The 121,896-nt window shown below is 46.0% G+C and overlaps 3 protein-coding genes across 8 annotated transcripts; all 3 read left to right on the plus strand.

The window, feature by feature from the left end:
* Positions 1 to 15,073: 15,073 nt before the first annotated feature.
* Positions 15,074 to 38,038, plus strand: ONECUT1 (one cut homeobox 1). The gene is made up of 2 exons (XM_038147351.1): positions 15,074 to 16,584; positions 30,077 to 38,038. Exons 1-2 carry the CDS (start codon positions 15,504 to 15,506, stop codon positions 30,367 to 30,369), a joined length of 1,374 nt encoding a protein of 457 aa, XP_038003279.1. The 5' UTR covers positions 15,074 to 15,503; the 3' UTR covers positions 30,370 to 38,038.
* Positions 38,039 to 59,042: 21,004 nt separating this feature from the next.
* FAM214A (family with sequence similarity 214 member A) lies at positions 59,043 to 105,697 on the plus strand. 3 transcript variants are annotated; one of them, XM_038147297.1, is made up of 12 exons: positions 59,043 to 59,170; positions 88,674 to 88,858; positions 89,695 to 89,897; positions 90,333 to 90,458; positions 90,730 to 92,578; positions 93,229 to 93,345; positions 94,298 to 94,371; positions 95,154 to 95,262; positions 95,940 to 96,098; positions 97,912 to 97,980; positions 98,832 to 99,031; positions 104,404 to 105,697. In XM_038147297.1, the coding sequence occupies exons 1-12, from the start codon at positions 59,155 to 59,157 to the stop codon at positions 104,555 to 104,557; spliced, it is 3,261 nt and encodes a 1,086-aa protein (XP_038003225.1). In that variant the 5' UTR covers positions 59,043 to 59,154; the 3' UTR covers positions 104,558 to 105,697. The 3 variants fall into 3 exon arrangements, 2 of the variants coding, with proteins under 2 accessions (XP_038003225.1, XP_038003224.1); XR_005258164.1 differs by lacking the exon at positions 59,043 to 59,170 and adding an exon at positions 66,828 to 71,016 and having other exon boundaries at positions 95,940 to 96,163; XM_038147296.1 differs by lacking the exon at positions 59,043 to 59,170 and adding an exon at positions 66,831 to 71,016.
* A 3,941-nt stretch (positions 105,698 to 109,638) lies between these two features.
* Positions 109,639 to 121,414, plus strand: ARPP19 (cAMP regulated phosphoprotein 19). 4 transcript variants are annotated; one of them, XM_038147315.1, is made up of 3 exons: positions 109,639 to 109,911; positions 114,674 to 114,796; positions 117,914 to 121,414. In XM_038147315.1, the coding sequence occupies exons 1-3, from the start codon at positions 109,867 to 109,869 to the stop codon at positions 118,082 to 118,084; spliced, it is 339 nt and encodes a 112-aa protein (XP_038003243.1). In that variant the 5' UTR covers positions 109,639 to 109,866; the 3' UTR covers positions 118,085 to 121,414. The 4 variants fall into 4 exon arrangements, with proteins under 4 accessions (XP_038003243.1, XP_038003241.1, XP_038003240.1 ...); XM_038147313.1 differs by lacking the exon at positions 109,639 to 109,911 and adding an exon at positions 112,104 to 112,298; XM_038147312.1 differs by lacking the exon at positions 109,639 to 109,911 and adding an exon at positions 112,111 to 112,493.
* The last annotated feature ends 482 nt before the right edge of the window (positions 121,415 to 121,896 follow it).

Genomic DNA, 121,896 nt, shown 5'->3' on the forward strand with positions numbered 1-121,896 from the left:
GGGCACAGGCTGTGCTCTGTCCAGCTGCAGCTCTGCTGGCCAGCCTTTGCAGGCTCTGGGGGGATGGCTGCACCCAGCTGTGTCAATCCGCTCCCACCTCCAAGCTGAGTGCAGCTGAAAGACGGATGAGCTGTTATATATTTTCTTACTTTTAACTATTCCCACATGATCAGAGTTTTTCTGGGGTATAGATAATAGGTGCACTCTTGAAGTCTTTATCAGGGCCAGGTTGTCACTGGTCCCTCACACACCGGGTGTACTGGGGAAGATTAGAAGGAACAATCAGATTTCCACTTGTGCAGAGCAAAGGCAGAAGAAATTTCTATGCTTGGACGTGGTAACAAGCTGCTTTCCATTGCAGTCAACAGGCAAAGCCTTCTTTTAGAAGAACAGGAGCATCTGCCACTGCACACCACGCACCTGCAGAGCCAGCCAGGAGAGAATGGTGTATTTTTCAGGACGTGTTTCAGCTTGGACACTATCACATTGCTCCTTCAAAAGAGGAATGAAATCAAACTCCTTACTCAAGCAAAACTGCCAGCATAGCTCCACCTAAATGCAAAGGGAGAAAGGATTCAAAACCTAGGGTCCAAGATGGGCAAAACACCTGTTTATTTGCCTGTTGTCTTCTCTCCTACTGAGTAAGCACAGGCAATGCTAGGGAAACCATGTCATTCATAAAATGGATTGATATCCATGAGGCTGTTCAGCTCCTTCTTGAGGAAAATGCACAACCTGTGTCTTACACTCAGATGGATTCACTCACTTGTGGAATTTATCCCTTGATACCATTTTCTGACACAGGCTTTCCTTCACACACACATCTGCAGACAGCAATTTCCTATTACAGATGCTGCCCATCACCTCCATGTTCGTTTCTTCCACCCACAAGGAATTCAGATGTAGGCAGTTCAGAGCAAACAGGGACAGCCAAGGGAAGTCTGGCCCCAGCTTGCCTGTGATTTAGCACAGACCCAGAAGCACCTCGTGGAGAGGGCAGAGTCCAGCCAGCAGTCCTGGCCAGCGCACTGTACCCAAGGCCAAAGGCAGGCTGTACAACGGAGCCCTTTTCTCCAGACTCCATTTTCCTGCTCCTCCCAGGCAGTGTTCTGCACAAACAGGAATGGTGATGCTGCTCATGATGAGAAACCTCAAAAAGTTCACCCCAGAGCAGCCGGCGTCCTTGCAGGCAGATGGGAGCTGATGCTGTCAGATGCACCATGCCAGGACAAGGGGGAAGAGGAGAATGAAGAAATGTGAGCTGCAGGGTGTGTCAAACCCTGCCTTGCCACACAAGGTCCCCTTGTTTTTTCATGGCTGGAGTAGATGCCTTGGGCCTCTGGGAGCTCTCTAAGGAGCCTGCATTGGCCTCACTTGCTAAGATGCACTCGCCAGTGAAGTCTGTCCCCTTGATAAAGGAGAAAATGAAGAAGATAGAGACATCTGCTGGGAAGCTGTCAGGTTTATTAGATACATGCGGGTTTGGGGACGGAGCACCTAGAGGATCTCAAGGAATCTGAGCTCAAAGAAATAAAGGCAACTTCAAAAGGCACGACCAGACCAGCAGAATCACTTAACAACAGTAATTTTTTGCTGGAAATACAATTGAAACCACCTGAGAATCAAATCGGGATTCAGCCTATCCCCCTGCCTGGAACTGCAGCTGCTATTGATTCTGGGCTCTAGATCTTAGGAAAGCTCCTCTGTAAACTCCTGACACTGGCCATTACAAGCGATCCCAGATGTGAAAGGATTTATGGGATCCCCACACCTTAAAATATGCACAGATTAAAGACTGTGCTAGAGGGAGATAGCACTCGCTCCCCCTCCTCTGCTCAGTGCTGGGTGTCACAGAGGTGCCACTGCCTGGTGGGGCCAGAGGGGCTCAGTCTGGGGACCATGGGGTCATGGCAGCTCATGGGGATGGAAAAACACATCTACAAACACTCCACAGCAATCCATGTGAGATGACTTAGTGTCTCTGTCAGGAAATCTGGTACAAATCACAAGTCAGTGATTTGCTGTTAATGATCCTCACCCAGGAGCCCTTTGTCATGACTTGAACTACCTTGCCAGGGCACAGAGGAGGGACAGGCACACCTTTGTCATGGCTGGAGGAGAGCAGGTTCTGGCAGGTGCTGTAATCCACTCGAGTTCCTACATGCTCCACAGCAGCATTGCAACTTTTCCTTTTAGTTTCACCTCACAGCTCTCATCCAGGGATCCCAAGGCAGAAATGGGGAGGCTGAAGGATGGAAATAGTACTTGTAGACTTTGCAAAGAATAAAGCAGCCTGGTCCACCTTCCACCCATTCCAGTGCCCCCAATACCAGGGAAAAAAAATTATATTGACTCAAGTCAGGAGGAGATCAGCCCCTTTGTGCTGCCAAAATGGATGAGGCTGTTCACAGTGGTAAATACCAGGTCAGCTGCATTCAGAGAAGGCAGTTTTTCTTCTGTGGCAAAAGACAGCAGTGTCTCCTCACTGTGTATACCTGTCAGTATCACTGCAAACAGCAGCATCACCAGAAGGCAGGTTGGTGCTATATAATTTTCTTGTTATTTGTCTTTAACAAAACAGTAGTCTTTAAAGTAAAGAAATTAAAATCTTCCTGATTGGAAAGCTGAGTGCGTGGCAGTTGGTGGGGTTTGATTTTGGGCAGTGAATAGAGCAAAACAAGCTGCCAGCTTGTGCTCACACACATTTCTGAATCGTCTGGGAGGTCTCAAAACTAATGATCGATATGTTGTCTGTTGTGGTAAACAGACATTTTTAAAAGATTCTTGCTTCATAGTCCACAGAAGAATTTGATTTCCATGCCTATTAAATAATGATAGATTTTGTGACAGCAAATGTAAGATCTGTCATGTGACTGGGATCAACTTTTGCTGATAATCCAATATCTGACCCTACAACAAACTAGTGTTTCACATCTCCAGTGCAGCACCCACCCTGCTTTTACACCCTAATGGGCTGCACTGTCCCTTCTCCCAGGACCTCACCAGTCTGCTGCCAGCTTGTCCTAGGCAAGGGAGAACGAGAGAGCACAAAAATACACCAGCATTCCCTGCATTTCCAAATAGCTGAGGGATGAGGCTGTGAGGGAAGCCACACAGATTTGCAGGTTCATTGCAGGCAAGGTATCATCTCCTGTTCTTGTGTATTTGAACGTGGGGATTGATGTCATGTTCCTGGGCATGCTCAAATAGTAACACCCATGGCTGTTCTCATGTTTTCTTGACACATCTAGCACAGTTTGAGCCTTTGTCTAATGCCATGCTCTGTGCTGGGTCAGGGGCTGTCAGGAGGGATCTGAGCTCACGGTGTGCAGGGGTACATCGTGTCTGCCCCAGGGATGTTCCAAAGCACCCGGGCACTCTCCTTTAGGGGAGAACTTCACTTTTTGCCAGCAGGTGAGAGACAGAGTCAGCACAAGTAACAGATATCCTGAGCTTCTCACTAACAAATTAACAGAGCTCAGGAGCAGAAAGGCAACTTCCCAAGACCTGTCACATCATGTGAGTGAGCTGCTGCCACACAAATGCCTTAAAAATGCCAGACCAAGCCCCAGATGAGCTGTTTGGAGCCCCACAAATCCCTGCACTACTCTGGGTGACATTTTCTTTTGCTTCTACAGCCTCTAAGGTGAATAACTTGCAAGACTGTTACAGACAAGAGTTTCAAAGAGCTGCTCAAGCCCTTCAGAAAAACAAAGCTCTGTGATCATTAACCAATACTTGTGATGTGTTACCATGTTGAAAGGGAAAATAACTACCCTTCAGCAGCAAACAGTAAGTATATTAAACATTAAAATCTGCCAAACGTACCAAATGCTGATGTCATGAGGTTATACAATCTGTCCTTGAAATGAAGGACATAGAGGGGTTCACTTACTAGGCATGATCCCACTGAAATTATAAATATTGTGGGTTTTCATGAGACAGAGGAATTTGTTTTCATTGAAAGAGAATGAAAACTCATTCTTCATTGTCTTGATTCAAAGTCAGGAATCTCTCCATCTCTGAATACATGTGAAATCTGCTCCAGGCAGAGCAGCCCAGTGTCAGGTGATGTGGCCAGAGACCTCTGATTTGGGGCACCGTGTCAGAATCCTCCTAGGCAGAGGCCACAGCTCAATCTCTGCCTCAGCTGAGCTTCTTAACACACCCAAAAAAACAAGGAGGAAGGCTACCTCTGAGACTCTGCAAAATGAGCCAAACGTGACGAGACCCCCTTTTGTACCCTCAGGGCTCCCCTGAGGGAGGAAGGGGCAGGGAATGAGATGCTCAGATTGTCCTAGCCACTTCTGGGGCAAACATTTACTTTAGATTAAGTGGCATGTAAAGGAGAGAGGAGCCCTCTCTGGCTGGATGCTAGGGTTGATAGTTAAATATTTATAATGTCTAAATTAGCATAGTGGAAGCTCAATTCATCAATTTGTTCTGGTCTGTTTGTAAGAAGGAGAGGGGGTGTCAGGCGCCCCGCAGGAGTGCAGCCGTGGGTGGGCAGGGCGCGTGTGCCACTGTGGCGCGGCTCCCCGCCGACCCCGACTTGTTGCCCTGCCTCACCCTTTTCACGGGGTCAGGGAAGCGGCCGGCTGTGGGCAGGGCTGCGGGGATCCCTCCTCTCCCCCGAACCCACCTGCCCAGGGCGGGCAGCCCCAGACTACCGGGAAGCTGTGGGGAGCAGCCTAGTCCGGCAGCACCAGCCCGGGGCTACCGGGTGGGGGCTGGAGGAGGGAGGGGGCTGCCCTGGAAGGGTTAAGGCTTTTCAGGCCAAAATCCCCCAACAGAAGGCAGGGTCAGCCTCGGAGCTGAAATCTAAGTGCTAATGACTGATGCCCTTCACCCCTCCGCTGCCTCCAAAGGCGAGTGCCCTGGATGAGCCGGGGCCGGAGAGCATTTAACATTTGAACTTCTTCTCGTCTGCGAGGCAGCAGGCCGTTGTGCGCGGGGTCGCTGACCCCCAGCCCCGCTCCCCCCAGCCCCTCAGCTGCCTCCCAGCCCTAATTGAATGACAGATGGTCAGCGGCAGGGAGAGGGCAGGAGCGCCGGGGGCATGGGGCCCTGCTCCTGCCCACGCACCCCCCTCGCCGGCCGCCCCGGAGGCTGCCTGGCACCCCGACCCCGCGGCCACACACCTGGGGGACGCGGGCACCGCCCAGGGCTGGGCTTGGGCGCTGCGCCGGGGACTCCTCGGGGCCAGGGAGCAGCTCACGCCAGCCTGATTCCAGCAGCGCCTCACCAGCTCTTCTCATCCCCCTGCCACACGACAAAATATCACTAAATCCGTGGAGACCTGACCAGTACAGAGTGCCCGAGGCCTCCCGCTGCTCCTGGCAGTGCCAGAACAGAGGAAGGAGCTGGGCTGGGCTGCCGAGGCTCCGGGGGGACATGGACAGCCACAGGAAGCCTGGCCAGGGCAGGCACAGCTGTGGGCGGCCCCTTCCCCTGCCTGCGCCCCCGGGGGCTGGCCCCGCTCCCCTCCGCTCCTCTAGCCGGGGCTCTGGACGTGTCCTGCCCTGGGAGGAGGATGCCACAGGTGACAGGAAGGGCCTCAGTGCAGCCGCCGAGGGCTCTGTGGCAATGGTGCTTGGTGGGGCCGGCGTGCCCCTGCCCACCGCCCGCAGCCGTGCCAGCTGCCTTGCCGGCAGGGCTGGGCAGCCCAGGCCGAGCGCTCGGGGAGCAGAGGCTGTGCGAGCGCGGCCCCCGCGCCCCCCGCTGCAGCCCGCTGTCCCTTTAACGGAGAGCCGTGATTCCCACAATTACTGGGATTACAAGGAAAGGGTTATCGATTTGCAGCCTGCACTGTGTGATCAGCGCCCCGGCGCCCCCCCACCCCCCAGCCCACCTCTCCTACTGTAAGCACGAAACCATTTATAAATGTTTTATTTCACTGATCGCCTCACCCTTGCTGCATAATAATAACCCCAGCAGCGCGGCGATATATTCTCTCCACTCCCCCTCTCCCTGTGCCCGCAGCCTGCAAAAGGCACCAACGTGATATGCAGCAGCCCCTGATTTGTGTGTATGTTTTAATTACCGCCGGAGAAACCTGTACACAAGCATAAAAAAGGGTGAGGGAAAGGGAGAGCAGGCCCAGACGGCGGAGGCAATGGCAGCCTAATGCACCGCTGGCTGACAGCGACTTCCGCTCAGGCACCTTCTCCAGATCGAACCCTTCGATTGTAACTGAAACAATTTGCATACTGATTCCTCTCATAGCCTCCCGATCCATAACCAGCCAGGCAGCTATTCAAATGCAAGTAGCATCCCTAAATGCAAGGCTAGACTGACCAAAATGCGCTGTCCTACAAGCAGGAGGAGAAGAAAAACCCCTTGATTATTATTTCTATTTTTGTTCCTTTTAACCTTTAAAAGGTTTAGCTGGAAGCTGTTGGTTTATGGCTGGGGATGTAAGGGAAAGAATTGATCCTGAACTGGACTTAAAGATGGAGCAAAATGGGGCGCTGAAGAGATTTTCGTTGTGGTTTTTTCTTTTTTCCTTTTTCCTATTTTTATTTTTACCTGAGCCACAAACTGAGGCTCTTTGGAGGGAAAGAGGGTCTATCCTCTCTCCCATCCCCTTTCTCCACCAAAACCATCTCAGCAGCTCCTGCAGACCCAGGGAATACACAAATTGCTGCCTGTGCCTCTGCCTCTGGTGCCTGTTGGGCTGATGAAGATCGTGTAATTCTGGCTGTAAATTCTTGCGTTTAAGTTGGTCCAATAAAAGATCTCTCCTACACCTTGTGAGGGTTTGGTGCTTTATTTTTTTTAACGGGACTGGCGTGGCAGCCGCGGCGTTGCCTTTTTTTTTTTTTTTCTTTTTTTCTTTTTTTTCCCTTTTTCTTCTTTTTCTTCCTCTCGTTCTCATTTGAAATTATGCAGATAGATTTTTTTTTTTTTTTTTGAGTTTTCTCCTCCTAGGGACAAATCTAGGAGGCGAGCCCGCAGCGGATGGCCGTCCCGGCGGCGTGCGGCGGACGGCGGGGTAAGCGTGCCCAGCGGGGCACGGCGCGGGCGGAGGGCCGGCGGGCGGGGCGGGGCGGGGCGCGCCGGGGCGGCCGCGGCCGCGCAGCGACAGCGGAACGGAGCGGGGGCCGAGCGGCGCCCGCGGCCTCCTCCGCGCCCGCGGAGCGGGCTGCGCGCAAGCGGGGGAGGGTGCCTCGTCCGGCGCCTCCGCGCCCGCGGAGCTGCCGTCGGTCCCTCGGGGGCCGCGCGTAGGGACCGGGCGGCCCCGCGCCCGCTCCGCGGCCGCGCAGCCCCGCGCAGGCTGCGGCCGCTGCCCGCCGGCGCGCCCGAAAGCGGGAGCGGTCCCGGAGCACCGGCAGCCTCCATGTTTGGGGCTGTTCCTTGCTAAATTCACCGTGAATGTGCCCGAAATCGATCACGATAATTTTCTGCTAATAAGGGCCCCGCTTTTATTTCAGCCGGGCTAAGCAGCGCTGCGACGGCCATTGCGGGTCGGGGGATCGATTGCGAGCAGGTTCCTCCGCAGGTTCGTGCGCTGCAGAGCCCAGTCGCACGGATTCCCGAGCGTGTGCCTGCCGGGTCGCTGTACGCGGGAATAAACGATAGAGACGCGTAGATATTTTATTATTCAGCGGCAGCCGAGGGAAAGTTTTTAGGATGTCGTGGAGATGGCTGGCTCCTCGTCCCTCTAAAATTCCCATTTGCCTCGGGCTACGACCTGTTATTTGACCTTTAGACACCCCGGAAGATAGCTGAGTTTTTCTTTCGAAATAGAAATAAGCCGACCTGGTGGGATGACTTGGCCAAGGGGAGCCGGGCCCGGGCCGGCCGGGGCTCGCCCTGCCCTCGCGGGGTACGCGAACAGGGACAGCGTTCGGGCGGGGGCCGGCGCTGAGCCCGGGGTGACACGCGTTCATTTTGATTTCATTTGAAGACATTTGATGGTTGTAGATCTTTCTCTGGTTTGTTGCATCACCACAGCTTACTCCTTAAAACAGTAATTCAAGATGTAAGTAAAAGTGTTTTCATTTTTATTGATCCTGCTAACATCTTTCATTACCCAACACGTAACCACAACAAATGATTGCTCATTTGATACGCAGAATTTTATCGACGCTCTCCCAGGCCGGGGCGCGGATCCTAAATCCCGGCGGCGTTAGGCGCGGTGCTGCGCGGCCGCGTAGCGGCCAGGACGGGAGAGCGGGCGCTGCCCGAGCCCCCGGCTCGGCCCGGCCCGGCCCAGCCGCGGCTGCTGCCCGGGCCCTGCCCGGCCCCGGAGCGCTGCCCCCGCCCTGGCCCTGCCGAGGAGAGGGCACTGAGCCTCGGGGGGAAGGCAGCGCGACCCCGGCTTGCGGAGCGCCCGGGGATGCGGGTGCTGCCCGCGGCTCGGGGGGTGCCCTCGGCTCGGGGGGTGCCCCCGCCCTGCCCGCCGCTCCGTTCCCTCGCAGCGAAACCCAACAAGTAGCGGGAGGAGAAGCGGCCGCGCCGCCGGCCCCGCACCGCCTCGGCCGCCGCACGCCCGGCAGCGCCGGCAGCCAGGCGGCCCTCCGCTCGCCTCTTCTCCCTCCCATTCCTTAGAAATACACTAACTAAATATTTTTAAGGGGGAATTTTGTTTAAAAAAATACAAATAGTAATCACCAAATCTTTGGGGCTAATAGAGAACCAAGAACGATTTGAAACCGCAGATCCTGTTTTATTTACATGACCCCTTTCAGCTAACGGCGTGAAAGGTTTTTCAGCCAGCAAACAAATGCTACTATTTTAACTCTCTTTGAGAATAATATTTTTGCTCTTAATACTAGAATAGAAGGCAGGTTTATGAGGGAGAGGCTGGAAGAATTGGTTTCGATGCAAGAGACCTACAGTGAAATTAAACTAGGTGGATTCTTTATTAAATGATTTTCGGTCTTCTGTGGTTTTATGAAAATAAAAGGGAGCACTTTGTCATTTTTAACAATGTAAGTAGCCAATAAATCTAATTTTCACATTGATTTCTGTAGGAATTAAGTGATATCTACACTATCTGCTGTGAATTGTTTTTGGAAACAAGTGCGACTTTCTCCTGCAGAAGATTTTTTTTAATAATAATTACAAAAATATATTTTTAAGTATTTCTTAAATCATTAGGTTTTTAAAGTAGGGGGGAAATATCTATGAGATTGATCATGTATATCTGAGACGGCATCTAGACAAAGAATTTTATAAAATGCGCTAGGACAGGCAAAGGAAGTGCATTACATGGAAAAATGTCTAAGACGAATAATTACAGAGGCGAAGATTTTACAGAACCCTCGGTCTGGAGTCCGCGGAAGGGGAGAAAAGGATTTAAAAAAAAAAAAAAAAAAAAAAAAGTGACGGACTATATTCGCTCATACATGTAACTAATAAAGATCTCAGCTGAGGAACCCAGGGCGCTGCGAGCGGCGCTGCCAGATTAAAACGTGTCCCTGCCTTAATTGCTAACCCGGCGCCACGTGCTGCCTGCGCGGCCAGGTGCCCTTCCCGGGGCCCTGGCAGAGCATCACCTCTGTCTGCGCACCCGCCGGGGATTTAACAGCACCTTTCCCTAAGTAATGACCCAGAAGAACAGCGTTCCCCAAAGCGCTGTTAATCCCCATTGTGTTCCCGTCCCTGGGTTTGGACAGCCCGAGCCGCTGTGACCTCCAGGGTTGCTTCTGTTTCGGGGTACCGAGGCGCGCCCGTGGGGGCGAGGGGCGGTGGAGAGGGCAGGAGCCCCCCGGCCCGCTCGGCTCGGCCCGGCGAGGGGAGGGGACACCAGGGCAGCAGCGGCCGGCCGTGGGACGGGCCGGAGCCCGACGGCGGCTCCTGCCCGCTAACACCCGCTCCGGGGCCGTAAGGCTCGGCCCGGCCCCGCGCGTCCGCGGAGCGTCGTGGGCGGTGGCTCCTGGGGAGGAGGAGCGCGGCTCCTTCCCTTTCTCCTCCCTCCCGGTGCCCCCAGCTCTGCCCGGCCGAGGAGCGGGGCCGGCCGCGGCGGGGGAAGCTCCGCAAGCCATCGCCCGGGCACAGCTGGCGGCGGTGTCCGTGAGGAGCGCGTCCTTTGCGCCCCGGGAGTGTTTTCCTGCGGGTTTCCCGGGGCATCCTGGCAGCATCTACAGCCCAGGGTTGCCGCCCGCCGCGCCGCCACCGCGTGTACCGTGCGTGGGTTGTGCGCGGACCGCGCATCCCCCTGGGGCCGGGGGGCCGCCCCGGCGAGGGCAGCGCCCGGCCGGTCCCAGCCTGCCTCCGAGAAGGCGGCAGAGTAGAGTTCAAACGCATCAAACTATCAGAAGTCATTTATCCGGTTTCATAAATAATGTTCTTATTATCTGCAGCCCCCTAATTCATGCTCCTGTCCTCTTGATTGCGGGGTTTCAGCAGATAAAAAGTTTATAAGTTGGTCGGGTTCTTGTTTTCCTTTTTCCATCATTAACATCATTAATATAAGCTATCAATAACCCTGTCGTTTGGAGCATAGCTTCACAGTATTGATTTGCGCAGCTATTCATCTCTGCCATAGAAGACACGGAATAATTTTCGCATTACAGTAGCTCGGATTTGCTTTTAATTCATATTTAAAGCTGCAACTGGCTCTGTGGAGCTCTCTGCGAAAGACTAGAGGCGCCTAATTAATAATAAGTTAGAAACGAAGGAAGGCACCAGCGGATAAATAATTAATACAGACATCTCTGTCTCTTTGAGTATTGCTACTTTAAAAATTTAGACTTACCAGGGCCATACTGTAAGTCTGCAAGTTATATTGAGGAGATGATTTAAGAAAGCTATTTTTTTTTTTCCTGAAATACAATGCTAAATTATTTACGGTGTTTTGCAATCTTCCCTAAGTTCCTTCATTAACAAGCGCTGCGGTTTGCTCCGGGGGGTGCGGGAGAGCGCGGCTGCAGAGGGACCGCGGCGGCTCGGCCGGGCAGCGCCCTGCAGCCCCCGGGGCTCGCTCGGTGCCCTCTCCCAGCTCCGCGTCCTCCAGCCGGCCAGCCCCCACCGTGAGGGCTCCAGAGGGGAGAAGGGAAGAGCCCAGCGCCCTTGGGCGGGCGGCAGGGGCCGGCTTGGAGCGAGTTCAGTCACCGCGCTGCCGACCCCGGGTTCCACGAGGCTCCCCTCGGGCAGAAGTCCGGGCCTGGGGGAGAGGGCTGCGGGAGGGGGAAAGGCAGGACCCCCCCGGGCGGGCACCCGCAGCGAGCCCCCGCCGCGCCGCAGCTTGCCCTGAAAGCCAGGCCCTCCCCCACCTGCCCCGGCCGGCGCAGCCCTCTGTTCTCGGTCTGCCCCCGACAGATGTATATGTTTTTGTCGCCAAGCAAGTTTCCAAGAAGCTCGACAGGGGAAAGTCTGGAAAAGTTAATCCCCCCCGGCAGCTGTTGGCTTTGGGAGCCTTCGAGCGTCACCTTTGACACGCTCCCCGTGCGAGGGGACCCGGTGCCGCAAGCTGTCACCGCACAGGAGGCGCGGGAGGGCGCGGGCGGCGGCAGCCCCCTCTCACGCCATTAAAAGAAAATCAAAGTGCAAAAGTATAATACAAATAAAAATAAATTAAAGGGAAAAAAAGAAAATAAAGGAAAAGAAAAAAAAAAAAAAAAGAAAAAGAAAGAAAGAAAAGCAAAAGGGAAGGAAACCGATTGTGCCCGGTCGGTTGCAGCGCGCTGTGATCGCTGCCCCGGGCCGGGCCGCCACGTCGGGCGGGCCCCGGTGCCCGCGCGGTGTTTGCTGGCGTCAGGCGGGAGATTACGGCCGTTTCATGGTGTCATTAGCCCGGATTTAAAAAGCACACACACGCCACGCAATTCAAACAAGCAAAGTTGCGTTTTAAGTCCGCTCCGAGTATCTGCTGATCAAATAAAGACTTAAGGGCGGTAACGATTATTCTGTTAAATATATGGTACTTGACTGCACAAGCAGTAATTGATTAGCGCACCGAAATGAGCTCTCTCCGGCGCTCGCCCTCCGCCAGTGGGGCGGGAAGCTCCGCGGGGGAACCGTGCCGGGGTCCGCGACGAGGGGAGCCCACGAACGGCACCCCCGACGGCGGAGAAGGGAGGCTGCGGGGAGCTGTGCCGGCCTCGTCTGCCCCGTCCCGGGCTTCTGCGAGCCCATCCCGGGCTCCCGGGCACCCTGCAGCTGAGACGGGAGCGGGGTCGTCGGGCCCGAGGTCCTGCTCTGTCCTCCGCGCCGGCGGCTTTTGCGCACCAGAGCCGCTCCGCCGTTGGGTCACCCCAGAGTAACGGGAAAAATATTTTAAAAATAAAAGATGCATGTAGGGCTGGGGGGAGCCGGGTGCATTTATACGGCCACTCTTTTCTAAGGTTAGAGATTGAACCTCGACGGAGGCCGGCGTGTCACAGGACTCTCCAAATTGTTTGCGGTCGGGTTTATACTCATCTCTTGAAGAAAAATTGGATGCTGCAATTTCCTACAAACTCGAGGAAGTAACATATTCGCTGTGACGTTTGCTTTGATGACTAATCGCTAAATACACGGAGATAAAATATTTTTAATTAAACTGTAAATTGTGTACAGATATTGATAATGAAGAAGCTGACAATGTTTCGATTAGATCTGTGACATCACCTTGCGTTGGCTTGGGAAACAATCACAGCTGTTCACTTCGGTCTCAAAACGCTCTCGATTATTTTATTTCGTGATTGTATTTTATTGTATTCTATTGTATTTAATTTTATTTCATCCTAAATATTTTCTGGGATCATTGATTAGGTTTCAGCTTAATTTTTTTCTTCTTTGGCAGATACACTTTTCCTTATCTATTCTTCGCTATCAGAAATGGAGATACTGTCAGCGTTAACGTTGCAAAAATTTAGAGAGCTGTGGAAGCGTTTAGGACTGGGGCTGGCTGGGGCGGTAGGAACAGTGCGGGATCTGTACATGGGATTTCTTTTAGCACAAAATAAAATACGGGAACTCCTTGTGCCCAGGGAAAATAAACGTAAATGAGCAATTGATTTCTTTCGGAGACGGGGTTCAATAGCTCAGAATTCTTAAAAATCTGTGTGTGTGAGTGTGTGAGTGTGTGAGTGTGTGTGTGTTAATTTCAGGAAATACATAATACCGCTGTGGAAATTCTGAATTTATAAAGTCGAAAAAGTACACTCGCTTCCAGGGCCATAGATGCAACACACACATGGACGATAGTTGAGATTCTAAAAGTTTCCTGCGAGCCTCGCAGCGCCTGGTGATTTTGGGCTCCCCGAGCGCAGGCACACGCAGGTTGTGCTCACGCACACGCCCGGGGCCCGTGCCGGGAGCAGCCCCACGCCGGGCTGCCAGGGCACGGTGCCCCGTGAGCGCCCCAGGAGTGCGGCGGTGCCTGGGCCAGGGGCACCGGGGGCTCCCGCTCGCCTCCGGGTCTCGCTGCGGGGCGAGGGTGCGGGAGGCCGGGCCAGGCGCTTCGGTGTGAGGCACGGTCCGCACCCCGCGGCGGGGCCGCGCCAGGTCCCGCGGGCGTTGTGGACGGGCAGCAGGGAAGGAGCGGGGCCAGGCCTGGCTCTGGCCGCGGGGCTCCTCGCCGAGGCCCCGCCGCTGCCCCGGCCTGAGCCGCTGGTGCGGTACTTTGGGCTCAAAGCGCGGGGCGAGGGGTCTCGCTGCCTCGGTGAACCGGGGAGCAGTGAGACCCCACGGGGCTCCGAGCCGTGCCCTTCCCCTCGCACCGAGGGGACTCTCCGCAGGCCCTGTCCGCAAAGTTAGGGCAAAAAGTCCGAGAAAAGCAACCCCAGGGGCTGATTTCAACTCGCTCCCAGGGGAACTCTGCCCCAGGAGCGGCTCCTGTCTCTGTCCCTTCAGCCTGCGTTCCCCGCGGGCCGCTGGCAGCGTCTCCCGCCTCTTAGCGGGGAAGGGGCCTTGGAGCTCTCAGCGGAACGCAGGGGGTGACAACGCCCCCGCACAGAGCTCTGCACGGGTCCCGCGGGACGAAGCGGCTCGCCCCCGCTCTGCGCGCCGCCGGTGCGGGCTTTGCCAGGACAGGTGCTCAGGTCCTACCCCCCCTTCCATGGAAAAGACACCGGGGGCCCGGCCAGAGCCCCAGCGCGGCGCAGATCCGCTCGCTGTCCCCGGGCCTGGCCGGGGCGATGGGGACAGGCGGCTCCGCAGGGTGCCGAGAGCAGCCGCGGTCCCCGACAGCAGTGCGGGGGGAAGCGGCGGCGGCCTTTGTGCGCCGCCGGCCCGGTGCCGCCCGGCTGCGGCCCCGCGGCTCTCCCGCGGCTCGGCTCGGCTCGGCCCGTCCCTCCCGCCGCTCGGCGCCGCGCACACGCTGCACTCTGCCCGGCGTGGTTCGTTATTGTTAATGGGCGAACAATAGGCACATCTGCCCTTTCTTCCAGCATAAAGGCACCTTAGCTAACGAGGGGGGCCGGCGGGTGAGCTCGCTTGTTCTTTCTCCTCCGCCTCCTTTTCTTTCTTTTTGAAGAAAAAATAAAAGAAAACCAGCGGCATGTCCGGCTGCTGGGCGCCTCGGGACATATGCTCGCCTTGCACTGCCGGGCACGCCCGGGGTCCCCGGCGGGGGCTGCAGGGGGGCGTCCCTCCCCATCGCACCGCCCGGCCGGACCGCGGGACCCCCGGGAGGGGGGTGCGAGAGCTGAGCCGCGGGGCTGACCCCGGGACGCAGCGCCGCGGGGCTCCCACCGCCCATCCCCAGGCCAGGCAACGGGAAGTTTTCCCGTAGGGCACCTGAGAGGAGCGATACGGGGACAGCGCGGGCAGATACGGTGGGGAGTGCGGGGGACACGGGGGGCACGGCCCGCGGGCGCCGCGGGGCAGGGCGGTCCGGTGTCACCTCCGGAAGCTCCCGGTGTGGAGGCTCCGCGCTCACGGAAAACGCGGAGTCACCGAAGGGGCGGGGCGGGTGGCCCTGCCCGGCAGCGGGGGCAGGGCGGGGCGGTGTGCCCGGGGCGGTGCTGTGTGCCCGGGGCGGTGCTGTGTGCCCGGGGCGGAGTGGCGCGGTGCGGCCACGGCAGCGGCTCCGCCGCCTCTGGGCGCCGCCGCGCGGGGCTCGCCCGCTTAATAGGGGCGCTGACGTCACGGGGCGGGGCGGGGCGGGCGGGGCGGCGCGCGCAGGCGCGGTGCGGGCGGCGGCGGCGCTGCAGCACGGAGCGGAGCCGGAGCGCGGGGGCAGAGCGAGCAGAGCCATGGCTGGGGATGGCGAGGGACGCGGCCACACGCCCGCCGCCGCCGCGGCTGCGGGGCCCGGCCTGAGGGAGCGGCGGCCCTAGGACCGGCCCGGCGGCGCCAGCCAGCAGCGGGAAAAAACAAATAAATACATTGCCACAAAATAAAAATTAAAAGGGGAAAAAAAAATTAGAAAAAAAAAAAAAAATAAAAAGCCAACCGAAACCGGGAAAGCCAGCAGCCCCGGCAACAGCAGCAGCAGCACCGCCACCACCAGCCCGCAGCGCTCGCCCGCCGCCGCCGGCCCGCGGGAGCAACCGGCCGCCGCCAAGAGCTCCGGGACGCCCCGCCGCCCACCAGATAGATGTGCGGTCCCGCCGCCCGCACGGCCGACGATGAACGCGCAGCTGGCGATGGAGAACATCGGCGATCTGCACGGGGTGAGCCATGAGCCGGTGCCCGCCGCCGCCGACCTGATGAGCGGCAGCCCCCACCACCGGAGCGCGGTGGCCCACCGCGGCAGCCACCTGCCGGCCCACCCGCGCTCCATGGGCATGGCGTCCATCCTCGACGGCGGCGACTACCACCACCACCACCGGCCGCCCGAGCACGCGCTGACCGGCCCCCTGCACCCCACCATGACCATGGCCTGCGAGACACCCCCCGGCATGAGCATGAGCAGCACCTACACCACGTTAACCCCTCTGCAGCCTCTACCTCCCATCTCGACGGTCTCGGACAAGTTCCCTCACCACCACCACCACCATCACCACCATCACCATCCCCACCAGCGGATACCGGGCAACGTGAGCGGCAGCTTCACGCTCATGCGGGACGAGAGGGGTCTGGCGTCTATGAACAATCTCTACACCCCCTACCACAAGGATGTTACCGGCATGGGGCAGAGCCTCTCTCCGTTGTCTGGATCGGGCCTGGGGAGCATCCACAACTCCCAGCAAGGGCTGCCCCACTACGCTCATCCCAGTGCCACCATGCCCGCCGAAAAAATGCTCACCCCAAATGGATTTGAAGCCCACCACCCTGCCATGTTAGCCAGGCATGGCGACCAACACCTCACCCCCACCTCCGCTGGCATGGTGCCTATCAACGGGATCCCACACCACCCCCATGCCCACTTGAATGCCCAGAGCCACGGGCAGATCCTGGGCTCTGCCAGGGAGCAAAACCCTTCTGTAACTGGTTCGCAGGTCAACAGTGGAAGTAATTCAGGGCAAATGGAAGAAATCAATACCAAAGAAGTAGCTCAGAGGATCACCACCGAGCTCAAGCGGTACAGCATCCCCCAGGCTATCTTCGCCCAGAGGGTGCTGTGCCGCTCTCAAGGGACGCTCTCAGACCTGCTGAGGAACCCCAAGCCCTGGAGCAAGCTCAAATCCGGCCGGGAGACCTTCCGCAGAATGTGGAAGTGGCTCCAGGAGCCGGAGTTTCAGCGGATGTCTGCTCTGCGGCTTGCAGGTGAGCCCGCTGCGGGGTGTTCGGGGCACGGCAGCGGCAGAGCGGGGCCTCGGGCCTGGGCAGGCCGCCCCGGTCCCCGCCTGTCCCTGAGGAGCAGCGCCGATCCCTCGCTCCGCCGCTCCATTCGTCGCCTTTCCCCTCTCCCTCTCCCGGCTCGGCGCACCGGCACCGTCCGGTTCCTCCGCGCCGCGCTCAGACAAAGCCGAGCCGGGGCTCGGGCAGCGCAGTGCGGCGCCCCGGCTCTCTCCGTTCCCCGGCCGGGCGCACCCGCCAGGCTCGCCTGCCGCGGGCAGAAGGACGCCCAGCGCGCCCGGTAACGGGACGCCGCCGAAAGCCGCTCCGGCCGGCGGCAACGCTGCCCCGAGCGCGGAGGGCGAGGCGGAAACGCTTGAATTGGCTGAACCGGGCCCGCGGACGGGGTACGGGGGAGCCCCGGTAATGCGCCGCCGAGAGGAGTCGGTGCGTCTGCTTTGTGTGGGGGCGGTGGGCTCAGGTCGCGGCGGGGCTCGGGGTCCGCGTCCCGCTCGGGCTGGGTGAGCTGGGACAGGCGTTTGGCGCGAATGAGCCGAGCCCGGCGGGTGAGCGGTGCCTGAGAAATGCTGGTGGCTAAAATCGTATGATTTTTTTTTTTTTTTAACTGGTTGTAGTTATCATTAGGCCGCGCACTTTGCGTTTCGCGTGGATGTCTCTGCGAGAGACAAACCGTCCGTGTCGCGGCTTCGCTGCCCCGCAGCCTCACCCCGCTGTGGGCGCTTGCTGCCCGGTGCGCTCCCGAGCGGGTCCCGTATTGTCTGCTCAGAGATGGCCGTCCCGGGCCGTAGCTGTGCTCCGCCGCCGCCTCCCCAAACCCTCCCGTCTGCGCTCCGCGTGCAGAGCCCCAGTTTAATATACCGTGAGCGAGGGTTTGTTAATTAAGTGATAGGTCTCCATTAATTTGTCCCTGGAGAACGCAAGACAGTCAATCCGAGTTGGAGCCAGGGTCACTGATCCGTTTCACAGACAAAAATAAGGGAAGGGCCAAATCTTTCTCCTTTCAAAAGCACCACTGGTCTTGCGCTTTCGACTACCGAGACGGTGAGAACGTGCGCCCGTTTCCCGAGCGTGCAGGGACGCAGCTGGGTCGCCACCGTGCTCCCTGCCTATTTTCGGTCAAGCACCTTGTTCCAGAAACCTAAAGCAGCGCTAGGAAGGGTCCGGGGCAGGGCCTCCCTTCCCGTTGTAGCTGGCCCTTAGGTGCCCGCCGGTGGGAGGCCGTTGCTCTCTTTGGCTTCCACTCCCGTGGAGTCGGTTTCAAAGGTCTGAGCTCTCAGAAACTGCCCTTTCCTCCTTCCCTTTCTATGCAGCCTCCCCACCAGCGAAAAACCCTCGTCTTGCTGGTGCGACCCAGGAGAGGAGGATGGTGTTTGTGTTTCCAATATCCCCGTAACGATTGCTAAGGCGAACTTTCTTCGATTTGGAGCGTATTTTTACGACAATTTGGTCGACCTGAATCTCCGCTCATTTGCATAGATCGATACTGGAAACAACCTCTCGATCGGGAGCCTGCTGGCATCCCTTCCCTGGCGCTGCCGGCCGGGAAGCTCTGCCAGCCCCGGCCGCCGCTGCAGGCCGGGAGGGAGGGAGGGAGGCGGCCGTGCTCTGCCCAGCTGCCGGGTCCGGAGGGTCCCATTGTTCGCTGCTGCCCCCAGACCGCCCCTTCTTGCAGCCACCTCAGCGCTGCCCTCTCATAAACGGATCCCGGTAATCCCGTTAGAGAGACAAAGCCTCATTATTCCGCCTTCCCTTTCCGATGAAACCCGAAAGCTGGCACCTTACAGAAACGGCTTCCCCGGGGCGAAGAGGGGCTGGCAGCACGGGGGGGTCGGGACGTGCCGCCCGCACCCGGGTGTCCGCGCGTCCCCCGCGGCCGCGCCGGGCCCCGCAGAGCTCTCCCCGCGCACCGGGGGCTCCGGGCCTCGCCGGGCGCTGCCCACCTGGGCGCCGGCAGCACGTGGGCATTTGCATAGAGCTGCGTCCCTGTCAGGGGGGCGGTCCCGGCGCCCCCGCCCCGCCCCGCGCAGCCTGCGCGCCCTTCCGCGCCCCTCCGCGCCGCGCTGCCGGCGGCCGGCTGTAAATGCATAAAGTATCGATTTTATTTTGCGCAGGTTTTAAATGTGTGATGATCTTACTAAGTGGTAAAAATCTGCCCCGATTGATATTGATGTATGAACATCAATTCAAAATAACATAAATTACTGCGGCCGACGCAAATTAAATTTCACGTCCAAATTATAACTCACTCCCGGGCGTTTAGAGAATTATCAGGTAGATAAATACCCAGAGCCGCCTCCATTTCTTCCCTTTCTGATTTCCTGCAGACAACAACCGGGAGGCAGTGAGGGGGATGGAGCCTGCTTATTTTAGGCCTCGCGGTCTCGCCTTGCACTTTATCTTGAGTATTTGCCCCTTCCAGCCGTCCCTGGGGGATTCCTACCTCCCAGATTACAGAAGCTCCGACAAATAGAAGAAAAATTGGTAGTTACATGGAAGCAGGATTGAGGTCTTGACACTTCCTGGGCTGTCTCTTGAAATGTAAGCAGAACTGCTAATTGCAAAGCTGACCTCTTCCAGCCTCCATCTTATTCATCCCATCTCCCTTCTCTGTTCTTTTTTCCTTTGTCTGTCCCACTCTCTCTCTCCTCTCTATCACTGAATATTTATCTATTCGACTGTCTCTCTGTTAGTCTTCCCTCCCTCTCCCTCGCCTTCATTGACATTTGGAAGGGCTGTGAAGGGACACCGAAAAAATAAATACAATTAAAAGAAAAAGTACATCCCTTCTGCAGCCTGCTGGGATTTAAGGCTGAATTCATTTCAGTTTGTTGAGTTTTTTTTTTTCGCGTGTGTGAGAAAGAGGAAACGGGAGAGGATAAAGGAAGAAAAAAAAACCCGACTTTGTCTCGTTCAGGAAAAAATAATCTGCTTCGAGCCATTCGTGGTTGGAACTGCGACTGCCCGCCGGCCTCGCACGGCCCCGCCGATCGGGAGGAAGGGTAGCGGCCAGGGAAAACGCGGCAGAGACACATTTTGCAAACGCGCCAGAGGAGGGTAAGGGAGCCCAAGGTTCCTTAGAATCTACTGCCGGAGGGGGTCCTGGAGCGATGTGCGCCCTCTGAGCGGGCTCGTCCCGAAGGGCTCCTCCGCGGGGGCTCCCCGAGCGGCTGTCAGCCCCGAGAGGCGCCGTGGGCAACCCGCGCTCGCCCGCGGTTCTCAGGAGGGGGCAGGCCCGTCCCTCCAAAGCTGCTCCATGTTTGCCTGCGACCCGACTGCTGTTTTTCATAGCTGCACCTCTTTTCCTCCCCTCCTCTTCTCCTTTCTCCCTCCTAATGTGAATCCCGGCTCAGCTGAAGCCTTGGGAAGCCGGCGAGAAATTCTCGCCAAATTAACTGTAAAGAAATCGATGGAGTAATCAGAGCGTTTTCCACACTAAATATGAAATCTAATGACGCCGTTTGCACCTCTCGCCCGCCGCCGCCCCCGAGCGCACCGGGAAGGTCTGGGCCGCCCCGGCCCCGGTGGCCTCATTAGGGGCTGTTTAATATTTACCCTGCGGGCACTTTGCATAAAGGCGTTTGCATCAGGGAGGCGGGGGGCATCGACCGGGGCCTTCACCGGCGACACTCCGAGCGCGGACCGGGCCCGGGGGAGAGGCCCTTCCCCTCCCGACCCTGCCGGGGACGGCCCGGGCCTGGCTCGGCGCACCTCGGGCCGTGACAGCGGCCGCTCCGCTGCTGCCCGTGCGGTGCCTGGGCTGGGGCAAGGGGCCCTGTCCCGGAGGGCGGGAGAGCACCCGGAGCAGTCGTGCCCGCCACCGGTGCTCAGCCGGGGCAGCGCTGGGGCGCGCTTGTTTGCCGGCCGTGTCCTTCGGCGGGATTGATTTACAGCCGCGTTTGCCCTTCGTTAATGTTTGCCCAGCGGGAGGAGGAGCGGGGCCGGGCGAGCCGCGTTCCTCCGCACTGGGCCGGGCCCGCCCCCGCAGCGCGGCTCGGCCCCGCTTGTGTGTTCGTGCGTGCGTTCTCCCGGCTGTTTGTTTGTTTTAATTACCCGCCGCGTGGCGGGGCGGCACCCGGGGGCCGTGCCCCGGTCCCACCCTCGCCGCCGTTTGAATCAAACAGCCTCCAAAGAGGGCGGCTCCCGCCCGTGGGTGCCGCCGGGGCCGCCCCGGGTCACGCAGCCGGGCTGCGGGCGCGATGCCCGCCCCGACCGGCCGGGGCCATCGCGCCGTCCGCAGCCCTCGCTCGTCGCCCCTAGGTTCCCGGGGGTTCTGCGCCATCTACTGACCGCCGGCGGGCGGGAGCGGCCCCGCCGGCCCGGGCACCCCGCCCGCAGCGGGCAGCGGCGGCGGCTCCGGGGAGCGCTGCGAGCGGAGGGCCCCGCGCCGCCGCCCGGGCTGGGCCCGTGCTCCCGTTCCCCGCGAGCGCGGAGCGAGCGAGGCCCCGCTCGACTTCAGCACCACGGACAGCGACCGCCGGCAGGGCCCGACCGCAGCTCCGCCTCCGCCCGGGCGGCCCCGCTCCCGGGCGAGCCCCCTCTCGGCTCACGGATGAGGCCGCCCGTAGCCCGGGCGCAGGTGCTTGCTGAGCCTCCCCACGGCTGCCGGCCCCGATGGGGAGCAGCACCGCATCGATTATCCGGAGCTGCGGCCGGCAGTTAGGCCGGCGGAGCGCACGGGCTGCCCGCGGCCGGGGCGGCTCGGCTCCCGGCAGGGCAGAGCCCAGAGGGCCCCTCTCTTGGGCATGAGTGCCTTCGAACGGGTGCGTGGCCAGAGGGGAAGCGAGCTTCCCCCAGCACGGTAACTCAGCCAGAAGGGTCGGGATACCCTAGGAGGAGAGGAGAGGAGAGGTGCGTGGCACCAGGACGGTGCCCGCTGCGGGTGCCACCGGTAGGGAGCCCGGGCTCCTGCCGGTGCTGCAGCTGGGCTCTGGCGTGTGCGATCTGCCTTTTACACAGCCATGAAGGAGCGTGATAATCAGATTGAGACAAAATCATCAGGAAATCCGTAGCCCAGGTATTCCTCGGTGCCTGGCTTTGCCTGTACCGGCATTAAACCACGGCTCCGGCTTTCCTCAGGCAGCCCTCACCTGTCCGTGTAGCCGAAGGGTCCGCATAAACTCCACGCAAGGGACAAGAACTCCGGGGAGTTCTAAGGTGACTGAGGCGTAGGAGCTGTTGCTGAAGCGCTGGTGAACGTCACCTGAAGACTACCTGACGGCATCGAGGGGAGTTTTTCCCGAGGACCGACCGGGACCCAGCATGGCCGCGTGTCGGGCGCTTCCGTGATCTAATCGATAAATGTAGATTCGCGTTTCAGACATAAATCTACCTGGATTAATCATACACGGACAGGGAAGTGACCGACGCTGACAGACTCTCTTTGGAAACACAGTTGACTCGAGCCGTTTTGCTTAAGAAGAAGTCAGTTTTATGATGCTGAAAGATTAATTTATAGGAACTATTTATTAACTGAACAGTAGTTTTCATTTCCCCTCCCCATTTTAGGGCGATAGGAAGCCTCAGTGGTGACATTTTCCGTACAGCCCAAACGGAATTCAGGCTCGGTGGACGGCTGCTGTTCCGCAGGGGTGCGGGCAGCACCGCGGTGCCGGCGGGTGAGGTGCGGGCGCTGGCTGGTGCAGCTAGAAATGCTGCTGCTCCGATAGAGGAAAGCAGTGAATCGGAGGGCACGGGGCGGCTCCTCCTTAACGCTTGCGTGCAGAAGCCACTGAAGTGAGCCCGGGCTCAGGTTTTGGATGTTTTTAGGGTGCGGAATTCTGCGTTCGTCGTCACATGCGTTAGAAACCCGTCGATAAGAGCTGAGCCACAGGCAGGAGAGTTGCCCGCAGCTCCTTTCCCCCCATTTCCCCCCGCACAGGCAGGCTGCCAAACGGCTTCCTTGGTGTCCCCCCCAGCCGGAGCAACTTCTTTATGTCATCGCTGACTCATTTATCCTTTATTTCAAACATATCTCGTTATTTTGAATATATTGGAATTGACGGAGAACTTAAAAATTGGAGCCGGGGAAGCGGCAGCCGGCCGGCCGGTCTTTAGGAGCGGAACCAGAGAAACCCGGGTTTTCCCGGTGAATCTGGCAATGCTCAATGTTGCAGTGAAGGTTTTGCGACGGACTGCGTCCTTTCCCACCGCTCAGAAACTCAATTTTCGGCTGCTGTAGCAAAGTCTCTGCCTGGGGATGCGGGAGGGGGCGGAATGACCCAGCCTGACGCCGGAGTCAGCCCCCGAACGCCTCGGAGGCCCGCGGGGGGATTCGCTCCCACAGCTCGGAGCCGGCGTCAGCGGCCCGGGGCCGGCGGACCCGGTGCGGCTCCGCAGGCGGGTCTGTGCCGCGGGGCGGGGCTGCCGGGGCGGGCCGGGGGCGGGAGACGCGGAGGGTGTGCAGGGGCACGGCCAGGTGCGCGGCGGGCGGTGCTGCCCGGCCCGGGTGGGCCGGGTCGCGGAGGCGGGGCGCGGCGCATAAGCGGCGGAGCGGAGCAGAGCGTGTGGCGTGTTCCAGCCTGCGCTATGCGGAGCGCAGCGGAACGGAGCGGCTGGCTCTCCCAGCGGGATGCCGTGGCTTGGTGCGGAGCGGCAGCGCGGGTGAGGAGCCCATGGCGCAGCGCGGGGCCCGCGGCGTGGTGTGATGCCTTAGGGAACCCACGGCGCGGTGCGGAGCCCCGCGGTGTGGAGCGGTGTGGCGGTGCGATGTGATGCGGAGCGGTGCGGTGGGATGCAGTGCGGAGCCCCGCGTTAGGTTGCAGTGGGATGCGGTGCAGTGGAATGCGGTGCGACCTCCGCGGTGGGATGCGGTACAGTCCCCGCCGTGGGTTGCGGTGGAGTGCGGCGCGGTGCCGCGGGGTGCGGTGGGATGCGGTGGGGAGGGATGCGGTGAGGAGGGATGCGGTGAGGAGGGATGCGGTGAGGAGGGATGCGGAGGGATGCGGAGCCCCGCTCGCGCTGCGCGGCCCTCGGCGGGGAGCGGGCGCCCCCCCGCGGCCGGGGCCCGCCGGTGCCGCTGCGGCGCGGGGCGGGGGCCGGGCCCGGCTGACGCGATTAAAATATTGATGTCGTCGCAAAAATCGTTCATTAAGGCAATTTAATCTTTGCTATTAAATGTCCTTTCAATTCATTTGGGGTAATTAAGATGCAGTTTAAGTGATTAAATTGTAATTACTTATGCTACGCTAAGAAATATTTGTCACAGTAATATGGTTAACTAAAGACCTAGCTGAAGAATTTAAACATTCGCTTTAAATGATATCGCAGGGAAATCAGGTGCTTTCCCCTGATTGATCCACTTAGCAACACATTCTGTAACGGTGATGTCAGTTTGCTGAAGTGGTTGCAGATCCATCAACACTAAGTTTGTGTAAACCCCTGAATCCCCAACTGCTGAGTCAGCACTCCTCAGTCACATTCACTTCATTATTCCAGGGGCAGCAAATTAAGGTCACTCATTTTAATACAGTGCCCAGGAGTGAGATGTTTACCGTTCTGGCTCAGCTGGGATCTGTGTGTTGGCGGGGTGATGTCATCCTGTGAGCTTCCCATACACAAACGTATTTTCATCTCTTTTGATGATATGAAACAACAAAAGAGTATTCCCTGGACTTGACGGCAGAGAAAGAGACACAGATCAAAAGATCTCTGGGTATATGGAAACACCTACACCCTGAATAACCATAAATACAAATTACTAGAGAAACAAGTGCCAAATGCTGAATAATGCCAGGATTAAAACAAAATTTAGTGTAGGCTCAGACATTTCAGAATAGACAATACTCTTTTCAGTTAAAAGGGAAAAAAAGCTTTGCGGAGCAACCTGTGTCACCCAGGTAAGCTTTCATCACTGAAAAGCTGTGCAGGGCCTTATCCCACAGTGGGCTGAAGCTGAAGGGAATGCTCTTTCAGGCCTCAATGCTGTCTGCTACCTGCTGCTGTGGGAGCTCATGGCCACGAGCTGCCTCCATGAATGGAGGCTGTCTCACAGAACGCCTTTCCAGGGGGATTCCATTTCCCGAGCACCTTGGAAGAACCCGGGGCTGTGCAGAGAACCACTTCCACAGAGTGAATGTCACCCAGCAGTTGTGGTTGTGATTCAGGTCTAACAGATTTGCTTGCGTTTAGTTACTGTGGTGACATCTAACCCTCAGGTAGCCTGTGTCTCATATGCCCTTTTATTTTGTTTTAGTAGTCCCCCAAATATGAAGTTTTTGATAATTGGGAAAGGTCTGTTGTTTGTGTGTCTCTCTGCAAGCTCCAGGGGTGTTATTCACATGATAAGGATGTAACTTATCACACTTTATTGTGTGTTATTGCCACCGTGAATTCACTGTAAGCTTTTGGCTACCTGTTTCCACTGAGCTGTTGTAGCCAGTGTGATTAGAACTATCTGTGATGGCCAAAGTCCTCCAGCAGTTTCAGCCTCCTGTGGAAGCAGAAACACTGAAGGTAGAGCCTCCTACAGAAGAATATCCTTCAGGATATTCTCCAGTTAATACCAGTGAAGTTTTCACTCTCCACACATGTTATTGGATACTGTGTGATTCTAAACTAGAAGCAGATGATTTGGAAAGGGATTCCTAGGTGGATGCAGTTCAGACTGTAGCTGAATTTTCTAGACCTGACACAACAAAGATTAGAAAATTCATGTAAAGAGAGACTTCTAAAAGAGCTTTTTATGTCTTTAAGACAGTCCTGTACATATGAGGTTGGGATAACTAAAAGACTTTTGCAGGAGGAGGGGTAAAAGACATAATGTCATACAAGGCACTTGGTGGCCATCAAGTAATAATGGCTTGTGGTCAGCAGTGACCCAGGCCAGAGCTGGAAATGTGACCTGTCACCTCAGGGTGAAAGGTCTCGTGTCCCATCATTGGTGACTCGCACACAGCCTCCTCTCTGTGTCCACAGGCTCTGGATTCAGCATGGCTGGGGAGACACTGTGCGTGTGTCTCTTGCTGGTCTGGAGCCCCTCTGGCTCAAACAGAGGAGAAAAGAGCTCCCTGTAAGCAGAGATGCCCTGTGCGCATTGGCTTTGTCCTCCACAGGGTGAGGGCACTGATGCCCAGGCACCGGTGGCTGCACCCTCCCCTTCCAGGAGCAGCTCTGTTACCCTGCTGCTGGTGCCCCCCTCTGCTGTGTCCCTGCTGCCCTTCCAGCCTCTTTGCACAGGCCAACACCTGGCTGTGGCCACTGCGTGCCCCTGTGCTGGGGCTGTGGCAAGTGCTGCAGCTGCCTGGGGAGCAGCGTGACCCCCAGGATGCCTGGCTGCTGCTCAGCCTGGCTGGGTTTGGGAGGGCACAGCTCTACCCGCACCAGGCCTGAGACCCCAAATCCACCATCTGCACTCGTCCATCCCTGTCAGAGAGCTTGTCCTGTGGTGGCACCAGCTGGGCAATGCCTCTATCAGGGAGAGTTGCCCTCTGGCATCAAAAGTAGCCACAGAGTTTGCCCAAGTAAAATTTTCCATTGTTGTTCCCTCTGCTTCACTGACGGTTGTCCAGAAAAGCAACCAGCAGAACTTGTGGTGATATTTTATTATGTTCACAAACCACACCAGAAACCATTGGAAATTAGGTTTATTGAGAGCATCACCAGTTTTATTCTTTGCTTCTGTTTTTTAGAAAGGAAAACTAGAGCTTGCCAGAAGCAGCAAGGCACATGTGTACACACCACATGCTCCTGAAAATTGATGTATAGTAATCAGGGTTTTTTCATTAGGTTCTAAAAAGAAATCCACCCTCTAGGGATGAAACACTAGATCAAGCATCAGGGTTAACACCTGAGCTTACTGTAATCTTGACTTTCACACCGACTATTGTTGCTCGTATCACAGATAGGCAAAACCTCCTCTTCGCTGTCTCGACCTAAAGATGCAATTAGTGCATTTTCATAGGGGACAGGGTCCTGCTCACGCCCCTGGCAGAGCAGAGCTAATCCCACTGTGCTGCACCCAGCTGGGGCTGCAGAAGAGCGTCAGCAGACAGTGGAGCTGCAGAGGTGGAGCCCACTTCTGCACCGTGTCCAGGCAGCTGGGCCTCCCTGGGATGTACAGACCTCACCAGCTCTGGCAAGTTACTTGACCAAATCCCTCGGGTGACTTCGGAGGAACAAAGAGAGACAAAACTAGATTGATGGGCTGTGTCAGGAGAATTGCAAGTGTCAAAAATATCTGTTGCTCAGGGCAGAGGAAGATGGAAGTGACTGGGAGAGGCCAGAGTTCAGGACTGGATTTATAAGGCTCCTTCTGGCACTGATAATATTACATTGTCATATCTGCACGTGTGTTGCCAGAGTCGGGGTGACTCTTCCTTTATCCTCTGCTTTTCTTTTTTCTTAACAAGGTTTTCTTAAAGGCTTTTTCAAAAGGCATCACACGGAGCATCGCTCAGCTGGGGCACCCTGGAGACAAAGAACAGGGCTGCCTGCAGCAGGGAGTGAGGGCAGGGTGCCAGCAGGTGTGTCCTGGGGGAGGTGCACACCTCTAGGGGAGCACAGCACCCTGCACAGCGCCTAAATCCAGTGTCTGTGCTGTGGGAGAGGGTCCTCTCACAGTGCTCAAGGGCAGGGGCACAAGAAGGACATCAGTGCAAATTACTGTTATTATCTTCTGCTGTGTAAGATAAAAGAGATGGAGTGTGTGATAAATTGCTGTGAAGACAGGCTCTGGTGTTTTTTCAAGAAAAACATTTCAGTTGATGTCTCTGGGGCCTGACCTCAGTGGACATTAGGGGAGGCCCTGGCATTAGGGTAGGACCTGGCCTGAGCAGGCAGAGCTGAGCACAACCTGGCTCAGGCTGCTGTCAGAGAGCCTGGCAGCCCCACCTTGCCAGCCCTGGAGCTGGCCAATCTCTGTGCCTGCTCTGCATCTACTCTCCTGTTGGAGCAGATTTTATCCCGTGGTGTGCATTTGTTCTCTGGCAAGCTGGAAGCTACAATTTATTATTAAAATTGATTGGCTCCAGTGCAGGGAAAACGATCGCAAGGAAACCCTATTACAGTTTTTCATTATCACTATTATTTATTTTTAAGTGCTATTAATATTCCTGAGCCTGGACAAGGCAGAAGATGAGAGGTGGTATCCACTCCTGCTGCTCACAACCTGAGCCTGGCAGTGCAAGGGCTCTTGGAACAATTGAGTGTGTTGGGAAATTTTTGTCCTCAATCTGCCTCTGGCAAATGCTAATGGAAATAGAGCTGAAAATATTTGCAAAATGTAAAATAGGCTTATTTGTATCATAGACTGGATAGGTTTTATTTTTTTTCTCCCTAGTAATGAGCTGTTGTTTCTTACCTCTGTGATGTCACTAGCATTAATTAAGAGGGTTTTGATACAATTGAAGTTGAGGAACAAGATATGTTGTAACTCTTGGGACACTATCCATGGAAATAATGTTCAGGAATACTTCATTGCAGGAAATGAGGACAAGTTCAGGAAGACAATGCTTTATGCAAGCTAGTTTCCCAATAGATGGTTGTTTTTTTGTTATTCCCTACGATTTCAGAGAGCTCATGTAGCAGCTTGTGATCGAAGCCCCAGAGGCTCACCTCACTAATTGAGCTGGCTTTGTACCTACTGCTGCGGCTGTCATTTGTGATGTGATGATTCACACTGAAGCACTGCACAGCACTGACTTGGATCACGCTAGCTGTGCCATTAGGATTTTGTGACAAATTATGATCTGGACGGAGTATCTAGGCAGAAGATGGAATTTGTGTAGTTTATGAAAAAGGAAGGTGTAAAGCAGCGTGAGCAGAAATGAAACACAGCAAATGTTGTCTGCTCCTGGTTTGTTTTCTTTTCTGCCTGAGCCTGTTAGCAGGGGCAGCCAGAGCTGGAGGCTGAGGCTGTTATAAAGCTGAGCTCCTGCAGATGCTTTCCCAGGAATTTCTGATGACATATATATAAGACTGAGATGTTGTTGGTATCCTCATTCTGAATATTTGTCAGTAAATAACAGACTATTCTTGCAAAAGCATTTTTAACCCTTGATTTGCCCATGTTAGCCTCCAGTGGGGATGCAGATTATTTCAGCAGGTCCAATCCCCACAGTGAATTCAGCAGTTTGGCTTCAATAGGGGCTCGCATGCATCAGGAAACCTGGTTTTTAGCCCAGAAGCTCCACGGTGTTTTAGAGGTCAGGATGTAACTTCAAAGCGTTCTTCAAAGGTTTTCAGATAAAAATACCTGTAGGAGACATGAGCTTGGCAGCCCAGTCTATTTGATTGATGTGTCATTTCTTATGAAAGAGTGTGTGGCTGGAATATACACTGTTAGGGACCTTTCCAAAAGCCTCTCCTCAGAGGGAACTGAGCCATGAGTGCCTTGGTCCCTGCCTGGGCCAGCAGAAGGAGCCTTCACAGCCCCTGGCTCCTGATCTGTGCAGTTCCTATTTCTCAGGTACAAAAGGTGGACGACTATTTTTATACCTCCCCCGAGCAATGAAATCCTCATGCCAGGGCTGGCTCTTGGTAGTAAGAGAAGTTGTAGAAAGGACCTTTGCAAAGTAATTTGTTGTTTTCATTCCAATAATCAGGGTGTACGTAGAGATACTACACAAAATTCATCATGTAGTCAGTACTGATCTCCACAGAAGCCAGGACGAGACAGACCCAGAGAAAGCACTTTCATATTACCTTCAGAAACACATCTCTCAATCAGAATTAAAGGACATTGTTAGAGAATGAAGGAAAACAGACAACTTCAGAGCATTTTGAAAGTGAGACAGAGGAATCTGGCCTCCCAAGGAAGCTTTTATCCTAGCAAAATGCTGAGATGAGCTGGCAGACAGTCAAAGGCTCATAGAGGGATCTGGGAGTCTCCCTCACGTCCCCTCAGATCCTGCCTGGAAGGTGATCTGAGAGGCAGATTTTGAATTGCAAGCACCCTTTATTAATGTAGAGCAAAATAACATTCTGAAAGGGAAAGAAGGGGTGATAGATAAAATAAGGAGCAATTCTATAAAGAAATTTTCTATACCATTGTTTTTCATGACAAAACACGTTCATTTTGTTCAGAACACCTTTGGCCTGTAAGGCTGTAGTAGCATCCTGCTTTCTCACAGTTCCTTAATTCTCAGTCAAAAAAAAGTTACAGAAATTCATTGAAAGCAGCTAATAATGGTGGAAAGTATGACCAAGGTTAGAGTTCCCTGAAATTCCACTCCACCTCCAAGAGATTTTAAATAGTTAAATTCTCAGCACTAATGGGTAGTATCAAAATGTAAGTTCCCAGTAATAGCATTTGCTGTGTTTTAACAGACAACAACAAAGGTATTTTCTAACTTTTAATCCTTATACTTGTAATAGTTTATAATGAGTTGGAGATTTAAATGTCCCACATCCTCTCCAAGTTCAGAAGCTGACATGAACAGTCCTTTTCCCCTAATGTGCCCTGTACTGTGCTCCCACACACTCCTCTGCCAGCCCTCTCTAACTGTGCTCCCCTTTCTTGCAGCGTGCAAGAGGAAAGAACAAGAACACGGCAAGGATAGAGGGAATACACCCAAAAAGCCTCGGCTGGTCTTCACCGATGTCCAGCGTCGAACTCTACATGCAATATTCAAGGAAAATAAGCGTCCGTCCAAAGAGTTACAAATCACCATTTCCCAGCAGCTCGGGTTGGAGCTGAGCACCGTCAGCAACTTCTTCATGAATGCACGGAGGAGGAGTCTGGATAAGTGGCAAGACGAGGGCAGCTCCAATTCAGGCAACTCATCTTCTTCATCAAGCACTTGTACCAAAGCATGAAGGAATAACCACGAACTGAAACCTCGGTGGAAAAGCTTTAAAAATAAATAAATAAATAATTAAAGACAGACCAGGACCTCAAAATAGCAGGTTTATACTTAAAACTATTTGAAAAAAAAATATTTATAAGTCCAAAGAAACCAAAGACTTATTTCACCTGCATTATGACTTTGTTCTAAGACACACACTTTAGTAGGATGACGACTTGCAAAAAACAGAGAGGAAGAAGGAGGCGAAACGGAGGGAACGGAACGGAAAGCAAAGAGAAGAGGAACAGACCACTGGTCTTACACCTTTGCCCATGATCATCTTCACCGTACTTGGCTGTTTAGTGGTTTGGAGCATAGTGATTTCCTGTCATTGAGCAGACATCTCTTTGGATACAGCTCTTCACGTCCACAGCAGTTGCCATGGAGGTGTCAGTGTGTCCGTACTGCGTGCACCCAGTGGGTAGGGACTTAGGGCTGGTCTCCAGAGAGGGCTGTGCCAGGGCACGGCCCACAAAGCGTGGAGTCGTCTGAATTCCTTGGAACGGTAGTGTGATTTTTGCTGTTTCACAGTTTGAACTTGGCTGGTGCAATGCCTCGAAACAAGTTCAGACTAGGCAAAGAAATTTTGAATGGTACCTAAACCAGTGCATTCTCTTTGTTTGTTAAGGAATGTTCAGATTTAAAAAAGGAAAACTATTCCATCCATAAAAAAATCGACTAGCTACCAAAGAACACATTTAATAATTGTATTGCAGGTATTTTATTGCAATGATTTTAATATTCCAAAGCTATTTTTACACAAATACTATGTAGAGTTATAGGTATAAACTAATCTAACTGTATAACACATAAAACTTGTAATCAAGACTGTTATTTGCAATTAGTAAAACCACATTATCGTTTCTTTCTGTGATTGGCAAGAAAGAATGTCACCTGAGGAGATCACAGCCCCCCGCAGAGCCCGGGAAGCGAGAACGGGATGCTGCTTCCATTGAACTCAGTGAGCCCTTTCCTCACTGACTTCAACGGGAGCACAAGGGGGAGCCGCGTGTCAGAGCGGCGTGTGGCACTGCGTGTGGCACTGCGTGTGACACGGCGTGTGGCACTGCGTGCGGCACTGCGTGCGGCACTGCGTGTGACACTGCGTGCGGCACTGTCCCCGGGCGCTGTCCCGGGCTGCAGCCCGGTGCAGCTGTGCTCCAGAGTGGCTCAGCTCTGCCATCTAGCCTGCGAACAGGAGAGCTGAGGCGCTCAGGATGCAAAAATGGAACGAATCGAGGGATGCAGAACCACAGGGCTCGGCGTCTGATCGATGCTCATTGGCATTAGTGAGCTTCTTTTTTTTTTACCGATCGACTTTACCAGGCAAAGGAATAGTAACAGCTCTGAGGGCTCGTGGTCCTTTCCTGCTGGAAACAGTGGTACAAGATCAGGTCATGTTGTGAGAGGGGCTCCAAGGGGAGCCCCAGGAGTGATTTTGGAAGGAGGAATTGTGATCTCTGAAGTCAAGAGCAAAATTCCCACGACGCCGAGATACAGCCCGATGTTTTGTGGCTTTGTATCTACGTGTGGCAGGCTGAGCTTTTGTCCCGTGCATTCTTTCTTGCTCATCTATTAGTCAGGATAATGCATGAAATAGTTTGAAGTTTGCAGCTGAAAAGCTTTAAACGCTCTGTTGCTAACAGACCCACAGGAGAGAAATCATCCCGTTCCTACGCTGATAAAATTAAAGAGAAAAGTGTGAAATATCTGCATATTAAATTTTAATGTAAGGGGAAAATAGACTTTAAAAACCATACATGTGCCTGTTAGATTTCTAACTGGTATTTCAAATTACTGTAGTAATTATGCTAGATATATTAAATTCCAAAATAAGCAAATATGCAGGTATAGGCCCAATGCAAGGACTAGAAATAGGTAATCTTACTTCCAACCTTTTTGTTTTTAAGGAAAAAAAAAAAAGAAAAAGGAAAATTCAAGGTAAACTAGAATCCAAACACTATAAACAGTAGCAGATACTGGTTTGGGGGATGAAGCCCACTCAAAATACCAGTGACACCAAAGTAGAGCAACTTTTGTAGCACCAGTTGTTTCCTCAAGAGGACAGGGTCTAGTAAAGGTTCAGGGTATACAGTTTATTTCCACCCAGTGTTTAGAATACAGGTGAAATATCTCTTTATTAAAATAAAATGAAATAAACCCAATATTTTTGGCACTGAATATTTCTCCATATTTCAGTATGTTAAACCCACTTTAAGGCTGACAAGGCAATTATCTATGAAAATGGCATCTAATCTGGACTTTTTTGAGTCTCTAGCTTACCTTAAATTTTAGCAAGCTTTCTTTTGAAGTGTTCCATCCCCTGGAGACATAATTGACATGGAAACATTGATAAGCTCACATATAAAGTACCTTATGAATGCAGTCTCATTAGTGTAAGGTTAATAGAGGACAGTGATAACTAAGGGTTTAGTTTTTTTCCAGCAAAACACTGCTTTGTGACGTACCTATAGTTTAGAGAATAAAGCCTTATTTATTTAAAACTTGAGAACTTAAAAATGCAGGGAAATTCAAAGTACATTGCCGCATTTTTAGTATTTCCATTGTATTGTCTTTATAGACTACTTGCTGAAACCAAAGAGAACTTCCATACCAGCATTAAATTTGCACCCAATATGCAATTTCAGGATCTCTGATACACACACATGCAAGCCCCTAAACAGGACTGTGTATATGTACATGCACACACATTTTGATGGGGTGTATGTATGTATGTATACACGTGCACACACATGTCCACACACACTAAAACTGATGCACAAGTTGTAGATTTTAAGTGTTTTGGGTTTTTTACATGTCTGTTTAAGTAGATATAAACCTTTTGGTTTTCTCTAAGCCATTAGGAACAAACCACTCTTCCCACGAGCAATATGCGCCTCATACTCTGAAAAGGCAAAGAACACAATTTCCTTCAATTTCCTTCAAAACATGAAGCAAATAACTCTGGAACTGCTCAGTCTAGCTGGAAAGCTGTGTTACCTCTGAGCAGGCTGCCCGGCCACACCGACTGAAGCATGGACAGGTTGCCTGGTGCTCCCTTGCTCTGGCTGGTGCCGTTACTCAACAGGGCATCCTTGAAGGGGAGTTTCCTCTGATGCTGCATTTAACATTACCCAGGAAACCTGTCCCTGCCTGTTAGTGTCAGTCTTTCAGCTCATTTCGTTCCTGACAAAATGGAAATTGGTTTCAAATTCGACAAGAGGATCTAAAACTCTGCCAGGAAGGAATAGGAGAGGGAGCAGAACCCAAAACGGTTTGGGAGCATCAGGAGATGGGGCTTCAGTCAAAGGTGACTCCAAGGGCATTAGGAACATGCATTCAGCTAACAGGCTGCATCCAAACATGACCGCAGTGACCCATGGGGGGAGGCTGGCCAAGAGGTGAATTGTCCTCATCCATCCCCATTGTAAATGGCATCATTAGATTTCTAGGAAAAAAAACAAAACAAAATTAAAAAAAAAAAAAAAAGGTCCTCCTTCAGCCTGCCCCACAGCGCTCCTTCAGCCCTGCGTGGCTCTCCAGGGCCGCAGCCTCCTCTCCTTACTCAGGTAAAGCAAACCCCACCAGAGCCAGCCAGCAACAGGACTTCTGCTTGAGAAGCTGCTCCTGCACCCCCCAGGGCAGGAGCAAATTCCCAAGCAGCGGGGTGGCCTGGCATGAGAGCAGCCCAGGGCTGCCCGTGGGCACCGCGCCTCTCCTGGGATTTCAGGATCAGGCCGGTGGTGGTGGGCACTGCCCCAGGGCTGCTGCTGCCCGGAGGGCTCCCAAACACTGCTGAGCTTATACCAAAGAGTCTTAGGACACCTCTCCTCACCTGAGTTGTAAACAGGACATTTTTACCCCAAAAAACGTTCCTTCTTTCTACTACTCTTCCTCCTATCCTCCTCCTCTTCCTCCTCCTTTGTACATAGGGATGAAAACTATGCATTTAGCAAACAAAGAGAAAGCACTTACCCTTTTCTATCTCACTGCGTTTGGGTGCATTCAAAGGCCCAGGGGCTAATTTTGAGACTTTGCTTAGCCTCCTGGTTTATTATTGTGGTGTGGTTAGCTTTACAATACATTTGGTAACTATTTGCTAAAGACAAAGAAGCAAAAGGTAAGGAATAGCTACTTCCACGTGTTAAAAAAAAAAAAAAAGAAAAAAAAAAGAAAAAAAAAGTGTGTAAAGATCTACTATTTATAGTGTGAACCAAAGACGCTACCTCACTCGATTTCCATTGGTGATTTTAATCACATTGATGATACCAAAGAATACCAAAGATTTTTCATGCACGGCCTTGGTCTGGAAAGGGAACTCATCCTCCTTCTTACCCCCATCCCCCGACCCCCCTCCTCACCTTCACTCAGTGTGTAACCTTGTCTTCATTCTTAGTGGTAATGCTAATAACCTTATGAATACTTCTCTTGCTACAACTGCTACTACTGACAATGATAAGGATAATAATAATAATAATAATAATAATAAAGCTCTTGGCAAACATGTTGCAAACTTTGTAAACTCATAGGACGAGTGCCTTGCTTGAACCAAAGTGTTAAACCGCTGTTGACCTCTTTATCTCTCACCTTATACTCTTTGAATACCTCAGCCTGTTAGAAAGGCCACTAATGAAAAAAAAGGAATAATTCTTCACCGTGGTGCTTTTTGCCGTGCAACCATGCAATGAAACTTTCTTTGATACCAAAGGAAAATGTTTTTTTCCACTTTCTTGCTGACAAACCAAAGGTTCCCTCTTCTTTCCCCCAAAGCAGCTTGAGTCCCTCAGCCCAGACAGGCCGTGCATCGCTTTTACCAATTCCTCCAAATACCTCATAGTAATAAATCTTTAGGGTTATGTTGTATAGAGAGTCTATGTGATAAGGCAGAACTTACTAGTTTGATAATTGTTAAGGTTACTTAAAAAAAAAGCTTTATAATTCTTATTTATTTTGTAGGGGTTGTTTTGTTTGTATATTCCTTTTATATTGTTTGGTTTGGGTTTGGGTTTCCTCTTTTTTTCCTTTTTTTTGGCAGAACCTCTCTGTTATACTCAAGGAAGATCTTATTCCTGGGAATGTTTCAAAGTGGGTAAAGATCGCTGTTTGCAATGAATGCAAGAAAGGGAAACATGGCTTCAATTACTTTTGTTTCAACTAGGATGCTTTGTGTTTGCTAGTCGATGTTCTTTTCACAGGGTAAAAAAAAAATATTCTCTGCTGTGATAAATGGTTCCTATTTTTTCTCTATAATGTGCTGTGACTTTTAATTTAATTACATTTTGTATACGCTTATTTAATCACTGCTTTAATTTATGACTATGTAGTTTTAAAAAAAAATTGTATATAGTAGATTCAAAAATGGCCAAAGCTTTATGTTACAATCTTTTCATTCTTGATGCTGAGATGAACTGAAGGAGAGTGCTTCTCTTGACTGCAGGGTGTATCTTCAGCCTTGTCTTGGCATGCACTTCCACCCGTGTTACAAACACTGCCAGGTTACCCCCCAGGCCTCCCTTCCCCCCAACTTGTACATGCCAAAATGAGTGTTTCAAGGTAGTACTTTTGTCACTTAGAAAGCAGAAAGGCATTATTAGTGTGTTTTTTCTTTAATTTATTTGTCTTTTTCTAGAAAGATTGCTTTGTGGGTGAGACCCGCACATCCAAAGAATTTAAAAGTCATTTAATGTTTAAAAGCACTGGCATTTGTGAGAGATTTTGCTGAGTTTTTATTTCCTTCGCCATTCGCACGGGTAGCGCAAGCAAGAAGCGGGCGCGGGCCTCGGGAGAAAAGCTGACTTGAATCTGGAAACCTTGCTCACGGAAAGGCCTTTGCGGCGGCGCTGGGACAGCGCGGGCTCGGGGCCACCCCGGGCCACCCCGGGCCACCTGCTCCCCAGGCAGGGCTGCAGGGGTGGGATGGGATGGCTCTGGGGGCTCAGGGCCACCCCGGGCCACCTGCTACCCTGGCAGGGCTGCAGGGGTGGGATGGGATGGCTCTGGGGGCTCAGGGCCACCCCAGATCACCTGCTCCCCAGGCAGGGCTGCAGGGATGGGATGGGATGGGATGGGATGGGATGGGGTCCTTGGGGCAACCTGCAGCTTCTGCCAGGCTCAGGGCCCGCAGCAGCGCCGTGGTGCCCCAGCTGTGAGGGAGTGCACAGGGAACGGAGCTGCCCTGGCACCCCCGCAGCTCCAGGGAGGACAAGGCAGCTCGGAGCTGAAAAGCAAAAAATAAAGGAAGAGTAATAACAATGATACTTCTGCAGAGCTGATGATGGCATCATGGCACAGAGAATAGGATGCCGCTCACTTGTGGTTTATTTTGCATAAAGACTGGGTTCTGGTTCAACTAAACATTGTGTACTGACACGGTTTGTGGTGGCTGTAAAAATTTCCCGTCCCGTGCAGTAACTGAGCCCCAGGTGTAGCTCGTTTTCCTTGGAGGGGATAGCGGAGGGGTTGAGGGACAAGGGCAGGGGCTGAGCTTTTGGTGGAAGTTACACTTGCTAGGTACATTTTTATACTTCAAGTATGGAAATGGGGCAGTAAAGACGCTCTGAAATGAAGGATCATTAAATGATCTGGTGGCGGGCATTGGCTCAGCGTCTGCTTTTAGTACGGGAGCTAATGCCCTGCAATGAGTTCTGCTTCCCGTGGAGGGGGAGGCGAAGCATCAGAGTGTGGATCAGCGTGAGCCGTGGAGCCCTGCACAGACTGTGCTCAGGGAGCCGCGCTTTCCTCTCCCGTCCCGCTAGTTTGATTTTTCACCGAATGTCCTGCATTTACTGCATCCTCACCGTGGGGCCGCGTTAGTTGTGCAGCCCGGCCCGAGCAGCAGGGGAATGTACAGCCCTGCCTGTGACCTGCCTGGGGAGCCTGAGCCCCCCGGCCGCAGTGCGGGACCCCCGCCCGCCCTGCCCCGGCCCCGCCGCAGAGAGGGCCAGAGACAATCACAGGTCCCAGCTCCGCAGGGGTAGGAAATCCTCCCAGAGCAAGCGGGAATTCTTCCAGAGCAACGGAACAAAACCAAAAAAAAAAAAAAAAAAATTAAAAAAAAAAAAAGATAAAAAAGAAAAAAAAAAGAAAAGAGCTAATAAAAAAAAAAAAAAAGAAAAATTACGAATACGAAGCGAAGATTTTGCTAAAGCCCTTTGCTGCCATCTTTAGTTCGCCCATTAGGAAGCAGCAGTAGTTTATGCGTTGCATCTGCATTTCAGACTAAGTGATTATTGTACCTAATTACGGTTGATTGCTGATATTTCCTCACTCTCTCTTAGTCAAGCGCTTCTTCTGTATTTTTGTGTGTAGCGATGACAAGTGCAGTGCGCTAGGCATTGCCCTGGGTTGGGTATGAGTATCTCCTGTACTGCGTTAAGATTTCCTTAAGTTACTTTTTTTAAGCTTTGCTACTGTTCTCACTTTATGCCGTGCAATATCATCTGCTGTGTTTGCTAAGCAAAAAAAAAAAAAAAAAAAAAAAGAAACAAAAAAAAGAGAAAAAGTAAAAAAAAAAAGAAAAAAGCAAGTGATGATGTCATCATGCTTTTCAGTGTTACAATGTTTCAGCGTTACAATGTTTCAGCGTTTATGTAGTCACAAAAATGTAGTAAATAAAAGGTTGGATTTTCCAGCACTTTAAATTTAGACATTTCTTGCCTTATTTTGTTTCTCCGTGTGCAGCCGCAAGGCACTGGGCTGAGCCAAGGGGAGCAGGGGAGCCCCACGGGCAGCCCCAGGTCTCCCCTGGGAGGGGCAGCTTCGGTGGGGCCCTGGGAGGGACATCCCCGGGTGGGGTGGAGAGGGGAGGGCACACAGAACGGCACCTAAGGCTTCCCAGCACTCTGTCTTCTTCCCTCCATCCCCGCAGCTGTGCAGTTCCTGCCCCAGCAGGCACTCCCCATCCCATCCCACCCCATCCCACCCAATCCCATCCCATCCCATCCGACCCCACCCCACCCCACCCCATCCCATCATGGTGGGCTCTGGAAAGATGAGTGCCAAGTGTGTGAGAGGCGAGTGAGGCTCATACCAGATGCATTTCTCTAATTGAGAGAAAAAACATTAAGAAAATAAGTGAAGCAAATAATCTTGGTTTCCTTTATATCATCTAAGGGTATGGATGTCACCAAACTAATTCACAGAGGTGTTTCCTTTTGTGTGATGGAGTCCACCCCAGGCCTGCAGGATCAATATTTAATTGTTTAAAGGGATATTGTATTCCTTTCCTGTCACTGTTGTTAATGCCTTCGCTCTCTGTAATCCCACGGGGTCTTTTCCTGGGGATCTGATCAGAAAGATTACCCATCACTCGGGAGTGGTGGGAGGAGAGTCCCAGCCATAAAAGATTCAGGAATGCATTGAACCATTTTCTCTCTATCTCCTAATGAAGTGATGAAGCGTGTGCCACAAAATTTAACAGGGTTTTGTGGCAAATCAGGTTGCACTGCTGAGAGGAGGATTAAACCTTCATCGTTGTCCCATAAATCATGGCATCAGCTACATTTATTCTGATGGATGGCCTGGACTCTGCTGACAATATTTTATCTCTGGAAGCGCCTGCAGCCTGTGTCCTGATGTGCAATTTCTTTTTACTGCTCAGCTGAGAGGCACCAAGCACATCCCCTCGGAGGCCTCCCCCCGGGTTTGGAATGCCAAGACCATGGCAGAGACCAAAGAAAGCATCACCGGGAACCCCCGTCCAGGGCCAGCACAAAGGCAAAGGGGAGACAGGAGGGCAGAAATGTCCTCAGTGCCAGCAGGAGTGCCTCTGGGATTTGTTCACCTGCAGATCATACTGGCCAGGCCTGGGAGAACTCAGCTGACTCGGCCACTGTCTCCATGGGATGGTGCTGGCCAGGGCCACAGCGCAAGGTGAGGGCTCCAGCTGTGCTCACCCTCACCCGGCAGAGAAGGGACACAGCAAAATGCTTTTTCTAAAAAAAATCCAGAGATGCCACAAGGGTTGAAGCACATCAGGCAGAGGTGGGGACTGTTTCCCAGGTTCTCATCCCGTGGGCCAGGGGACAACAATGGGCAGCATGTGGGCAGAGCCTGTCACAGCCACAGCAGGTCCCCTTGCTGTGACCTCTATCCACACCTCCTGTCCTTTGTTTCCTTCTCACAGGAGTCGTTTTGGTCACTAATCTCTGCACAGAAGCGTGTCCCTGGGGTGCACCCATCCCGTACTCACCGCCCCATATCCTTGGGCACCCCTGGCCACCCAGGCCATGCTGTAGGGACAGGTTAGTCACAGGCAGGGGCAGCTGGGGTGCCCAGGAGCCTGCACGGCTTCCCAGTTACTTCATCAAGTTAGAACTTTATTTTGGAGCTATATTCAACTCTGGTGTGTGCCCCCCTTATGCCAGCATGCTCAGGGGAGCGAGCTGGGCTTTTCACAGAAGCCCACAACCCAAGCACCAAAATGAGCTTCACAAATTTCATTTTCTGAGCACTGGCAGAATGCAAGGGGAGCGGAGCAGGGCAAACCCAGGACAGGGAGAGGGGCTGCTCTTGCCTCAGTTGCACCTAGACCCTTTCAGGGGGGAAGACAGCAGCAGCAGCTGGACCCTGCCTTCACCCACCCTTGGAGACAGCTGGGGCAGCAGGGGTGCTCTGCAGCTGCAGCCTGTTTGCATGTGCCCAAGCCAGGGCAATAAAGGCTGCCAGAGCTGGGGGCTGTGCCTGGTAAGGGGGGGAGCTGGTGTATTTGGGGGATATGGGCTGCTTTGTGCTCATGTTTGAGCTCTTTAGGGTTTTGTGTTTATGTGTGGGGGGAGGAAGCTCTGGGTCATGGCTCAGGTGCCCTGTGTGTGATGAGGCAGTGCTGCTGTCAATGTTATAAATTACCAATAAATGCTAAAAGCCTCCAGCAGGGCTGTGGAGGGGAGGTGGGTAATGAGGCAGGGGACAGAGCTGGAGGGATGTGCTGCTGCTGGGGCCTGCAGCTGGGCCTGTCTCTGAGGCAGGGACAGGGGGGGCCAGCAGGAATGGAGGGTGGTGGTGCTGGGGCTGCCTGAAGCCTGGGACAGGACCTGGATGAGTCTTGAGCAATTTTCTTCCTTTTAGGGCACTGCTGGGGCAGAGGAGGCTGCACAGTGCCCAGCCCCTGTGCCAGGGCAGGGGGGCCATTATTCTCCCTGGTGACAATCCCTGTTTGGATGGAGATGGCAGTATCACACCCATGCATCTAGGAGCCAGCACAGTTATTTATGTACAGGAAAAAGCCCTTTGTAAAAAAGGGTCTATTCATCAAGCAAAACAATTTCCTGCCCAAGGGAAGTGACCAGAATTTGAGTCTCAGTTATGATTTCAGTACTAATTATCACTTAAGGTTAAAGATGATTGGGAGGGAAAATTAATCCCTGTTATTGGCTTCATTAGGAAGAAATACTGCAAGGTGAGGTATAAGCACCTTGTGGAGATGAATCCATGGTGGCAGCTAATACATGAACCACACACTGCTCAGAACATCAGCTGAAAGCGCTTGGCAGCAGAGAGAGTACCAAGGAATGCCAGCCCAGTCTGTGTGCTCTGCCCTGGGCACCCAGCTGTCCCCACGTCACAGAAAAGAACCCTTGGCCTGACTGAGGGTGGCCTGCTTTTGTTTTGGTAGCCTTATGAAGAGAATACAATCCCAGACTTTATAGCTGTCTCCCCAGGGCAACACTGCTCAGCCAAGGTCTGTCTATGCAGGCAGGAGGGGCTGCTTGAAAGAGCTGCTGTGGTGTGTGTGACAGGGTTAACAATCCCTCAATCCCTGGTAAGGCTGAGGAGGATTTTCACTGTTGGGAACAGGCTGTTGGCTGGCAGCCAGGCTGCACCACTCTGTGAACCTGGTCAAGGTTTTATGCCTCTGGTGTCACCTGTGGCCTGGGCTCTTGGCACACTGTTTTGCTGTCCCAAAGAACAGGTACGTGACTTTTGTCCTGCTGGACAAGCACAGTGGCTCGAATGGGATGCTCAGCACGTGCCTGGCACAAAGCCCTGTGTTTCAGCATAGTGGGACTCCTGCCTGCTGTGCTTGGGAGAAGGGTAGCAGAGCATCTTACTTGAGCTTTGCTTGGTGGAGGATGCTTCCAAAATCTACCCGTGGTGTGAGAGCACTGTGAGGCACAAGGAAGACTCATGGCCATGGCAGGAGGTTGTGGGAGACCCTGGAGCAGCGAGGCTCCTGCAAGGGGCTGGCAGCAGGCAGGGGCAGTGGCCTCCTGCCTGGCAGTGTGTGCTGCCTGGGGTGACTGAGCTACAGCAGTGACTGTGTTCATCACTAACACCCCTGGTGAGGCAGGGACAGGCCGAGTGAATTACTCAAATTACTTGAATCTCCCCAGTGGTGCACGGAGATTCAATCTCAGCCTGGCATTAAATCAAGTCAGTGACATAGATCAAAGGATACTGCTTTAATCACCTCGTTAGGCCACAGACATCATTAGTTACTCATTATGATGTGTTGATGCTGGCATTCTCTGTAACACAGTTATGTACACTCGCTATCAGACATTTTTCTCATCAAACGGGATGTCAATACTTTAACATCTTAATGAGTTACAGTCAATATCCATTGCAATAAAGCTCGTGTTTTCTCATGATTTCATCTACCCTTAGGGTTTTGATTAAAATGGCCGCTTTTCCCAGGTAATTGATTGAGGAATTAGGGAAATTCCATGTAGGAACAAGCACATGCTGCTATGCAGGCTCTGAAAACCTTCAGTTGCCTGCGAGTGCTTCAGACACTACAAGGGAGGTTGCAATTTTAATATGGATTTTGGATACTGTTGCTTAATTCTTCTTTTCCAATCACTAGTAAAACAGATTTAGTATCAAATAAAGTAATTAAAATATCTAAGAGTGTATTGGAAAAGTGTTCCAAGCAAATCATTGGTTTGCAAAGGTCTAAGAATGAGAATAAGATCTGCTGTCAGGTGAGCAGCAGTTCGGATGAACTTGTACAGTAGGAAGGTTTTCTGATTTACTGTATTGGCAAAATATTAAATCATTTGCAGGAACACAAAAGCAGGCAGAACAGACTGCAGTGTTATTTCAAGCTCAGATTGAGCAGATGTGCTTTTGCAGAGGTCTCCAGTTGTTCAGATTAGGGGTGAGGCATCATCTATTTCAGCAAAGCAGAATTTTTGCTGAGTGAACTGTGAAAGTTTGCCAATGTAGTGAGACGGTGAAGTCCTGAAGCTTCCCCAGCCCACTGGCCACCACCTAAATTCATCTGACAAAAATGTTCAGACACCACCAACAGAAAGAAATTAAACATGAGAAGGAGGATCATGTAGCAGCACCCAGGCTGCAGAGCTGACGTCGTGCCCCAGGGTGTCTCCCACCCAGCTGGAGCAGAGCGGACAGCCCACGGGGCTGTGCTGCTGAGGCTGGATCTCCCTGCTCTGCCCTTGGGTAGGGACAAAACTCTGCCCACAGGGAGCCCTCCTGCTTGCTCACTGCAACCCTTCCACTGGCACCTGTCTGGACAAGTCCTGGCTCCAGTTAGGCATACCACTAAAATACAAATATCTTCAGTAATTCCCCTTTAAACAAACCTCCATGAAATTTGACACTTCTAATGACAGATCCAGGGCTGCAGCTTGGGACTGTAAAGCCACATTTAAACTGTCTTTTATTTTAAAAGTGCCTTTTACACAGGAAAAGACAGCAGAGGTTTCCTGTATCTAATTTAAAGCCTGAATTGGACATTTTTTTACTCTTTATGGGAGTGAAAGACTGTGTGGTTGCTGGATTTGTGGGAATAAGAGAAAATTTGCCATATTCTTAGCAGTCACTGGGAATAGAAAGCCAGCCATTGATTTGCTTTGGAAAACACCAGCCACTCCCAGTGCTGAGCTCCCAGCACAGCCTGGCCGTGCTGGGGTGCACAGGCACCCCGGGGTGCTGGGGCTGCTCTGCGGGGCTTCAGGGGCTGGGGAGCAGCCCTGGGCACCTGCCCAGCACACACCTGAGCTGCGGGGCCCAGGCCCTCCTGGGAAGGGGTGGACAGAGAAAGCAAAAGTGTGAAGAGTTCTGTAGAAATGCTAATGCAGGAGGGAATGCACGGGGGTTGGTGTCGCTGTGAAAAGCCAGCACCCCAAACCCTGGGCTCATTTTCTGCTCATCACAACCTGGGGGGTTCCTCGGGGCCTCTGCTGAGAGCCAAGGTTACATTCCCTGATGTACAGGTTATAAATCACGGGCTTCTGGTGATCTGTCCCCTTGTCCTTGGAGGATGACATGCGGTGTGGAGTCACCAGCAGGAGTCACTTCAGTTACCCAGTTTGTCTGGATCACTGGAGTCCCAAAGTTACTAAACAAGACAAGAAATCCATGCAGAAAATACTCTGAATGAAAGCCCCAAGGAAAAATGTGGCTGAAAGTGTTCCTTCACACAAGGAAAAGGCATTGTCTTTCCTTTCTGTGCAGCCCTTGCCCCTGTGCTTTTCAAAGGCACAAGGAAATTTTGCATCTTCATTTTGAACGGGGGCATGCAGATGAAGAGGTGCAGGTAATGACAAAGGCAAAAGCAGCAAAGGCAGCAGGTGAAAGCACAAATATCCAGAGTGTTGGTGAGGAATTAGATACTCTGGGGCCTGATTCATGGAGTTAGGCAGAAAGAGCTGGGACTCCGGGCCCAAGGAGCTGCCATGGCTCTGCTGGGCTGGGGAGCAGGCCCTTGGCACATGGGCAAGGAAATGCAAGTGCTGGGCTCCCACTGAAAGCACAAATATCCAGAGTGTTGGTGAGGAATTAGATACTCTGGGGCCTGATTCATGGAGTTAGGCAGAAAGAGCTGGGGCTCCGGGCCCAAGGAGCTGCCATGGCTCTGCTGGGCTGGGGAGCAGGCCCTTGGCACATGGGCAAGGAAATGCTCCCACCTGCCCCTTGCAGCCAGGCTGCAGCTGCTGCCACAGCCATTGCCAGTGAGGGCAGAGACCATGCCGGGAGACAGGACCCTGCTTGGAAGGTGGCTCCAGGTGTGTCTCCTACCCTTGCTCCCCAGTTTAATGCTCACACTTTGCAGGGGCCAAGGGCTGCGTGGAGGGATGGCTGTGCTGGGCCAGGGGCAGCCAGGGCAGCCATCCCTCAGGGCATGGCTCTCACAGGAGGTGATTCCCAGGTGGGACATGCGAGGCAGGGGCTGTAAGGCCGGCCCAGCGCTGCCAGCCAGCTCAGGAAAAGGGCTGGATGTACAGCAGACAGTTTAGCAGGCTTCTACCACAGAGTACAGCTGGTAGGAGCTGAACTGCTCTGATTCAGTGTGGAACCTTTTGCAAGGAGTTTACATCCCTAATGGTGGCCAAATATTCTGTGCACAGGGGTTTCAAAGGCTGTAAAGTACAAGCCTGGCTGAAGAGCAATCCCATGGGGTGTTGGGCTGACCCCAGCCCCTGATCTGTTCCCAAACTTGTCCTTCTCCATTGAAATCCTTTTTTGGTTGCTCAAAGGAGCAACTTGCCTTCAAATTTATGTGACTGCCTGCTTCCAGTTTTACCAGAAATCTCACAAAAAATTATCCTTTCCCTAAAGCCTCTCTGGCCAGAGGGAGAACTGTAACTTTCACTGTTCAAAGCAATATCCCAAGGGAAAGTCAGAAAAAACTGTTTTGGCGGTAATCTTTAAAAACTTCAGAACCAGAAGGCACATAGGACATGCCAAATTCTATCAACTGCAATTCTTTTTGATTGTAAATCAGTGCAGTGATATTTGGGAGTTTATTGAATGACATTAACATTTGGGGTTAATAATAATTTTCTCAGGTTGATGGAGGTTTCCATGAACCTCTGGAGGGAGAAATTAGTAGCCAGGGCAAGGCTGACTGTGACCCATCAGTCTTTCAACTAATTTTAGCGGGCTTTGCATCAACTGGGTGTTGGCAGCTTTTTCAGGGTCACTCACTTCTGAAGGAGGCCTACCTAGAGTAATTAGCTCATTCACCTCTAAGAGAAATTATATGTTCCTTATCTCTTTAATTAGAGTGTATATAATGTTAGTAATGATGTATTATCTATGTATTCATTTTAAAGGGTTGTTTTGATGTCAGGCCTGCTAATATAGGGTCATTGGTATGAGGATATGCATTAAAACCAGCTTTTAAATCCCTGAAGAATTATATAGCCCTGCATTTCCAAAGTACTTGACCTTAGAAGTACTTTAGATTGCTCCTTTCTTATGTTTCACTAATTTTTTACATTGTGCCTCACTTGGCAAACACTAAATTGCAGGAAGTCATGTGCAATAAGGGACAGAAACAAGTTCACTTTATTTGGCTCTTAGTGTGGTCATTGGCGTGATGAGGAAGAGTGACAGCATGTGAGATGAAGACACAGCTGTAAACTCTGCAGCTCCACAACCCCCCCAGGCTCCTGCACTTAGCCATTAGACCCTTTAGGGAAGGGAGAACGGATAGAACATTACTTGGATATAGGTTTGCTGCCAGTTTTTTAAGGATTTCAGCCAGAAGCTCTGTGGTGCTGGGAACAGAGTGCACAGGCTGTTCCCCAAGGAGATGCCACAGGCCCTCCAGCTGAGTTCCAGCCCCAAGGAGAACCAGAGGTCTTGTTTGTTCCTTCAACAGCCAAACTGGAGATGGAAAGGCACGTCTGTCTGATCAGAGGTAAGGCAGGACTTGAGAGAGAGCAGGTTTGAGACTCAACAGTATCCGAGGATGTCATGTCCCAGGACTCATCCAGGCTCAGGCAGCAACACCATGTAGGTGGGACTGAAAAGATGTGATTTTAATTTTAGGAAAAACAGCAGATTTTAAAAAAGTTCTTGTTCCAGAATGAGTGATGGGGAACCCAGGGTGTTTTCTCAGCTGCAGTCTGAATTGGCAGTGTGGTTGTAGCATTTTTCTTAGGCACTATTCCAGCAAAACACTTGAGTATGTGCATAATTAAATCATGTGAGAAGTTAAGGGGCTGGAAAGCATGAAGCTAAATCCTTTGCTGAGGACTTAATATCAATGCCTCAGTTTCCCTTCTCCACCATAGAAAAGAAATATTTACTTCCCATACAGAATGCTGACAGGCTTAATTCAATCTTCCTTTTAAAGTGCCTTGAGGGCTTTAGGGAGAAGGTGCTATAAAAATCAGAATATTATTCTACACTCCCTAGCAAGACAGCACTTAGCTTTATATATTATCCTGCTGGTGATGCATCTCCCTCTGGCTGACAGCAGGATCAATTAATGTATATAAACCAAAAGAAGCTGTTTAGGAGACTTGTGGTCCATGTAATCTGCTAGCACCTGATGACAAATCCAAACTTGAAAAGATGGAAAAGTCAGAGGTTTTAAGGCATTTTAGTGTAAAACCAGACACTGGAAGACTCTGAAGACTGTGTGTGTCTTCAGAGCACAACAGGAAAGGGGCTGTTCCTCCAGTGATCATAAAAAACCTCATTGTTTTTTATGGCCTTTGCTATTCACTTTTCATGTTTTTCTGATCTCTGGTAAATTTGCAAACTGTACTCTTACACTGCTCTCTTATTTCAAATTTTCTTCATTAGATTGAGAAGGATCTGGACCTGACCTCAGAAGCAGCTGGAGTTCAGTGAAGACAAGGGAACTGCTGCCAAGGAGAGGCCATCAAGTGAAGCCAGCACGGGAGAGGTTAGGGCAGGGTGGAGCTTTTTAAAAACCCTCTAATTGTGCTTCTGCGTTTAAACCTGTGGAAAGTGCTGTTCAGGACAGAATATTGCAAGCAACACACATTTTCCTTAAGGTTCACTGATTTCAGTATAGCTAACACAGGTATTTTGGATATTTTTAACCTCTGTCTTTTCAGGCATTGAAATAGAAGTATACTGTAATGTCTGCAAAAACAGACACTCAAAGTGAGTGAAAAAGTGCTACTTCAAACTATCTTGCAGATAAAATGTAAATTATTGAAAATATGAAGCTCATCACAGGTAGTTGCTGTGAATCCTCATTTCCTGCCTTTAGTTCTGCACATTGTGTTCTGGCTAAACTTAATGTTTTTTCCTATTTTTGTCTTTTTTCAATGACAATACTTAAACTGCCACATAGTAAACATCAAGAATCATAGCTACTCCTTTGGCATTTTTATGTTTACTGTGTACTTAATTAATAAAAGTATTACAATGAAAATGAGTTTCAAAAAATCTCTAAAGTACGTGAAAAAGTAAAAATAGCAATTCATGAATGAGTGATGGGTTTGTTTGTTTAATTTTCAAAAATATGACCGTTGGCAACTCCTTTCTCTGTTGATGTGTTTGTGCCCTGTCTTTCCAGGACACAGCCTCTTCATGGAAATAATATTTCCTCTTCTATGTCTGCTGCGCTTGGCACACAATGGAGTCTCATTACTCAACAGAGCCTCTACGAGCCATGAAAAATAAATAATTAAACTCCAGCTCTTTCAGTAGGTAAATACGGCCATTCTCACCCCTGTGCATAAAGCAGCCAGTGTTCCACACCTGGCAGTGATCTCCTCTGCCAGTTCAGCCTCCTTGAAGTGCTCTGGCAGGAGACCTTGAGGTGCTGACACAGTGCGTGTCACCCCAGGGCTGTCCTGGGGCAGAGGGGATGGGTCAGCTGGGACAGCAGTGCCCTCCACCTGCTCTGCCTGCTGAGTTGGAGACAAAGGTGGTGGAAGTTTAGAACCAAACTACATTTCTATGTGTTTGCATCTTCCAGCACCCTTTAGAACTGCAGCTTCTACACGTGCTAGACAGATGTTCAGTCATGCTTTTCTCTATTTCAGCAAAGATTGGCTTTATGATAGCTGGAGTGGTCCATGGCCTGGGAGTTCCACACAAATACTTGAGGAGGATGAAATGGTGTTTAGCTTCCGTCAAAAGAGAGAAGAAATGAACACCTGCCTCCCTGAGAATCTCCAGCTGCACAGCTCTGAGGGCAGTGCTGCACTGGCAATTCCTGACAACTGTGGGTGAGAGCAGAATTTGAGGGGCCAGTGGGGCCCACACTGTCTGATCAGAGCTGATCAGTTTTACTCTTGTGTCTAGATTCAGCAGCTGCTTCTCTTCTGTAATTTACTGAAAATATATCTTCCTGAAAATATATCTTCCCTTACCTTGGGGAAGTGTGAGGACATCTCTGGGTTTTCTCTTCAACATATGCTGCAGCTTCTACCCTGAGTACTTTTGGTGTTTGAGTAATGATGCAAGGGACAACCCCTCAATTTGGGTGTAATTTTATATCCCTCCCTCCATCAGAAGTTTCAAACTACAGCTGATGGAGGGACAGGGTATGTCAATCACATCATGCGGCTCTGACTTGTGTCAGAAGTGCAGCCTTAATCCCTGCTAATGCCCTACAAGCATTGTCCAGACAGGGTTACACAAGCACTTGGAGCTGCTGCCGGGTGAAGCCTTTGGGTGCCCCTGTGAGGCTGCAGGAGTGTGTCACTGGTAGGGGCGCTCCCACTGGGCCGGGTGGCAGTCGGTGCATGCTTGGCACAGTGGGGGCAGTGCTGGTGGCACTCCTCAGGGGCCTTGGCAGCACCCTCTGTGCCCGAGCTGCCGCTTAGCTCTGCCATGCGTGGCTGGACATGCTTTGGCAAGGACGGCTGCCACCTGCTCCTCTGCAATGAGGACCTGGCTTCCAGAATTTTAAACATAAGAAAGGTGAATCCAGGAGGCTGATAGCAAAACAGTGATGAAGATTCATTGCTACAGTGACTAGAGACATAGAGGATGCAGAGAAAAGCAACTTTATGTGATTTATGTCAGAAAGGTACCTGCTGTAAGTTAGAATAGTCCTAAATTAGAATAGTCCTAAGTTAGAATAGTCCTAAAGATGCTGTGATCTGTAGCAGCCTCCTAAGGCAAACCAGAATCCCCTTTTCATAAGCAATATATCTGTGTATATAAAGAGGGGGAAATATTACAAGTCTGACGATGCTCTTTCCTGCCAAGGAAAAATCTGAAGCATGAAACGTGCAGAGTGAATTTGTGAATCAAAGCTGGGCAGCGGCTTTAAATGTGCCACGTGTTCCTTGCTGGAGCTCTGCTGCTGACAGCTGATGGCAGTTTGCTACTGGCTCTGGACAGTGGAAAAAGCAGCCTCAATGGCAGCAAAGGAAGAGGAGCAAATCCCTCCCCTTCCTTAAAACTGGATTGAGGAAATGGACCCTTGGCATGGTGGGGTGTGACTAGGACCCTGCTTTTGAAACGTGATCCGTGTGTGCAAATCCCACACAGGCCAGATGCCAAAACCACAGTGATTCTTTGACATTTCAGCTGAGAGAGAGAACAAATGTGCTCTGTACTCATCTTTTCTTTTTTGAAACAAAACCAATTAAATTAACTTTGAAACAAGGGCTTTGATTGCTATCTCTCTGACGTCATCTTTAAGTTGATGTAATTCTGTGGACTGGTGGCATCACTGCTGATTTGCACTGGTGTAAGAACAATCAGGCTCTGTGTTTTCCAGGCAGTGAAGCTGCTTATGTTTTGGTAAAGAAAGAAACTACGTCAAACAACTTTAAGGACAAATAAATTAACCAAGAAATTCAGAAGGAGCCAAAAGCAATATGAGCACAGATAAAGCTACAATATTCCAACTGTATTGCTAGTTTAAAAAAATACCCAGCCTAATTAAGGAAGTATTGACTTCAGTATAAATGTGTACACTGATTTCTCTTGGTTTTGAGTTCTAATTGACATCCAAAGGTGAGCAATTTAATAAGTTTCTGCAATTTTATTTATTTTAGTATATGTACTCTACTTTACTGGCTTTGTTTGAGATTGTTGAACAAATGTAAGCTTCCTTTCCCCTTCAAATAATGTTATGCAATATGGGAACAAATCAACTGTAAGGATTAAAATTATAATTGAGCTGGTGTGAAAGTAGGAGACAAAGTTCTACCCAGCATAGCCTGAGTTTAAATTCTAGCTGCTTCTGTGTGAAGAGGAGTTGACCTTTGTGTATGACCAAGAATTTCACTATTGATGACATCTGGAAGGCACAGAGATTTATATACATTTATTTATTGCCACCCAGTGAAGCACAAGTAGGACTTTCAGTATTCAACTTTAATGTTCTTTTTTTTTTTGCTATAGTTGCTATTATGCTCTCACTTTGAGATGTGAAACTGCTGAAAAGAGAAATTGTTTTGCTTCAGGTACAGTAAAGCTTACAAACACTATGCTGGGGGTGAGAGACAGAGGCTTTGTGTCTACCGAGGAAATTTGGTATCTGAAGAGAGTGGAGCTGGGCCCGGGACTGATACAGCTTGCCAACAAGTGAGGTGAGCCACAGTATTCTTCACTGTACTTCTTCACTATCTATACTATAGGACAGCAGGTCATGAGTGGAGTTTTATGGAATATTTGAATGTTAAAAAAATTTAGAAAAATAAACCCACAAAATTTGAAGCCACTTAAGCCTGAATCTGGGTATATTTCACATTTCTGTATTGAAAAAAACCCCAGTCCTGATGACTATATGCAGCACATTCTGTTCAGCACCATTTCCATTCAGTCCTTACTATTAACACATAGTATAGGCCACTAAATGGCCATGAATATATTAGATGGACTGTGGCTAATAACGATGTGATTAAAATTTTTAGAAGGAGGCCATGGCAGTTTTCCATAGCTCTGACATTTACCTAATAAGCCCCAACTCACTGACTGCTTTAGTAAATGATACATGGCTTCTCTTGTAAACCTGGCAAGGGGTTACATTAAATATTGCCTTGTATTTAACAGCGTGCTACTTTCCTGCCCTACTCTCATAAGTCTAGTAGGAGTTGTGGCCTTAATTTAGCTGGGGTGGAACTATAGGTTGGACTTGTTGTTCCAGCAAGGTAATTGCTTCTCTGCATAAATGAATTATCCTTTTCATTTACAGCACCCATGGAAAGTTGTGTGTAATTTCAACCCATCAATGTAGCCGTGGCAATCCTTTAACATGTCGTGCACGTGCTCACTGTGCTGGTTTTGTCCCCAGTGCCACAGCTTTGCTGCAGGGTGAGATGTATGACAAGCTGGCCCTTTGGAGGGATCTCTGCCTCACTGCTGGCCTCCCCTACATAATGGGTACTAATGTGACAGAGGAGGAGCCCTGCCTGAAAATGGCAAGTGCAAGGCCTTCCTGACAGGCTGACCGGGATGGCAGCTCTGCAGAGAGCCGTGGAAACTCAGTAAGCAACACTTTGGTACAAGCTCTGGTAGCAGGGGAGGCACAGGAGGGCAAAGGCTGTGAGCCTGGGAGCTGCCCGAGGGGCAGGAGCTGGCTGGCATGTGCCACCAAACTGGTGTCATGCAAAGCCACGACCCAGCTGCTGCGGTAGGAGAGGGAAAGTAAACAGGGCTGGCAGAGGCACCAGAAGCTGAACTTAGTGAACTCCTACCAGATGGAGTTACACCAGCAATTAATTTGGTGCAGTTAATTCCACACAACTGCGTTGGAAATTATTGCAAGATAGATCAACTCATTAACAATAGGAAAATAGCGTTGCAAAACTCCAATCACCTCCTTCCAAGTGTTATACACTCACTTTCCACTGAAATTAATGAAAAAAATGCAAATGGGGTGCCTGGATTCCTGGATCACTGCATTGAGTAATTAGGGTACAGCTCCTGGATGTACCTGCTCAGAAGTAAACACAGTGATGAGGGGAGAGAGATGACCTAGACTGAAAACAGTTCTTGTGCTTCCATTTCCCCCAAACCTACTGCTGGCAATATCTTGCTGTTTCTCTTGGCAAAGACTGAATGAACACATCTTCAGCTTCTGGTCTGGGCCTGCTGTCACCACAAAAACTTCAACTTTAATATGGAAATCTATATGTTTTCTGATTAGTATTTCCATCAAGCTTAGTCCTGGGTAAACATTGTGTAACATTAGCATTCATCAGTGGACTTGCACAATCCCCTTGTAAAAACATTGAAAAAATATTTCAAAAACCTGCTTTCAGTCTAGAATGAATATTACAGCCACAGAAAAGATCTTCTATATAAAAGAGAATAATTTTGCCCTTTCAGAGATTGATGAATGATTCACAAGTCAATCATTTACTTCTCAGTGCATTATTGCCTGATTAGTCAAGTGCTGATGCAATTAAACTTAATGATCTTACTGAGTAGGTGTCTGCTTAGATTGGCATTTAAAAAGAACAGGTCATTAGTATTTCTGTAAAACAGAACCTTTCTTTGTTTTTACCATCCTATTTCTGTGTTTCCATTGCTACCAGTCACCACTTCAGATGAGACTGCACTGTTCTCATTTGGAGCTGGTATCTAATTACACATCACAGATCAGCTGCTAAAGAAGCATGCAAAGCTTATGAAGTATCAGTTCAGGAGTTGCTCCAAATAGAGACGAGATTATGCAAGTTACTTTTCCCAAGGTGAATGACAGACATGCAGGAAGGGCTCAGTTTCTGTTGGCAGGAAGGCCTGACTGACTGCTAGACCTCAGCCTCTGGAAGTCTGGCAGAAGAGGAGATTCCATCCTGAGAGGAGCTAAGCTGCTGCTGCCGCTGCCAGGAGAGTAAAGAAGGCACAGGGCATCCCATGTGACATGGCAGACTTGAGGAGCAGCACAGGACACAGACCAGGTTGTTTCCAACAACAGGAATCTTCTGTATGTAAATAAAGTTTAGTAGCAAAGTGTTGAGTCCAGGAAATAATTTCTGGTGAGGAGAATAAGCTTTCCTTCTGAGAGGAGTGCAATTACTTGTCTATTGTTCTCCTAGTTCCTCCACAATTTATTCTTGGCTGTGTTTCCAGTGAGAAAGTACTACTTGGAACATAAAGGAATTTGAGAGAACACACAGAGGAAAACAAAAAAACTCAAGATGTCATTTTACATTTGATTTCAAAAAGTGAATTTAGCAGGTGAGAACATGTTAAGAGCTATATGTTTTTGCTTTGAAAGGGACAATTAGTAGTGAAATTAAGCAGTGGAGGACTTTGGTAGGAACTGCATGGAAAGAAAACTCCCTGTAAGTTAGAAAACAACAGGGTCTAACAGTAGAGCACTGGTTGCTTTATGCTTTCTATGTTTGTTCACTCTCTTCAAAATATTTAACACTATGACCACAATTGGTGTATTTCGAAGAAAGAAAACTAAAATATTGCTGTTCCTACTCTGTCACAGACCTTGATTTTCCAGACATGGGACAGGCTTCCTGTAGAAGTACCTCCAGTGTCTTAATTGATGCATTTGCACCAGGGAGAGCTGATGCAACAAGATGACAACCAAGCCCATGGGTCAACAGTTTCAGAAATAAGTATCTAAAATTAGGTGCCTAATTCCATAATTAGGAACTTGTGTAGAGGTGGACTGGTTTTCAAAAGCAGTGCAGGAGTGACAAATTCTGCTGAAGTCAATTTGAGCTGGAGGTGAATTTTCCTTGAAAAATCAGGCTGTTTTATTTAAATGCCTGGTATTGTTAAAGGCACATTGGACATCCTGGGTTGAAGGTTTGAACTTCCCCTCCCAAAATATAACTGTATCAGCTTGTACCCACAGCACAGAGCACTCATCATGTGGTACTCTACAACATGAGTGTATTCCATCCTGACAGACATTGTTGTGTGAGTGTGTCTGGGGACTCAAAACAAAAAGATTCGAAAAATACTCTTTCCTCTCTTTGATCCTGATGCGAGCCACAAATGTAACAGAGGCCTAAGGGCTGTTCCAAAGGATGCTGGGGAGTAGCTTTGTGGAGGAACTTCTGCATGGGTTGGGGATGAATAGAGAATAAAACCTCCTCTGCAGCACCCACCAACAAGGTCCTCCTGCCTCCCGGACCAGTGTGGAATAAAGCAAGGTGAGGAGCTCTGAAAGCACTGGCTAATGACACTCATGGATCTTGGCATGACAAAATGAGCCAGGTTACCTGAAAGCTGTAAGGATGGGAAATGCAGTTTGGCTGTTTCAGATGTATTTTTATATCTTATTGGGTTGATGCTATTCAAAAACTTAAATCAAGCTGTTAAATCCAGATCATTTGGGTTAAAATATTTACTCCTAAGTGCTGGAGGCTGAAGCCAACAGCATAACACAAAGGTAGGCAGATATAGAGAGGACAATTGTCTCAGTCTGTCCTTGTTATTTGGCTTGTAGGTATCTTGAGGAAGAATAATAAAAAACTCTTTTCCATTCAACAAGATCCCCTTATCTGTATAAGGTAAGGGTTTATAATTCAGTTTCAGTAACAGCTTGTAGGAATCTATTAGTTGTTGTGAATTCATAAAATCCTATAAGTACATAAGTAATTTCTTTGCAAAGTGGTTACTACTGGTAACAATTAAATGATAGTTGATTCTTCATAGGGTTTTTTAAGCACATTTCAAATTTGTTGCATTTCATACTGTACCTTCCAGTCTATTTCTGATTGTCTTCATCCTTTTGGAATAATGTTCTCCCAACTGCAGTAGCATCATACTGCATAGGTGGCAGCCATGTCAAAAGCAGTTGTGCCACATCATTTAACAGGCAGTCATTGCGTCCAGGAATCACAGGAATCTTGATCTGCTGCATCAGACATCACTTCTTTGACAGCTAAAGCTGAAAAGACACTTGGGATGGAACCTAAAATACACTCTGTTTCAGGTTGCAGGGACTGTGCCAACAGCCTACAGTGCTGGAAAAAACACAGCCATACATTTATCTTGGTTTTTTGGTTTCTTTTTAAACTTAATTTCCATATGAACAAGACTTATGAGACATCACTGTGTCATGCTGCCCCATTTTAAAATCCAATGGCCCATTTGAGACAAGTTTCACACGTGGTTACTGTTCACAAGAGAAATAAAAGTCTGGCACATTTCAGGAAAAGGAGATAAGATGGCCCTGCTAAGGTTTCCACCAGGAAAGGGGCTGCCACCAGAATTCATGCACTGTTTGTGCCAGAGCCACTTTGTCCACACAGAGGGTACAGCCTAAGCTCTCACCTGTTTAGACAGTGAGGTTAAGCTACCACGAGACAGAAATGGATGAGAAACCTGGTTTTGTCCCTGCTTCTGCTCCCAGAAGTATGTGTTGGTCTAGACTTGGCAGTGGGAGGGCAGTTAAAGTTCTGTTTGTGTTTGTAAGCTAATCCTGCTTTTGTGTGATGTGTAATGCAACCATGTGCTTTTCAGATATTTAAGTTGATGTTAAGCTTCTGAGGTCAGAGATTCATTTCAGTACTGTCATTGCTCTCATTAGATTTCCAAGTGTGTGTAAGCAAATTCCTGTGGTGGAAGCCCCTCATCCCATATTTTCTCTGTGTATTCATGCAGTATTTATAATTTTTTTTGTGACTGGGAGAAAAATTATGAGTTCAAGGACATTTTTAGCTGTTTTACCCAAACTAAGTCCACAAATTTGTTTGGGATCTTTATCATTATTTTGCTTTTATTATTATATGTGGAATATTGTATAATTAGACCTCTCGAATCATTTTGTGTTCTGTTTTTTTCAGATCAATTGTGTGTCTATGTGGTCAAAAGGGAAAACTCCTTCTTCATGTGAAGTGAAGCAGGACCTGAAGGATGTATCTCAGACATACCCATGGCTCTCAGGGTCCAGGAATGCACTGACTCAGGAGTGGAAGCTAAACCTGAAGTCTCCTACATGGTCACATAGAGTAGGACTGCACACCAGATGTGCCTTTCTCTCATCATATGCCTAAAACTTTTTAAATGATAAGTGGTTTTCAGGCTGGCAATTAATTTCCCATTGGCTTGAACTCCTAAGAACTACAAGGTAGTGGGAAGCTAGCTGGCTCATTAATTAAAATGGAAAAAGTATTTTGAGATAGCGTTTTCCTGGAAGTGGGGTCCATTTGTGTCTGATGAGCTGTTTTATAAAAAGTGCCAAAGTGAGATTAAAACTTTTAAAACTATTAAAAAATAGTATGTGAAGTTTAATGGCTAAATAGCTACAATTGTAATTAAATAGTAGAAAGGCAGATTTGGTTTTGGCTGTAAAACCAATATTAGAACGAGGTACAAACTAATTTGCAGTGTCCTACAGCAACAATTAGTGTCCTAAAGGATGTGACTTTTCATTAGGATGACTAGGAGGATCTGACAGGTGGCTGAATCATGCCCACTGTAATCACGCTGAACTTCATCTACATGCACCCACAGTATTTATTGCTCAGTCAAATTCTTCCTTTTATAATTCTGGATTGCCACATGTGCAATTACATTGCATCCGGCAGAGAGCTCTGAGCTCTGTAATTACCAAACACGTCCACAGCAGTCACACAGCAACTGAAGTGACACTCATGTACTCACGAGTGTAAAATCAAAGCACTGCACCTCCCACTTGTCCATGACTGAATTGAGAGGTGTTTACTGCACAGTTTATTCTGTGAAGCACCTCCCAGTGTAATGATACACAGCTGATAAATGAGAGTGGGAAATAGGTGCAGTTCATACAAGGCAAACAGCGCAGAACAGAGTTATTCTGGAACTTTGCAATACCTGCAGTGGATGCTCAGCTAGCTGTGAGAAAAGAGTGGCTATGCAGAGCCCAGAGATACACACACATCTGCAGGGATCCTGGCAGAAAGAAAAGAAAGAATCAGGAATTGGCTAGGCCATGCACAGGAGTCAGAAGACTTGAGTATGCATAAGTCACCTTGAGTATGCATAAGTCACCTTGTTGTAGGGAGCGAGTGCCTCCCATAGGGCTCAGGCTATAGGATGGGATGTTTGTAAACAATCTCAGTGGAAGGAATTACAAGTGTAATGACTGGAGATGTGGCAGTGTCTATGTACATCCCACCTACGGGACCGTCTAAAAGCACAAGAAACACTGTATTGTCTCATCTGTCTTTCTGACCGAGTCCAAATCCGAGTAACAGAGCTGTCCATGGGGCCTGCCCTGGCTGTGGTGCAGTCTCCAGGTGAGCTGTACGTTGATATTGATATTCCAGCTCTTCTGCAGTACATCTTCCCCTTTCAAGCAGTTCTTTCTGCTCTCCAGTGGCCACTTTAGCCGGCCTAGATCTGTGCCCCTGGTGAAAGAGAGATCCCCATCACCAGGGCAGTTTGTTTCCCCTTCTTCCGTGGTGCATTTAGCAGTGCGTCTAAGCGACGGGGGGGCTCGGGACACGGGCGGGGAAGGGGGTCCGCACCCGGCAGCCCCGGTCCTGACCTGCTTTACTAGGCGGGCCTGACGTGAGGGATGGGGCCGGCTCGTCCCTCTCAGTGAAACCTGAATTTCTGCTGGATTAAGGCGGTTGTGTAACCGCAGCCCAGCTGACTCCATTGTTCCTCCGCACAATGTTGTTATCGGCGTGAAGTGAGCGCCGAGCACGGCGCTGCCGGGCAGGGCGGGCGCGGGCAGCGCTGCCCCGGGGCAGGGACGCGCCGAGCGCTGCTCCCGCCCCGCAGCCCGGGGTGAGCGGGCGGGGCTCAGCATCCCGCCCGGCGGGCACTTCGCACCTGGGATCGCCGCTCTGCGGCCGCCCATACACCCGTGCATTTAAGCCCCGGCGGCGATGGGCTCGGGCTCCCGTGGGCACACGCGGGGCCGGCGCGGGAGGACACGTGTGCGGGGGCACAGGGGAGGAAGGCCGGGCAGCGGGTGACGGCACTGCGGGAAAAGCGCGGGTGAGGGGCCGCGCCAGCCGCCGTCGGAACCGGGTGAGTGAGCGAGGGGCCGCTCCCCTCTCCGGGGCGGGAGCCTGACTGCCTGAACACTTTAGGAGCGAAGGGACGATGCCGTTCGTGCCAACCCATAAACCCAGCGGCGCCGTTTGCAGCGCAGGGGACGGGTGTCCCGGGGCAGCGGGGATAGCACTCCCGGGCGGGACCGTGCCGAGCCGAGCCGCGCCGCGGCCGCGCTCTGTTGCTGTGACAACCGAGCTGCTCGACGGCGGGCGGCGGCGCGGGGCATTGGCCGCCGTGCGGCACGTGGGGCGGCTGTGGGCCGGGCAGGCCCGCCCGGGGGCGGGATGAGCGCGGCGCGGGCGGGCGCAGCGGGGCCCGCGGGCCCGGCGGGCGGTGGTCGCGTTCCCCCCGCCCGCCGGCGGCCGAGCGTGGCGGGCGCTCCCGGCGGAGCTGCGCTGCCCCGGCTCGCTCTACTCTGCCCTGCCGTGCCCGCCGCCGGGCTGTGATGTGTGTGCCCCGCTCGGCGGGAGGCGGGGAGTGCCCGGCGGAGAGGAGGGGAGTTAGTCAGCGGCGAGGAGGAGGAGGCAGGGCCGGAGGCAGAGCCATGGAGAGCGGCGCTGGGCGGGCGGGGCGGCCTGTGTGACCGGGGCGCATCGCGGGGGCACGGCCCGGCAGCCCGGGCGGCGGCGGCGGCGGGGCCGGGGATGAAGGTGCGGCGCAGCCCCCCGCCGCCAGCCGCCGGCCCGTGACGGGGCGGGGGCCGCGGCCCCGACGGGGCGGGCGGGGGGCCGCTCGCTGCCTTCCTCGGGGCAGGCGGGCGGGCGGGCAGGAGGGAGGGGACTCCGGCAGGGGCTGCCGTCGCCCGGGGCCGCGGTGACTCAGAGTCGGCGCGGCCGGGGGTGAGCCGAGGTCTGTTGTTGTGGGATTTTTTCCCCCGGCAGGTTATAAATAGCCCCGCGCGGCGCCGTGTCACGGAAGGACACCCTGGCCGGGCGCGGGCAGAGGCCGCCGGCGCGCAGCCTCCCCCGGCCGGCCGCCGCCAGCCCGCCCGCCCGCGGGCCCAGCTGCCGTAGCGGCGGGGCCGCCTCCCGCCCGCCGTGCCCGCTGCCGGGGCGCGAGTGACACCGCCGGCCGGGGCAGCGACAGCCCGGCTCCGCGGGGACAGCGGCACGGCACCTCGGCCCTGTCAAACCTCGCCGAGGCAGCGGGGAAGATGAAGCCGGAACGAGGTAAACGGCTTATCGGTACATTTCTTTTTGTTTGTTTTGTCTGCGGGATTAGAAGTAGCCCGGTGTTTGGCTTCGATGTTATCGCTCTATTTCCTTACCCCCTCCCCTGTCATTTTGGGGGGGTGGGAAAGAATCCAGATACTCGGGCTCAACTCGGGAAATGCCGCTGGGAGTGGGATGCGGAAGGTGCCCCGCGAAGGGGGGTTACAGCCCCGTGTCCTGCCTGCCCTTCGGCTTTCCATTGTCTTGGCTGGATGGAAGGAGACAAACGCCGTAGCGAAGTGCTTTTGCTGTGGGAATGCTGCAGTTCGTGTGTCTGACACAGCCGGCTCGTTAGCACAGTCCTGCAGTGCTGAGGCGAGAGTCAGTCAAAGGCAAATCGGGCATCGACAGACAAAGCCAGCAGATGTACAGAAATATCCAAATATAGCTGAAAAACACCCTGAAAATAACCATAACTTACATCTGTGTTGTTTTATAAACTGACAGTGGTTTTTTTTTTCCCCGGTTATAATGGAGATATTTCATAACAAGCATGGTGAAATATAAATTTTTCACGATTATTTGGTTACATCTTATCGGATTACTGACATCTGGTTTTACAGAAAAATCAAGACGACAGTCTACGTATATGTTTATAACACTTGAGCTCTTTTGCCGTATAGCAACAGCTGCTGATGCCCCTAGAGTTGGAAATATGTCATGACTTCTATTTTGATCCACAGGAGCAGTGATTATTGATTCGTGTTAAAGCAAGATATTTTTTGAAGAAAATCTTAGAAGTGCTTATCGTAGTATTCCGAATGTTAATTAAAAGCAATAATCCATGTTTCCTAATGTTTTGATGATTCTATTGTTTGTCTGGTTCCTTTTAGTTTAAAAACATGTTCTATTTCAGTTATAATCACTTTGGCGTTTTGAGAAACACTTATATAGCTCGGATATTCGTGTATTAACACTTACATGACATACACATCCTAATTACGTTTGTTAATGACATGTTTGCTAATAGTGACACTGCATACATGACCACTCTTGGGTGGATTTCTTGTTTGTATGTGCTGCAAGGATTATATGGGGTGATGATAGCACAGATAGTACAGAAGCAATCCTAAATTAATGGGGTTTAAGTACCAGGGTTTTGAAATGGGCCTTTCTCATTGCTTTCTTCCTTGTTTATTAACTGCTTAAACCTTTACACCATCTACTGCAGCAAGGCTGGTTGTTTGTAGGATCTTTAGATTTAATACCAGACACTGAAGTTTGAAAACTTTTCACTGTCAGGGTGAAATTATATTTCAAAATAGTCAGGTAAAAGCCCAGTCAATATTTGCAGCTTTAATATGTTCTGATCTAGCGGTTCCACATCTACATGACCTTTGTGTATTCCTTTCTTCAATTTTTAGGCAGAAGGAGTTGGAACACTGCAAACATTTTCAGTTGCTGTATAATAAGTGATCAGATGCCTTTTTTTACCAATCTGGTGTAGAGGGAACCAAACTTGTACAGAAAGCAAGTTATTAGGTTGCTGGGGTATTTTTTGTGGGTTTTTTTCCCATAAGCTGGGAGATAATAAATTGATATTTTTTATACAGTGTGAAGTGTTTACCATGAACTGGGCAAAATCCTTCAGACTTGATGTCTTGAAATTGTTCTAAGATAATTAACAAAAGTCTTGAAGTAAATAATGGATCTTTCCAAAGATGGGAGGGTATCTCCAGCCATTTTAGTGGATCCCTCCAGCTTAACTGTGTGCTAATACAGTAGAGCAATACACAAAGGGGGTTGTGAAAGTGCTGCCTAAATGCCATGTGCAGCCAGCCCACAGAGACTCTTAGGAAGCACGAATCATGCAAATGTTTACATGTGCTGCTTTCTGCATAGCAGCTGTACCACAGGACACAAGCAGTCAAGTGTGCAGTCACCTGCTTCCAATCGTCGCAGATTAATAGCAAAGGGCAGAGGAGAAGCAGACCACTCAGCTTGCCACAGGTTTCACTGCTCTACAGAGCCACAAAATCCTCAGAAGACTAAGTACATACCCCAAGTAAAGCATAAAGAAGCAGACTTTAAACAGGCTTGCAATGTGTTGGCTTTTTTTTTGGTTGCTATTGTTCTTACAAATAATTATATCAGAATCAATTTGGAGCAGAGGGATGCAGTTCTTGTTAGAACTTAACTCAGCACTGCACTGAAGATTGTAATGCCCAGGCACATTGGGAAAGGTGTGTTTTAGCCTTATGCTGAACTACCAGTAAAGTAAGGCTCTTGTTATCCCCCAGCAAAGATTGATGATGCAGAAGAGGAAAGAGGAGATCTAAATGTGCAACTATTTTTATCAGTGGGAAGGGCTACAGAATGTTTAAATTTAAGGAGGTGAGAGGGATGGACAGAAATGAAGAAAACATGAGAATTTGGCCCTAAGGTACTTACCTCTATAGGAGGGAAAGTTGGAAAATTGCAGATAGAGATATATAATATGTGAGAGCAGTGTGGAGGGGATGGAATATGGAGCTCTGCATAGCAAACCTGCAGAGCAGTTTTGTGGCTGAGGGAGAAAGTGCAGGTAAAAATGTGGACTTCTTTGCCACGCAAAGGCATGGGGCACTCCTAGGATGTGTCTCATGAGCATCACTCAGGACGTGGCCATCAGGTGGGGTTTGAGTGTGGAGGACAGTGGCTGCTCTGAGCACATTCCCAGAACTGCCTGTACTGGGTCTAGGGAACGCAGTAACTCAAGTACTGATGGCTGCTGCTCAGCCTTACCTTCCCTGTGCTGCCGTTCTCAAAGTGAACTGTTGAAGCATCTTAAAATATAGTGGTCATGGTTCTTAGCTGAGGCTCCACTGGTGCCAGGGAGAAGAATTATTTATCTCCCTTTCTTACATGCAGTGTTTTTGGAGGGATGTTTGAGTCTGGGGGTTAGTTTTGGTTGTTTTTTGGTTTTTTTCTTTCTGCAGTAACATCATATCAGGTTACCTGGCTTTGATCCATGATATCATCACGATTTAGTTTCTGCAGTACAGCTGCCTAGTCAGCTGCTTCGTGCTGCATGTTTGGACTGCTGTTTCCTTTCTCAAGTACAGAGCTTTGCTCTTGCTTCTATTGAACTTCGTTCTAATGACTTCTGGTCGCTTCGGCAGTTTATTGAGTTTGGAAGACAGAATAAGGCTTCGTAGCAGAGTGCTTGCAAAGTTTTCCAGCTCAGCTTTGTTCATAAACTGTATAAACACACTGTTTCACCATCAGCATTAATGAAAACATTGCATAATGTCAGGGTGATAGCTTGCTGCCAAACTCAGAAGGCTTGTTATGTACTCTTAGAGTACGCTTGGTGCACAACTGGAAAACATCTTGTGGTTTAGATGAATCTACAGTATAGTCATATTTTACTGTGGAAATGTTACAAGACATCAAAAGTTTTGCTATAGTCTAAATAGCTGGGAGTTATTGCTCCTTCCTCCCTCTCATTGCATGAATGATCAGTTAAAGGAGGAGGACAGGCTTGTTTGTCTCTAAATGCATGCTGGCTGGTTTTTATCACCTTATTCTAGTCTTTTCTTACTTTCTTATTGCCTTGCTTTGTTTATTCCTCTATGTGTGTTCTATGTGTAGAACCTATTTTGTTTTCACTTACAAATTAAACAAAAAGCAGTCCTTTCTTACTTTCTGAAGCATTAATTCCCTCCTTGAGATTATCCTAATTTACAGAAATGACTTTCTGTCTACAAGAGAGGAACAAGCAGACTGAAGATTGCTTTTTGTCTTCTCCTTCCTTCTTTGCAAGTCAAACTTGGATATGTGCCTCAGGGTCTGTTTGTTGTAACTGGGTTAAGGAACTTCTGCCACATTACTTGGTGGGTTGGTGTGGAAAGAGGTAACTCTTGGTTCAGCAAAAGTCTGTTTACTGCCTCTTGTGGGAAACATAGCTGAGGCATTTAAGTATGTGTCTGTGGGGAAAGCTGGAGGAGAGATTAATGAACAGTTGATGGAATTTAGATTCTTAGGAGGAAGAATGAGGAGGCATGGGACTCGGGGGAAGTGAGCTGAACCAGTGTGTTCAGTTGTGGAGTTGGTTGTTAATTTAGGAGATGTGGGTAAGGCCCTTGTTTTTATAAGCATAAAATATGCCCTATATTAACTGGGGAAGATGTTATGGAAAACTTTTCAGCAAAGATGATGTGCTACAGAGTATGCAGATTAGGAAGTGAAAAAATATATATTGAAAGAGGATGAGTGTTGTTTTAGTGTCCTATATTGAACCATGGTACAGACAGTTTAATTTTGTAGTGTCTTCTCAGTGAAATGCCACAAAGCACTTAAACTTTTCCACGGCAGAATGATGCAGCCAGTCAACAGAGTAATAAACTGGAAATGAGCTGCTTCCTGCTCGGTGCAGTTGTCACTCCAAAGGCGTTTGGGCAATGCTGGGGGCTGGGTTGGCACAGGTAAGTGCAGGTTGGGTGCTGATGAGCCGGGCTGACGCTGTGCCTGCCCCAGGAAGCCCCCGGGCCAGCAGGCTGGGCTGTGCTGCGGGCACGTGTGGCCAGCTGCGTGTGCCCCAGGAGCCTGCTCCTCCTGCCTGCACGGCTGCCAAAGAAACCCTGCTTGTTCTCGAGAGAAAGAACACCTAAAGCTGCTCACGGTTAAAAACCCCACTGACTCAAGCAAACTGACAGGTACTGCGCTCAGATTCCGTTTATGGGGCACGGAGCCATCCAGCTCTAATCTTTGGGGTGAACAGATTTGTCCTGATTACAGATAACATATAGATACAGGATATGAGTGAACAGGAACAGACGCCTTTTCTTTTTAATTGAGGGTGGAGTCTAGATGCTTTCAACCCAGTTCTGTCCTTGAACCTGAAAAATGGCAGTATAAACTCATTTTATTAAATTTCTACCTCAGACATTTAACTTGGAAGAATCCTTAGCTTTTAGGTGCTTCTTAAAAATGTTAGGCACCATAAAATTTAAAGTATATTTATTTGTAGAATGGAAAATCTCAGGCTTTAATTTGAAATGCCAGCTTAGTTTTCTTACCTATTCTGCAATTTGTACCTAGCTATTGACAGCAGGGCAAGTCTTCCCTGTAAAAGTATTTCTTGGGTTTGAAGGGACCTTTTATCATTGCTCAGCAGTGAGAGTTCTTCATGGCATACCTGTTTCTCAGGGAGAACCATCCCAGTTACAACTTTAACATTTTTTTGTAGTTTGCTTGGTGTTGCCCATATTTGCTGCCTTTAGCTGTTGCTAGAAGAGATGCTGCTGGAGTGGCATTTAGGTGGATATTTTGGGGACTGTGGATATGCCAAGTCCATAGGCTTGGAATATATAAACTGACCCTTCTGACCATATTCTTTAGTTGCTGCAGTGAGAAACTTTGGCATGTCAGTTCAGATCCCTGGGGTGAAACATATTAGGTTGGACTTTGTTGTTAAGGGCAGTGTTGACATTATTATTGGATGTGAGGTCTGCCAGCTTCTAAATGTTTTTAGAAATAAGCTAACATTTATAAATACAGATTCTCATGAGAGACAAGAGTTCGCTGCCAAATGAAATTCTACTTATTAAAATTAGAAGTCTTCTGTGTGAAAACAGAGTAACTGACGAGAACAAACCAGCTATATGACATTTGTTAAAAGAACTTGCTCTGTCTGCTTCACTGTTTATAAAATGGGGGTTTTTTTTGTATTTTGGCTGACTTCTACTAATAGCAGCCATTTACTGGTAGAGAAATAGCTGTAACCTTTTATCTTTTCAGCAATGAGTTTATGGTAACAGTCCAGTCCTTTTAGTCCATAAGGTCTTGCAGTTTAACTGTAAATATAGCAGTAGTTATTCCAATGTAATACTTGATAAACTATATTTTTTAGATTTTTGACAGTGTCTCACATAATTGTCTTTCAAGGACGTGGTGAATTGTTCAGTCTTTCCAGGTAATTTAAATTTAATATTTAGACAGAAGCCAGTTTTTAAGTTAAAATTGTTTTAGAAGTGCATGTACATTGCATGGTTACCTTTGTACTATCCAGTTCTAACACTCCATGTATAAGTAGGCAATTAAGGATGAATGCAAATACAGAAGAGTGCCTCTTGGACCTGGGTAGGTAGCTGGACTTTGGAAGACTTCACTTTGATTACCTATTCCTTTTTCTGCTGGTCTCGTGTGGGGTGGCATGACTATAGCTACAAGCACATGGGAAGCCATGTGAGTTATTCTTGCTCTGCAATCAGAACTGCACAGAATTGGAAAAGATTTTTTTTTTTTTTACAAAGACTACTTGTAAACAGAATAATTGAGTTGTAAGTCATGAAAATTCTCCATCTTTTCTTAACAATTCAGAGTTAATCTGACCAAGTCAAGACCAACTCACTTGTACTAATACATTTCCTTCTGTGTTAAATGGCCCTGGCTAGTTCTTTGGCTAGTGATTTTTCATGCTAGCTGTGGGACCAAAGCTGGTTCAAGTTGCTGTCTGGGATGGTATTACAACATCACATCGACTCCAAATGCAAAGATGGAATAGGGTAGCGTGAGGATGTTCTTGGGGATGATTTGGAGAGGGATCTGTGTGTGAGGCAGCTGAACACACAGGGAGGGAGCCCTCTGCATACATGAAATACTAATGACATTTCACATCTGTGCTGATTGTAACAGTCCTTACAATGAATAAAGGCAAACAAAATAGCCTCACCCAGAAATCTTCTGAACAACTTTGTTTCTTCAGGAGCAGTAAGGGGATTTCTTCCCCCACATGCACATTTATTTTGGTTTGACCACTTTTCTTTACGTGGGCGGGCGTGCAGTCTCTCTCTGTGCAGGTATGTAGTACCAGTAACCGTGGGGCAGCTAAGCTTCCCTCTTAGCAATGATCAATGTGTTTTCCAAACCCATTGGCTTTTTCTAAGGAAAAAAAAAGTTGGATTTTCTTCCGAGGCATAAAAAAGGGAGAATATATCTGAAATAGGGACTCTGGTTGCACATGAGCAATGTCATCTGTTTTACATTACACAAGTTAGTGATCTTTTTTCCATCAAGATCCCCGGGAACCAGGTTGTTAAGTAAGTCCATTTTGGATGGTGAACTACTTCAGGGAGTCTATGAGCAGGTGACTGCTTGTGCTAATTTAACCTCTTAATGGTGCTTGCTGTGTATGCAGGGATTCCTTTTGCCCACTAATGAGCCTTCAGGATTTCTAGGACATATTTCACACTTCGCTGTGCTGTAACAAATCAAGCTTCTTTCTCAGGATGCTGTGCAAGTATCAACTTGTTTTGTGTAATGGGGGCAGGAAGGGCAAAAAGAGACACAGAACTTCAGTAGAATTGAAGATGGCAAGTATTATCCCATGTCCTCAGTTCACTCAGCATCACAATGGGAGGTGGTAGAGTGGCAGCTGGTTTCTTCTGAGGGACAAGGGAAGGAGAAGGAGAGGTGCAGGAAGAGCTGCTGTGGTCAGCCTGCTTTTTTTTCCAGAGCCATGGGAAGCCCTTCTCTGCTGCCAGGTATTGTTCTCCTTGATTCCCTGCCAGGGCACCAGCCCAGCAACGCAAGTGAAACAAACCATGGCTCAAACTCACACTTCCAGGCAGGTCAGCACGTTTGGTGGAAGGCTTTGTTTGCAGACTTGGGGTGTGTAAGAGCAGTATCTGAGTAAATGTCTATGATGGCTGCTTGCCATATCTTCTGTGTTTACAGAGAGTGAAGTTGTAATATGTTGAGCTTATGCTTTTTTTAATGTGCAGTTTTCTGTAAAGTCACAAGTACTGGTACATTTCCTTTGCATGTTAGATATGAATCTTCAAGACTTCTCTTCAAGACTTGTTCTTTATTTTAAAAATTTTCATTAAGTAGGTGAATTTGAGGGTAGGGGGAGAAAAGAATAGTTGCACCAAAAAGGGAAGAGCTTCAGTAAATATTACAGTGATGTGGAATAAAAGAGGAGGAGTTTCCTATCAATAGAAATGAACAGGGACAAAATTGTGAAGGTCAGCACGGACTGGGAATGCAGTTAGGTCAAAGGGATTGATACCAACACTCATGCTGCTCAAAGGTAAACCCTTTTTTCTCTGCTGTAAATGTCTTTAAAATTGAGCTTCAAGTATATTTTCTATATATAGAATGCTTTCCTACTTCAGTTACCTTTTAGTGAAAAGTATGACTTTGCTTTGTTTTAATCTGAGGGGGAAACAGCTTCTTCCTTTTGAAGCACATGCTATTTGGATCGCCAGAGGAATTTTGTTTACCGTGGGGAAACCATGAGAAACGAAGTATCTGGAGAGCTAGAATTGGAGGATAGGCCTTGAGTAATGATTGCTACCATAGCTGTACCAGCAGTAGTACTCATGGTGTAACTGCCTACACCATGCTAACCCAAGCAAGGTTAGCAAGGAGGACTCCTCTGAGGAGTCTGCTGGTAGAAAGTGGAGGAGCAAAACCAAATAGCTGGGTTATGCATGGGAGACAGGAGGAATAGCTGATAATACTGGAAATGTCTGAAGGCAAAGTTCAGTGTAAAACTGCTGGAATGCACACCTGGCTCACCTTGCACCAAGCACTGAGGCCAGTCATGACTGGCTGTTACTGTGCTGCCTCTGGATGTTTGCTCTGAGAGCCTCACCGAATTAACAACTTTCTACGAGAAAGTATTTTGGATCCACTAGAGATTAAAGTTACGGTGCTTGATATGCATTGTATGTTCTTTCATCCCATCCTCTTGTTGAGAAGATGTAGTGGCCTTTTATAAATGTTTTAGGACACTTTTTGTAAGCTGGTGAAATTCATTCTTGTGTAAGTTTCTAGTATGAAATCTGAGCAGCTTTATGTTACACACTGATTTTTATTTTATTTGGTTTTACTTTTTGTTTGTTTGATTTAAAAATCATAGTGGGACTGTTCGCATCTGATGCTTTCAGCTTCTCTAGGTGTACTGTGGACTGTGTTTAGCCTTTCTCATTCAAGAAGTTTGAGTTTGAACATCAGTAAAAGGAAAACTATACACAGAGTGTAAGTGGTGTATCTAACCATCTCTTTAACATGCATTGCAAGCATCAAGAACTGACCTCAGCTTTGTTCTGAGGAATTGAGCATCTGTACTGGGAGAAGGGGAATAAGGCAGTCTACATGAGAGCACTTGGTGGTTTTGTGTTCTGCAAATTAGTACCTCGATCCAAAATGTTTGTTTCAAGGAAGGGATGTGTTAGTAGAAGTGTATTTTTATTTTTAGCTTGTCTCCATGACTAGGCTGTATAAACATAACGTGCTATGGAGTCACTTATGCTTTGCTTCTTAGGGGTCACATGCACACCTTGCTTTTCCTGCACAAGGCAGGGCTGGAACCTGAATTAGAGTGTTTTTCTGACCTGGCTCATTACTAAACATTCTGTACTTTGGCATGGTCCTTCAAAGGTTGAAGTTGAGTGTTTTTTATAATGTAGGGATGATGCCAATTATGTCTATTGGCAAGTGCCTCTGAATTGATGTGTAATTTACTTGATACTGAGATGAACCATACTTGGCTCTGATTTCCTGCTTTATGGAATGTGTAGGGCTGCTTACTCCCAAAGTGTTGGGATAAAATCCATAGTTATGAAGACCTCACCTTTTTCATTTTTGGAAGTGTTATTTTATTTCTGGCAGAAGGTGGGTTATAGTACAGTCTGGTTATCTTGATTATTGCTTGTCATTTTGCAGAGTGTTAGAACTGGGAGCATAGCAATAGTATTTGAAGTGTATGAAATTTATGATGGTAAAGTATGCAGCCTAGGATAAAGTCCCGTGTGCTGCCATATTCTCATGTAAAGTATCTTGTGCCTCTGGAATTTGTGGGAGCATGAGAGATCCAGTAAATGAGTAATGTCCTTTAAGGTAGGTTTTGTTTTGGTAGAATTTCTCATATTGCAGTTTATAAATTTAGCATGTTATTAGACCGGATGCATTCACTTCTGGGGTGTTCGTCCACAAACAGGCACAGAGCTCAGCTCAGTGTACCTACAGCTGGTTTAGGACTGTAAGCTTAAAAGCTGGAGTGTCAACAACCTGTCCTACTTTTACTTGAAGAACATCTGGTGTGAAAAGGATCTTTGTGGTTGTGCTGCAGTAGTGCAGTATGGGGAGACTGTTCAGGAGCAGTATGGTGGGTAGGTATGCCTGTCATCTAGAGACAGCTGCTCATCACTAAAAATTTGTTAGTTGCCTGTAAAAACAGCTGGTGGTTCTTGAATGCTGTCTCTGCTGGCCCCTGTGGGAATTGACTTGGGTGTTGTTGCTCCTGCCTCTTGTTAGCAAAACTTCTAAACATACCACGTTTACTAATGTGATAAATATTCCACTCACCCCTCCCATTCCTCCTGTAGATATTGAATCACTGCTTTATAGAAAATCATCTGAGCACTTTTCTCAAACGCTAGATAGTTGCTTGATTAAGAAAACATGAAATTGCTTTTTCAGACAACTGTGTGAACGACAGTGTTTTTGTAGAAGTAAATGTTCCATGAAGGAAAAATACTTGGAAAGCAAACAGGTAAAATATACAGGAAGCTTGAATGTCAGTGACTAATGAAATGGCAGGTTTTGCATCTAACTCTCTGTAAGGCACTATCTGTATGTGAGATCTTTAAATGGGCCAACTACTAAAAGGTATCTGACCTTCCTCAGATAAAATGTCTGCTTAAAAATCTTGTATAGACTGTGTTTTCTTGCAACCACAGCTAAATTATACTGGTATATAAACTGTGAGTGGGGAAAAGTAATTTTGTGAAGTGGCATGTTTTCCATGCTCTTGAATGGGTTAGTGAGTGGTACTGGATTTTGAATGTGGTTGTGTAGTCTAGTTTGATCCGGACTTTTCATAGTTTCATGGTATCTAATTACAGAACAAGGGTTTTAGTCTTGCTTTGTGATGTGGTTAGGCTGAGAGTGAGATAGGTTTTTTGCACTGATTATGTTAATATGGTACCGTCATCTGACTTTAATACTTGTAAATACGTCAGAACTGGATGAAATTGTTTAACGTAGCCAGTACGTTGTTTAGACTATATCTAAAATAGTACATGCTGTTTTGAGACTACTCTATTGAAACAACCTCATAAATTAGTCCTCAGAAGTGCCCATTACAAACACTGAAGTAAGAGCTCCGGTAGTGCAAGGAGAGCTGGATCCTCCTCCCCGCTGTGTGCTCCGGGTGGGTCAGAGGAGTGAGGCGGCCGAGCCTCTCCCGAGTGGGCTGAGCAGTGGAAAAAGAGCAGCGGGATGTTGGCTGGTGCTGGCTGGCAGGAGGACGGGCTGGCGGCTTTTTCCGCTCCAGATGTAAATATTCATCACCTCTCAGCCTGCAGCTCGGGCTGACTGCGGAGCGGCGCTGTGCGGGAACGTTCCACGCGCGGTGCCAGCGCACAGACGCTCGCTCGCTGCCGCGGGGAGCGCGGTGCCAGCGTGCCCGGAGCGGGGCCCCGCCGGCCCTCGCCATCCCCTCCGCGGGGCCCCGGCACGGCGTTCGGGGCCGCGCTCCCGGCACCGCCGCCCTGCCGCGGTGCCGGCGGTTCCGCCACAGCCCGGTCCCGGAGCGCCGCTCCCGCTCGGACGGCGCGGCCCCGGTGCCGGTGGTGCCGGTGCTCGTGGCGCCGCGGGCCCGCCCCGCTCACCTGGCCCGGGCGGGCGGGCGCGGGGGCCGGGCCGGGCCGTGCCGAGGGGGCCGGCGCTCGCCCGGCGGGGCCAATCGGCGCCCGGCCCTGTTGCTATGCGCGCCCCTACTCTGCCTCCTTTGTGGAGGATGCCGCGGGCACCCACCCACCCGCGCCGGCGCTGCGGGGCTCGCTGCGGGAGCGCCGGGCCGCGCGGAGAAGGTGTGTACGGCAGCGAGCCCCGCGGCCGGCCCGGCACGGCTCGGCTCGGCTCGGCACGGGGCGCCGGGGAGGGGGCCGGGGGAGCGGCGGGGGGAGGCTGGAAGGCCGGTGGCACCGGCCCGGACAGGCTTCCCGGGCGTGAAACAAGTCCAAGCTGTGTAACTCAGAGTAGTCGGCAGTTGTTGGCGGTGTTTGTCTGAGAAAGGTGATTTGAAATCCACGCATACTAAAGTGTACCGAAGTTTGCCTCTCCGGTTGAGTCTGTAAACAGTTCCTTTAGAAACCCAAACCAGACCTTCTTCCTTTCCTTCCGTGTGCTGAGCCTGTGAAAGGCTTAATTTCTGTGAGTCGGGGGTTGGCTTTTCGTTTTTCTTTTTTAACGTTCCCTTAAAGGAAAGTAATGGACAGCCTAAAAATTAACTCGGTTAATTCATTAGGTTGTTAGGGCAAGAGTATTAAATGTCCTGTAACAGAAGGGGAGGATTTTTAAGCCTTAGAAGTGAGACGGGTAGTTAAGTGTCAGATGTGCTAACAGTTGTAGTTAGTGTAGCCATATGTAACTGTTTGACTCTTCATTGTTATGAGAAAAAAACCAACCTCTTCCCCCTCCCAAAAACACCCTGAAGCTTAACTGAGTTTCTTCTGTGCCTTGTTATGTAGGTCAAGTTTCTCTCTCCTCTTTTCTTTTTTTTTTTTTTTCCTCCAGCAGGAGGAAACTATTACAGTATTTTGATTTCTGCTAGAAACAGTGCATGAAACATTATTAGCCCTTTGCCACTACTTGTTTGTCTTGGGGCAAATGAAGCTGATGCAAATATGTCAGCTTCGGGGGCAACAAAAATATGTATTTTTATTAGCATCTTACTGGTTGCTCAACTATATGGTATAAAAAGCCATTATTATACTGAGCTCAGTGCAGAATTGAGGATTATCTATTGCTTTTTATGCAAACTTGTTATCTAAAAATGTGAATGTTGCTCTGACCAAGTACTTGCATATGTACTTATACATATATGTATATTTTTATATGTATACATGTATTTTCATCCTGTGTCTAGAGCTTGTTGATATTCCTCTGAAAAGTGCAAGAGCTCTAATTTAAGTGAGCTTGCTGACATTGGATGACCCCCTCCTGGCACAGGGGGAGAAATGATTCCACTAGTGTACTCTTGTGTTTTGTGTGGGAATATTGGCTTTGAATCACTGAAGCATTGCTTTGTAAAGTAATAAGGAATTTTGAGAGGACAAAGTGAAATTTCATAATTGCATAGATTAGATTTTAAATATGTGAGTGCTATTTAGCTATGTGGAAAATTACCATATATTAGGGAAGAGGGAGGCAAACTAGATTCTTGGCTGAAATTCTGTTAAGCCTTTCAGTTTTGACCCTATGTAATGTTTTATTATTTGGAGTACCAGAAAACTATTACAGCTTAATAACATGACTTACAGTGCAGAAACTTGTAAATAGCTGAATTGTGCTGTGTGACACAGTTCAATTCTAAAACTATCAAAAATGTTCTTTTGTTTTATGCATTCAAAATTCCATAGTAGGCTCTGGTGTCCATTTGAAAGTGCAGTCTTTTACACAGCTTGAGAGTTGTAATGTCCTCATTTATCCTCCCAAATAAAATTTGAAAACAATTTTATGGGCCTGGCCACTCTCCCAGAATTTTTTTTTTAATGGGAAGCATATATTGTCTCTTTTGTAACTTTTTTACTTTTGCAGGTTACTGTTTAACCACTTAAGGGCAGGCGTTGTAGGTGAAGGTTAATAGCATTGGAAAAATGACCCGAGGAGCTTCATGCTGCTCCACCATCATCAATTTCATCTCTCAGAGCTCCTTGCATTTCTCAGGAAGAAGTACAGTCTCTGCCTTTGGTCTGCTAGCCTTATGCCTCTCCCTCCACCTCACCCTCTCAATAATTTGGGCTGCAAATGCTGAAACCTACTGAAGCTGGAGGTAGCCTTACTAGCTAGGAGGAGGATTTTGGGTGGTCAAACATGTTCTGACAAAGTTCCACAAGATAAATTACCCACCACTTAGATGACAATGAATGGTTTGTAACATCAAAGTTTTGGGAGATCAAGTAGCACAAAGAGAAGATGAATACAAAAAAGAAGCTGCAGTAGAAGAGGTCAGATGTTTTGAAAATAGTTTGCTCTGGGCTTTTTTGTTTTGTCTTTTTTTGTATTTCAGGTAAAATAATGAAATTCTTAATCTGCATTCCTCACCTGAGGACACTTCCTAACAAGTCCTGTGCTTTTTTCCTGTGTGCTTTTTTAATTACCATGATAGTTCTGTTCTAGCAGCAGTGCTGCAGAAGTTTTCAGCTTGTAGGTGTGATTTCTAACTGACATGATGTTGTAATAAAGTTATAGGAATATCAGCTCCTACTTAACCTGCATACTATAATGTTTAATGTCTTGTCCATTAAAATAAAATTATTGAATTCTAGAGTGTTTCTATCTCTTCTCCCTGTTAATGCTCTTTACAAACTTCATTTGCTCACTTACGTTTGTTTCTTATTTTCTTGTTTTTTAGTTATTTTGGGGGAAAAAAACTGCAGCTCAGTGGCATTAGTAGGTGCCTTGGATGTAGGCAGAAAATGTGCTTAATAGTTCTTCTCCATGACTGTATTTATCTTGAGCTCAGTTATGCCATCAGTGTTGACATTCTTGTTGGAGTTGAACCAAGCCTCTCGAGTCGATATGGTCTGATAGTCACAAAGCTGCCCTGGATGTATTTCTCCAAGTCCTCACATGTGAAGTCAAATATCTGGTGAAGAATTTTCCTGAATGTGCTAAAAGGAAAACCTTTTCAGGCACTTCTAGACTGTTCAGTTGCATCATTCTCTTTTGAACCAGAAGTAATGACACTGGGTTCTTGTTCTGGATCTCTAAACCCTTGTATTATGTCAGGTCTATCCTATGCATGTGTGGTTGTATCTACTCAATCTCTCATTTTTTTAGTCTGAGAAGGCATCTTGGCCTGTGCTGTCTCTGAGCCATGTTCTGCTGCTCTGAAATTATTTGTGCGTATAACAGGCTGCTGGTCTGCTTGTCATCATGAAAGACAGACCAGCCTGGAAAATACCGTCCAGTTATTGGGATGTGTGACTTAATCTTCTGATGCCCTGCAACTCTCTGTATTCCACATGAGTATTTTTCAAAATTTTCTTCCGCTTTATAATTTTGGAGGATCTGAGTTTTGCTGGCTGTACCTGTGAACAGAGTGCTCTTAGCACATGTTAGGTGTTAAATGACTGAAACAAGGACTTCCTGCTTCCTGCTGAAGGCCTCTTCCTTGCCCCTAATAGTATTGGGTTTTGTTTTTTGGGTTTTTTGGGGGTTTTTTTTGGGTTTTTTTGTGTGTGTGTTTTTGTGGGTTTTTTTGTGAAGTAGTTTTAGGAACAGTGAGGTGCATTGTTCCATTTTGTCACTGCACAGCCTCCCACTTTCTTCTTGAGGGTGTGATGAGTGAGGAGCAACAAGACTGGCCTGCTTTCCTAGAATGAGACTCAGAGTATTTTTCTTTAGGTTATGCAGATTTAAATGAAGGTAGCAGAGTAAAGATGAGGTAAAATGCTTTTAACTACAAAATTCTAAGCTTGGAAATTAATAACTAAATTTTGTTTTCTTCATGTATGCAGCAAGTAGACAAACATATTTCAGATTCTCTCAGAGAATAAAAGGCAGTATTTACTTGTTAGTAACACATGGTTGAATCAATGCTATTCATCCTCTGAAATAAAACTACAAAACTTTTCTTTTGCAATATCAAGAAGTTGGGATAAAGAAGATTGAGGGATGCTATGGAACTTGGGGAAGATAATGGATAGTGGAGTGTACTTAAATGGGAGGGATATAGCCTCTTGGAGTTCAGCCACATCATCTACTGTCTGATGAAATTCTTTTCAAATTGCTGTCTAACAATAAAGCTGCTGCTTCTAGAGGTTGGTATCTGCATAATTGTTTGCTTTTTCCTTGGCGAGAAAGGAGAATTGGCCAGCTTGAAGTAATGGTGGCCATCCTACCTGAAAGATAACTGAGCCATCAGATGAATTTCCACATTAATTAAGAGATTTTTAAAAAGGCTTAAGGTGGGGAAATTAAAAGGGCTGAAGGTGGGGAGACTTACATAGCAAGCACAAGTGTTAACAAGCAAGACTGTTGTTAAATAGTTAATAACAGATGGCTGAACTTCTGATGCAAATGATGAGACAGAACAAGAGAAGTTCTCTGCATCCTGACCCAGCGACTCCTCACTACTGCCATGGCAACTAACACGTTTTACTCTCCAGTTATAGCAAAGTTTATGAAACTCAAGATAACTTGTTGGTTTTATGACTTTAAAACAAATTTTAAAAGGCAAAGCAAACCAGCTGGAGAAGGAGAAAAGGTAAACGAAGAAAAAGTGGATATGAATTCCTAGAGGCCTTGTGTATTGAAGTTCCTGTAACATCTTTCCAAAAGATGTCTGAAGTACTGGAATCTTTAAAATGCCTGGCAGTTAAAACATCAGTTTAAATGCAGAGGTTTATAATCTGTGCAGATCTCTCTGAATCCTTTCCATTTAACCAAACATGAAAACTGCCTCATGCAACTTGAATGGCATCGCAAAGGGGAAAGAGAGCAGGAGGTAGGAAGCTCTGCATTTGACCTGGGCATGGTAGAGGTGAGGAGTAGCCTGTGGTGGGGTGGATGTGACTTCTCCTCTGACTCACACTGGCCTTGGGCCGTGTGAGCAGGATGCTGGAAGTGCCCCAAGTGCTCTCTTATTTTTATACTGAGGTTACTCTATGGGTCCTGTACCTACTGTAGTTAGACTCAAACCAGAAGTGTCAATATCTCTTTTTAGGGTAAGACATCTGAAGGATTGTTTTTATAGACTAAACTTCATGGCACTGAAAGTACTGGAGGGTGGGGTTTCATTTGGGAAGTCGTGAACAAGAGCTGTGTACATGACTGAGTCCAGGTCACTTCTCATACAGCAGGAACAACCTGTTGTCTCTTTTATCAGTGCTGTTAAGAACACGTGCATTCCTCAGCTCTTGCTGTGTTTGTGAGGTACATCTATGCTTGTGGGTCCTGACTACAGCCGTGGCTTCTTTACAGAGTGAAGGAAGTACTTCATGTAGTTGTGTACCAAGCCTCTGTATTCTCAGGCTGTGTTTGCTGACTGTTTTGTGTTGTTGTGTCAGGTGGATCAAGGACTTCTTCATCCTCCAGGTGTGTAACTCAGTCATAAGAGGACTTAAAGAGAAGAGCAGCAAATTCATGGAGTTATTTCTTGAAGATTATTATTTGTTATCTGTGATACAAATTCAGACTCACACTTGGGTATCTGTGCTTTGCTGGGTATTATACAAGCATGGAACAAAAGACTGTCCTCACCTCAGACCTTAAGCAAGTATCAAACGCTAAATCAATGGCTTCCAACAGAGGGCTGTGTGGAGACAAAGGGATAATACTGATGGAGACAGATAAACTGTGCTCCCACAGGCTAACAAGCCTTTATCACCGTAATGGAGAAGCTGCAAAGCAGAGTCATTTTAATCAGGAGTGTAGAACAACACAGGGGGAGTGAGGACTGCTGATTAATGTAATCACGGGCCAGTTTACTGCAGTCGTGAGTGGGTGACAACAGGAATGCTGCTAAGCCATGGAGGGTCTTGAAAGGAGAAGAAAAAAAAAGGTAATTTTCTTGTTACAAAAGATGATATTTTAAGAGACAAAAAAGAACAGGAAAATATGGTTTCCTGTTAGGCACTGACCGGAGTGGATGGTGGTGAGGCATAACCTTGTCTGTGCCTTTTTCACACAAATTCCATGCGAAATCCTGCGGGCAGTGGTGTCTCTTCCCTGGGCAGGCAGATAAGGCAGTGCCATCTGCTCACTGAGGCCTGGGTGGCGGGTGGCATTCACGTGGGCTGTGCCCAGCCCAGAGGTCCCCACTTGCAGGGCGTGCTTCCAGCTTGGACTGTGAGGAATTTATCTCTTAGGAAAATCTTTGGATTTCAGACAAGTGTTTTTCCATACTCAAGAGGAAAACCAACTGAGGCTGAAAGCAGTTCTCTGAATGCTGTTTCCTAGGGATTCAGCCCAGCAAGGAGGGTGTAGTGAACCCAGTTTGCATGTTTTTCTGGGGATAAAGAGGGCAGGTTGCTTGTTGTCTGGATTCCCATGCCAGATTCTGATCCTTTCAGAACTTTCTTCAGCCACTAATTCAGATGGTAAGAATAAAATGTTCTGTGCTAAAAATCTCGGATGTGTTTTTTATTAGTTCTTGAAGATAAGCGATTGCAAAAAAACAGCTGTTTACAGTAATAGCCAGTGTAATCAGATATTTCTAAATGGAAACTTTAAGTCTTTTTGAGCACTCTTCTGTGCTTGCTGTTTTGTTATCTCTTAGAAAAAAATCCTCTTCCTCCAACAAAATTATGCATTGTTGTCCCTTGATAATAACAAAATTTATTTTCTTTATTGATTTCTAGTAGAAAATCTCTGTATAATGGTTTTGCTAATGGGAGGGCTGACAAAATAAGTTATGGGTATCAGGGTATCAGGCACTTGGATTCTGGAATGTTTGTAAAGGGCTTTTGTTTTTTTTTTACAAAAAATTGTGCTTAACTTGAGCATTCACAATAATTAGATCTATTAAACCTGACAAATGGGCAAATCCTTAATGTTCTCTGAACTGTGTTAGTAGTAGTAGCTGAAGTGAAGCTTTTGGCATATCTGAGCTGAATTCATCTTGGAGCAGTTTTCCCTGAAAGAAAGTAAATTTGGTATTTTCTGATTGAAGTTGCATTGGATATTTACTTTGGGCATTAATACTTTTTCTGCTGGTCCAAAACTCAGCTTTTTGGTTTTTTTTTTCCCTGATGTTTACTTTTAATTAAACATATAGTTCCGAATTATCAAGGAGGAACTAAAGTAAGGTTTTGTTTGTCTGTCTTTGCTCATGTCAATTTGTTTTGCCCGGATACAAAAGAGGCTGGGGAGGGCCTTGAGCTTTGACTGGATTAAAGCTGTTATTCCTCATGCGCTGCTCGTGTTCACTATTTTTAGTGCAGTGTTTTGTTTTTCCTAATAATTTATTGCTGTGTCCCTTGACTCACGGGTCACCTGCTTTCAGAGCACGCGAGCAGGCTTTGGATCCTTTGCTCTTGTATAAACCGATAGTTTATCTCGAGGAGCAGGATGCTGCTGCTGCTGGTGAGATTGGCTTGGAAGTGGCCGTGCAGGGGTGAGCCCTGTCCCTTCGGTTCTCTGGAAAGAATGTTCCAAGAAGCCGCAGTACAGGGTGTTACAAAACACACGTGCAGCCAGTGCGCTCCGAGCCCCGGCCAGGGCTGGGTGACGCGAGGTCAGCGCCGCGCAGGGAGGCTGTGCCTGCTGTCCTCGCCGGGCCTGCCTCGCTCCCTGCCAGCAGCAGCCCCCAGCGAGCTCTTCCCCTTCAAGGGACAATTGTTTTCAGCAGATACACGAAGAATACGCCGCTATTCTCCCTGCTCCAGCGGTGTTAATTTTGGCACTTGGTACGAGTGGCTTGCGTCTCGGATTGTCTGAGGCTTGTTTTGATCTGTGAGGTGCCCGGTGGCTGGATGGTTCTGGCAGCCTTCAAAGCTGCAGTGCAAGCCTGGAAGGATGGTTGAATGAAGGGGAGAGGGAAAGCAGACACTTAAATTTTGTAAGCAAACAAGTATGCTGTTTGAAATTTCACTGTTCAAGTGGGCCCAGTTTTTAAAAAGGTACTTTCCAAGGTCTGATGCTCTAGAGTTTCATTAGTCTGATTGTTTTTGGTTTTTTTTTTTTTAATCTTAAGGACAGTCTGATGCTCTAGAGTTTCATTAGTCTGATTCTTTTTGTTGTTTTTTTTAAATCTTAAGGTCAGTCTGATCTGTAACAAGATAAATGTACCCAGCTAGATCCTGTCAAGTCTTCAAATTGGGTGAAAGCAAGAGAAAGACAAACTTTATACATCAAGCTGTTCAATACTTGCACAGGTGAAATACATCTAGATGTAAAACAACTATTTTGATGATTTTTATAAGTTCATTACTGCCCAAGCAGTTGCAGATTTTTAATTGCTGGCCCATGAAGCCTTTTCAGCCTGGTGGAAAAGTGCACAGACTGTCATCTTCTCTAGAATTTTACACTCTTATCCAATTTGTAATGTAGGTAACAAAACCAAAACTTTTAAAATGTGCTACATGTAAATGATCAAAATTCTTGCCCCTGAAGAAATTACATACTAACCACATATGGGAGAGTTGTTTGTCTGGTTTTATTTTTTTTTAGTGGTCTTTTAATAGAGTAGACTCACCAAAAATTGGACTAGGTGTATTTTTTAAAAACACATGCAGACTTCTGCCCACCCCTGTCCCACAGTCTTCTCTGGTTTGTTTTTGTTTGGGGTTTTTGCAGCCACAGTAAAGCTGAGAAATTGCAATATCTATTAAAAACAGATACTGATAGGTATCTTTTGAGGAGATTTTCAGCATACAAGAACTTTGTCAGTAGCATGGTTTTCAAAAACCATCAGTCAGGCCTGTTGGCACCTGACCGCAGTGTGGAGATGAGTGTTTGAGTATTGGTTGTTGAAAGTTTTCTGAGTGTGTGGAAGGCTGAGTGTTTTGGTGCTTATGAAACCTCACTTGCCTAGACAACAATATTGTGTTGAAGGCTGAATGCTCAGTGAAAGATTTCCATAAAGTGTGGTCCTATAAGTCAACATAGTACTTTTACCAGGGGCTTTCCTGGACTCCAGCAGCTGTGGCATGCCTGCTGCTTCCACCCAAAAGTGAGTCAGAGCTCTCACACAGCACTTTTCAATCTCTGGTTTATTTAACAACAAGTCCAACTATGGTCTGAAGCAAAGGGCACATGATGTAACAGTTCTTTTCATTGCAATGGTTTTAGGGAAGAAGAACTTGTGCCTGGTGGGTGTAAACCAGAGTGGAACCTGTGCACACATGGAGTAGACATGGCCTTTCCCAGTGACACTTTTGTGTTCCCATTGCAGTTTTGTCAGGCACTAAATGACTCTTCCAAATAATTTGCTCAAAATCCTTTTGAAAGCTGAAAGCTACTTTATATTTCTCCTCAGAAAAAAAGTGTTATTTTATCTATATTAATAGAAAAAGAAGCACGGGAACACTTGAAAATATATTGCCAAAGTTTCTAAGTACAATGCATATTTAAGGTGATCAGTTAAAGCATGAAATACCCCAAACAGAAAAATTTTTGGTGTTAATGGGGAAATTTTAGGAACCAGTATATTTGGCAAGGATAGCACTTCATCCCTATAAATGCTGAGCCCAAAGATACTTGTGTCTGTTGTGAAGATACATTATGGAGGGATGAACCACAATGAACATTGCAACAAAAATCTGGTCAGCAAAAGGTGCAAACATCTGGTCTTTTTAATAGCAGCTCATATAGGCACTGAAATACCTACTGCAGGACTTTTAGAAAGGTCTGTGTTGTTTTCTAGTAACATCTGGAAGTGATTTATTATCACAAATGCTTTCCATCTCTAAATCAATCTCTGTATAAAGCAGTACAGAAGTCTGCAAGTAGTTGAATCTTTGTCAGGCTGGATTGTTAAACAAATTAAAACTGAAATTTATGTATGTCATCCTGCACTGTATTGTGTTTAGGGCCTGAAATAAAATTTCTGGCACACACTTTTATTTGTGTACTATAAAAATGCTGTCACAGCTGGAATTTAATGCAGTGCTGCCATCAACCTGTTTAATGGGAGGGATGTCTTGGCCTGGGAGTTAGACTTCCCAATACTCAATTGCAACTGTCACATGGATGATATGCCTTCAGGAAGAGGTGAGGATTAGCTAAATTGATGTGCTTTTTCATTGTTAACACACATTGGGTTTCATTTGAAAAGAAAGCAGCAGCTGTGGAGTCACTGCAGAATGGTATTTACAGCTAAGGTGAAATAGAGTAAGCTGATGAAAGCCTTCAGTCCCTGTGTCTTCAGCCATGTGGCTGCTGCTAAACTCCTTCTTAAGATAATGAGCAGCCATAATTAAGGTGGTCATCATTCCCCTCTCCAAAGTTCCCTTGGCTGGGAAAGCCTTGATGAAAGTCATCAATACCAGTGAGGGAAGCGTGGAAACAAATTATATACATAGAAATTTTGTATTGGAAAATCTGTATTTTAGTGTAAAAATGCTCAGTCATTTGCCAGGAAACACTTCAGGAAGAAATTCTTACATACTCCCTAAGCTGAAGTGTGCTCTGCTTTCTGTTCTAGGGTGACACAGGGCTCCCTCAGCTCCCCAAACTGAGCGTTTGGATGGGTTTTGCAGTGTGGTTCCAGTGGCTGTGAAGGTAGCCTAGGTCTGACCTCCACATTGCCCTTGCTACCCCTTGGGACTAGGGTGGAATTTAAAACAGAAATTTGTTTCCAATATAATTCTGCAAAGTTTCTATCAGCATATTTACCAGGGTGGTAAATCACTGCATTGGTGGTGGGTGAAGGCCAGATGGAAGCCTTCTATTCCCTTCCAGTTACAGCCAAGTGTCTTTTCTGTACTCAGCACCACACAATAATTCTAAAAGAGCTGTTTTCTCCTAATTATTTTCTTTTAGAAACAAACAGAAACACCTGACAGAAATCCTTTTGCTTTGCTGGGATTTAAATTTTTGCTTTGTTCAGATAGGTGCATTGTGTCATGCAGTTTGTTCTAACACTAGCTAGCTTAGGCAGAGCATCAGTTAAACAAGGGGAAAATGTAAAAACCTAGAAATGAATTAATGGAAATTACTTGGTCTGCTCCTTTTAGGCATTTTTGTTTCATTATAGTACAACTTCAGTTTTTTTGTGTAGTCACATTTAATGTAATCACAATGTAGGAAATAGTAATATAAAGGAAAACAGAAATTGATGTGCTCTTAAGGGCATTATCTGAGCTAAGTCCTCTTTGCTTTCAGGACCTGTCCAGTTGTAGCATGTTGGTACAAAGTAGCACCTTTAGTTTAGGGGTCAGCAAAAAGAAAATGTTCTCTTCCCACAACTGGCTTATTTTTAAACTGCAAACCATTGCAGCACTGATAATCTTACAGCTTTACCCTGATATTTCAGCACTTATTTACCCATGTCAGGACAGAGTGGGACAATTGTATTTTACATTTTATATGTTCTCTTGCAACTTTTGGTGAATTGACGTTTGAAATAAGCCTCAAAGTTCAGGTTTTCAGATATTGCTTTCCTTCTGCTAAATACAGATGTTGAAATTGTAATGATTGACCTACTTTACAATTTGTGATTTCATCGTGGAGCAAGAAACGATTCAGCTGATACCATTTTTTCTTATTCCTTTTCTTTGTCCACTTAAGGAAATACAAATCCAGTTTCCCTGATCAAAATGCAAATACTGGATCTAGAATCTGGTTTAATGCCAAAAAATCAAAAGAAGCACATTAAACTGTTGTTGCTTAGATAAAAATAGAAGCTACAGTTGGACGAGAGAAGTGACTCAGTAAGCAGCATGGTGATGGCAAAATAGGATGTCAGCCAAAACGCAGGAAGCAAGATGGGAACACCCAGATCAGTTTAACAGTCTGCATTTTACACTCCCAGAGAGCAGTAGTTTCTGAGAACTTAAGCTTTAAATGGATTTTATGTCTGTACTTATTAAGCTGTTTAAACCTGAATAAATTTTAGTAAAATGTGAATTGTGCTTTTTTTCCCCCCCTCCAGCCCAGTTTAAAAACCAGTTTCTCTATTTACAGTAAAGCTGCCTCGAGATTAGCCCTGGGTGCTGTGAGAGGCGTCCAGCAGGAACGTGCAGGAGATGAGCAGTGATACACACGTACCCAGGGACTTAGTGCAGCACTGCATGCACTCTGCACTGCAGCCCATGGCACTGATTGATTCTTACTGCTCTGCGCTCTGGAATAACTTCATCAGCCCCACGTAGCTCTGTCTTGAGTTTTAAAAATTCCCCCTTACTTAGAAGATAGTGTGCTTTGGTTTGTTTTTCTGGTTATAAACTGGCATAACAATGCAGAAGCAGGTGAATTTCTTCCTGTTTTATGCGAAACTAAGTAGGACCAGAGGTTTTTTTATTGCTTATATTATTATTCTATTTGAATAGCAGGTATGCATCAGTTCTAATATAAATTCCTATGCTGCCATTTTCTGCCTACAGCTGAACTGCTTTGATACCCAGGTAGTGGTTCAGTTTGGCACCCTGGAAAAAGAAAGCAAACGGTAACAATAAGACGAATTGTGGTGCTGCTCTCCTCATGTTTTCACAATGACTGCCCCTGAGCTCAAAGATCTTGACCCATAAGAATGTAAGACAGTTGGCAATGTGTGTCAATCTGTATAGGATTATTCCTAAATTAAGGTAACCAGTTCACTGCATTTGCTTGAGTTTAAGTAACTAAGAGCCTGTTTCTTGAAAAAAGTAGGCCATCTCATAACTTTAACTCTTGATAGCTTAAATTATACCTAAACTCTTAATATTGCAAAGCTTTTGAAGCGTGTGACTTCAGATATAATTATGGGTTTGTAATATGCAGACACAACATGACTGCTCATTTAGAGAATCTTGAATTTGGGGGATTCAAGGGCAACTTTCTTTTGAAGTGAAGCACAACGTGGAATTAGTTAACCAAAGCATCCGTAGGTGTTTCTAATTCCAGAAGAGAAGCTGTTAGTCAAAGGTTTACATTGTGTTTCATTTCCTTTACAGTAGTTTCTTGAATCCCTGCCTTACTCTTAAAATGTGGAAGTACCTTTAACCTGTTTCTTGGAATAGGAAGATAATAAAACTTCTTCAGAGTTGATTGATCTGCAGGAAGGGCTTTTGCTGTAATTTTTTCAATGCAGGAAACAGCCCTTGCTGGGAGGTGATGGGTTCTGAGTGCTGACAGGCAGCCACTTCTCCTCCAGGGTACCTGGCTCTCCTGCCGTGGGACCCTTGGACTGAAGTGTCTCCTTAGGGACTGCCTGTACTGAAAGCACAACAAAAAAAAAATCCAAGTACTTAAGCCATGCTTTTAGTCTTTGAGAAAGGAAGGAGAGAGCAGATGTGGGCAGCCATGCCACAGTGCCCACTGGGCAGGGCAGGAGCAGGGCTTCCATCAGCTGGGAATCCTAACAGGCTACACCATGCAGTCCATATTTTGTTAAGTATTTTGCTTACTGGGTTTCAACTTTCTAAGTAAAATTGGAAAGTGATTATTTTTAATCAGGGGCCTTCAAAATCCATTATGGGTGCCTGAAGATTTTCCAGGAAAGGTCTGGGCTGTTACAGAGAATATTCAAGTGCAATTATTAGTTGCTTCATGGACTCTCAAAGGAAGTAGCCCTCAATCAGTAAAGGTCAGGATTAAAGGATACTTTCAGTTGAACTAAATTGTCTTTCTTTGAAGAAAGTCTCTCTGCAAAAATGAGCCCTTTTTTTGAGAAGAGGATGAGTTTGGTAGACAGTTGTGAGCAGTGCTGTACGAGAGGTTCTAGGGCAATAAAATAAACATGGACTAAGAGAGATTGTGATTGTATCACAGCCTGGTCATGATGGGAGGGGTAGCACGGGGCAGGAGAGGCTCTGCTGGGGCCCTTTGTTGCCTTGCTGTGCCCAGGCAGGACAGAGTAGCAGCTCCCAGATGCATCTTCTGGTGGCACCTGGAACACAATGGGTTGCATGATACCAAATGTTTTTGTTTCCTGACCTAAGCCTAGAAAACAGATTAAATGCTCTTCTAAAACATGTGTTTCAGGAAAACATCTTCTGTAATTGCTACAGAAAAAGCTGTGATAGGAAAGGGAAGGGAGTTGGTCTGCACAAGCATGACCTAGTTGGGAAAGGAGTCAGCTAAGCATAACTCAATTAACTGAAGTTTTCAGAGAGTCCTTGGGTTACAGTTAAGTGGATTTGTGAATCCCTACTACCACATAACTAACCTTAATTGGTGTTTCAGGATGTGAGCCAATTTCAGTTTTGAGGGGGGGATTGTAGGTTCTTATTCTGTATTCCAGTGCTCGTGCACCTGTGTGTAGTAGAGGTAGGAGGACAAGGATTTGAAGACTCTTTGACATTTCTGGTTAAATGGGCTTTTCTGGTTTTTTGAGAAGGTGTAGAAAATCAATCTTTGTTGAGGTTGATATGTGCAGGAGGCAAAGGAAAACAAAGTTCCAGCATTGTGTATTCAGTTCTCTAGTATTGTATGTTTTGCTCTATGCACAGTACCTTCAGTCTAAATTTAAATTTCTCTTTCTTCCTCCTAGAGTAGTCTGACACCTGCTGCTATCTCTTGTGCCCACCTGGTCAATAACCTTTTGTTTCAATGTATTGGTTAGAGGGCTGTAGTGCCTTATTTAATTCTTACTTACTTGTGTCAGCTAACTGGATTTTTTGCTATTTTAAGGAGAATAAACCCCAGACAGTGCAGAGATGCATATTTTATGCTATATACTTGGCATGTTGCAGTGCTAGAAATGAAGCAGAACAATAATCATAGTTGTATAGTCAGGTTATAGGATTGAGGTTATTCTATACACAATATATGATGTGTACTAGGGCTGATTCACACACAAAACCAAACAGTTACAGCACACACACAGTAAGATTTTTTTAACTAAACACTGAGTTTGCTGTTTCTATAAATGTCATTCCACCCTTGTCCTCAATTGCATCAACTTGCATCATCTGTGTCTGTTGCATAGGAACAATTACCAGGCTTCTCAATGGTTATAGGGTTTTTTCTTTAAGAAAACTCTTAGAAGTTGCTAAATTATATATAAATCTAGTGGAGCTAAAAAAAGATGTTATGCCACATGAACTTTGTAGGAAAAAAATATATTTCTTGATACCTCTTTATCAGCAAGAGCTGATAAAGCTCTTTATTTTTTTTTTTTTAAGTCCAGGTCAAGTAACTGGTTGATTCCCTTGCTGACATGATTTTAAAGTACTGGCCCTGTCTTCCTGGTTCAACACAGGCTTTTTAGTGATGCCATTTTTATTTTGAAACAACATGGTGTTTTTGTAACTGCAGCCACTATAACTATATAAATATGTCTCTTTAGCTAGTTGGGTCTTTTCTTCCATTCTTAAGACAAGAAACTGGTTGCTTCTGAAATAACAGACCTGATACAGGAACACAGGCAGTATTTGTAAATTGAACTTGGAAGTGAGCTTTATCTGTTTACATAAATCGATCTTGTGTATGTAATCTGATTCTTGAGTGATGATTATTTCAGAATATGTACCAGGCTTTATTCACTAGATCTTGCTTATTTATAAATTACTGGATCTTTCATCTGAACATTTTAACCTGTTGATGCCTTGTAGTGACCTGTGGCAGGTCTGTGAAGGCACTGAGCGCTTTAGGTATGCAATATAGGCTTTGGTCTCAGAGGCTTTTTGTGCAAAAAAGGGGTGGGATTTTTTTGCCTAAATCTAACTGCTCAGCAGAAGCTCTCCAGCCATAGGATTTGTCCATTAATTTGTGTCAAGTCCAAAAGATTTTGATAACGTATGGGTTATCTTCTTAAAAAGAGAGCTAAATAATAGAAAGTCTACTGCTTCATCTGGTAAGCTGCTAATGATAATTGAAGGGCATGTCTGTTTTAGTGGTACTTGCCACTTAAAATGCTCTCGTGTAAATTTTCAGGTATCACATTTTACTGTGCTGTATCACATTTTACTATGCTGATCTTGATCACACTCTCTTTACAGTTTTTCTTAAAAATCATACCTGTTTTTATGTATTTTAACTAAAACCAATTTTGCAGATTTTTGTAGGGGTGAATTAGTTTTGTTTAGTCTGCTAAGCATGAGACAATTCTTGTTTAAATTGATTTCACTCCTCCTGCTGAACACTTTCTAGATTTTTGAACTTCTGTGTCAGAGAGAGCAAAATACTCCAGTAGTGATCCTTCCTGCTGTGATTTTCTTGAAATTACCATGGCCTTTGGACATACAAAGATGAACTTAGCAGCAAGATAATGCTGCATTTTTTTGTCTGTTGTATATCCAAATTCTTTTCAGTCTTCCCAAATTCCATTTTCCTATTCCCAAGTATGACTTACCTATTGTTTACCAGACTTCCAGCTGAAAAAAAAGTGCAGGTGCCTAATTTTGTAGGTGACTCATATCACTACCTCAGAGGCTTGTCTTCTCTGTTATTTACCATTCCTTTAATCTTTCATGTGCCCTTTATTAGATATTTTTTGCCATCCATCAGGTGAATGACCATTTTAACTTATGCCAGATGACTTAATGTTTTGTTCACATGCCATATGGGGTCCTCCAGGGTAATTCCTCTGTCCTCTGGCTCTTCAGCAGAGGGCTGACTTCTCTTACTTACCTTGTGTAGATCCCTTCAAATAGTCTGTGAGCCCTGGGGTCTGCGGTGTACAAGCCTGGGCTAGGCAAAAATGTACTTACAAAAGCTAGTTTTACACACTTCATGATTTGCATATGCAGATAATTGCACGTTTAATTGGAGCTTTTGTTTCATGCATCCATTCTTGTATGCATCTCTCAAGTCTGCCCAAGCAGTGTTTGCCAAATGCTCTGCTATTAGGGGGCCAAGACAAAAAAGACTTCTGAAAGGTATTTTATGCATGATAATTGAAACATGAATAGAAATTAACTCTCTCCCTGTGGCAGTTTTGGTGGATGACATAGGACATTTAAGCTAAAATTGTGAAGATGTCAGGTGCTTTTGTTCCCCTAAAGCATCAAAATAAAGGTAAAGAACTGCTGGCAGCCCTGCCTCCACCCGCTTTTCTTTGCTGCTCTTAAAATAGACTGTGAAGGGAATGTATTTTAGCTTTCATGGAAAAGAGAGTTTTCTGTAACCTCTTCAGTAATTAAATAATTTTGAAACTTGAAGTGTTTTGAAGCAGTGAAGGGAACGATATGATCTGGTTGTACTTAAATCTGTTTGAATGATGGGTGACATCCTCGTGATGAGGGAGGAGGAGGAGAAGGGTGCTCTATAAAACACCAGAAAATGGTGCCTCTTAGCTCTGCAGGAACTGAGTGTGCCAGGGCTCTTCATGAAGAGCAATGCCAGCTGCTGCTTTGTCTACAGAGACTTGTTGAGTTTTCATTCTTTGCACAAGTTTAGACTGACCGTGGTACAAAACAATGAATAGTCTGTATATTTCTACGGAACATTTCCTATGTGTTAGTGGTAACTAAAAATGGACCTCTGAAGTAAGCCTTGCTCTCAGCAGGAGGGACTTGCAATAAAAATCTTAAAGAACATTGTGTCCCGCTTTTTCCATAATAGAAGTAAATATTTCTTCTTCTTCAGTTTTTAATCTACTTTGTCTGTCAGATGATAATAACAATGCCAAGTCATACTGTCATTAGACTTCTCCCACAAGAGCCCAGGAAACCTTTTGTCTTCTAGAAGAACTGTAGAAAAACAAAGTTCTTTGTTTGTAGTGACATTATGAGATGAGGAAAATTGTTTTGTAGTGCTGGAGTGGGGAGTGGTGGGTTTTATGGGGAGTGCAGCCAGTCTTCACAAAGATCCATTTCTCATACCTCACTCTCATTTCAAGTGTAATTGAGTGTAATTCAAGTGTAATAAGCTGCAGGGTCAGCCAACAGTTGTTATCCAGCAAATGTCATTAATTTTTGTCTTTTTGAAATGGCAGATACTTTGGATGAATACTTTGAGTACGAAGCTGAGGAGTTCCTGGTCTCCTTGGCCCTGCTGATCACTGAGGGTCGGACACCAGAGTACTCCATCAAGGGCAGGACAGAGGGCTTTCACTGCCCTCCAGCACAGTCAAGTCAGCCACCAACAACTAAGCATGAATGCAGCGACAAACTGGCTCAGGTATGGTGGTGGTACCCATTTCATGTCACAAATCCCTGCTACGTGGTTAAAGTCAGCCAAGAATCCCACATGGATTCACAGTTCAGCATGAGTAACAACGGCTTTCTGGCAGTCCTTCATTTAAATGAGTATATAATTCAGTATCCTGCTAATAATAGATCTGTCCTTAAAATGAGAGATCATTAAGCCTTTTATCCTTGAACATGAAGTTCTGCATGACTACCTGAATGCAGTGCCTGTTTGAATCTTTATTATGCAAATGACAAGCACTATACTTAGTATTCTTGGTCTGGGGTTTCTTTTGAGAAAATGTAGGCTGACTTGCCTAACTTTTTGCTTTTCCAGGTGTTCTGGAAAAGTTAGTGATCCAAAAAACACAAGCACATCAAATCTAGCCAGTCTGTTTGGGAGTAAGGTTGGAGCATCCCATCTCTCAAGTAAAAGTTCTTAATTTTCTGTGGGAATTTAAGTTATATTCATGCAGAAGTTAGCCTGCTCCAAGACACAGAATTTATAAAGAGACTGCTTGAGTCTGTCTACCCAAGAGGGTGCCTTGTGGAGAGATGACTACAAGGTAGCAAAGTGCAGTGGTTGAGGAAATGCATTTTTACAAGCTTTTAAAATTTCCTAAAGAAAATTGCTGAAATGGCAATTGTAAAGGAGGTGTTAATTATTTTTTCATTTAATGTCTCTGGAGTCTTATTTCTGATTTGGTGAAACCAAACAGAATTCGACCCTTACCCTTCTCTAATATTTTGGAACATGCTTTTAAATCACATTTAAATCTGGCTAGTATTTTTACGGCTTATGTATGTTGACATTTTGCTTTCCCTCAGTGTCGTCAGGCCAGGCGAACCAGATCTGAGGTTATGCTTCTGTGGAAGAACAATATTCCAATCATGGTAGAAGTGATGCTACTTCCAGACTGTTGCTATAGTGATGAAGGGCCCACCACAGAGGGGAATGATTTAAATGATCCTGCAATCAAACAAGATGCATTGCTGTTAGAAAGGTGGATTTTGGAGCCAGTTCCTCGACAGTAAGTTGGATATGAGGATTAGTTGATAATTGCAAAAATCTCGTCACAGTAAAATCCTTAAAGTAATAAGTTAGTGGTTTTGAACTGGCTCTTTGCCATGAGGACTGATCTAAGAAAACCACTGTTTGCTAGTGAAATCAAAGCATTTCAGTTTTAGTCATCTTATACTCAAGATTTCTGCAGTGCCCATTGTGCCGTGCAGAGTATGAAATGATCCTGGCTGCAAATGGTAACATGTAACATCTGTTATGTCAAGTTTTTTCATGTGTATAAAAACAAATCAGGCTCTAGAATCTTCAAAATGTTTGAGGAGTTTTTGCTTTGCTTGATTTAGCTATATTTTATTTTCTGATCGAAGATCTGACAACGTTCTAGTTCTAATAGGTCTCTGAATATTCCTACCAACACTCGTGTGTTTGTCTTTGAATGCCTTAGGAGTGGAGATCGATTTATTGAAGAGAAGACCCTTTTACTGGCTGTTCGCTCCTTTGTTTTCTTCTCTCAGCTGAGTGCCTGGCTGAGTGTTTCACATGGTGCTGTTCCCCGAAACATCCTGTACAGGTATGCTTGCAATGGAAAAAAACTGGTTTGCTGTTTGCAGCTTGCTGCAGCTCGTGTTAAAATCATGCTTCTCTCCCGTTTCTTGCTTGCTTTTAGAAGGTGCCATTTCGTTGGCCTGGTACTTTGGCAGCTCTATAGGATTTGTGTACTATGCAAAGTAGAGCAGTGGCTGATGTTTCTAGTGCTTTTTCTTAGATATTAGTTACAAAGTAGATAATTAAAAAACTTATCATGTAGCTTTTTTTGTAAATGCCCTTCGGTATTGTTTCAGGGTGAGCGCTGCAGATGTGGACTTGCAATGGACGTTCTCCCAGACACCCACTGAGCATGTCTTTCCTGTTCCTAATGTTTCTCACAATGTGGCCTTGAGGGTCAGCGTTCAGTCCTTGCCCAGGCAATCCAACTACCCAGTTTTGACCTGTAGTATTCACACCAACCTTAGCTTTTATGAAAAGCAAATGCAAGAGCGTAAGTTCCATCAGCGCAGCGATCCCAGTGCTGCTCAGCAATGCAGTACTTCCAGTCCCCTGCGTTTTCGTGGGAAACAGACATGGACAATGACACCTGAAGGCCTACTTAATGGAAAAAAGATGCCTGAATTTACTACATCTTTTAGAAATTTAAAACTTTATCCATCTACCAGACTTGGATCTGACTTTGGGGCATCACAGTCTAAAGTTCAGTGCTATAATGCCACAGCAGACAATAAGGCACAGTCTTGTGAAACACCAGTCAGAACTTTTAAATCCTACTCTCTGGTTGATTCCCGTGTTTCAAATAGTCATTGCTCTCATCAGCCCACAGGAGAACCCAATCCTTTGATAGGCTCTTTACTTCAAGAGCGACAAGAAGTCATTGCAAGGATCGCCCAGCACTTGATTCACTGTGATCCAGCTACTTCACCAGTTGTTGCTGGGCGTCCATTCACCACACATGAAAACATCTCGGCTACACCAAAAGCTTTTCGGAGCACTTTTGAAGAGGAAAACTTGCCAAGGAAAAGCAAGGAAAGCTCCCCTGTTCCTGCTGCCAACTTAGACAATGCAATACAGGAAGATGGTGATGAAGGCAAAACTAGAGCAGTGCCAGAGGTCACCCTGCTGGATGCCCGTGTTCCAGGGAACCACTGTGGCCGTCAGTTGGCAGGGGAGGGTAACCCCCTGATTGATTCCCTGCTCCAGGAGCGGCAGGAGGTGATAGCAAGGATTGCCCAGCATTTGATTCATTGTGATCCAGCTACTTCCCACGTTGCTGGACATCCACTCAAAGTGCATGAGGCTAGTCCAGTCACGTCAAAAATTTTCCGAAGTACATATGAAGATGAAAATTTGCTGAAGAAAGGCAAGGAGCCGTCTTCTGTTTCTTCTGCTAAGTCAAAATTTTCTTTGTTAGAAGACAGCAGTAAATCAGGGACAAAGACACCTGATACTCCTATCAGTCCTTCTAGGTTTGATGGGGAATTGAAGACTTCTCTGAAAGTCCAAGCAAGAAGAAAATTGGTTTTAGCAAAACCCAGTGAAGCTGTCCAAAATTCATTTCATCAGACTTCAAATAAAACTTCTCATGCATTTAGTAGCATTCACATATCATCATCGTGTATTAAAGAAAACAAATCTGAAATTCCAGATAAATTGGAAATACATTCTGGTTATGCACAGAAAGACCAGATAACCAATAGAATTAAACAGGGTTCAAATTCCAGCAGCATTGATGAACAGATTTGCACAAATAAACTTAAAGAAAGAACAGTTGTTAGTGAGAACAATGGCACAGACAGTTTTAATAATTTACAGATAGAAAAATGCAGAATACTTGAAGGTACAAAAAAAGCAACTGTGATACCAGTAGCTGACTCTTTGCACAAAAATGAGCTCAAGTGTTTAGACAGAGACTCCAAAAAACCAATTATTTATGAGCAAAATACACAACTTATTAGTATTGAAAATTATTTAAATAAAGACCATGACAGTTTCAAAACCAAAACCAAACAAGATAAAACAAAAACTGCACATGATGAGAATGAAGACCCAACAGGCCTCGATTTTCAAAGCACTTCTCAGAAGAAACCTGCAGAAGACAATGTGGTTAAGTGTGAGCGGCAGAAGAACCCAGATGTACAGGTGAGTACATATGGGAACAGACAATAATTCCTCTGGCTGCCCTTTGTCACATAGCTTGTACCCTCTATCTGCTAGGGGCCAGCATGAAGAGGAGTTTCAGCCTGACCTTGCAGGTAGCAGTGTATTATCATTGTAGCCTTGGCCTGAAATAATTCAGGAAGAATTTCTTCATGGAAAGGGTAAAGCATGGGAATGGACTGCCCTGGTGTTGGAGTCACCATCCTTGGAGGTGTTCAAGAAACGATTTAGTGCCGTGGCCTAGCTGACAAGGTGACCTGTCAAATGATTCTGTGTGATGGGGTAACTTGGCTGGTGGTGCCTCCCCTAAACATCATCAGTTTAACATGGAGAAGGACTAACTGTCCTATTCTCCTCAGGGTGACAGTTATGAATGACTGTTTCCATGGGCAGGGAGGCATCCTGCCCATGTAGAAATACACCCATCTGAGTATGGAATGTGATCTGTTCGAGGCAGGCTGTGTAACTGTAGATGGAGTCAAGGGAAACTTCTGCGGAATGTTTCATCCCGTGCTAGTGTGATGTAGATCCACCTGGGTCAGGAGTCTTCTCCCTTACAGCAAGAGAGCGTTACCATGATAGGTCACTGAAATATCCCATTGATCAGCTCAGTCAATTTGTTTTGCTGGCAGAAAGCACCGCCTCTAAAACACACAACTACGTGGCGGAAACACAATTTTCGATCCCTGGATGGAACTTCAACCAAGGCTTTTCATCCCAGAACTGGACTGCCTCTGCTTTCGAGTCCTGTAAGTTATTCTTGAAATTTTTTTAGCTGAGAAAAGGACTGTTTGTTCTTCTAATGTCTGTGCATGGTACAAAATTTGACAAAATACCGAGGTGAAGTGTGTGTATTTACTTTGTGTCGCAGTGAGTGCTCTTGTGAGTGGAAATTAATGCTTAAATGAGAGTTAACATGTAAATTAGGCTGAACAATAATTTTGGAAAAGAAAATATTATAGACATAGGTGCTGAGATCATATCAAGATTAACAAAAGGTGGCATTAAATTGAAAAATGGATGGAAACAGTGCTTTGGTGCTTTTAGAGCACAAAAGAAAGCATTTTGAAGATCAGTGTTTTAAGTGTAAGTTAACATTTAGTCATGCAGGGGGTTTTGTGTTCCTTTTTAACACCTGATTACCCATTATTCCAAAGCCTTTGTTTCTGCGAACAGTTTGTCCTGTATATTCTTCAGTAACCAGAAGTGTCATGGAATAACTTAGTGAACAAAGCTGCTGTGATAAGGCAGACACTGGGGAAGTGTTACAGTGCTTGGTAGGTTGTTTGGAGTTTTAAAAAACCAGGCAGTTCCTATTAAAACTACTGAAGTAGCAGTGTCCTGTAATCAACACACGGTATGCTTTATTTTTCCTTGCCTGTAAAGGCTGTCATATTTACAGGGCAATTGGATGGAAATTGTTACAGCCTGTTTATTAGTAATATTCTGTTCTGTTCCAAAGAGACATCAGCTTCCTGAATGTCTTTATTGAAATACTTCCTGTTAATCAGAATTTACAGTCTCATCATTAATAATCCTAGGACTTTCTTCACTAACTTTAAAATATATAGGAATTACATTCTCTGCTCTGTTTTTGTAATTCTGTAATGTCATGAAAATTCTTGGCAAAATGTGCTTACTTGGCAAAATTGTCTGTGGTAGCAGTTAAGCTTCAAATTAACATCTTCTTTCCCTCTTGAGGTTCCTCAAAGGAAAACACAGTCTGGGTGCTTTGATCTGGATTCATCATTGTTGAAATGTCTGTCTGCAAGAAGGTATGTTTTATTTACCAGAAACATTGAGATTTTTGAGGGAGACATAAGGTGTATATATATATTTATATGCAAAATAAAAGCATACTAGCAAAGACAAAAAATGCTTTCAAAAGAATCTTTATTTTGATACAAGGCTCAGCAGCTGAGTTGCCCTGGGAGTTTCCAGGTCAGCACAGCTCTGGAACATAGCAATGGAATGAGAGCTGCTGGCAGAATGAATTCTGTGCCATGCAGGGGTAGATAGGCTGTCAGATACACTTGAGTTTTCAGACAGAAAAGCTAGTAATTGCTGATTCTCCTTCAAACCAATGTGTTTTTTGTGTTGTATTTTCTTCTTAGTGTTGAACATGTTAATCATTTTGTCTTCACTTGTTCAGAAAGCCAGACTTTTAAAAAGGACCAATCATGACCTTTCATACATTAATTCATGTAACATAAACAACTTTTGGTATGGTAGTTTGATGTTGGAAATATGAGCTATATCTCAGAATATGAGACAAAAGTATCCACATACAAAAATATGATATTTTGATTCCTGCAAATGGAGCTAAAGAAAAAAAATTTTTGTCTTTATCCCTTGTAATGTAAAGCTGGTGAAAATATTTTTTCAGTTAACTAGGAAATGTTCTGCTACAGTATTAATAGGCAATGTTCAACTGTTACTTCTGTAGAACAATATTTCGTAGTACAGTAAGTAAATGATTCTTTCTAGCGCTGTTTATACCCAGAAGACAAAAGCAAATGTGTTTATCCTTTATATTTATTCTGTCTTTTTTTAATAGCCCACAACAATGTATAAACAAAGACGATGATCCAGACAGCCATGGGAAACCATTTCTAAGTTCTAGTGCTCCCCCAGTAACAAGTCTGAGCCTTCTGGGAAACTTTGAGGTATTGCATATTCTCTAGAATTCTTGTGGTATTTTTACTCCTCTGTACTGCTTTTAAAAGTATATTACTGTGAACAATTCCAGCATTATTAGAATGTAAAAGTTCCTGAGTGAATTGAATAAAATTTGTTTTCATTTCCAGCTGTAAAGGCACTTATTTCATGCCCCAGACATCTTCTGTCTCCGAGAATCAAATACAATGAGTTGCTTAAGCTTTTAACGGTCAAGTTAGAAGACATTCTGTTGCCATAAATGAGATTTAATAACCTGTAATTGTTCATGTTTATAATGTACTTACCTAGAAAAAAGGATTTACATTTTCACTCTTAAAGTGTACTTAGTATGTCACAAAAGCTGGATTAAATCAGTGTGTTAAACAGAATGTGTTTGGAGTGTAGGCTCCAGCTCTTCACTTCATATAGCATATCCAATAACAGCAACTATTAGCCAGTGCATTAACTGATTATATTGTGTCTTGTGAAATACAGAGTTGAATTTGTTGGGGAAGGTTACAGAATGTAGGTTAATTTTTTTTTTTTCAGATAGTACATATTGAAAATCAAGCATAGATCCTGCTGCAATAAAGTTCTCTGTGGGCTTTTGCACTTGTTTCCTGATCAGTTATACTGTTTTATTTGAGGTATTCCCAAGCTAAGCTGTGTGTGCTTTGTTTTCCAGGAATCTGTCCTGAATTTCCGCTTGGACCCGCTCGGTGTCGTGGAGGGTTTCACAGCAGAGGTGGGAGCAAGTGGAGTCTTTTGTCCCACGCACATGACTCTGCCAGTTGAAGTGTCATTCTACAGCGTTTCAGATGACAATGCTCCCTCTCCTTACATGGTAAATGTGTGGTTGGATTTATTTTAAATAAGTTCTGATATGTGGAGGTGAAGAGCAAGAGCTTGGTGAGTAGAGGGTTCAGAAAGTAAAGATTTGCAGGGATCTGGCTTATTTTCAACTGCTTATGACAGATTTCTCCTGTCCCTCTTTCTTTCCCTAACTAGTGCTTTTCCTTCTACTTCTCTGCCCCACCATTCAGCTGTTCTCATCTTGGGATATTGAATGTATTTGTCTCCCCTCACATTGCAGTGATCAACCCCCAACATCTCTTTTTATCCATCTAACTTAAAATAGCAGTGAGGCAATAGCTGGACTTAACGGGATACGTTTTGTTGTCCCAACAAGCAGCTGCTCTGGGCAACTAACCACTCTGCAGAGTGGCTTAGGTGCAGGCCAAGGGGCTGATGGAGACCTTAGACTTGGAAGTTACTCAGCCCTTTTTTTTAAAGCAGATGTTGCCTGGGCTGTGGTGACACTCGGCACCCTCGCAGGCTGCATGGTTTGCTGATGTTTGCAGCCATGCAGTGTTTGTGTCCTCAGTCTCTGGGTGCTGATTCTGTTCCACATGGGCTTTGCATGTCTAAAAGGGCTCCTCTGTGAAAAGAAAATGGTGTCTTGTATGCTGGCATTGAATCAGAGGCTGGATTTGTTCTGAATGCCTGTTAAGGAACCTTAATTTTATGTAGGTGACAGGTCCAATTTTTAGAGATTTTCATATGTGTATGTCTGTCTAATATACAGTAAAAGGTTTGTTTAAACGTGGAAGTCAAGCAATGAACATCTGAGAATCCCAGTATTTAGATTTAAATTTTAAATTCATAGCAGTTACCATTTCTGACCTCCTGTTTTGGAAAGTATTTAGAAAATGAAATTGCTTAGAGTTTAAGTAACGGCTTTGAGTTTAAACTTGTATGTGTTTTAACCACTGCAAAAAGTATCTATTCTTTTGCTTTCATCTTTTTAGATTATTTCATGTGATTTTCTAGGAAGTGAAGGGATTCTCATGTTCCTCAAATGGTTAAAAGTAGCATTGCTTATTTTCCTAGCTGGGTTTCATTGTTTCAGGCTTTTCCACATGCTATTTCCAAATATGCTGTTATGGCTGAGTCTCCCAGGATTAATACAGCATTTGTGTAGTGCCTCCATCATCAGAAACATTGTTTCTGTTTGTATAGCTAGTTTCTCTGCGGTGGGGTCGTTCTCTGGCTGTTTGTTTGGTTGGGGTTCTGCAGTCCCGTGCAGCGGGGTGCAGCCCTGGTGCCCTGCAGGGTGCCCAGACGTGTGGCAGTGCCCCGGCGTGGCCCCGGCACTCGCAGCGCCGGTGGGGCACCGGGGCCGCTCTGCGCATCACAGCTGGCATGAAAGCAGATGTCATCCTCCCTAAGGTTTGGATTAGAATGGAAGATTAAGTGCATCTGCTGCCTTTGAAAAGCAAAAATGAGTTCTGTGAGATTTGGAGTATTATTGGTGCAATTGCAGATGACGTAGAAATGGAAAGGAGGGGACAAATGTTTCGTTTTAACCTCCCAGCTGCTTTGAAAAGAAAGCTCTGTTTTGTCCTAGCTCCCTGATGTGGAGAAGATGTGGAAACTTGAATCTTGTTTCAAGAGGAGAATGTACCTCTTATTGTACAGCTTTTAATGGTCTGCCAAAGTATCTTTAAGGCCCCTACTGTTGCATTGCCTTGTCTATTTTTAGGTCTATTTTTAGTTTTTATAAATTACTGATTATGTTTCAAATAAATGCAATTACATGACTAGAACATTTTGATTTGTTTATCTCTGTGACCTAAATATGGGTTTTGTTTTTCTAGGGTGTAATTACTTTAGAGTCCCTTGGTAAAAGGGGTTATCGGGTACCGCCTTCAGGAACAATACAAGTGGTACGTACTCAGCAGATGAGGGTGCCTTGAAACCACTAATATCAAGAAAGTCATGCAAAGATGAGTTTATTGGAGATGAGCATGAAGCTAGCAGTGGAAATGTGTATCTCTGTAGGTACTGTAGTAATTCAAAGTAGAAATCTGTGTGTGGGACAAAAAAGATTCCCAATCTTTGAACACTTCTGTGCTCTGAGGAGTCTTACAATCAGTTCCAGGAGATTTGGAATACCTGGGGACACTGTGACTTTGAAAAAGTGATGGGGAAGTAATTAGGCCACAGTCCAAATCCTGAAATTCTTCTAAAGCAATTAAGATTGAATAATTGTATCTAGTTTTTGTAATATTTTAACACCACCTTTGCTTTTGTAATAAAATCACAAAGTGAATCACAGTCATTGCTTAGAACCAGTGAACTGACTATTTCTTTTAAGAACCCAGTCCAAGATAACACATTCATAATTTCAGGTTTAAAAGCGGAGCCCACCACTGTGCTTCCTGCGAGTGTATTGTGTCTGGAAAACAGTGTAGACAAAAAGCTGACTGGAAAAATAAACAAAAACGGGGATGCTGATTAGCAAAGTAAGAGTAGTCATATACTAGTGTTTCATTCAGATTAGACTGTGTTTAGCATTATAATTATAATATAATTTAAATGGGAATTGCTGGTAGCTGAAGTGTTGAAAACCAGAAAGGCTTCACAATGTCTTTACATAAACATTTCTGTATGGCACAGGAACAAAGTGCATTTCAACAGATGAAGTTTGGGTTAGATTTATTGTTCTTTTAAAAAAAATTGTCATCTCTAAAGAATATTGTATTGAACAATTGTATTGTATTGTTTGTCTTTTCAGACCTTATTTAACCCTAACAAAACTGTGGTGAAGATGTTTGTGGTGATCTATGACTTGAGAGAAATGCCAGCTAATCATCAAACATTCCTACGGCAAAGAACTTTTTCTGTTCCTGTGAGACGAGAAATGAAGCGAACTGTCAATAAAGAAAACAGTCACCAGACTGAAGAAAGGCTACTACGCTACCTCATACATCTGAGGTAAGCTTCTTGAAGTTCAAACACCAAAATAAGACAAAAAACCCCCAACAAACCCAAGCCAAAACCACAAAAAAGTATCTGCCAAAATTGAACTCATAATTTCTTTCCTAGCCAGCCTTTCTGTATACAGAAATAAGAAAGAATGAAAAGAAAAAAAAATAATGCTAACTTGGTCTTTAAGCTAGACAGTAGAGGAAGAAGAGGTAATAAATAATTTGGGTTGTCCTTTGGGAGAAACAAAGTTGAAATAGAACATAAAGCTCTCTCTTGGCATTAAAATATTTTGTAGAGCATTAAAAAGCTTAAACCTTTTCTTAGTGAGAGAGAAATTGTTCTGGCTGAGTCAATGCACTTTTTTGAGGTTACAGGAAATAGTGAAAGTGGATGTTACAAAAGCCAAAACTAAGGATCACTGAAGGGAAGGTGTGCTTCACATGTACCTGATGGGCTTCACACGTGCCTCTTCACCAGAATAGCTTGTAACATGAAAAATGGTCTGAGCTACTCCTAAAAATACAGTGTTTAGTGGCAAAAATGTAAATGCCTGTTTCATGATACAATACTGGTGATGATGCCTTTCACTTTATAAAATATTCACTCAATCTTCCTTAAATGATTTACAAAGCACTGCCTGGAACTAGACACTGTGCTGTTGCTCTTGGGGTGTTCTGGAAAGTGCAGTTGGAAACAAAGGGGAGTGATGGATATACTGTCCTCCTGCAGTTTGCTGACTTTTTGTGTGTGTTTTTGTAGTAAGAAATGTCTGTACACACAGACCCAGTGCTTTCACTGCAGCACTTGGAAACCCACCAGCAGCTGACATTCTGAAGTGAGCAAGCAGAACAAAATCAAGTATCTTACACTTCTGTATTGTTTTACAATTATTTCTGGTGCATATTATTTCTCCTATTTAGTGACATTGATTTCTATCCAAATGACTTTTCAAACATAACCTTGTCTAGAACAGTGATTCTAAGCCAGACTCTCCCATTAAATGGAAGTTGACAGTCATAAAAAGTGTGTTGGTTTACTGGAGTGTGAAAATAGTGTCATGAGAAGGCTGTTGAACAGTGTTTTCATTCTGAAATTCAGCCTGTATTGAAATTCAGCCTTCAGGCCACACTATCTTGCAAGGTCTAACCTAACCACCTTCTAAAATTTTTCTTTTGGGGCAAATTCTGAAGAAGCATGTAGCCCCAATAGAAGGCTCTGTTCAGGTATAATGTTGATCTGCCTGTGCAGAGGAGCTGGGGACAGGCCTTGGCTGCAGTGGTGGGTAAAATCTGTGGCCAGCTGCATGAAGAGTAGTGGTCTTGAGTCCCCTTTCAGTTTCTACTTAAATGTTGTTTATAAATTTCTTGTTGACAGAATCAGGAATTACTTTTATTTGAAGGCAAACCTGCTTTCTGCTCTCTCATCTGTTACAGCTAGAAGTATTTTTTAAGAGCTTCCTATTTCTGATACCTGCTGAGAGACAGAAATGTTGCAGTTCTGATGCTTCTTATTTTGAAATATCTGAACAATACAGCTCAGCTTTCAGACCTCTGGTAGAGATCAGTTCATGGGTTTAGGAGGTGTAATTGGAAATGCATCCATTTCTGATGGGAAAACCAAAATCACAATTATGATGCTAAGCTGCTTACTTTGGAAAGTGAATAACTACAGAGTATGCTACAAGTTTTCTCTTCAGTGATAAGCCCAAGCTTTGGGTCCTTTTCTCATAATGTAAGAATGGCAGAACTCCTTCAAATATTAAAGTAGCTTATGTTGATTTGTCTTGTGGTTTATTATACTGAGCACTTACGGTCTTACAAAAGACTCAGTTGTCCATTTAGTAGCCTTCTTTACTAAAGATGGATTTTAATTAGGAAGGCTTAAAAAAATCTTAGCAGTATATTAGTTCCTGTAAGTTAGTTTTAAAGCTTTATTTTTAAAAGCAGCAAAGTTTCCTCAAGCCTGCTTTACTGAATAGTTATGCAAACCTAAAAAGTTTTAACTATTCAGATTTCTTTTTGTTTGTAGCTCAAGTTGACTTAGAACAGCCTTTCAGTTTTAGTTGCAGTAGTCGTTGAGCACAAGCATCTTAGGCTTACGTATTGAAATTTTGTTTAAAAAAACAAATGAAGTCACCACCAGTGAGCTGCATTGTGGTCGCATCTGCTTGCGAGGCCTTAATCACAGTTGTCAGCACTCACATTATGAAAGCTCCTTTTCAAGTGGTAATTCAGCAAAAACGCTTGCATAGGTCTGGAGCTTAACATTGGCGGCCAGATTTTCTACAACAGTCTTTAAAGTGTCAGATTTATTGTGTGAGCAGCTTCTGCATGCAGTTCTGTATGGTTGAGGCTCTGTTCAATATGCCATCAGACTGTACTTTTACCCACAGCTACAGGATTGAGACACCAAATGGAGCTTGCACGCACAGCAGAGCTTTATTCATTATTAAAAACCCCCAAGAGTTGCACCTGCAGTTTAAGTTGGTTTTTGAAGATGCTTTAAGGATAAATTTTTTGTTACGTGTGAAGCAATGACTTTTTGTCTTGTAATTAAATCTACTTGAGCGTAAGAGCTGTGAACTCAGCTCTGCTTGTGCCTCGTTTCTGCCTCGCGTTGTGGGGATGATGACCATCTGTGGGTTTCTAGGTCACGTTCTGGCACCCTTGTAAAAAGCAATTAAACAGCTAACCTGCCCACAGCTCAGCATTTTTCAAGATTTTAAAGCTTGGTCAACAGCCTTAGTTACTGACACAATGCCAGGAATTGCATGGAGCATAGTTGCTGTTGCTTAAGAGCTAAACAGGGGTTTTTGCTGAGGGCTCAGTGGAGGGTAAGCCTGAAACTGGTTGTTAAAAGTAGTGATTCCTCAAGGTGTTGAGAAACGTTTTTTAAAATACTGTCTTGATGTGACATACACCTTTATTGGTGGAAGCTGAAGATACCTGCTATTACTGATTTACTAGCTGCTTTTGATCTTTCTGGTCTCTCAGCATTTTTTCTTATCTAGAAATTGTTATCCGTGTCCTAATGCTTTTACTTACAGATTTGATAGATTGTGTTGTTTAGTCTTTTTCACTTACAAAACACATCTTGCTACATATGTTTTCATGATTATCCTGCTTTTCAGGATTATTCTGTTTCAGTGAATTGCTCTGTTCTTTGTGAATTGTGATGGCCTGCAAAATACATATAGGGACTTTATGCTTGTATTTGTCATTTCTGCAGTAAAGTTCCTCTGCCAGACTTTCTAGCAGGTGATATTTGTGTGTTTAATTATTCCTGTATTTGTCTGTTGTTACTGTTCCTAGGACACCATCTGTCAGAGACCTTGGTCGTGTTGGGATTTTTAAATTTCTTTACACAAAACTACTGGAGCTGCCACAGCTCCAGAGTCAGTCTCATGCTGGCCCCTCTATCACCACCTTGCAAGGATGTAGAGAATGCTTGTCTCAATTATTCCAATGTATTTGCATGTATAAAAAGCAACATTTCTAAATCCCAGTTACTAGAGTAGACCTGTCTAAAAGAAAAATAATAGATAAGGGATGCAGAGATGAGAAGAATACCTTGAACTTTGCTGCTGTTTCACACTTACCCTTCTTCAATCTTTCTGAAATGTCATGCTCAGAAAAGTCATGTTGCAGGGAACCACTATTTACAAAGCAAAGGAGCAAAGGGAGTCTTGGAGGATTATCCCTCATAGAAAATAGCAAGAAGTTTAAAAATAGACCATGTTAATAATTCTCTTGAAAGATCCATGTGTAAAATGGGAGTTGAGATCTATTATATGATGGTGCTTTGATAACTAGATCTATAGGAATTAATTTCAATCATACTTTTGCTGCAGTAGACCTTTTAAAATGTGTTACGAGCTAGATTCTGAGTTAACTGTTTGTGGTGTTTGCTTTGTCCCTTATCTCTTTCACTCTTCCTTGTGCTCTCCTCCACAGTATTCTCTTAAGGTAGTGTCTTCTCCCTTTTGCCTATCAGGTAAAGGGCTTTCACACTGACAGCACCGAGCAAATAAATAGTGATGGATGGGATCTCTGTGGGAGCCAGTAGGAGCATTCTGCTGGACCCTGCTGCATTTAATGTCCTTGACAGCTGTATCTAGGAGAACAGTTTTCCTTTGTCTGTCTGTGGGGATGACTACAGGCTATTCTGCACCACTCCTCTGACCAGAACAGTGCCACAGAATCCATTTCTGCAACCTGCCTTCCTCAGACGATGAAGCCTTGGTGGATCTTCTGTACTTGTCTTTCTCCTACCGCTCAGAATTTCAGTCCAATTATGAATAGGTTTATTCTAGAGATTCTGCTTTTGCTTCACTGGGGGCAATACATAAAAGCCTATTAAAAATCTGTGCAAATGTTGATGTAATACATGATAACACAGCATGCACTGCTCTCTTAGCATTTGCCATGGTACCATCTTGTTGTGACAACAGCAATGCCTTTTCTGTTTCTGTTGCAGCAGCAATAGCATTTCTCTGTCTCTGTGGCATAGTGGTACTGACATTAAGTTCAGTTGCTGTAAGAAATGCTCCTTAGGCTTTTCTGCCTTTCCTGGTGGAAAGAAGGAAATCAGAGAGTTCTGCCTCATGAAAACTATAGAATACAATTCTCTGAAATGCAGATCTCCCTATATACAGTTGTTAATACCCAGGAAAGATGGGACATTCCTGCAGGTTTGGAGGACCTGAATTAGGCTGTTTAGCTGCAGCATAAAAGATGCATGGGCTGAGGAATTGACCACTGTTTGCTTGGTGATTGGGCCAGTGAACTGCAGTCTAAGTCTTAGAAATGTTTCCTGGTCTGTGCAAAAAAATTTCTTTGCCTGCAGAGATCCCAGTACCTACTGCTTCTCAAGACAAGTTCTTATATTTGGAGTGTGGGACAAAGCAGTAGTAAACTTCTTGGTGTTTAATTCATAAAGAGAGCAATGAGATCTGTCTATATGATTGCTGGAACTGAAATGCATATTCAGTTTGCATATAGTTGAAAATTCCTTTTTGTGTGTGCTTAGGCCACCCTTTGGACATTGTTAGGAGTGCTCAATGAAGAGCATTTTTTGACATTCCTGATTTCTGAGGACTTTAATCTTCAATGTACGTAATGGCACTGTGAACTCAAATATTCCATGCCACTTTAAAAGCTGTGCACTGCATTGGTGATTAGGAACAAAACCTTTAAATGTCAAAAGAAACAAAGCAGAATGAAAGTGTTAGGATATTCTTTCTCTTTTCATTTTAACTGACTAATTTTGTTTGTTCAAATGTGTTTTGGCCTTAAATGTTTTAAGAGTGCATTTTATTTAATAATTTTTAAAGATTATTCCTTTTGGTTTAGGTAATACAGATATTTGTATCTTTTCAGGTTCCAGAGTTCTAAATCTGGAAAGATCTACCTCCACAGAGATGTAAGGCTCCTATTCTCTCGGAAATCCATGGAAGTTGATAGCGGCGCTGCATATGAACTCAAATCTTACACTGAATCTCCAACAAATCCTCAGTTTTCACCAAGATGCTAGCAAACAATGGCAAACTCAAGTATTCATTTTATTGTTGAGTACACCTTGCAAGCAAAGATTGGTATAGACAACAGTATAAAGTAAAGTCTGTAAAGGAATAAAAATAGCGCTCAAGAGAAAGAAGGTTCTGTGTGATCCTGGACCAGTTTTTAAAAGGCTTCTGGAATGAGCTTTGTGTATTCCAAGTAGACTGGAAACATACTTAAATCTAATCTTTTTGTACTGTTTAAAACCACTTCATTGGATGTGTTGCAATAGCAAATTCCCAAGTTAGTTTAGTGTTTACACTTTTTATTTTATTTTTCAGTTATTTAATATTTAATGTTTCATTTAATACTCAAGTGATGTTTGTCTTTAGTGTTCTAATGTAGCATAAATCCTATGTAAAATCATACTATGTATTTTTGGCATTAATATTGAAATCTGAAATATATACAGATGTCTTTAATCTGTGTGCTGTTTTAAGTGATATTCATTTAAGTTATTGAAAATGGGGACAACAGGTGAATTTCCATAACATTTCATACTATGCAAGCATTTAGCTCTTTTTTCTCTTGAATGGTACCGTTTTCCATTTTTTCTTGCATCCAGATTTAATAACACTTGCAACCACACTGCAGATTGTTTATTTACTTACTCATTCATTCAGATCATTAATTCAATTCACATTTTGCTCCCTCAATTTCTTTTCTTTCCTTAAGGGCCATTTGAATTTTGCTTTCTGTTATTAGTTTTCCTCGCATAAAATTGCACCCTCCCCCATTTTATTTCTCAAATTGTGTTAAAGGATGTACTGTGCAAACAAATTAGTATTTATATCTCAAATATATGCAAAAGCTATAAAACTTGTACTTTTGGTTTTATTTTTAGATGAGAGGATCTTCATGTAATCCTAAATATTTTTCATAGGTCAATTCCATGTAGGCCACTAGGTGGCCATAGGAGGTTTTACTAGCAATGCTACACTGGGCATATGACTATTTTCCAATACGTGTGTGTATTCCTACAACAAAACAGTCAGATGAACAGTTTATGCTAAGTGTTAAACTGTGTAACTGAGAGAAATAAAGCTAGAAGCATTTGATTATATTTGAGCTATATATTTAATAATGGAAATGAAGCGTTATGACATTTGATGAAGATCTGTCTCAACTGTCTTACCTTGATTTGTGTTTTTCTTTACTTTGCCGTAGGTTTTTAGAGTGTCAGTAATAAGCAAGGTGCCCTTTACCATGCTTATCTGATGAAGACTGGAGAAAGGATGAATGTGCATCCTGTATATTCAGCACTGCCCCTAGATGAGAGAAGTCAGTGTATCATGAAATCTCCAGGAAGTCTGCCAGGGAACGTAAGGGAGACTGGACTTTCCAGATGATACTCATCAACTATCTTGTACATGCAAATGACTGCTGCTCCAGAAGGGCAAAGCTCAGATATTACTGAGTGCTCTCCCCACGTCAGCAGAGTTTTCCACTCTGCTACACCAGGTTTTCAAAGGTTTACCTAGCATTCATTTTAGAGAGAATTGGGGAAAACTATACAGGAAGAGATTGTTTGCAGTTTCTAATAATTTCTGTGCCCTTTAAAACTGAAAAAAGGTTTCTTTTGGTAGCAGAAGAGTCAAAGACAACTGCAGCTGTCCTGTGTACAGAACTGAGGTCTGGACTGGGATATCAAGAGGGCGTCCTAGTTTCTGTGCAGCTGAATTATTGAGTCATAAGCAAACAGCATGTATCCTCAAACTACTTATTTGTGTCATGGTGCACAGCTTGCTTGCGTGCTCAATGAAAAAACAACATGAGGAAAGGACACATTTTTAATGAAAAGTCACCAGTAGTAGTAGATTAACCTTTTATTTTGCACTGATATTATGCAATATTTGTATCTTGATAACTTTATTTAAATAGACTTCTTCAAGTCATCTCCTTTCATTAATTTGCTTTGAATAGCAAAGAAGTGTAGATTTTGTAGATTTTGAATATGTGATTACTACAAGTCATGTCTAGGAAATAAATTTGTATTCACTTTAATAGTCAAACTACACTTAGTCCCTATGTGGATTTGGAATGAAAGTGACCTTGGATTATCTGTGCACAACTTTGATTTTACTGAGTCATTCTCCATTTACAGCTTGATCTGAGCAAACACTTTCCATTAGGGACGCACCTGGAAAAATGCTGGATGCTTATAAATTATGAACTAAATTCCACATGACCTTCTAAGCTTAGGTTAAGACTAGACTAATTTTTGAGAGATCATTGGTTTCTTCTCTTTATTCCTCAATAGGCTCAACCATATACAATTATTTTTAATAAATGTTTGAGTGGTTTATAAGGGCCTCCAGTGATGGCTGCTACAAGTAATCTCTTCCAGTGATAAATTATACTTATCATGACAAATTTTAACATTTAGTTAAACTACATACATATAGTTATAATTATATAAGGATTTATAACATCCAACTAAATGTTGCTGATGTTGAGTTAAATACTACTTAGTCTTTTCACTATAAGCAAACAATTTAGTTCTTGTATGTCCCTTCTCAGTATTTTTTTTTTGATAACCAAGACAACTCCAGACTGTTCAGTCTTTATTTTTTGCACCTCTTGTCATTCTGGCTCTTTGCTTTCTTCTTTTGGACTGAATCAGTCTTGAAGTGTGTGAGGCTGGACACAGCATCCCAGTCAGGGCCTCTCTGTGCCAAACAGACTGGGAGAACTGTTTGATAAATCATATGGATTAAAGTTCTCTTCATGCATCCTGTTGTAATATACCGGTTTTCAGTATCAGGAGATGTCAACTTGCATTCATCTTGTAACCCAGCATAAGAGACATCCTACCTGCTTGTTCCCAAAATAGTAGCTCTCCTTATTAAATTTTATTCTCTCACTACCCAAGATTTTATATGCTGAACACAGCATTGCTGTTTGAAGAGTTGATAGCTGTGTCCAACAAACTTACATTCACCACATTAAAGTTTGATCTAATTAAGTTTCCCTAATTTGCATGGGAAAGTGTCAGAAGCCTTATTAATGCCAGAAGGCATCTGGAACTTCAGCCACCTTCACCCACTTCTCCACATGGTCTATTTCCTTTTTCTTAAAGGAAAGAGGATTGTGTGAAACCCTTGTTCTTAACTGTGAATTCCTGCCTAGCTACTCAGTTTGAGTGCTTATTTTAGATGATTTTTCAAGTCATTATTGACAGCCAAATTATATAGCTTGTATTCTGTCCTCCCCATGCTCTAATTCAAATTCAGGAAAAGTGACTCCTGGAAACCCATTCATTTTTCACAGGTTCTATGTGAATCACCAGTAATTAACTGGAGATTGCTTCTGTCATTCTCTAATCTCTTAAGGATATTTTTTCATCCAAGTTGAAAATATTTACCAAAAGTAATTAAAGTAACCTGCAAGCCTGTCTTTTCCTTATTCCAGCTAGAGGTTATACTTTGTTTGTTACACTATTTACCTTGATCATGCCAGATTGAACAAAAGGAAACATTAAATGTTTTTAAGAGTTAGTCTTTAAGAGTTTTTTTCAGTAATATTTCAGAACTCCCTTGTCTTCATGATATGCTTTAGGTACACATCCCTAAAAACTGACCTAGTTTCTCTAGGCTGCTTTCTTGTATTTGAGGCCATTGAAGAACACGGGCTTTTCCTGAGGTTCTGAGTTTATTTCCAATCTTTGCTCTGCATTATGTTCCCTTAAAGAAATAACTGTGTTAAGGAACTGCTGAATCCTTGAAACTGTTTTCCCTCACATTGATTTCCTAAGAGATTTGAAAGAAATTCCTGGAGTTTGCATTCTTGTCTGCTGTCACCGCTTTGTTCTTCTTCCTTTTAAAGTCTATGAACTTCATCCTTTTTATGATGATCTTTCTATGTTGCTCTGTTTTTCACGCTTTCAGACCATTTCTCCCTAATTTTGCTGGAAGCAAATGTGGCACACCCACCACTATCATGGCTTTTTTCATCATTAGGAAAAAACCCATTGGTGCATTCTATGATTATTTTTCCGTGCAAACTGCCTGGCTGTATCCTTTTCTGAACGAGGGATATGCACATTCCTTGGGTTCCCCACAGCTAGGTGATCCTGGTCTCTGGATGAATCTCTCAGGTGCACAAAAAACCTTCCACCTACTGCCTTGTGGGGCACTTAGTACAATTAAGCTGTGACAAAATCATTGACAGCTTCAGCTTTCACAGACCTTTCTGACCTGCCTCTTATGTTCTTCCTGACCATAATCACACGAAGCCTGGCCAGTCCCTCCTGAGCTGTGCTAATCCATACCTTGCTGTTCACATAATCCATTTATTTAGGGACCCCTAAAGGTTTATTAATGGTGGGCTATTTAAACCCCTCCGTTATGCTCTTGAAGAAAGTCCACAGAAGGTTGTTTTTCAGCCAAGAACCAGACAGTGAAAGATGGGAAGAGAATAAAATGCTCTGTATAACTTGATACTGTTCTGTTAAGGAGTTCCAATGGACTGAGCCTTCCTATCCTGTCAGCTGCTGTCTGGGATTCGTGAGATCCTCGAGTAATGCTGCTGAGGACTCAACTCCTTGTGTTTTGCTCACTAAAAGTGGCCAAAAGAACTAAGTTTAGCCAAGCAGTAAAGGCTTTTTCCCCTTGACGCTGCTGCGGAGCAGGGCAGGCCGTGCAGGCGGGACGAGCCGGGCTTAGGGGCCGTGGTGAGGTCAGGTGGGCTGGGGGCCACTGAGGGGACCAGAGGAAATGGCCTTAAGCTGAGACACGAGCGATTCACATTCGATATTGGAAGAATTTCACAGTTCGGCCGGTCAGGCCGCCCAGGGAGGCGGTGGAGTCACCCTCCCTGGAGGTGTTTAAGAGACGTACGGCCCTGGCGCCGGGTGATGCGCTTTAGTGGTTACAGTGACGCCTGTGAGGGTGGACTGGACCACAATGAACGTCTCTTCCACCCCCGATGTTTCTGTAATTCTGTGATTCTAACAGGAGGGGCACCGAGCCCGTACGGACTCCGAGAGCCGCCCCCGAGCCCGAGCCTCGAACCCGCGGCCCCGGACGTGACGCGCGGGGCGCGGGCGGATCCCGCCCCCGCTCCCCAGCCCGCGCGCGGGGGCCGAGGCGGAGGAAGTCTGGTCCCGCCGACGCTCCGTCGCGCCCGCCGCCGCCATCTTGTGCGGGAGGAGGCGGCAGCAGCAGCAGCGGCGGCAGCAGCAGCAGCAGCGCGGAGGAGCCGCGGCCGCGCCTCCCGCCCGCCTCCTTCCCTCGCTCCCTGCTTCCCTCCTTCCCGGCCCCGCCGTCCCGCTGCCGCGGCGCCATGTCTGCCGAGAGCCCCGAGCCCGCCTCGGCCGAGGAGCAGAAGGTGGGTGGCCGGGCCGAGGAGCACAAGGAGCCCCGCGGGGCTTCTCCCGCCTCCATCGGCGCGGCCGGGCCTCTCCCTCCCTCGGCCCAGAGAGCCCGCGGGCCGCAGCGTTTCCCGGGCCCGGCCGCCCCTCCGAGCGCCGCCTGCCCGGGCTGTCCGAGCGCAGCAGGGCCGAGCGGCGCTCCCCGGGCAGGACGCGCCCCGCCGCCCGCGGCCGTCAGGGGCCGGAGGCGGAGGAGCCGCAGCACCATGGCGGCTCGGGAGCGGCTGTCCCCGGCCCGTCGGCGCTGTGCGCCGGCCTGGCCGGGTCCGTGGCGCTTCCTCGCTCGTTCTCCGGCCTCGGCCCCGCTCCCTGCGGGTGCTCCGCGGGCCGCGCCGTCCTGCGCGATGGCCTTCGGCTCACGATCGCAGTGGCCGGGCGGACACCGGCCGTAATCCGCAGGCTAAACGTTTGTTTCACTTCTAAAAAAATGTTCAGTTTTTAATGTAATCAATTCAGGAGCAGAAATACCCAAATCACAACGACCGTGACCTGTGCTAGTTAGGGCTTTTAGAAAGAATAACTGGCTGTGTTATCTTGTGTCCCTCTCATGTCATCTCTGATTAATAATTGTGTCATTTCTCAAGTGGGGTTTGGTTTCATAGATGGCTGTGCTGTGACTTTAAGAAGCCTTTTGTTTTTTAGTCTTGTCATTGCCGTGGGAGCCCGGTTGCAATCCCCGCGGCTATGATCCGGAGAAGTTATGAAACACAAGTACTGCTTTGAAGGACGCTAAAAGAAAAAGCTTGATCTACATCAGCTGTTAAGTTTTTGTTTAATAATTTACAATTTGTAATATGAGTTAGTCGCACGAGTAGAGCTTTGGGGGTTAATACGGAATGATACCTTCTCAATAGGTGCAGTAATCAGAACCAGCTTCTTGTCAGGTCTGTAATCTGCTCTTAAATAGGTGTGTTCTGCAGCGTGACTGAACGCTCATGCTAGGTAGGCTGCTGAAGGGATTCTGTTCCTGTTCAAAGCCTATAAAAATAAGTCCCTGGCCTATGCAGCACTCCTAGAATAGCTCTGTAATAAGAGCATAGTTAAACATGTGGCAGCAAGTTTATTGTAATGCCTTCTAGGGTGTTCTGATGAAGTCAGGTGACTAGGGCTGATTTTCCTAACCAACGTTCAGACTGAAGTCTTGAAATGTCATGCTTATGCACTGCTTGGAGAAATTACCTTTTACTTGAGAGTTGGGAGGTCCTTGCTGTGCTCCTAATCCAGTTTTATTCTGGCAAAGTGTTCAAGAAAAATTATATAACGTCAATAAAATAAAACTTTGCTTTCTCTGAATTTATGTCCTAGTCTGATATTGTGATATCAGCGCTGTTATGACGTTGCAATATTAGCCTTCACTAAAACGATTTGTCTGGGTAGGCAAAACTGAGCATTCCCTCGGTTAATGCTTAGCTCTGAAACACTTACATAAACAACCCATTTTGCAGTACTTATTCATATGTATGCTTCAAAAAGATGACGCCCCTAAATGAACTTTGAGGCGGTGTTTTCATGATCAGAGCTTTTTTCTAAACTTTCTGACATGCTGTAAGAAGCTTGTGCTGAGCAAGAAAGGTTTTTAGCTACAGCGATACAAACTGAAAATCTGCCAAAGACCAGCATTTCCTGTTCTTGCTGTGAAAACTCAGGACAGTGGCAGGGGGATGTTTAGGAACAAAGAAACTTTGGACATAGGAGAATGTATGCTTGGTTGACTCTTTTGGCCTTAAAAGCCGGTATTTTTCAGGAAACTCTTGGAGGTGCTGCATTTTGCTGCTGAATTGGTTTTTACCACGTCTGTTTGCTGTACACTTGTGCTGTTGCTGTGTTTTTCCCATTTTCTGCTTTGCATTTTGCCTGATGTCTTCTGCTAAAGACGAGCCATTCATACCAGAGTTTTAAAAGGCTGATGGCTGTTTTCCTAGTCATGTAGGTCACTTGTCCAGCAGATACAGAACTTTATGCTGCTAGAACCTCTGCGAAGATTAAAAGCAAAAGCTGTCTTTAAGTGAGTTAGGTAACTACTGCCTGCCTGGTAGATCATTTTAATGACTTCATGAGCTGTGTCAGGTTCCTGTAGAGAACTAAAATTATAACTTTTGTGTGGTTGTCACTTGGAAGAAGAGCGTGGTATATCTTGATTTCTGCCCACTCCCCAGTCATTTGTTAGTCACTTGGTTGTTGCTTCTGTAATTCAAGGGGGAATGTACTGAATGTAGGAGTGGCTTGGACTAAAGTCTTCGGGGCTCAGCAGCACATCTCTGAGAGTGCTCAATACCATTTAGTCCACCGAAGAGCATAAGATCAGGACGTGCAGGCAGTGATCTTCCCAAGAAAACTCTCCGAGGTCTCAGCAATCTGGTTTAGGCTTCTGAGCTGCAAATGAACACATCGAATTGCTTTCTGAATCTAAGTTCTTGGCACTCCCTGTATCCTTCAGCAAGGAGTTCTGCAGCTTAACTGTATTTTACGTGAAGAACTGTTGTCTTAAGTATTTTTTGAACCTGCTGTCAGCTGGTGTTGTTTGACACCCCAAGTCGTGGTATTGAAATTCTTTCATTTGTGTTCTGTGGGTTTTTGAGTCTTAGTTGTTGTTGTTGGTCATCAAGAAGAAGCGGCCGTGCTCTGTATCCTTTTGAGCTGCACTGATGCATAACATGATGTTTTTGTTTGGATTGCCTGCTGTGCCATAATTTGTCAGCCCTGTGAGTTTGCATAAATGTCTCCTTTGATGCACCGTGAATACATATTTATATAAGCTATTTATTGTTGGTCCTCTTGTCTTTAAAAAAATACGTCCTTTTGGCTTTTAGTGTGGCAAAATGTGCCCCCTCAAATACTTTGTCTGTTGGCTCAGCAGTGAGTACCCAGTGATTCAGCATTAGATGTTCAAAGTGTAGAGCTGAAAGGATTACTTTTGAGCAAATCCAGTCTGTGGTGGCATTCTGATGAGCCACAATAGGGAGAGCAGCTGCCGTGTGATCTTTGTAGCACATGAGAACCATGGGCTTGGCTAGTGTGATATTGCCTAGTGAGAAATGGTATAGTTCTGTGCTCAGTGGTGTCAGGGAAACTTTGCCCTTTATTTTATGTGTTTGGATTTTGCATCGTATTACCTAGCTGCATTTTCATCTAATAAAAAGCATTGATTCCTGTTATCGCTGTAGTTTCTCTTTAATTGTTATGAGAGTTTCCATTTTTCCCTTGGGAGAGCTGTTAATTCGGTTTCCTGTTGTATTGTGCAAAGCTGTCCTTGAGGTGTTTTGCCCAAATGGAGCAACTAGAAAATGTTATATTCTAAATCTGTTACGGTCTTTGTTTCTGAGGCACTTTACCAGAAAGATGTTGAATCTTTCACAACCTGGAGCAGTTTATAAGAGATAGAGAAGAGCACCTAGGGATAGGCGAGTGTGGTGGTGGCTCTTTTTCTTCTTCAGCTCTGGCTTAAGTAGCTCCCTGCTCCGTGTCCCCGTCCTCCCTGCTGCTGTGTTAACACACCTGTTTGTGCAGCTGCGTGGTCATCCAGGCTGCGCAAACCCATCCAAACGAAACAGCCCAACAAGGGGAGAAGAAAAAAAATTATAAATGGTTATTTTTCTGTTGGGTTAGTTTCTCTAAAGCCTAACTGGGGAATACAGGCAGTCACGCTGATTGATGCAATGCAAAGGATGATGACAGGCATGGAAAAGGGTATGAAGGGGCTGCCTAAGCAGCTCTGAGTGGACATGAAATCTTAGGCATAGATGAATGATGCCCTCCTGATTTCAATGGCAATTCTTACTTGCTGCCTGAAAGTCTTTCTATGGCTTCAGGTGATAATAACAATTCTGTGCTACAGCAGACAGTGCAAATCATTACATATTTTCTCTGAACCGGGAATGGTTTTCATTTAAAAAAAAAAAGGCTTGGCCAAATACTGGAAAAAACAGACCAAGAATTTTGAATGAAAAATATTTTAGAAACAATTCAGTAGAATAACTTGTACTTCATACATTAAATTGCTGCATGGACATGGAACAGATGAGTGTAAAGTAGAGGCCAGTGAACAAATTGCTGTTTTGCCTAATGAATATCTCTAAATTATTATTTTGAGCATCCATGTTTTATGGTATGCTTATAGAATAGGTATTTTATTTTACACAAATGCACTACCCAACTGTCTTCATCCTCATAATTTCAGGATAATTATAGACATGTATAGAGAAACACAGTATTGCTAATAATGTAACAGCAGGCATGTTTTTGAGACTGTTTCACAGTGAATATCAACACATTACGGCTGGAGCAGCCATACAGATCAGTGTGGCAGTGGAAGTGCCAATCTGCCTATGCAATTAAATGATGAAACAGGCATTTGGAAAAAAAGTCCTGTGGTTTTTGCTCACTATTCAGTATTTGTTCTTAGTGAACCCCTTGTTTTGACCAAAAAAAAGAGTTTTGTTTGAGTTTTTTTATTCAAGATTGAATAATTCAAATTGCTTTTCTTTGAGAGGGAAGTGCGCAGATCTTCAGCATCTCCAGGAAAGGTGTCTAAAATGGGAGGCTGAACTCCTACAGTTGCTGTCAGCATTTGAGAAAGAATGCATGAAAATGTCTAATCAGATAATTGTCATGCTCACTTGGTAGCAGCAATGGGCATGTGGGCGTGTTACCTGCAAAGCTATTCTGTGTAAATATACATTGCTGTATGTTTCACTTACAGTATCACTCCCTGTCTTTCAGGAGATGGAGGATAAGGTGTTAAGTCCAGAAAAAGCTGAAGAAGCAAAATTGAAAGCAAGATACCCTCATCTGGGCCAGAAGCCAGGAGGCTCAGACTTCTTGAGGAAGAGGCTTCAAAAAGGAGTAAGTTCTTTATTGTCCACAGGGTATAGACAAAAAAAATCCAAAATTCCTGTTATCTGTGATTTTTTTTTCCTGCTCCGCAGGCCTTTGCATGGTTAAAGAGTCCTAAGAACCTTGAATTTTGAGAAAGCACAAGGAAGAGAAATTTGTTTCTGCACAACGAATGCCAGGTTGGCAGGATAGCTGTTTACAGCATCAGGGCCTCAACCACACTTGTTATAAAAAATTAAACTTAGAAGATGCTGTAATAGACTTTAAAAAAACTTTATAATAAACACCAAGGGTTAGGAACATATCCTTATTTTGTAGTGATTTTATCCTGCCCATTCTTGTGCCCCCAAAATCGATGTCCACTCCTTTTATCCCTGTTTCTGGCACATGAAAGTTTGGTGCCTGCTGTTAGACCAGGCATTATCTGACATTAGTGGTTTGACAATGGTTGCATAATTCTGGTTATACACCCAGACCCAAAAATAATGATAGAAGAATGAAGAGTGAGTTAATATTTCAGTATTGTTCCACATCTAACCAATGTCTCTTCTTAGCTATTTGACTGGGGGTTTTTTAGTTTAATTATTCATAGAGTGATTATGTAATGCCTTTCAGGCATGCTAGGACTCTGTTCTTGTAATAATTCTGGTATGTCACTGCTTCTGGTGGTGCTTTCATTGCTGTCACACCATTGTGGTGTTTTTTACTCTTGTCTAGGCCCTTTCAGTACACACAATGATTCCAGGTATAAATCCTTCACAAACCAGCTGGTGGAGTTCAGTGCTGATCTAATTCTGTGCTATCTGGTAACATATCTTGGGAATTGTTACTGTTGGCAGGTTTTTTGGATAATCCTTGTCTCATGGGTTGGAAGATGGAAAGCAGGGTTAATGGCTGCTGGGCCTGGGCAGGTGGTTGATGAGGTGACTCCCTCTGAGTTACACTGCTGCGTGGCCAAAGGCAGCCTAAATGAGACTCCACTGGGTTCAGGGTATGTGTAGACACAGAAGGGAGTGGTAAGTTTGTATTGTGATGATATCTCAGGAAAACAGGCCAGCGCTCAGTCAGTAAAGATTGATAGCCATGGAGGAATTATGGCTGCTTGCACTTGGTGCACGTGTGAGAGAATCTCACCACCAGCAATAACAGCCAGTACAATATCTGCTTCCTAATTATACACATTGAATGCAAAGGCGCTTGCAGCGTGTACTTTCAGACTTGAGCACAGACAGATCCATGGTCATCTTAATTGACTTTTGCTACTCTGATGAAAGATGGCATAAACTTGTGGATTCCAATTCATAAAAGGCCTCCTGCAGTTCTGATGTGCTGATAATAATTTTATTCAGTTTTTTGTTATTATTTTGATTTAGTGTGCTCAGTGTTTTAAATGAGGAGGCTCTTTCACTTGGTGGGGGTTCTGGTGTACTTTGGGCTGCCTGCACTGATGTGAGTTAAAATAGAGTGAGGATAGACAGACATCCTTGGTTTTGAAAGGGATGATCAAATTCAGGCCATCCATGAGAAGCTAGAGTAAATCAGGAAAGTACAGGTATAAGTCAAAGGAAGAAATGGATTGATATTCTAAAGCATGAGAGATGGTGGGTTTTCTCACATGTTCTTCTGTTTGGCAACCAGGACACACTCTGCCAGGTCATATCTGCTGCCCAGAAATGTTCTGCATTTGAGGCACACACCAGCACACTCTCTCTGGAATAATGGTAGATGAGAACAGTACTACATCATGCTCCTGTGGAGGAATTCTGTTTGGAACTCTTAGACAGACAGAAAGATATCTGCTGACAGCTGTATCAGATCTGAAGATCAAATGGTTCTGTTATTACCTAGTTGCTGTTTAAAAGTTTCTTTCGATTGCTTCAGTCTTAAAGGGTAAAATGGGAAAGCCTTTTTCCAAATCAGATTATGTTCTACCTTGAGGTCTAGGCTGCAGAAGCAGTGCTAGAACATTTTGGTGTAAACAGGGATTACACCATCAGAAGGATTGTACTGGGAAGGTTTATAAATAAAAGTGTGTGATTCAGATGTACGACAGACTATGGGAGAAATAGATCCGGTAACTTCAGGGCTCTGCCAGGGAATATTTAAAGTCAGTTCAAATTACTTCTGTCTAGCAACTGCTGCTGAGCATTTTGCAGCTGGTTAGTACTAATGCAGAATAAAGGCTGGGTGGCAGTGTGCTGCCCAGAAGCACTTGGACATGGCAGGTTGTGGTGGCTGTTGTTCAGCTGGCTGAGGACTAAGCCTATGCAAATCTAACTGGGTGGTCTATCTTCAGAGATGGTTGTGATTGTAAGCAGTAGTTAGTGGTGTAAATCTTAATCCTAAATCTAATTTTTTTTGCCTCATACGAAATCTGTTCAAAATCATGGATTATGAGTGTCTGAGTGGTGGTCCTCATGGTGAGATGTAAAAACAATGCAACTTTTCCTGCAAAATGTGTCAGTGAACAGTTGAAGAATTGGATGAAATTCCATGCCTCATTTTACCATGATGTGGATTATATAACAGTCATTTGGCTTTGACATGCATAGATAATTTAATATTCTGAGAAATCTGGCTACTCTTAAAGGTAATGCTAATAAAAACTTGCTGATATATTAAGGAACACTGTTTTTCAACTAGGAATTTAAAACCTAATTGACTTTTATATTCAGAAAAAAATATGGAATGGGGGATAAGCAGAGAAGAGGTTTTCTTGTTAGCACACACTTTCATGCTACTTTGATCTCTGGTGTGATAGATCAGGCTCTGTTCTCCAGCTTTAATTTGTGCATTGTTTGGTTATTGTGTGTAGCAGAACTTGTTGACTGCAACAAAATTTGCAAACCCCAAGGTTGCAATAGTGGGAGATGACCTTTTGGGAAAACCAAGGCAAAAATAATGTTCAGATTATTGTTCACAGCAATGTTCACAATGATGTTGAGGGTTCAGCTGTCTGTGCTTACTAGTCTTGACAGGATATTTTTTAATCAACATAGAGCTACTTTGATGAATCACAGAGATTTTACCACTTTTTAATATCCAAAATATCTGTTTAACTCTGTAATTCGGTGTATACATGTGTTATGATTTCAGGCTTTTAAATACATATGTTTTGTCTTCTAGCAAAAATACTTTGATTCTGGTGACTACAACATGGCTAAAGCAAAGATGAAGAATAAGCAACTGCCTACTGCAGCTCCTGACAAGACAGAAGTCACTGGTGACCATATTCCTACTCCACAGGATCTTCCTCAGCGGAAACCATCTCTTGTTGCTAGCAAGCTGGCTGGCTGACGAGAGCAGCTGAACTGCATGATTATTCTCATTCCTGTTATTTCTCCTTAATAGTTATTTCTCACCCTCACATCCCCCTTTTTCTTTCTTACACTAAGTCATGAGACTGACAGCTTTGCAGGTAGCGATAGCATGTGCTGCTATTGTAAGGGAATACAGTTAAGAGTAAAACGTAGTATTTGGTCTAGTTGAGAACAATGCACTGATTAAAAAAGACAAGTTTGGTTAGAGCAATGTAATCTACTTGAAAATGTACATATTGCCCATTTCCTAGTGTAGGACTGGTTCCAGCAAGTGACATCGCAAGTTTTACAACTTCTAATGTTTCTGCTTTTGTTATTTCATCTTAATTACAGCATATTTGTATTTAATATAACCTCCAGTTGTGTTGGGTTTTTCTTCCGTGTTTGGGTTTGTTGTCTAAAATAGAGGTTTAGACCACAAGTTGCTAGATGGTAAAGCATGTATAAAAACAAAGACAGGGCTCTGATTGAATTTTGTTTCTGCTTTTGAACTTGAACGGCCTTAAACCTGTTTCAGCTTTAACAATAGAGTTTTTACTTGGGCAATATTTGCCCATTCTGGTGTAACTCTTGTGAACCTAGTGCTTGTTGACAACTGCCTGTTGAAGCTGGTATTCTTTTCAGTTCTGTAGCTTAGGACACACTTTTGTTGAAGATGTGGATGAAGTGTGCATGTGCATAGACTGTTGAATTCACTCTTGTGCCATTTTTTGTAAATACAATAGTTTTGCACAACCTTTTGCAAACGTCTATTAGTTTTACGTTTTAAAAAGCAGATAATGTGCCAATCAAAGCACAAGTGATTCTGTATCTTTCAAAGTCTTGTCCTGAAACTAAGAGCCCAGAATCTTGCTACTGAAAGTAAAAATGGTATACCTGAAATTTGTGAAACACATTTACACTTGACTCAACCTCATGCTTTTCCAGTTGTATATTTTGTTTCACAACAATACCCAGCATTCAAGTATGAATTTGGAATTTGTACCTATATTTGCAGGCAAGTGCCCTTTATGTTCAGCAGTTGTTTAAGCTTTTAAAGCAGAAATGCTCTGTCTGTTGGCATGGAATATGGCTAAGTGTACTGTTCTAGAGAGTTCCCTGTGTTGCAAACACCAAATTTAGGCTCACTAATGTTTGATATGCAATTGGCTTTGGGCTACTTTAGACTTCTGGAAGCAGAAGGATATATTTTTTTATTTTCTTGGACTCCTGAAGAGGTAGTAAATTATTTCCTTTTCTTCGTTGTACAGCAGCCCCCCATTGGCTTTGTGGAAACAAATATCTGGAAAGGTATTTCTATAATGCCTTATTGAGAAATAGGTAACTTTTCATATCAGAAAATAGGATGGAACTCCAGTTCATGCTTATGATGAAAGTTGTAAGTACTAGATAGACAAAATACATAGATTGTATTAGTTAGGTGAATTGATGCATTTAAAACGTGTTAGTTCAGTGAAATCAGAATATTGAAAGTGGAGTATGATCCATAATGTAATTGATTTTCATAGAGGTAGTCACAGCCTTCAGAGTCTTTGGGAGAACAAGAAACTCTTTTAAAAGATCGGTTTTCTGAATGCTTTTTTCTTTAAAAAATAGTTTGGAAACAGCCTGTTAGAAACAAAGCACCTATGTGAGTATCACAAGAGAGAATGCTTAAAGATGCATGTTTTTAGCAGCTTGTACTTTGTGCTGACATATTCAGAAAGGTCTTGGGGTATAAAGGACTGCTAGTCAATACCAATGCTGGCCCACATCTTCTGCAGTGCTCTCTTCTAGAGGCAAACAAAATGGTCAAGAGAAATTGAATAGTCTTTATTTGGTCCTGTTTTGATCAGAACGTTGTGTCTATGTCATGTTTTTGATTCAGAGAAGCAATTCCAGAGAATTTCAAAATTGCTAACCTGATTCTTTTCGAGTCTGTATAGCCCTGTTTTAGTAGTTAGATGGGCTTTGTCAAGCCTGTCCTTATTCCTTATCCTCCACTAGTATTACAAATAATTTGTGGTTTTTGCAGAACAGTTTGAAGAAATGGACCTACTTGACTTTAGGAAATTAGGCTGGAAGAATAACAAGGAAACTGGAAATATTGAAGCAAACTGCTTTTTATAAATGTTTGTTCTAATGTGAAAATCCTTCTTTATTTTTCTATGTATAAATGAAATTGAAACTTAACGATAGGATTGGGCCTGAAACAAATGTTGAACAACTTAAGGTGACTTGCTGTGTATTGTCTGGTGCCACTATTCTGTAGCTCTCCTAAGGTGAGTTCTCTTGGTGTTTGGGAAGGTTTAAAAAGATAGCCATTTAAATTTAAACATTCCACTCACTTAGCTACAACTCAGCTTGTCCTGCTGGTTGGACAACACAAGCTCTTCCAGTGCTCACTCAGTGACTTGCAGTTCCTAAGATTACTACAAATTCAGCTATGAATATATTCTCCATGTGTATATTTGAAGTACTGTAATACTAACTAGGTCAGTGACTGATTATGAGCCTTCATATCTGACAGACCTCAGCAGCAGGCACAGCTACTTTGATTCTGTACACTGTATAAAACTTAAGTCCAGTAGTCACTTAACAGTAAATGGAACATGACTGCAGATCGATGCTTACTTTCAGCTTACTCCAGCAAGATAACTCAGCTATCCAAACTGATGTACATAATGTATTATATGAGTTTTACCATTTGATAATTGCCTTTTTCAAAGAAAACCTGTCCACACTGTAGACTGGCAGTCCCTTTCATATCTTGCCTTTAAAGATAGAGTGTTTAGTTGTTAGAGTAGTACTCATGTAGGCTTGTTATAGCAGATAGCACCAACATTTTATTTGAGATAGTTAAGTGGATTAATTACAACTTCACAGATATGTCCCCAAATCTGTAACACCAAAGGCTTCCCTCTCATTGTTCTTGATGTAGTAGGACAGTGTTTGTGTAAAGGCCGCAGGAGTACATTTTGTTGGACATATTTACACCCAGTCAAGATGTTAAGGTGATAAAAATGTCAATTGTTCTTTACAAACTTACACGTTGTATAGTATACAGAATAAATTGATTTACTTAGTTTTTATTGCACCATGGAGGTTTGTCTCATCTTTACTGTCTTTTCCTAAACAATACTGGATACTTCGGTATTCTCTGTGGAAAATTTCTAAACCCTAAATCTTGCTACTCTGTATCATTAAAAATATGACTGGGCTTTGGTTTTAGTATGTTAGACTACAGAATTACTTTAATGTAATCACATTTATATATATTTCAGTGCTTATTTTTCTATTAAGGCAATTAAAGCTTATTGTTTGAAAACTCCGTAACAGATGATTGTTTGGGTCCCTTGCACTGAATGAAGGGGACGTCTGGGAGCCAGCTTGGTGCAAAGAAGTTTGCATTGCTTTAGACTGTTGGCCTAAATATGGCAACATTTCCAGAAACCACAATACTGGAAAAAAGTCCCACTAATTTCCCAGTCAGCCTGGGGCTTGGTGCTGATCCTTGCGCAGCTTCCAGATCCATGGGGTGTAATTTACACAGTTAGCTCAGTCCCCAAGGTTACAGTAACACCCTCTGTGCTCTGCATACCTGCATGCTACATGATTGTCTCTCTTCCTACATATCTCCTGTATTACATTTCAGAGTTCTTAACTGTTCCATCAGTACTGGCTGGAACCAGCCCTGTTTGTTTTCTACAGCTAAAATCTCCAGGCCTGGTCCTTGAGGTGTGAGAATATGGGCTTGGCAGAGAACTCACTGCTCACTCATTGGACAGTGTGACAACAGAATAGGAAGTC

The sequence above is a fragment of the Motacilla alba genome, chromosome 10 (genome assembly GCF_015832195.1).
Source record: "Motacilla alba alba isolate MOTALB_02 chromosome 10, Motacilla_alba_V1.0_pri, whole genome shotgun sequence".
Lineage (NCBI taxonomy): Eukaryota > Metazoa > Chordata > Aves > Passeriformes > Motacillidae > Motacilla > Motacilla alba.

Excerpts from the sequence above, each read along its gene's own strand:
- ARPP19 (XM_038147315.1), top strand. The coding sequence starts at position 109,867 with ATGTCTGCCGAGAGCCCCGAGCCCGCCTCGGCCGAGGAGCAGAAG. Across the intron at positions 109,912-114,673 it reads CCTCGGCCGAGGAGCAGAAG|GAGATGGAGGATAAGGTGTT; the intron begins GTGGGTGGCCGG and ends CCTGTCTTTCAG. Across the intron at positions 114,797-117,913 it reads GGAAGAGGCTTCAAAAAGGA|CAAAAATACTTTGATTCTGG; the intron begins GTAAGTTCTTTA and ends TTTGTCTTCTAG.
- FAM214A (XM_038147296.1), top strand. The coding sequence starts at position 70,911 with ATGCGCGCCCCTACTCTGCCTCCTTTGTGGAGGATGCCGCGGGCACCC. Across the intron at positions 88,859-89,694 it reads GCAGCGACAAACTGGCTCAG|TGTCGTCAGGCCAGGCGAAC; the intron begins GTATGGTGGTGG and ends GCTTTCCCTCAG. Across the intron at positions 95,263-95,939 it reads GCCTTCTGGGAAACTTTGAG|GAATCTGTCCTGAATTTCCG; the intron begins GTATTGCATATT and ends TTTGTTTTCCAG.
- ONECUT1 (XM_038147351.1), top strand. The coding sequence starts at position 15,504 with ATGAACGCGCAGCTGGCGATGGAGAACATCGGCGATCTGCACGGGGTG. Across the intron at positions 16,585-30,076 it reads GTCTGCTCTGCGGCTTGCAG|CGTGCAAGAGGAAAGAACAA; the intron begins GTGAGCCCGCTG and ends CCTTTCTTGCAG.